Genomic DNA, 144,179 nt, shown 5'->3' with positions numbered 1-144,179 from the left:
TACGGTGACAAGTTGTATGTAAATGAAGACGTGTATTGAGACTATCACGGACACCCAGTCGCCGAGGTAGAGGAATTAACCAAAAGCTGTTAAAATGCCTGGTGCTGCCGGGAATCGAACCTGGGGCCCTGAACCGAAGGTCAGTATGCTGACCATTCAGCTAAGGATCCGGGCAACTGTAACTCAATAAGTACAGAACAAACCTCATTAATAATAATAATAATAATAATAATAATAATAATAATAATAATAATAATAATAATATCATTTTATAAGTTATTTGAAGTTCTAGTGATCTAGCGGTGAAAATGAGAACTCTAGCTAGGTTGCTGCTGCGATCGTTTCCATTCCAAACCCTCTCTTACCCTTTCAGTGATTCCCTTCGACATCGTAGATAATATGTTGGGAAGGTTAATTTTAAGTATTTAGGAAGCGGTATCCTAGTAGGTGAAATCGAAGCAGTGTTTAGGGCCTGTACTACGGCTGTCAGATAAACATCCAGATATGTAGGCTGCAGTTTTGCAATCAGGATAATAAATATTTACTTGCGTATTACCAATGGAATTTAACTATGCTAGGTTACTGAGAATGTAGTAAAATTTGGCGCAGTGGGATGTCTGTTTCTTGGTATTTCGTTCGTTTAGAGTTTTTTTTTTTTTTTGAAATTGCCTCGCACGAGTCCAATATTGAACTATTATGCTATAATGTAGAAACTTTAGCTAAGACAAGAATTAGGACTGTAATCTACACACACGAATATGTAACGAAATACAGAGGTAATTATTGTAGAAAATAAAAAAGACTGAAAATGTTACATGAACGAAAAAAGTTAAGATTCAAATTATGTAGCTTACATCATCAAATACTTCCTACCACACGATCGATTTTTCTTTAATATTAATTAAGGGGATGCCCGATACGACGAAATTAAAGTTTGTCTTCGTAATCAATGCCACCAGTTTTGTTAAGATGTCAAATAAATTGGGAAACATGAATGTCACGAGTAGGCGACATGAATGCGGTGGAGGATCGGTAATTTAATTATTAATTATTCAATTTATTATTGCAAATTTAGAGTAAATACTTAATAGTTTGTTTGTTATGAAGTCAAAGAAACATGATCTTCTTTGCGTCCCTATTCGATGGTCGAATCCCTATGTACAACGTCATAACGCCGCAGACTTGTATGGAATTGAACCCAGGCTTTTGACACACACTCTAGTGGTTAGGAATTCTATGCCACCACATGGAGGATAATGCTTCATCTTTTTTGAACAGTATTTAGTGCCAACGAGTCCATTTTGAAAGAGATGAGCATCAGTATCATGTATCATTAATTTGTTGGCAAAAATTTCTCAAATTTTTATCTACACAGAGAACGTAGCCTTGAAAAGCACATCATTTTAGGAAATGTGCCTGGAATGAGAAACGAGATTTCCACTTTCGGAGATGCTTATGGCCCCGAGGTTCAAAAATGAGTACAGGTTAACTCCTGGGACAAAGGCGGCCGCGCGTAGAGCTGACCATTCTACCCCACCAAGTACCGAGGTTACGGATAGTGGAAGGCTTTACCTCCTACCCCTCCAAGGCCTTTCATGGCCTGTACGGAGATGACTTTGCTTTGCTTTTCTTACCGAGCAGTTGGCCACGCAGTTTGAGTCACGTAGTTATCAGCTGGCAGTTTTGTAAGGTCCAGGTATCTTCTTTGGAGGTGATGGTTTTTGGAAATAAATGAGCCTACCAGTAACAACGAAAGTAACAATTCAAAGAAGATTCTCATCGCAACATACCTGTAGTTTATTTACTAAGTCTCTGTTGTCACTTGGTTGTTTTTTCGGGTGTTATATCGGATTTATTTATTTGTTCGTCGTGGTCGTCCTGATACCTGTGTGAGGATTTATGCGTGTAGCGTTCCCTTTTCTTGAGATAACAACAAGTGAGTTCTTCACTGCTGCCAGCATAACTTTGAAGGCGTTCGAGTCATTTTTCTTGTACAACTTGTGTGTGTTTATATGATTTGTCGTGTTTTGTCTAATTCGTCTGAACGTTCCGTGACCCTTGTGGGAGTGTTGAGTGCCACAGGTTTTATGTTAGATCTCAGGACGTAGATAATAATAATATATTATTCTTTTGTGATTTATTCCGTAATGTGTCATGTGTGTTGAAATCATAAGATTATTTAATAACTCTGTCAAGTCATGGACCTCGTGTTAAAGGAGACAAAACCCTTTCCAGTGTTCTATCCTGCCATAAGTTCAAAATTAAAAAAAAACTTTTCTTCCTACGTTTTGTTTTCAAGGAATTGTTGTCTCCAATTCCGGAATTCTTGAATTCCTTTGTGACTTAAACAAGGCTCAGTTGCAGTTGCTCTAGAAGGCGAGATTAACATTTATATGGCCGGGCTGAGTAGCTCAGACGGTAGACAGTAGTCCGGTGGTATTTGAAGGTGCTAAAATACGCAGGACAAAATTCTGGCACCTCGCGTCTCCGAGAACCATAAAAGTAGTTAAAACCAATTATGACTCGTAGGTACTTCCTTGATTAACAACGTGAGCTTTCAGCTAACGGATATTGAGTGTACGAGAGAACCATCGCATCTCGAATACCATCTTACCCGAACACGCTGCTCCGTGCGTGCTATTCGGTTCAACTTTGAAAAATTTAATAATGCTCAGTTTTCTTTCTTCATACGTCACATTTATTTGGTAACTGGTTTTAAGAGCAACCTTCATTTGCGAAGATGACGAATGTTCTAATTAATATTTAAATACAAGTATGTGGTAATTCAAACTCGTTCATATCCAGTAATTGATTATGTGAAACATTGCATCTTCCTTCTAGAAAACCAGGTAACGGACAGTTCATCTTAAACTATGGTGTTTAAATATATAGTCACATGGTATTGCGCAAGGCCTACTGCAAAATTACTCAATATCCCGAATTTATTTTTGGAGGAGTGCGATAATAGGCGGGTACATTACTGGCCTGTCAGCTAACGTCATTTATCAAAAAAGAATGAAAACCAAACCTACAACCTGTTTCCAGTCACTGACCGGGTCAGGGATGTAATGAATGAAACATATATAGGCTGGTATTACAATGGGGTCGCCACTCCCAAGGTGATATTTATTAATGAGTGATAAATGCTATGAACTGATAATGGAGAGTGTTGCTGGAATGAAAGATGACAGGGAAAACCGCAGTACCCGTAGAAAAACCTGTCCCGCCTCCGCTTTGTCCAGCACAAATCTCACATGGAGTGGCCGGGATTTGAACCACGGTATCCAGCGGTGAGAGGCCGACGCGCTGCCGTCTGAGCCACGGAGGCTTATCAAAAAAGAATAATAGTGGGTAAACATATTTTTTCCTTTTATTAGGCATTGTACGTAGGCGAGTTAATAAGTATCTGCAATTTTACTCTAATTGACTTTCGGTTGGCTCTATGGCGTTGTGTGCTCATCAGCCGCTAGATGGCACCATTGTCTACGTCTGTGGCAGGTTTCAGCGTTATCAGACCAGCACAGCTTGCGCTGTGGCCTCGCCACGCCCTGTTTGCACCAAGGAAGAACAGCGTTCCGTAATCCGTATACCAGGAACGGGAATTCATCGAAGACTTTCAGCACAATACGGGGACAATGTTTTGCACGAGCGTGAAGGATGAGGAAAGACCCGGGCGTCCATCTGTAGCTGTAACTGATGCTAATAGTGAACAAGTGCATGATATGATCCTGAATAACAGACAAGGCCGCCTCTGTGGTGTAGTGGTTAGCGTGATTAGCTGCCACCCCCGGAGGTCCGGGTTCGATTCCCGGCTCTGCCACGAAATTTGAAAAGTGGTACGAGGGCTGGAACGGGGTCCACTCAGCCTCGGGAGGTCAACTGAGTAGAGGTGGGTTCGATTCCCACCTCAGCCATCCTCGAAGTGGTTTTCCGTGGTTTCCCACTTCACCTCCAGGCGAATGCCGCGATGGTACCTAACTTAAGGCCACGGCCGCTTCCTTCCCTCATCCTTGCCTATCCCTTCCAATCTTCCCATCCCCCTACAAGGCCCCTGTTCACCATAGCAGGTGAGGCCGCCTGGGCGAGGTACTGGTCATACTCCCCAGTTGTATCCCACGACCAAGAGTCTGAAGCTCCAGGACACTGCCCTTGAGGCGGTAGAGGTGGTATCCCTCGCTGAGTCCGAGGGAAAAACCGAACCTGGAGGGTAAACAGATGATGATGATGATGATGATGATGATAACAGACAAGTGACTGTTGATGACGTGGCAAACCATATGCACATTAGCCATGGTTCTGCATATGAAATCATACATAACAGGCGTAACTTTCACAAAGTCTGTTCGAGGTGGGTTCCAAACCAACTCAATGAAGAGCAGAAGGGCAATCGTATGAGAATCTGTCAGCACCTACATGGGTTCACCACTTCAGCCAGAGAGCAAATGTCAGAGCACGGACTGGAAGCGTCCCACATCCGTAGTCAAAAAGAAATTCAAGAGTCAACCTTCTGCAAGGAAAAGGATGCTCACGGTGTTTTGGGACTCTCAAGGGCCAATCCTGGAGCATTACCAGAAAAGTGGGGAAACAGTAAACAGTGAACGTTACAGTGATATGCTGGTAAACATGCTGAAACCTGCAATTAGCAACGAACGCAGAGGTCGATTGTCGGAAGGAGTTCTTTTGTTGCATGACAACGAGCGTCCACATACGCCGCCCACACCGCTCAAACTCTTCAGATGATGCGTTTCGAGGTGTTGGAACATCCTGAGATCTCGCCTCGTCAGATTACCATGTGTTTCGTCCGTTTAAAAGTGCTCTAAGACGCCGTCGATTCAGCTCCGATCAACAGGTGAAGGAAGCGGTGCATACGTGGCTTGCTGCGCAACCTGAAATCTTTTTTGCAACGGTAGACCATGTGCACTGAAAATCAGGGTGACTATGTTGAATGATGATATCAATAAAAAGTGTGTATTTTTTGTAATAACTTAAAAATATTGATTGCAGATCCTTATTGACTTTCCCTCGTAAAAATCCAACATCGAAAGTAACAGTCGTTTATTTATTTATTTATTTATTTATTTATAAAATAAAAATAAATAAATAAATAAATAAATAAATAAATAAATAAATAAATAAATAAATAAATAAATAAATAAATAAATAATTAAATTCCCATTGATATATGCTAAACATGCCCACTGCGATAGCTGTCTATATAATTGAAATATGTAACTTTTCAATTTGCCTGGTTATGAACTACTGTTAATTATACTTGTAATTGTTGTCTTTTAGCTCTTAAAAAGTACCGTTGGATAATGCTGTCAATCATTGTAGCCGGGAGAGGTACGCGATCAGGTTCACTTTCCATGTGAGTAGACTTTTTGGCGTTCTGCTCTTCCAGTCCGTTACACAGTGTGCACCAATCGTGTAGATAACTTTTTATGATCTAAAGGTCAAGAACAATCCCCGCTCAAAGTACCTAGGCGTAATCCTTGATCATTCTTTAACATACAAAACAAATCTCCAGATGGTTAGAGAAAATCTGAATACGAGGAAATAATATCATGCGAAAATTAGAAGGGACAGCTTGTGACGCACAAGAAGAAACTTTACGGACATGTGCTCAGGCACTGGTCTATTCTGCTGCGGAATACTGCGCACCAGCTTGGCACCAAAGTGATCACTTTGTGAGAATCAATGTTTACTTCAACGAAACACTGAAGATAGCATCGGGCATCTTAAGATTTACCCCATACCTGAGCGTCACGCCATAACAAGTGTCCCCCCTCCACAACTGAAACGCCATCAAGCAGCAGTTGATGAATAGGAGAAATGCTAACCATTCAAGAAACGGCACAAGAGATTTAAAGATCGATGATGCGTGGAAGATAACATGGAAGATCATCCCAGATTCCAGCCATCAACAGCTTGACTACCCCACACATTTACCTGACTTTAGTTACCCAGAGGAACTTGGTACCAATTGAACCGTTCGGGGGCTGGTCATGCCCGAACAAAGGTAACGCTGTTTTGTCTGTACATTGCTCAGAATTAAAAAAAAAAAAAAAGGCATTTCTGCATCGGCCGTATCCAACGTAAGAAGGAAATGTAATTTTTATTTTTCCGTCTGTCTGTCTATCTGTCTGTCAGTCTGTTTGTCTGTCCGCCTCTGTCTGTATGTATGTATGTATGTATGTCAGTCGGTCTGTATGTATATATGTGCGTGCGTTACGAGAATATTGCTGAACAGAATTTAACGAAAATCGGTATGTGAAGTCCGGGAATAAGGCACTAAAATCTAGGCTACAAATAATTTGAATCCCACTCGGTGAATTGGTAGTTTGGGGAAGGCCTACAGTTTAATTCTCAAATATCTGTATTATTAGCGATCCTATTGATATACACTACATAACAAAAGTTATAGTTTCGATCATTTATATCTTAAATACTACCATTTCACCGTACCAGCTATAATAACAGAGATATTGAGGAATTTATTCTTTTGTTGCTTAGTCCATATCAACACAGAACCTCGAGAAAGTGGCTGAATATAATTTACTGAATATTAACATACAAAGTCGGGGAATAAAGCACTGTTTTCTAGGCTATAAGTAATTCTATCCACGCTGGGTGAAATGGTTGTTTAGGAGAAGGCCTAAAATTTAATTATCAGATATCCCTATTATTAGCGGTACCGTCGATAAGTACTACATAGCAAACGAAAGTAACCGGGCGAGTTGGCGTGCGGTTAGAGGCGCGCGGCTGTGAACTTGCATGCGGGAGATAGTGGGTTCGAATCCCACTGTCGGCATCTCTGAAGATTGTTTTTCTGTGGTTTTCCATTTTCACACCAGGCAAATGCTGGCGTTGTACCTTAATTAAGGCCACGGCCGCTTCCTTCCAACTCCGCCGGGATGAGTGGCTCAGCGCTGGCCTTCTAACCCCAACTTGGCAGGTTCGATCCTGGCTCAGTCCGGTGGTATTTGAAGGTGCTCAAATACGACAGCCTCGTGTCGGTAGATTTACTGGCACGTAAAGTAACTCCTGCGAGAATAAATTCCAGCACCTCGGCGTCTCCGAAGACTTTCAAAGTAGTTAGTAGGATGTAAAGCAAATAACAATAAAATAATAACATTCCAACTCCTAGGCCTTTCCTATCCTATCGTCGCCATAAGACCTATCTGTGTCGGCGCGGCGTAAAGCCACTAGCAAACAAAAGTTATAGAGATATTATACAGTCTTATACAGTTTTACCGGACTTGCTGTGATAAAAGAAATATTAATAATTTAGACTTTCTTCTTAATCCATATCAACGCTGAGCATCGCTAACATGGGAATATTGTTCAGTCGTGTTAACTAGCGATGGCGGTAGGTTTTGTCGTTTTTCATTTGATCGAGCATTTCATGTGACAGCATTGCTTTTAAACGCGACATTCCAGTCAAAATTTTATTCTGACAAGAATACTGACGCCATGTCGAGTTCAGCTGAATATTTGTCTGTGCTGTTACAGCATTAGGGGAAAATGGGTGGGTGGATTGAAATGACACTTTGTATTTCGGTTTAGAATAAGGTCGAGTATGATCTTAGCTGTAAGTTTTTCAAACATTCTGGCAGGAGAGGGTGGTTTAAAAGGGGCGTAAAGCATAAAACTCGATGTATCTCTCACGTCATATTCCATACGAATGATAATCTTCTTCTTCTTTTGCTACCGTTTTTTTCCCACACCTGTGGAGTCACGGGTGCGAACTGTATGGCACAAGTGGATTTGGACCTGATTTTACGGCCGGCTGCCCTTCCTGACGACAACCCTATATGGAGGGAGGTAATCACTATTGCGTGTTTCTGTGGTGGTTGGTAGTATGGTATGTTGTCTGAATATGATGAGGAGAGTGTTGATACGGACACATACACCCAGTCTCCCAGGCAGAATAATTAATCAGAAGCGATTAAAATCCCCGACCTGGTCGGGAATCGAACCCGGGGCCCTCTGAACCGAAGACCAGTACGCTGACCATTCAGCCAACAAGTCGGACATACGAATGATACTGTAATATTAATTTTTGTTCAAATTACTTTATGTTGATTAATCCCTACGTAATTTGAATATATTTCCCATTGTTTGACGCTCGTGGATTTTGTGACAATATGTGTGAAGAAGGAACTATTCGGTGTGCTATATTTACATATGCCGCTCTTACTGCTGTGAAAAATATGTTTTTTATGCGTATTACAGTATAGTATAGTATTGTACAAAGGGGACTGATAAAGATGACTCTTACTGGAAGTGATTCATTGACTAAACCATGTTTAAGAAGTATTATTAATCACACAGTTCAGTAGTCAGTGACTAGACGGTCTGAGCTTGTTTCCTGTTGACAGCTGTACTGTTACAAGGTCGTTATTACGCAATTCTTATCATTCAGACGAAAAGTCCTCAGTGTGTTGTCGAGATCTTCAGATTTGTTTGAAGAGTTTCTGACAGTTGTAGCGGCATAATTTTGGGGTAAATTTTTCACGAAATTTGCTTGAACAACAAGCTCCATAGATGCACTTGAACATCATTTAGCGCAATCAGTTTACGGATCAGATAACCACTCAGTTGTCCGCACGAGACTGAGTTTACTCTCTTCCATAACCTCAAATCAGTGTCGTAGTCAGGGTTCGATTTAGATTTTCCTGCATTGTTCGGTATCGGTTAGTTGAGGGCAGAGGTCCAGTATTTCTCATATATCGAGTGTAGGATTAACGATATCGATCGTGGCAATCAGTTTTTCATAAGATTTTTTCTGATCCACTGTCGTTAGTTATCGTCTGGAACTTATGCTTTTATCTCCATTGCCACAACCCTCAACCTGAGACTATTAACTGCCACTGGTCCCCATATTAGAAAACTTATACTGCATACATTTAGAATCAGTCCTTAGGTTGACTGTGTCGATTTTTTTCCATTGTTGTACAGAAGTTGTTCAATTTCATATAAGAAGTTTTTCAAAACATTCTGGCAGGAGGGGATGTTTTAAAAGGGGCATACAGCATAAAACTCGGTGCATGTCCCATGTCATGTTCCATACTGAACCATTTAGGTCCATATTGAGGGATACCTACCTTTCTTACCTATCAGCAAAGTTCATGAGATCTGTCTCTTGGGTCGTATCGGGTTCTTCGTCACTTGCTGAGGTAAAGGTAGGGTTCAGTAATTCTAATCTATCTACTAAATGAAAGGTCTGTTTAAAAGATTCCTATTTATTCGTGAAATTCTGAAGCATTCTGATTTGTCAACGGTATCATTGAAATTAATCGTGTCCACTGGACACCACAATCATTTTTATTACATATAAGGTCAGAACACTGGTGTGAGCCTTTGACGTAACTGCCTGATGGGCATTCTTACCAGAAACCATTGTCTCAATTATTAATCATTTAAGAAAAGAAAGTCTGGAAATCCTTAAATTCGGCTTCCATGTGAGACCACATGTACCATCATAGTGATTCGTTATGGTCCAGCCCTCGTAACACGAACTCTGGACTCTGGGTATAATTAAGGTCGTCCAATCGGTGTGTGCCACACAGTGGTTATACGACATGGTCCCTTAATTGAATCGATGTGACCTGCTTCTATGTCATGGACCGACATCTAAACTTCTAAGTTACTGTAAAGTAATTGTGGATGATGACCGCAAGGAAAATGATGCTACAGTGGCATATGGCCCTAATCTAAGTCACTGAGGTTGATGACCCCCTGACCATCCAAGTTTCTAGGCTGAAGGCTAAACACAATTAAGTTACATCGGTTGATGACCAAAGTTTCCACTTTACTATCCCCAGCACATTCACTGCTCAATCAATCAAAGTTAAATAATACAACAATAGCAATGCTCACAATACTTTGTGGCAGTAAAATCCATTACCTTCGGATATGTCCCCTTAGTCGTTACGTTAACATTTACACATTCTCCAGAAAACAAACTAAGATTTCCAGAATACATCTCCAAGTTATTCGCTTGATTTAAAGTTATTTCAAAATGCGATTTCACTGAATTTAATAATTAAATAAATTTAAATGATTTAATGAAATCTTAAAGAACAACAAATTCTATCTCCGCGGACTCTGGTTTCTTCACAAATTCCTACGCAATTGTGTTCTCACAATCCCGTGATGTTTATCTGTTTAGTCCTATTGGCTGAAAAAGAATTATTACATCATTCATGTCCAGTTTATATATCTTGTTTCATGACCTCACACTTTAAATCTAATCTAACCCTAGTGTAACGGACTCTTCACTTCACCGGCAACTACTGTTATCAACCTCGCCACGCACATAACCTTTTTCTACAATTCATATGGACTTACCTTCATCTGGATACACCGCATTTTCTCTTCAACTGGAACTTGCATACTTATGTGGATTTGCACACATCATACCTTGTACGAACTCTGCTCTATCCACCTTTACGACCGACGATAAACTAACCTCCTTTTCGCTGCCTGACGTCATGTGACATCGCCCCCTTTGTCACGCATGCTCCACTAACTTCTGGAATATTCCAGACATATCTCTCATTATTCCACACTATAAATACCCGGCCTTCCTCTGAATGTGTTGAGATGGACTTTGGCCTGTGTGGAGGGAGGAACCTTTAACATCATCTCCGTCTTTAGCGACATGTGCCCTGGACTCTCCATTTTTGGGCAGAACTACTTGGTTCAAGATGAGGTATGACAAACTAAAAATGTCCTTATTGTAAATAATGCTGTGTTGCATTTGGAGCTATTTTCTTTGCAAATTCTAACTGGGAGCAGTGCATTTCCAGGCCGAGATTTTGCTTGGATTTTCAATTTCTAAGCCTCTGTTGACTATCTTATTTGCTTTCCAAATGTGCGTGTGGTATATCCGCAACTCTGCGACTCCTATACACACTTGTGGTTAATTAGTGCTTCACCATTTATGTTTTGGTATACTGGGAGACTGTTTCATTATAGTATACAGTGACTTACGCCAGTATGACAACGTTTGTTTGTGTCTATTCGGGTGATAATTGAAGAGGTGGCAACTTTCATATGACATTAGACTTTGCTTAGTAGACTTCATGTTGGTATACTTCAATCTGGTAACTGCGAACATTCTTTTCTTATTCTCGTTGTTCAACATTTTTCTTTAAACTGTATTCTTCCCTTTCTTGTCCATCCCTTTCCTCTCCTGCCCCATTCTGTTATTTGCTTTCATTTTCTTGGATATTTTACTCATGATGTAACAATTTGTATTACTTGTGGTTGGGAAAATTCCGTATTTGTACAGACTTCTATTTTTCTAATATTGTAAGACCTTGATTAATTCTTCTAATATATATGTATATTTCCAAATTTTATCTTGGTTTTTCATCTATTTTCACCTGTCATGTCTCTTATTTCTCCTGCCATTTTGTTTTAGTTTTTTTGAATATTATCTAGCATAGTTTCCACTGCGCTATCTGTGTTTATTCTGGAATGTTTATTTGAAGAACCCTTTTTACCACGGCCTCAATTCTCAACTTGGCATTTTTCTCATTGCGTAACTTTATTCCCTACCGTTTGAAAGCACTTGGTGTCACCGATACTTTGGATTTCCCTTGGCGGGATTTATGAATAAATATATGCATATACCCCCATAAGGGGTTACACTAGCCGTTATTAACACTTGGATAACCCTAATAATGTACGTACAAACCAAAAGCAACTCGCCATATAATTATGATGTCATATCTCGTCATAACATTTTCTAAAGTTTCCGCACCCCTCACAGACAAACAATCATCACTACCATCGCTCTATATTTTGGACAACCCTGAATTTGGCTAATCTTGGTCATTATACTCTAAGTCCGTCGTATCATATGCACATTACGTCCCCAATTAAACAAATTTTACAGAATCTAATAACACTCAGGTTATTACCGGATGAAAATTTCAACTAAATCCAACATTTAACGTTCTCCCCGGCCGAGAAATACAATCTCAATTCCACGCGTGTCCCGTTATATCCCCGCTGTGTTCCCCTATCAGCTGCCGGCATTTCACCCCCAACCCGCTTGGCAGTGATGTAAAACATCCAGTTCGTTCTACCTGACTGACTTCTCAGAATGCTCCCTTTTAAACTCCGCCGACATAATTAAACAAATACGATATTCTAACCAACAAATGCACATAGATTATACTTCAAAATGCCCACAATAATTATACACGTCGCAAATTAATACCAGCGCGGATTCCTTGTATATTGCTTTCCATTCCCAACATTATAAAATATTCCTCGGGCTTCCACAAGTCCCGGCTTCATGACAGGTCTCTAACCTGATTCACAAATCTCATCTCGACTCACACGACAAAACTAACCTGTTTCCCAACTCACAACTATCACCGACAAAAGAACTGGAATAAAATCCTTACTAGAATCCACGACGCCCAATAACACACAGTGCATTAATAATGAATAACTTCGCATAAAATGATATCGTATTTCAATAACGGGATTTTCACGAAAAATGACTGAAAAATTCTACTAGATCTTTTATTTGTCAGTCAGACACAGTTTACATGAGCCTAAAAAAACATTTCACTCCGTGACCGAATTCATCATACTATACTCTCACCCGACAGCGCGCTTCCACTCGATTAAAAATGGGTAACTATGGATTTCTTATATTACGTCAAAATTTCAGACAGAAAATTTTTACGTCGAATGAACATCTTAATTTGACATCACAAAATACAGGCAGTAAACACACGGAAATGACGATCTACATTGGACGTGATAACAGTTCGAAACCCTATTTAATAACTTTTTTACAACATCATACGGCACTCGCAAGACTTCACAAATTTATCCAAGTGGGAAATAAAACAAATGACACTTTTTTAGTCGTACTCTAACATTTACAAAAAACCACATAGGGGTGACCAGCTGCGTCGTATATACCCCATTCAAATACACATTCAAGAGATCATGAAACAAGATATAATAGGTAGTAAGATGGTAAGTCACATACATTATGTTACGCCATCGATCATCATTGGGCTCACCAGTGACCCTGGCATTTTTATTTAGCCATTTTTACATTTCTGGCTTTACAGATCATTATATTTCTTCAGGTTTCCTGGAATAAAGCATAACAAAAGAAATGCCCTTCACTTTTTCTTGTTGAGCGCACACGGTAGACTGTAATTATTTCCGAATTACTTTCTTTATCACATAGAATTTTATTCGGTACTTTGACCGTCCTATCTGGTACAACTATTTCCACTCAAGAAAAACTATCTCCACATGGAGTCAAGACCCCAGCCACATCGGCCGAAATATGTTGGTTGAACTTAGTCTACTTTTGTTGTTTGATTTTCACAGAGCAGCTCAACCCTCTGTCGTCTTCTTCGTAACACAAAATGCAGGAGAAGGAGACTTCGTCATGGCGTCCCTTCATATTTATAGCAGTTACCCCCTCTCTTCGGGCATCTCCCTTTGCCGCCAAGAAAATTTCTATAAATTTTCTGACTTAACTAAACGCTAATTACAGGAGTTTTAAAAGTGACTACATATTCGCTACATTTCCAGCGGTAGTGTTTATGGACATTTAAAATTATACGTGTTCAATTAGTTGGATAAATGACCTCATTTGATAGGCACTATATTTTCGACTTAGCTTGGGCACGCCATATACACGCGCTTTGAAATAGTTCACAAAAATGACTTAAGATTCTTCCGCCATTGACACGTGCGACTGATGTCACGTATCCCAGAGCGTGGGACCGAAGGTAGTCACCCCCTTGCCACGTGTCAATTCCATGCTATCAAGAATCGAACTTCTTATTAAATTGACAATTTATGCATAATATTCTTAGGGCACAAAGGTCATGTGTTCAATACGAATTATAATTTTTGTTAAACAAAGTGGGCTGATAAAGAGGACGTTCTTACTGGAAGTGATGCAAACGTTAGTGGTATGTTAGGAAAATTATTACCGAGCTCGATAGCTGTAGTCGCTTAAGTGCGGCCAGTATCCAGTAATCGGGAGATAGTGGGTTCGAGCCTTACTGTCGGCAGCCCTGAAGATGGTTTTCCGTGGTTTCCCATTTTCACACCAGGAAAATGCCGGGGCTGTACTTAATTAAGGCCACGGCCGCTTCCTTCCACTTCCTAGGCCTTTCCTATCCCATCGTCGCCAATCGTCGCCATAAGACCCATCTGTGTCGGTGCGACGTAAAGCAAATAGCAAAAAAAAAAAAAAAGGAAAATTATTAATACATAAAATTTTAATCTTTAGATATTAAAGTCCAACTTATTTCCAAATATCAGAGAACGAAAACAATATAACACTTTCGTTTGTTTAGCCCAAATGTTTAAAGAAATATTATATCATTATTCACCATATCAATGAATAAACAAACATTAGTGGTATATTAGGAAAATTGTGGAGTGTTACTTGTGGGAAGAACACGATTTTTTCAAGTTTTCTTCATCCCTGTCTTAATAAACTATAAGTCATATTCTTATAAAGCCAATCTATAATTCAAGAATAATATGCTTGTTTTTATAGTTTATAGGTTATATCTAACACTATGATTTTACAACTGGTTTCCTGTTGCTGTGGTGAGGTACTTCATATCAGATCCCATTTTGAGGCTGATGATAGACAGTTAAAGAAAAGCAAAGTCGTCTCCGTACAGGCCATTCAGGCCCTTGGAGGGGTGGAAGGTTAAGGCTTCCACTATCCGTAACCTCAGCACTTGTTGGGGTAGAGTGGTTAGCTCTACGCCCGGCCATCTTTGCCCCGAGGAATTAACCTGGTACTCATTTTTGGTGTAGGCTGAGTGAACCTCTGGAAGTGGAAATCTCGTTTCTTAAATTTTACGACTTCCTGACGGGGATTCGAACCCACGTCCTTCCGGGCGAACTGAGCACGCCTTTACCGCCTCGGTCAAGCAGCCCTGAAGATAGATAATAGTTATTAAAAACTATTTACGATAGTATATGTTTGGTCTAGCTTGTCAATACACTTTTATCATTGAATATAATTTACTCAAACATGTTTTACGAACATAATACATTCCCTTCTTCAGTGATTATTAAAGTCCAACTTATTTACAAATATCAGAGAACAAAAACAATTTAACACTTTTGTTTGTTTACCCCAAAATTTAAAGAAATATTATATCATAATTCACCATATCAATGAATAAACAAACGTTGGTGGTATATTAGGGAAATTATTAATACATAAAATTTTAATAATTAGATAATGTTGAATGAGAATCATTTCCTAAATAAATGTAAGATCTTCATGTCTTTTTTTCTTTTTTTCTTTTTCTCCTTATATGCTTTTAAGTTTATACCCCGGCCTGCAACCGCTCAGGTTGATACACTCAACCCGGAATTAGAAACAAAGTCGGATTTAAGCTACTTTCAAAAAACAGATAAAAAGAAAGCATACTTATACTTCTAAAAGTACAATATAACATTAACAGCAGAAATAAAACATAAGCTTGGTATAATTTATTATAAAACTTAACACTATAAACTGACTCTCTCGCCGTAACCATTAATGCACAAATTCAAAAACTTAATAAAATTAGTCCATAAGATAAAATATCGCTCCCAAAATAATAACTTAAATTACCCAAATCCTCTGCTCATCTGTAATTCTGTCATTCAGACTTGATTCAAAATGATCTTTTTGAACAAGATAAAATTCATGAAAGTTTTAGGAAGATAAGAAATTAGATCTTCAGCCGTTGAAAGTGGCATTTTAAAACAATCGATAATTAATAACTTTCTTAACCTCCGATATCAAACGCAGCCATCACTACTGACGAAGTAGATGGCGCTATCAAGAAAATGAAAGGTGATTCGAGCAGATGATCTTCCAGCTGATGTGTGAAAGCTGTTTGGACATGAGGTGGCTCAAGAGAACCAGTGATGAAAGCGAAATTCCTCCAGTCTGGCTTACTAGCTTTACAGTTCCAATATGGAAAGTTAGAGGTGATGTCAGGGACTGTTCCAGGTGCTATCCAATTTCTCCTACTTTGTTACACAATGAAGGCCTTCGAATTTGTTCTGAATTATGTCATCCCGACCTAATTGATATCACCTCAAACCAATGTGTTTTTATAAAATGCATAAGTTATGTATGGACTTTCGATGTCATATACGTCCTACTCATTCTAATGGAGCGATACCATGAAAAACAGAGAACACTTTACCTACGGTTCTTGGATCTTGAAAAAGCGTTCGATAAGAGTGCCACATAGCTTTAACTATCATGTGTTTAGGTTGCATGGAATATCAGAGATTTTATGTTCGATAGGCCCAGATCCTTTATCACAATGCCACCAGTAACGACCGATGCGCCGCTGGAACCTCCCGAACCTTGTAACATTCAAGTTGGTGTTTATCTGGGAGACAGTTTTGTATTTTAATCGAATTTCTTACTATTATTGAACTATTTCTAAAACTAAATTCATATCTCAGTGTTCCGCCACTTAAAAAAAAAAAAAAAAGTACAATTTGCTTTCCGTTGCACTGTCACAGATAGCCCTTATGACGACGATGGGTTAGGGAAGGGCTAGAATTGGCAAGGAAGCAACCAGCATTTGCCTGTTGTGAACATCGGAAACCACGGAAAACCATCTTCAAGCTGCCGACAGTAGAGTTCGCTATTTTTCTTTACGTCGCACCGACACAGCTAGGTCTTATGGCGACGATGGGACAGGAAAGGTCTAGGAATAGGAAGGAAGCGGCCGTGGCCTTAATTAAGGTACAGCCCCAGCATTTGCCTGGTGTGAAAATGGGAAACCACGGAAAACCATTTTCAGGGCTGCCGATAGTGGGGTTCGAACCCACTACCTCCCGGATGCGAGCTCACAGTTGTGCGCTCCTAACCGCACGGCCAACTCGCCCGGTAGTAGGGTTCGAATCTGCTATCTTCCGAATGCAAGTTGATAGCTACGTGACCCAAACCCGCTGCATATTAAGTATATTGGTGAATTCATGGCAAACATTGTCGATTTATGTTGTTACCCAGGAACGATATCCGGAATATTTAAATAGTTTGATGTATTGCGCTCACTGACAATACAAGATAACAATTTTCGATTTCATGTCAGGCAAAAATATTTTTACTACCGATACTACTTCTGGAATACGTTCGTTATTATTTATCAGCATTGCAATATATGTGGATATGGGATGTACTGTACTTCCTTCGAAGGTATTCACGCTGAAATCTCACTGAGACATAGCCTAATAAACTTTTAACATTTCAGCCTTATTTGCATTATATTTTAGATCTATTGAGGCTTATGTCTTTTCATATTTAAGTGTCACTCCAAAGAAGTGTTTTAGTATTATTTCGAAAATATAAACATCGGGGTTTCTCCTCAGTGGTGTATTAATTAAAACCTGTTCATCTTCGAAGTGAAAGTTCGTGTTGCTGTCCTGCAGCCTCAAATGCACTATGCATGTTCCTTACCAAGTTAGATTTCCCTTGCCGTTCATTCCCTTCCTACTCGGGGCTAGGGTCCTCCGTCTAATGGGGTCACGTTGCCGCATTGTCCTGCTGTATTCCTCCTCGGAGTCCTGTCCAAGGGTGAAAGGGAAAAGTTGGACGCTCTACCCTACTTAAGCACGCGGCTAGCAAGGAAGCAGTCTCATGGATACACTTTAAATTTCTGTGATTTCTTTTCTTCGTTAATAGGCATTGTGCCCTCGTTGCGCATAGGCAGAAAGGGCCGTTGTTTTCTAATATCTTCTGAAGAATATACTATCCGGAGTAGCTAAGATTAAACGAAGTCCTAGTTCTCCAATTTGTAATTCCCTAGTTACCGTATCTCCACAGGACTTAATTAATCTTCTTCTATACACTTTCAGAGAGAGAGAGAGAATAAAACATAAAATGAATTGAAATTTTAATTTTTGATAAACCTCACATAGTAACATATCTTGCCTGCTGCCATTTCATGATGGATACAGTACTTTTGTATCCATCTCTTGGCACAGGCCAGAGTAAAGTGTAGCTTCCACGGAAGTCCTAGTCTCATCCATGGCTGTGACAATATGGAAGCTGCTGGGGTATGGGTGGTGCTGAGTAATGACATTCAGAGCACGACTAGTGCATCTGCGTGTTATGAAAGGTGTTGCTCATAGGGTCAGTCGTGCTGCAATAGCACTTTCTGACCCAGTGAGGAAAGGAATGGCAAACTACCTCACTCCTCGTCTTGCCTAGTACGCCTCATTTTGGTGCTGCCATTGGTTTTTGCTGTTTCCTTATAACTGCATAACCTTTGGTGGTGCTATTTGAGGATCCAACCAGCCTCTGGGCTGATGACCTAACACACAGACAGTAACATATCCTATACGGGCACTGTATTACAGCCAACGTGCTACCTGTTACAGTAATGTGTAGCAATAACGCATTTTACATGGATGAGTTATGCACAGTCAGTTTTAAATTGTTTTTACTGCCGCAGTTGTTTTTGCCAGGATGTACACCTTCATGTAACCTTTGTTATTTTTAAATTTCGACATTTGAAAATGTGCTATCATTAACAAAATGTGTTACATTAACACAACTGGAAATTCTCTCGTTTATGTTCCATTACATTATACTGTATATATTTCAACTTGGCTTACGTTGTTGTTTTCCCTCTTGGCACTTAGCTAAACAGGGAGCTCCATGTAGTGATTTTCTCCCTGTTTCTTCGCTGTATTGATATGTACGAACTGTAGGACCACACATAACGTACGAGAAATCTGAAGGTCACTGTCTTAACCGGGTACAATAGTGAGTTGGCCTTGCGGTTAGGGGTGCGCAGCTATGAGCTTGCATTCGAGAGATAGTGGGTTCGAACTCCGCTGTCGCCAGGCCTGAAGATGGTTTTCCGTTGTTTCCCATTGTAACGGTTCAAATTCCGTTACAAGATGATATCTGTATTTTTATTTTTATTATTATTTAATCTGTGATATTATTATTGTTGTATCATTATTGTTATTATTATTATTATTATTATTATTATTATGTCCGTACTATTATTATTTTATCTGTGAGATTACTATTATTGTATTATAATTATTATTCATTTCGATTCTGCAATGCTTGTCGCTTGCGTGATTGTAGTTAAATGTATGCATATATGTACGTATGTGTACTAAAGACATGGACAGTAAAGAGTTGCTGTATATCAGATGTGGATGTGACATTGTTACATTGTGCAATACTGCTGGCGTTTCTGCCAAGTCATCGCTACGTCATCGTGCGCATTTAGCACTGAGCTCAGTTCCTTTGATTTTCCTAGGGAGCCCCAGGCTATTTCACCATTGTATGTAACACTTGTCGCGAGGTGAGAGTATATTATAGTTATTTCTGGAGGTTACGTAGGTGCATCAACATAACGTCTATATAAGCTGGGTGTATCTTGTAGCGTCAGTCATTATTCAATTGGAAGCAGAGGCCTACGTCGGTCAGTCAACGAGTGTGAACGAGATGGAGAAGACTCAATGAGCCATTAGTCGTTGGTCATTGAGAGAGTGAGGTCAAAGTTGGTCGGTCACTTAGTTGAAGATATGGACGAGAAGACTTACCATGAAGGGATACAGGACAGACTTACAAAGAAGTCCTCTATATGGAGAAGAAGCAGTCACATGGATACATCACCAGGCGTGACACATCTACAGTAAACATCAGATCTAAGGAATACGTCGTAATTACACTCAAAGTGTTGAAGGTACAGTCAAGTGAAACAGTGAGGGGTATATTTCGTATAAATTGTTAAATGTCCGGTCAAGAAGAATTCAAATTCATGTCTAGTTTCTTTCAGCTGCAATGTCATAAATATTATTCTCATCTGTTTTAATCGCAGCAGTTCTCACTATTTTATTGAAATTATTTCAAGAATAGATTTTTTTCTATCAAATTAATTTTGCGTTTCATTTCCAAAATAGAATAACATAACCTCAAATTTAATGGGGAAACCGAACGCCAATCTCCTTTTCCTAGAACTTATGTGGTATATTGTCAAAAGTAAGCTTATTACCCCACACCCTTTTAGTATTAAATACCTACACCATTTTCACAACAGAATTATTTTTCACAATTGGCTTTACGTCGCACCGACACAGATAGGTCTTACGGCAACGATGGGATAGGAAATGGCTAGGAGTGGGAAGGAAGCGGCCGTGGCCTTAATTAAGGTACAGTCCCAGCATTTGCGTGGTGTGAAAATAGGAAACTACGGAAAACCCTCTTCAGGACTGCCGACAGTGGGGTTCGAACCTACTATCTCCCGAATACTGGATGCTGGCCGCACTTAAGCCACTGCAGCTATCGAGCTCGGTCACCTGGAAATTAAGGCCACGGCATTTTCCTTTCTACTCCTCACCCTTTCGTATCCTATCGTCACCGTAAGACCTGTCCGTGTCGGTGCGACGTAAAGCAACTTGTAAAAAACTGGGTAGAATGCTTTCTTTATTACGAGGAAATATGTACATTGATGCGTATAAGAAGAAATATGAAAAGATACTTAGTGAGTCCTTCATAAGTGCTTTTCAGTTTACATCGAAATCTTGGATATAGATAGGTAAATAAGAAACGCGACAGGTAAAATATCAGTTGCCATTTAGAATATTCCGCTCTGTGTCTCTTCTACAAAAATTGTATTTTCATTACATTCTGATAAAATAACTGCTGTGTCAGTGAATGTTTGACTACTATCTCATAGCATTAGGTAATATTTTCAGTGATATTTATTACGGTCCACCCACCGACGGATTTCGTTTGGGAGTAGAGTCCATCTGAGGGACGTAATTTAGCCCCGCTGACTCCGGTAGTTTACTCATTATTCCTTCTTCTCAGATCCTCGAAGCTTAGTACTGATTACATCTTGCTGGGTGAAATTCAGATTGATTTGCTGCAGATTAAAAAAAAAAAACATTCATGGTGTGGGTTACTGTAGTCACGTCCTAGTTCGTGGTCCCGAGAGTCGGTATACCAGTTGCTTTGGAATGGGAGTGGGCATCTCGGACATATTCTGAGTCATGGCCTTCCTTGTGCTCAGGCGACTAGGACTATACAATCCACAGGTGGTCCCTAACCCGTTAGGGGAGAGATTCTCGCTTGGACTACTTGTAAGTAGGGTAGCGTCCTGCTTCATGAAATTACCGAGCTCAGAACATTTTAAGCAAGCATCGGACCTATGGGAGTAACACAGTCCCACTCCCATTTGACAGCCGAGGGACTCCTTGGAAACAACTTGGCGAACGAAATGGAATTCGATTTTTTTTGCTAGTTGCTTAACGTCGCCCCGACACAGATAGGTCTTATGGCGCCGATGGGACAGGAGAGGCCTAGGAATGGGAAGGAAGCGGCCGTGGCCTTAATTAAGGTACAGCCCCAGCATTTTCCTGGTGTGAAATTGGGAAACCACGGAAAACCATCTTCAGGGTTGCCGACAGTGGGGTTCGAACCCACTATCTCCCAGATGCGAGCTCACAGGTGCGCGCTCCTAACCGCACGGCCAACTCGCCCGGTATTGGAATTCGATGGGGAGCTTTGAGTATTGATGGGGCTTATGGAAGAAAGAATGGCTGAGTCAGCAAAGAGGTTGCATATGGATGTCCTAGGAGTAAGTGATATTTGGGTAAGGGCAGATAACGAGGAAGAGATATGAGATTACAAAGTGTACTTGACGGGTGTTAAAAAGTTAAGCGCAGAGTCTGGGGTAGGGCTGTTTATCAGTTATACTATTGCACGAAACATAGTTTCTGTTAGGCACGTAAATGAGAGAATGATGTGGGTAGATTTGTCAGTTGGAGGAATTAGGACGAGAATTGCCCCACCTTGTCAGTGTATTCACCATGTGAGGCTGCAGAAGAGGATGAAGTTGACAAGTTTTATGAAACGTTGAGTGACATGGTAGTCAGGATCAACACCAAGGGTAGGATAGTGCTAATGGGCGATTTCAACGCGAGAGTTGGAAATGGAACTGAAGGATACGAAAGGGTGATTGGTAAATGTGGTGAAGATATGGAAGGTAATGGAAATGGGAAGCGTTTGCTGGTCTTCTGTGCTAGTATGGGTTTAGCAGTTACGAACACATTCTTCAAGCATAAGGCTATTTACAGTTACAGATGGGAGGCTAGGGGCACACCATATCCATAATAGACTATATGTTAACCGACTTCGAATTCTGGAAGTCTGTTAGGAATGTACGAGTTTTCCGGGGATTTTTTGATGATACAGACCACTATCTGATCTGTAGTGAACTAAATATCTCTGGGCCTAGTAACTTATAGAGAAAGTGAAATCTGTCTGCAAACGAATAAGGATAGAAAATCTCCAGAACGAGGAAATTAGTCAGAAGTACATGCATATGATTAGTGAGAAGTTTCGAACAGTGGACAGTAAGCAGGTACAGGATATAGAAAGCGAATGGGTGGCATACCGGGCTGCTTTACTAGAAAACGCAAGGGAATCCCTAGGGACGACTGTGTGTAAAGATGGAAAAAAGTGAAAATCTTGGTGGAATGATGAAGTGCGACCACCTTTTAAACGTGAAAGGAAGGCTTATCAGAAATGGCTCCAAACAGGGGCAGATGTATACAGGGATTTGTACGTGATATAGATGAAAGAAATAGAGCGAAACAAATAGATCTTGAATCCAAAAATAAGTCGTGAGAAGAGTTTGGTAATGACCTGGAAAGGCTGGGTCAGGCTGCAGGAAAACGTTTCTGGACAGTAATAAAGAATCTTAGGAAGGGAGGGAAAAAGGAAAAAGAGTGTTTTGGGTAATTCAGGTGAACTCATAATAGATCCCAGGAAATCACTGGACAGGTGGAGGGAATATTTTGAAAATCTTCTCAATGTAAAAGGAAATCTTCCTGGTGGTGTCGCGAACAACAAAGCTCATGGGAAAGAGGAAAATGGTGTTGGTGAAATTACGCTTGAGGAACTGGAAAGGATTGTAAATAAACTCCATTGTCATAAAGCGGCAGGAATAAATAAAATTAGACCTGAAATGGTGAAGTATAGTGGAAAGACAGGGAAGAAATGGCTTCATAGAGTAGTAAGATTGGCGTGGAGGGTTGGTAAGATACCTTCAGATTGGACAAAAGCAGTAATTGCACCTATCAGTAAGCAAGGGAACAGGAAGGATTGCAACAACTATCGAGGTATCTCATTCATTAGTATACCAGACAAAGTATTCACTGGCATCTTGGAAGAGAGGGTTCGATCAGTGGTTGAGAGGTTGGATGAAAAACCAGTGTGATTTCAGACCAAAGAGGGGCTGTCAGGATCAGATTTTCAGTATGCGCTAGGTAATTGAAATAGACAGGAGTAGACAGTTGTGTTTATTTTTCGTAGATGTAGAGAAAGCATATGACAGGGTACAGAGGGAATAGATGTTCGCCATACTGGGGAACTATGGAATTAAGGGTGGATTATTAAAAACAATCAAAGGCATTTATGTTGACAATTGGGCTGCAGTGAGAATTGATGGTAAAATGAGTTCTTGGTTCAGGGTACTTACAGGGGTTAGACAAGGCTGTAATCATTCACCTTTGCTGTTCGTATTTTATATGGATTATCTCCTGAAAGGTATACAGTGGCAGGGAGGGATTCAGTTAGGTGGAAATGTAGTAAGCAGTATGGCCTATGCTGATGACTTGGTCTTAATGGCAGATTGTGCCGAAAGTCTGCAGTCTAATATCTTGGAACTTGAAAATACTTGCAAAGCGTATAGTATGAAAGTGAGCTTTTCGAAGACTAAATAGATGTCAGTAGGTAAACAATTCAACAGAAAAGAAGGGTCAGATTGGTGATACATGGCTGCGATAGGTAGATAATTTTAAGTACGAATATTTAGGTTGTGTGCTCTTCCAGGATGGTAATATAGTAAGTGAGATTGAATCAGGGTGCAGAAGCGGCCGTGGCCTTAATTAAGGTACAGGCCCAGCATTTGCCTGGTGTGAAAATGGGAAACCACGGAAAATCATCTTCAGGGCTGCCGATAATCTTTACATCGGTCTGTTTTCAGACTAACTTTGCTTTACGGGAGCGAAAGCTGCGTGGACTCAAGATATCTTATTCATAAGTTAGAAATAACAGACATGAAAGTAGCGAGAATGATTACTGGTACAAACACGTGGAAAAAATGGCAGGAGGGTACTCGGAATGAGAAGATAGAGGCTAATTTATGAATTAACTCGATGGATGGAGCTGTACGCATAAACCGTCTTCGGTGGTGGGGCAGGTGAGGCGAATGGAGGAGGATAGGTTACCTAGGAGAATAATAGACTCTGTGAGCTTGCATCCGGGAGATAGTGGGCTCGAGCCCCACTGTTGGCAGTCCGGAAGATAGTTTCCCGAGGTTTCCCATTTTAACACCAGGCAAATGCTGGGACTGTACCTTAATTAAGGCCACGGCTGCTTCCTTCCCACTCCTAGCTCTTTCCTGTCCCATCGTCGCCATAAAACCTGTCTATGTCGGTGCGACGTAAAACCAATAATAAATAAATAAATAAATAAATAAATAAATAAATAAATAAATAAATAAATAAATAAATAAATAAATAAATAAAAGGGGGGACCAGGGACCAGGTGCTCTCAACTTGGGAGCGTAGGTTGACGGTCACGCTTCCCCAAATTGTGACATTGCTTCCACTTACTTGTGTCAGGCTCCTTCCTGGCTAACCTTCCTTGCTTTAACTCTTCTTTTCTTCCGACCCCAATGGTACTATGTTTGCGAGGCGTGGGGAATCTTTACTTTTCACTCCCTTCATGAACCTTCCCTTTCTTTTGCTGATACCTCCATTCTTCGATGTGCCAGTCCTATTCCATTTTCTTTTTTATTGGTGGTACTTCCTGTTAAAACACAACCAACATAACCGCCACTTCTTCCCACAACTAGTTTCATGGACCAGAATCGCGGCCTTCCTTGTTTCCTCTAGTTTTAGAAATGTACTCGTCTTCCTCCGTGCGTAACTAAATTCTAGTATCTTTATCTGATAAGACATGTTCCGCACCATTCAAAGAAAAGCAGTACCGAGCGAGGTGGCCGTGCGGTTGTGAACGCGCTACTGTGCGCTTGCTTTCGGGAGATAGTGGGTTAGAATCCCACCGTCGGGAGACCTGAGGATAGTTTTCCGTGGTTTCCCATTTTCACACCTGGCACATGTTGAGGCAATACCTTAAATAAGGCCACGGTCGCTTCCTTCCTAATCCTAGCCCTTTCCCATCCTTCCGTCGCCAAAAACCTTCGATGTGTTAGTGCGACGTTAAACAAGTAGCGCCGGGCTGAGTGGCTCAGACGGTTAAGGCGCTGGCCTTCTAACCCCAACTTGGCAGGTTCGATCCTGGCTCAGTCCGGTGGTATTTGAAGGTGCTCAAATACGACAGCCTCGTGTCGGTAGATTTACTGGCACGTAAAAGAACTCCTGCGGGACTAAATTCCCGCATCTCGGCGTCTCCGAAGACCTTAACAAGTAGTTAGTGGGACGTAAAGCAAATAACATTATTATTATTATTAAACAAATAGCAAAACAAAACAAAAATCAGTTATGCAATATATATGTGTTTGAGGAATGGACATGCATTGAAACAAGAGCATCTCCTCACACTTTTAATAACTGGGAGTAGCAAGATTGAGTTGTACATTGTGTTGCATCTCATGCTTCTAATATTTATAGCCTGATGAAGGGAATTAATTAATATATTGATTGATCAATTTCTAGGATCATTAGGGGAAACGTCCCCCACCCGTCCTTCTCCTCCTGCTTCATCTCTTACAGCAAGGTGACCAAGTCCAGTCGGAAGTTGTTTTATACGCGTGAAAGAGAACGAGAACCTTCACCAACCAAAAGAGATAATTATAACGTATGACCTTTACTTGTTTTGTGTAACCGAGGAGTTCTACTTGCCTTTATTATTATTATTATTATTATTATTATTATTATTTAAATAAGGACTTCATTCATCCCTTCTGCTAAGAAGAGTGAGAAATGTACAACATTTAGTTTTTCATGGTTTTGACACTTGAATTCTCATTTCGAAAACATTAAATGAATAAATAAACATGAAGAGATCATTCTGAAATTACTTTCTAGTTCTTATAACCAAGCGATAGATTTTCATATATGAAACGGACACCAGAGGATATCGATATTCTACCAGGAAACAAAATATCATAAAGAGTACACGAAAGAAGTTCTCGTTAAGGTGGTCAAAATCATACATTCATTGATCTGGATCCGGAGCATGGTCACTTGTCACTGTTATGAGCATGGGCAGAGTACGTATGACAAACGCACATGATTTAACAGAGAAAAGAAAGGAAGTGCTAACTAAACCTTCTAGTACCGGTACTTCATTTCTTGGTGATCCCAACGTGTTCGAGGCTGTGGCTGCGATGTACCACCAGTCAGTCGAAGCCTTGGTGCCTCAATGGACCAATAATGACATGTATACGGTGATCATTATTTCTGTGCGGAAAGTTGAAAAATATGTAGTATGTATATAAACGATAAATTTAAAGCTACCGGGCGAGTTGGCCGTGCGCGTAGAGGCGCGCGGCTGTGACCTTGCATCCGGGAGATAGTAGGTTCGAATCCCACTATCGGCAGCCCTGAAAATGGTTTTCCGTGGTTTCCCATTTTCACACCAGGCAAATGCTGGGGCTGTCCCTTAATTAAGGCCACGGCCGCTTCCTTCCAACTCCTAGGCCCTTCCTATCCCATCGTCGCCATAAGACCTATCAGTGTCGGTGCGACGTAAAGCCCATAGCAAAAAAAAAAAAATTAAAGCTGCCTATATTTTTAGACGAATTAATGACAAAAACTATTATTTGTAACTTGATTCTTATTCCAAAATGTTATGAGTGCTTTCAGTAAAATGGTGAAAAATAAATCACTACCAATCTGTGCATACATTTCACTAACGCGATTTCTTCCTACTCATCTACACAAAACTCTAATTCAATGGCAAGAGCTTTTGTAAGAGCTCTTTCTGTCATGCTAACAAGTGAAATACATATTGCTATAATTTCTCTCCAACCTGATTGAAAACCATAGAGAACAGTTTTGCGACGAGCAACCTCGTCAATTCATTCAAGATATTTCGAAATTACGTTCGCGGAAATCGTGGATTATTCTAACGAAACTATTCACTTGACGAAAGTTAATGTTGAATAATCGCATATATTTATGTTTTTGGAATGATAGTGATCATTATGTGCCTTTCTGTCCGAGGTCGAATCATTCTTGTCTAATCATCATTTTCTGTTAAGATACGAGAGTAAAGGTGTTTCATGTTAGTTTTGTTTTGTTGTTCAAAAATTACGTTCGCCCGTTGCCATTGTAAAGTCTGGGAACCACACGCTGGGCATAGATGAACACGTCTGATTTTTTTTGGCATTATAATCAAGCAATAAAATATTGGGAGTGATTTTGTATTGATTGAGCGAATAGCGTGTAAGCCTATATTTTGTGCTATATCTGTTAAAATCGAACTTTCACTACAAACTATCACAAGAAGGACTTGTTACGCGTTACTCTACAAATATTAATAAACAAGTGTCCGGCTCCATGGCTAAATGGATAGCTTGCTGGCCATTTGTTCAGAGAGTCCCGGGTTTGATTCCCGGTCGTGTTGGGGATTTTAAATTTCATTGATCACTTCCCATGACTCGGAGACTGTGTGTGTGTGCCGTTTTCATCATTGGATTTCATCATAGGTAGGGCCCCATCATGCAAGTCGCCCATAAGTCGTCAACTTAAGACTCCCAGCAGGCCTCTTCACAGGTCGCAAGTTATTATTATTATTATTATTATTATTATTATTATTATTAAATAATACTTCGTATGTTATCGACAAGGATTCATAAATTTTAACACTTATGAGGGATCCAAAAAATTGCTAGAATAATGACACTGTTGAATAAATTTGGTGACAATTACATTAGCCAAGTTTTTGTTCTCATTCATACCTTGTGAGTTGGTCGTGAGGTTAGGGGGGGGGGGGAAGCCGCGTTTGTGAGCTTACATTCTGGAGACAATGGGTTCGAACCGCACTGTCGGCAGCCCTGAAGATGGTTTTCCGTGGTTTCTTCATTTTCACACCAGGTTGTACCTTAATTAAGGTCACGGCCGCTTCCTTTCTACTCCTAGCCCTCTCCTATCTCCTTGTCGCCTTAAGACCTATATGTGTCGGTGCGACGTAAAGCAAATTGAAAAAAAAATCCTCATTTAATAAACTATTTTAACATGTCTCATAGTGAAACAATGTTTCTATATTAGAATTTATCTTACTAATACAGCTATTAACACAATTTACACGAAAATCGTTATTAATCTGTGAATGATCTGCGAACACACAATGTCTCGCATAGAGTTAAATGTTCGGTAGATTATTTATGTAAAGCGAGAATAAGAAGCGCTCATTCAGTATCTCCGTGGAAATCCAGAGTATAGAATGGAGCACAGATTATATAGACCTTCAGTTCATGATCGTGGTCATTTTCAGGATCTACAGAGGACTTTGTGAGAGCTTCTGAGCAGGCTGGACAGTAGATGGACAATTTGGATCTTATGTTATGACTCCGCTGTGCTTTGCTGACTGTCAATTTTTAACATATCTGTTTATGTATTTATGTGTGTATGTAGATATTTGTAAATGCTCATCTGTAATAGGGCCATCAGCTAAATAAATACATAATAATTATATTTGTAAAATATTACTGTGAAACTTGAATTTCTAGAATACTTCAAATATCACGCAGCAGATTAAGAAATCCCTAATCGACGTAATTTAATCTGATGGAGATAATAATGAATTCTATCAAAAAGCATTGCTTAAGGACAAAAGTGCCAAAAGTGTTGTTTCACCGTACTGAGTAGCTCAGGTGTTTAGTCATTGACCTTCTGTTTTATTGGACAATCCTGAAAGAGGTCTGTGTAATTTTAAGGGCAATGAAATGTGCTGGCTTCCAGCAAGTGAAAGAACTCTTACGAAATAAATGACCGATTTCGCGGTGTTTTTAAGACCTTTAACAGTTAGAACGGACTTCGATCTAAACATTAACGTTTCGCCCTCAGGTGTAACATACTTGTAGATAAAAGCATTAATTATACATTGTATTTAGAATTTAGTAATTTCTATTATGATTTCGGATAGTACAAATCATCGTCAGAAATATTACACACAATTATATTCATGTTTACATTGTACCGGAATATTGGAAAACCGTCTAGAAAGAACTAAATTTCAATTGAGTCGTTCATCTAACACACAGTTCTCGTGTTTAACTGCACGAGAAAAGTGTGCTTGTAGCCTTCGTGGCGTGCAGTTGCTTGTGTGTTCGCTCTGTGTGACTCACGCTCACTTATCGTACGCACGTACGGACTTAGTTGTGTGGACATTTATTCGTGCCTTTCAGTGACTTCGTCTACTGGTGTGTAGCCTCATGAAATAACTAGCAGTTTAATTAGCAGTTAGTGCTATGGAAGGAGGCCCATATGGGGAGGGCGGTCCTCCCCCCATATCACAGTCAAATGTGCTCATACCGAGCAGTATACAGCAGGTGTCTCGTAGTGTCGGGAGTGCTTTGGCGGTTCTAAATCTACCACCTACCTACGACTGTAATGTGGAGGCAAGTTTTCCATCTGTGGCAGCGGCAAATAAGCGTGCATTAGAAGAACCTTCAGGTAACATCGATAAGAAGCAAGCAGTAACACCAGAAAATGCTACAGGTAATGTTTCACAACAGATATCTTCTCTCAGTGATTCAGGGTCTAGCTCAGCTTCTAGTCAAGGTGATAGTGTTTCTGATATGAATGTGGAACCAGCTGTGCTTCCTCCTCAAAATAGCGGGGCACAGCCTCGGCTCAGTTCATATGAATATAACAAGGCTAACCGGTATCACATTGACTCTTCAGGGCCTTACTACATCTATGTGGAAGGGAAAGAAGGAAACATAGGTAAACTACATCCGATGGCGTTTGGTAAAATCATTTATCGGGAGTGTCCATCTCAACGTCGAAATATCAAAGATATTTATTCCATCGGGAAAAATCGTCTTAAAATGGAATTTCATTCAGCAGAGGCAGCAAACTGGTTCGTTAGTTCTACTTTCTTTTCCAAACATCAATTAGAAGGTTACATTCCGTCTCATGTCATAACTCGACAGGGTGTCATTCGTGACGTACATACAGAAATAGAGGAAGACGAACTATTACAAGTGATAGATTCTTCTGTTAAAATCAGACGAGTTCGTCGTATGTTCAGGCGCACAATGAAGGACAATGTTTCAACTGCTGTTCCAATACGGACTTGTGTGGTTACTTTTGACTCTCAGACGCTGCCAGACAGTGTATCAATATATGGGGCACGTTGTGAGGTTTCTCCATATGTGGCTCCAGTACGTATTTGCTATAATTGCTTGCGCTTCGGCCACATAAGTAAACACTGTCGTTCACAGGGCAGATGCAGTAACTGTGGTGTGTCGCATACTCCAAACCCCTGCTCATTGCCTCAGCCTCAGTGCATACACTGTCAAGGTCAACACAGTGCCCTCAGTAAAGAGTGCCCGGAGTATAACAAACGATTAGAGATAAACGAGGTTTCGGCCAAATATAACATGCCATTCAAGGAAGCTAAGGAAGCTGTTATGAAAAAGTCATATGCTGAAGTCGTTCAGCCATTACCTCTCACACATGAGCAAGCTTTTCCGCCATTACCAAGACACCAAAATCACAAAATTACCGTGTTCCAACCTAGGCGAACTCCTCCGACGTTACCCAGACCATCTATCCCCCACCCACCAGTATTTTACCATCCCCATGAAGTCAGTGGGGGTCCAGTGGGCCCCAACCCTTATCCACCTCAGCCGCACTTAATAGCACCCCGCAGTGCAAGTCCCTTGCCTGGCAGCTCTTCTCAACCACCACTTACTTCATCAGAATCCCTTATTACTGGTATCCTTAACCTAGTTACACAGCTTCTACACGGAATTCTCCTATCCAATCGTGGTATCCCTTCGGCATCGGAACTTCGCGAAATGATAACACAGAACATTCATGGAAGCTTTTAAAATATTACAGTGGAATAGCCAATCAGCGCTGGCTCATAAACACAGTCTTCAAAAAGAATTACATGATCGGCACATCAACTTGGCAGCTTTATCCGAGACTTGGTTTCGCGCTGGTATACCAGTTCGGTTTCCTGGATATAGTGTTCTGCGTTCAGACAGAGATGATGGATATGGAGGAAGTGGTCTGTTAATAGGCAACAATATTCGTCACAGAGCAATACCCCTTACATTTCCCGGAGCTCTTTCATTCCAAGTGGTAGCGGCTCGTATCTTCCTCCCTACGGTGGCATTTACATTAATATCTATCTATTGCCCATCACGTATTGTAATTCAACCAGGCGAATGGGACGGTTTAATGAACCAACTGGAGCCTCCATACATTATATGTGGAGATCTGAACGCCCATAGTGTAGCTTGGGGATGTGCTTATACGGACCGTGCTGGAATAGCCCTGCAAAATATGATGGATGACTACAACCTGGTCATACTCAACGACGGTAGTCCTACCCTAATATCTCGGCCTGGACATCGACCTTCGGCAGTAGATGTAACTATTTGTTCTCCAGCCATCGCTGCCAACCTAACCTGGGAAGCACGACGATACTCCCTGGGATCTGATCATCTTCCTATCGAAATTCATTTACAAAATAGCTACGCCTTACCTACAACCTTCTACCCAACCACAAAATGGAACACCAAACGAGCGAATTGGATTGCCTTCAGCGAGAACATAGCCTCCGAACTTCGTACTGCAACTCTCCCTAAAGATCCACTTCCAAGGTACGCCAGTTTAATACACATCATAAATGCGGCAGCTTCGGTTAGTATCCCAGTGAAACAGCCTACTTGTTTTCCAAAACATCCCCCTACGCCGTGGTGGGACACAGAATGTTCCCGAATGATTGCAAGAAGGAAACTTGCTTTTAAACAATATCGACGCCTTTCTTCCTGGGAGAATTATTCTAATTATCAACGTATCAACGCACAGGTCAAAAGATTTTTAAAACAGAAAAAGCGATCCAGTTGGCGAAGATACTGTGAAGAAATTAGCAGAGAAACCCCACTTACTACAATCTGGAATAAAGTAAGATCCTTGAAAGGGGTGGGGAGTAGCTCCCCACGTTCTTCGTTTCCGTCTGATTGCGTCGAGACTTTTCATAGTCACATTGCTCCACCGACTGTACCGCAGTTGCCCGGTTGGCGCTTTTCACCGAACTGGGATCGCACTCATTTTCTGTTACGGCCATTTACTTATACGGAACTCCAACAGGCGTTAAAATGTAACAATAACACTGCCCCTGGTAAGGACTACATCCAGTATTCGATGTTATCCCATCTCCCTCGCACAGCCCATGTTCTATTACTAGACATTTTTAACAACATTTGGACACGGGAAGAATTACCTTTGGACTGGATTACTCAAATTGTCATCCCTATTCTGAAGCCTGGAAAGGACCCTAGTGACCCTTCTTCTTACAGAGCAATAGCTCTTTCCTCGTGTGTGGTAAAGACTCTGGAAAGGATGGTGAAAACACGACTTGAGTGGTGGTTAGAACACCAGCAGCTGCTTCCTCAGTCGCAGTATGGATTCCGCCGTGGGAGAGGAACATTGGACCCTCTCAGTATCTTCACTTCTGCAATAGAACATGCTTTTGCGATTAATGGATATCTTACGGCTCTTTCACTGGATATCAGCTCAGCTTATGATAACGTCAGTATTCCGGTTCTCTTCAGTAAGCTTGAAGCATTCCATATCCCTCCAGCTTTTATATATGGTCTTCAGACATTGCTACACGAACGATATATCTACGTACGAGATGGACACAGTCGTTTACATGGCCCTCGTCGCGTGTGTAAAGGTCTCCCACAGGGTGCTGTGCTCAGCCCGCTTTTGTATACAATTTATACTGCTGATCTTGAGCATCTGTTCAGCCCCTCGATTCACGTTTTACAATATGCGGATGATGTCTGTATTTACACTACTTCCTCTAGCTTCGAGGTTACATCTCTCCGTTTACATTACGTGGCCTGCGAACTGGCAAAATGGTTGCATAATAATGGACTTGAATTGTCTCCATCGAAATCTACTGTGGTGACTTTTACCCGGAAGAGGACTTTACCTCAGCTTGGTGATATCCATTTAGGACCATTCACATTTCCAGTGAAATCATCATTCCGCCTCTTGGGTATGCACTTTGATAGTCGACTAAATTGGAGTTGCCATATTGCTCACCTTCTTCCAAAAATTGAACGAGCGATTAATATTCTCCGCTTTGTGACCCGTACCTGGTGGGGAGCAGACCCTGTAATACTTTTGACTTTGTATCGTTCTATGATACGCTCCATGATTGATTATGGGTGTTTTTTGTATGGGAATGCTCCTGCATACGTCACGAAGAAACTCGACACCATACAATTTCGGGCGATCCGCATCTGTTTGGGTGTTATGAGATCCACACCAACAAATGCTCTCTTAATAGAAGCTGGAGAATTATCTTTGCAAATGCGCCGAGAAATGCTAGGCAAGAAATTTCTTTTACAACGTTCTGCTATTTCACAGCATCCCATTCTTATTGCACTTCAACGATTGACCGTTATCGCGGAGAGACATGGTCGACGCTCACGATACAAGCCACAGCTTCTGTTATGCTGCTACAACGAACTGAACATGATTTTCGCACTAACTCTCAAAACACGAACCATGCCCGGATTTGAAGCCAGCTTTCAGTGTTCTTCATATCGACTGCCGATATACTATCTACCTAGATATCTCACCACAGAACCTCGTACACAGAACTGCATTCCGGCTCTGCTTCGCTCCATGTGGCCCAATAGTACTTATATCTTTACGGATGGTTCCAAATTCGCCGACTCGGTAGGATATGCATATTACTGCCAACAAACGGGAGAATGTGGTAGCTTCAAACTGCCGCCCGAAACCTCTATATATACAGCGGAAATTTTAGCTATATGTGCTGCACTTCGTTTTTGTCAAAACAAGCGATTTGATTCTGCTCTCATCATTACGGACTCCCAAAGTGTTCTGCAGAAATTACAAAATCTCAAGTGGAATCTCCAAACGCATGGTTACTTGTATGACATCGTGGAGCGAGCTGTTAACATCTACTCGTCTGGTTGCTCCATAGCATTTCTTTGGGTCAAAGGACATAGTGGAATTTTCGGCAATGAAAAAGCTGATGTACTAGCCAAACGTGGTGCATCGGAAGGGCTATTTACAGCGCTGCAACTTCCATGGATGGATTTTATTCCCACTATTCGACAACAAATTCGTCACAAATGGTCTACGGAATGGGAAACATCTCAACTGCATAAAGGTAGAGCCTATGCTCTCGTACAACCCAACATTCCTCCTAAGCCATGGTATTATAAGTTTCATCGGTCACGAGGTCTAACGGTATCCGTCATCCGAATGCGGCTCAATCATGGATCCTTCCCTTCACATCTCTATCGCATAGGAGTTTTGGCTTCACCACGCTGTCGATGTCAGTATGCGGAGGATGGCGATCTCAACCACATTTTGTTTAAGTGTGGCCTTTATGAAGCTTCTCGCAGCCGCTTTTTATCTGAACTATCTGCTCTACAAGTGCCGTTCCCGACCAGCGCTGCATTGGTGTTGCACGGTGAAAACAATTCAGTTCTCAATGCTGTGATGAACTTTTTGAGAACCGCGGAAATAAGAATTTGACTTTGTGCTTTCCGCATTGTTGCCAGAGTTGGGTAGTATTTTGTGTTGTGTTTTGTTTTGTTTTGTGTTTTGTTTGTTCTCCCCCTCTTCTTCCGGAAGAGAGCTTAAGTGTCGTGTTCTCTACTTGAAGACTGTGACAATCTGATTTTCATTCTTGTATGTCCTTTACACTGACAATTTATTTTTTATATGTGTGCAGTGAGTGTTCCTTGTACATAGAGGATGGCCAAATGTTGTACCAACAAAGGTCATTTAAATAAATTTAAAAAAAAAAAAAAAAACTGCACGAGAAGCAAATGATGCACATTTCTTTTAGAGGAGATGATTGTCTAGTTGCGCTTCTTCTCAAAACTGTTATCACAGCCACTCTCTCCTAGTTACATGAACGTAGCACTTGACACAATATATCTCTCATTCATGTGTCATAGATACATTCAAGTGTGGCACTTGTTTTTAGCGCTTCATAAAAATATATTTACCGAAGAAAGTGTTGTTTTATAGATTTCATTTTTAAGGTTTTCATTCAAAAATTTTGAGCTTATCTGTTTATCTGCTTATATGCCGTTAAACATGATAAATTTGTACCAACAGTGGATCATGGACGTTTCTCAGTATTTCCCTGACTCAAGGTTCTGAAAGTCGAATGGTAATGATTACCAAAAGACGACGCATATTCTCTTTCTTTTTTTTCTTTACCGGATTATCTCATAAAGGCAATAAGTATACTTTTAGCTGGAGAAGATAGTAAAGGGCTTCGAATTCGTTCTGGAGCCTACCAACTCTCTGGAAAGGTCGTTAGAAAACTACTAAAGGAAGAGACTTACTTGATTATAAAACTGGAAAAGATCCAAAGGAAAGCAGCACAATTTGTTCTGAGTGATTTCCGACAAACGAGTAGTGTTACAAAATTTTTGCAAACTTCGGGCTGGGAAGACTTGCAAGTAAGGAGACGAACAGCCCAACCAAGCGGATTGTTCCGAGCTGTCACTGGAGTGATGGCTTGGAATAACATTAGTAGACGAATAAGCCTGAGTGGAGCTTTTAAAAGTGGGAAAATGGAGCAAGTGGTTGCGCGGTTAGAGTTACGTAGCTATCAGCTTGCAGTCGGAAGATAGTGGGTTCGAAGTCGGAAAATCAGAATGGAAACAAATAAACTGAGCTTAAGACACTGTTTCGGAAATATCACATACTCCTATTTTCGGAAAAAGGTGGGTTGGATCCTCGCTGTCGGTACCCCCTGAAAAAGGGTTTTCGAGGTTTTCCATTTCCACACAATGTACCTCATTTTAGGCCACGTTCATTCCCTTCCCAGTACAGGCCCTCTCACATTACTTCGTGTAAGCTTTTTGTTTCTTCGATCTTTCGAAAGAGTTTAGATTTGAGAACATCTTATCCCTCTTTTACTTGATTCCCGCCAGCGTCTGTTTGAGTTGATTCGGTCAGCAGATGTGAAGTGATGGATTCATTAGGTGTTGATAGCGTGTTGATAATGGTATTTTGAGCTTGTTCTATTTGCGTTCAGATTTCTCTGATTAATTCCTTCCCCTTTATTTTGATACCAAGCTTGTAGAAAGCTGCCCTCCTATCAGCAATGTTCTGTTACGCCAGGTGCGAGAATTCGGGATATTGCTGGGTGAATATTGTCGGTACAAGTCTGGTTTATAGCAGTGCCGGATTCCCTCGCAGTGAATGACACGCAGATTGGTTTTTACAATGGTCTCATTCATTGCAGTTGCCCATTTTCTTCTTCTTCTCAGTAAACCTGTTTCTGTGGTCCCAGATGATATTATTGGAAAATGCATTTTTCTATGATGCTTGCTGCTTGCTTGTTGTTTAAAGGGACTTAACAACTAAGTAATCGGCCCTCAGCAGAACGAGAACTGGGTGTTGGTCGTCTTATTTCTGTTTGGGCTGTATCTAGGTTTTTCTTTTTAGCGACCTGTACTCGTCTCTATTTCTGCTATTTATACATCACGAATAACTTCATGTTTCATTGTTGTTCTTGATTTTCGCTCTCACCAATGTTTCTTCATCCTTTCACTGTGTTTTCCTTTCATCCGTCCAGGCAGTTGCTCGTTTTCTGACATTTTTCCCTTGAAAATCCCCTAACTTTCTAATCCTGCTGCGACATGTAGGGCTGTATGGAATTTCTGCTTTCGTAATATTAATTTCTAAATCCTTTTTAACGTCGATGCACCAACTTACTTTGTGTTTTGAGATTTTTTGTCAAAAAGGTCAAATATTTTTTTTTGTCTCCTCGGTTCCATTCGGACCAAGTGAGCATCTGATATTTTTTCAGTTTAGCTGTATATTTCGTCATTACTCCTTATCCATTAATTCTTTATTGTCATTACTATACATAACAAGAGTTTTGTCTGTACATTGCTCAGAAATTAAAAAGAATGGTATTTCTGTATCGGTCTCGTCCACAGTAAGAAATACGTGTAATTTTTAATTTTTCGTAATTGCTGGCAGGATGTAGTATTTATAGTGCACTGTGTCTTCTGGTATGGGCTAGAATAAATCTGTTACTTTCATTGACCTGTCTCAGTCTCATCCTTGGCTTTGACAATATGAAAGTGACCGAGGTATGAGCGATGCTAGTAATGCCATTCCTTACGCAGCCAGTCCCTGTTGTGAATGGTGTGAAAATATCACTCATAGGGTCGGTTGGTGCATGCATTGCAGTGGGCTTGGTAGACTGATATGTAATAGGAACTTGTGGCTCAGTGAGGAAAGCAACGGGAAACTACCTCACTCCTCATTTCCCTAGTATGCCTCTTCATTGACGTCTAGGCTATCTATGACAGCTGTTTGTGAAATCATTTAGGAAAAGGCTAAGAAAGCAACAGATAGGGTATCTGCCACCTGGGCGACTCCCCTAAATGCAGATCAGTATTGATTGATTGATTGATTGATTGATTGATTGATTGATTGATTGATTGATTGATTGATTGATTTATTGATTGATTAATTGATTGTGGAGGATCAAACCAGCCTTCGGGCTTAACCGTATGTATGTATGCATGTGCATCACGAGAAAATGGCTGAACGGAATTGAATGAAAATTGGTATGGAGAATATCAGAATAAGGCACTACACTGTAGGCTATAAATAATTTTCTTCCCGCCCAGTGAAATGGCAGTTTAGTGGAAGTCTAAAATTGAACAGGGCAAGATGGCAGATGGAAATAACATGTGTTTAGTGCTGTGAGTTTGTTTCACCAGTTTACGTAGAAGAAGGAAATTTTAAGAGATAACTACTAATGTAACATAAAACCGTAGCAAGATTTAGTAATTTCAGAAATACTGTTCAAATAGAAACGTTAACTCAGTTTTGTGAAATATTCGGTGAGGTTATGGGTGGCAAACCAAAGAATAAAGGAGCTGAGAAGATGCCGGAGAACCAGCGACAGGAGCGATGTCAAGCGGAAGGAAATGGTACTACCTCGTCTTCTAATGACGAATGTGGATCGACCGATCTCATAGATGTTGTTAACAATATCATGTTTAGCTCCACTTTCCTAGACTCGCTTATTGACAGACTGGTAGAGAAAGTGGTTACTAGATTGCGTGAAAGCATTAATTTTAATACAAGAGCCATTGATGACTTGAAGGCAGAGCTATGTAATCGCGATCAAAAGATCAGAGAACTCCAAGAGCAGGTCAGCGAGCTCAATGACGAGGCAAATAAAGACGTAGAACAAGTGAACCAGTACCTAAGAAGAAACAATGTGGAAATACCTGGTGCACCAGAAATCCAAGGAGAAGACATTTATGAAGTTGTTAAGAACTTAGGTACAGCTGTAGGTTGTGAAGTCAAGAGCACTGATCTTGATATTGTGCACGATCCCATTGGTCAACAAGAATCTTCCTCGTCCAATCATCGTCAAGTTCGTCAACAGGTGGAAAAAGCACGAACTAATGATGGCCAAGAAGAAAATTAGACAACTGCACTCCTCGGCAGTTGGAATAAATGCTGCTAGCCACACTGTCTCCTAAGGCTAAAGGGCTACTAAAGAGAGCTAAAGACCTGAGGGGAAAGGGGTATAAATATGTGTACACCCGAGATGGGAAAAATATATGTACGAAAAGATGATACCTCCCAAGTAATTAATGTCAAACTAATTGATGATATTGGCAGATTAGAATTATGAATTGTACAGTTTAGCCACTTAAACAAAAATTACCATCATAATCATGATAATCAATGGATAGGTCAGAAAATCAATTAAATAGCTTAGGAGAAGTTAAAGATAAAGGGAACAAAATTAAGATGTTATATGTTAATGCTCAGAGTATACCTAACAAATGGATAACATTATCAACTCTCATTGTGCAAGCACACATGCCTGATGTTATAAGCTTTACAGAAACTTTGCTGAATCCAGATGAATAACTATACTATAACATCAAATTATGATGGCTATTTTTGTTCAAGGTCATTGAAAGGGTGGTAGGATTGTCCTTTATGTCAAACAGTGCTATAAAGCTAAGGTCCTAACAACTGTAAAATCTACAGCTGTGCCGTTTAATGTGTTATTGTTTGAAATTTCTTGTTCTGATAAAGAGTTTCTTCTTCTAGCTTGCTATAATCCAAATATTAAATATGCTAATTCATTCATCACTTGTCTTAAAGAGATGTTGAGTAAATATAACAGGAAGTTCTGTGTTACTGTTGGAGATTTTAATATAGATAAACTGGAACAAAACCAGCAGTCAGATGAATTGTACAGGCTAAGTGTACAAAGGTATGTTATAATCAAATATCTTGTAATAATATTTTTCCCACTAGAGGTACTAACTGTACTGCAACCTTGATAGATCACAGCTGTTTTCAGTTGAACAATATTTTTAATGATTTTAGTGACCATAATATATTAATATTTGACTTAGATAATCAGATCGCCGTCCAAACAAACAAGAAACGTCTTGTAAATAAAAGAATAGATGTTCAACGTTTAACACATGTTTAATAATCCCTTAATAATTGATAAGGATGACAAGCGTAACATAGTAGTAAATAAACTAATTAGCTATATAGACGAAAAGTGTACGCTGTTAGTCAATAACCGACGTAACCTAAACAGTAAGAGTCCAACATGCCCATGGATGACACCTGACCTCTTGAAATGTGTTGAACAAAAGAACAAGCTTTATGTCAAAATCAAAAGGCAACAACTTAGAAACAGAATGGGGTGTGAGTATTATTGAGAAGAACTGGTTGGGGACTACAAATCACTGTTGAAAAGTAACAGAAATGAAAAGGGAACTAGAGAATTCATATTTTATCGACAGATTAAATACTACAAAAACTATTGGAAAGTGGTAAATGAAATCCTAACCACCGACAGAGATAATGATAGTAAAGAAATTCAGTTGAGAGTACAGGATACGATTATCACAAATTCACTAGAGATATCAACAACTTTTAATGAATATTCCACTAATATTGGTCAAAACCTAGCTGCTAATATTCCAAGTAAAACCACTCCCAATTTAGGTGCAGGTCCATGTAGTTCTCTGTTTTTACACCCTACCAACGATAATGAAGTATTAAATACAATCAGAAAACTGAAAAATACCAGCAGCCGTGACTGTTATGGTGTAAGTAACAACCTTATAAAGAAATTGGCTCCGTACCTAGTCCCCTATGTTACACAACTTATATATATATCGTTTAATGAGGCTACTGCCCCCAGAATGTTGAAGATCGCAAACATTGTACCAATATACAAAGGTTTAGATAGATTTGACGTACATAACTATCGTCCAATTTCTATACTACCTATCTTATCTAAAATTTTAGAAAACATAGTTAAAGAGAGATTACTGAAGTTTTTAATTAAAAATAACTATTTTTACAGATATCAGTAAGGACTTTACCAAATTATAGTACATAAAATACAATAAGAGATAAAATTCGAGCTTCAGGAAAATTTTGACTCAGGAAATATAGGTGCGGGATTATTCATTGACTTGATGAAAGCTTTCGAGACATAGGAACACGATATATTAATCAGGAAGTTGGAAGCTGCTGAAGTTATAGGAACAGCATTAAACTGGATTATCAGCTACCTTACAGACAGAGAACAATGTGTGTCCTGTAATATTGTGAACAGTATCCCATTGCATATAAATATAGGTGTTCCTCGAGGTTCAGTACTAGGTCCCATTCTTTTCCTCATATTTATGAATGATATAGGATCACTAAAATTGTACGGACGATTGTCTTTATTTGCTGACGACACTAATGTGTTTTACATGGATACTTCTCCGGATAATCTCGAAATCATGATGCAGTCCGATATTACTTTACTTCAGAATTGGCTTCTTGTAAAACGTCTAAATATTAATCTGACTAAAACAAATTATATCATTTTTCATAAACCAGCAGGCAGGCTTTCTCTGGAAATGCCACTGAAAATTTATGACTGCGAAATACCTAGTGCTAGGGCGACAAAGTTCCTAGGATTAATTCTTGTCGAATTCCTCTCTTAAGAGTATCAGGTTCAGGCGATATGTAATAAAATTACACCAGCAATTGGCGTTCTTAATAGACTTAAATACAAACTTATTAACACTCTACTAAATAATATTTATCACGCTCTTATTCGAAGTCATATAGGATACTTTATGTGGTTCATATTTGGGCATGTTGCAGTAAAGAGCTATTTCAGACTGTTGACATTCTACACAAGAGAGCATTAAAATACTATTTAAGCTACCTACATTGACACCAATATCTTATCTGTACAAACATTGTAATGTTCTTCTGCTTGAGGCTTTACGTCTGAAATCTTCAGCTGTGATGGTTTATAAATTGATAAATAATTTGGTTCACTCCAATACTTTATGTGTGACAAATTCTGACATTCATTCGTACAATAGAAGAGGTATCAATAAAATTCATATTGAATTACTTCATTCAACTAAATATGGCAACAAATTTGTATGGTACTACTCAGCACATGTGTATAACTTACTTCCTGAACATATTCGACAGGCTGCTTCATTGTCTGTATTTAAGCAGAAACTTGTAAAATATTTACATAAGATGCTATGAACATCTGAGTTATCTTGACTATGTAACTTGTGTACGTTAAATGTATCGTACCTCTATAATGAGTTTAACTCACTTTCCGTTTATTCTCATGTAAAACATCAGTGTACTCAAGATTCTGTGTTATCTCCTAATTCTGCTGCATGTATATCAGATATGTATTGCACCTATATGAGCCATGGCTCAGGTACCCTTTAATAAATAAATAAATAAATAAATAAATAAATAAATAAATAAATAAATAAATAAATAATCTCCATTATTAGTGATCCTACTGATAAATACTGGATAACGAAAGTTCTAGAGAATACAATTTCCAATCATTTTTGTCTTATGCAGTTTTACCGAACCGCCTATTATACAAAAATTCATTTTTGTTGCTTAGTTCACATCAACGTCGAGCATAACTATAATGAAATATTGTTCATTTGTGTTAACAGACGATGGTGGTGGTTTCTGTCATGATTTTCATCAGGTGAAAACTCGCGTGGTCATCAGCCCATATCGCCAAGGAAAATTGTGGGGGGAAAAGAGAAAAGAAAAGAAAAGAAAAGAAAAGAAAAGAAAAGAAAAAATTGTGAGAAAAAATCGTGAAGAAACTTCATGGAAGGGGGAAGTTAGGAGTCCCTTTACATTGGATGACCTAATATCACAGCGTCGGAAGAAAACTGAATATGAAGGTCTACAATATCGAGAGCCCATAAAATTGACCAACAATAACATTACATTGACTATTGTTAGTTGTGATGTGCTTTGTCTATTCTGCTGCGATTCATCTCTGATAGATGGAATTATCGCTGCGTCCCGAGTAGTACAACCTGCCTGAATATTGGCGGTAAGTAGCTGATGAGTTAGATAACTTTCTTTTTTAGCATGACATTCCTATGGATCATACATGTTTTGATAACCCCTGTTTTGTGACTCACTTGTTCATTATAGTATTTCAGCTATTAGGTCCCTACTCTGAGGCGCTGATAGGAATGAGGAGTGTTCACACTTAACGGAAAACTCAGAGCTGTATTCACAGCTGTCTGTGGCCAGGTCATTCCACCTCTTAAATTTGGAACAGTTAAAACGCCCGCGAAGTACTGTTCGTAAAGGGTGAGGAACTCTGCCCCGTTTTTCATTTAATCGAGTATTTCATGTGGCAGCGTTGCTTTTAAACGCGACGTTCCAGTCGGTTAATCTTGTATTCTGATAAGAAAACTGACGTTATGTCGAGTTCAGTTTAATATCTGTCTGTTACAGTATGACGGGGAAATAACTTGGTATTTCAGTGTAGAATGAAGTCGGAGAGGATATTAGTTATACGTTGTTTAAAAAACCAACAGGAAGAGGTGCTACAGAAGGAGCGTAAAGCATAAAACTTGATGTATTTCTCTTGCGGTTTATTTTACACGAAAATAGCTCATGGTGAAGTTTATTTTTTATTTATTAATGACTTTCTGTACATGGCGGTGCTCAAGGCTCGGGCTATGAAGCCTGCCATATAATTATACACCTTCATAAACATAATTAAAATTGAAAGTAAATTTTATACAAATTAAAGTTAACGTAAAATGTCATTTAACTTAAATTTAAATTATTATAAAAACTCGTTTTAAAATTATCAAATGAACATACAGTATTTACTAAGATTAAACTAAAATTCGAAAAATTTAAACTACAGTATAATGTACATTTACATAATATGTATTTAATAGTCTATTGTTTGAGGGTGCTTCTTTGTGTAATTAATCTCACTGTAGGTACAATTTCCAGCACTTTATTCTGAATAGGTTACTTATGTCTGTAATTTCAGTCGGGATAGAATTCCAGGAACGTATGGTCCCCGGTATAAATGAGCTGTTACACGCACTGCTTTGATGATTGGAAATGGACAGCAGGGATCTTATTGATACCCTTGAGGGTGCTCTACCTGAGGGGGAGACGTTGTTGAAATCTATTCTGAGGTAATATATTTGCAGTATTTTATGCAGAAGAGAAATAGCATGGTACTTACGCCTGTCACTTAATCTTAACCAGGACAGCTGATGGATGAATTGGCTGATGTGGGAATGGAGTGGAACATTTAAAATGAATTGAATGCGAGCATTATGCGTCCGTTGAAGTTTAGAACGAAATGAACAACTTATGTTATTGTAGACCTCACTACTATTTGCCTACGGCCGTAGCCTTGATGAAACAGCGGATCATGTGAGATCTCCGAAGTTAAGCAACATTGGGCGTGGTCAGGATTAGTATGGGTTGCCACGCGCTGTTGGTGGCGGGGTAAGGGAATGGAGGAGCGTAAAGGAACTGGCCACTCTACCGTACGTAAACTCCGGCTCAGGCACACCTCTGAAGACCTGCCTTCGGACAGAATACACCCTTACCTTACCTTCACATTACCATAATCAAATATTGGTAGTATCAATCCACGAACGAACAATTTCCGGATTTTGACAGGTAGCAAGTCCATCATTTTGTATAGTGAGTGTAATGAACCAAATGCAGGTTGACAAACTTTCGTTACGTGCTCTGACCAATTTAAATACTTATCAAAAGTTATTCCAAGTTCCTTAACGGAGTCTTTCAGTGTTATATATGTTTCATTGATCTTGATAACCGGTCTATGGATGCTTTCCAATTTGGCATGCGCTTTGTTAGATCCTATTATGATAGCTTGCGATTTTAATGGATTTAGCTTCAGGCAGTGGCCACTAGTCCATTCGTTAATGTTCAATAGGTCTTCGTTTTATTTCATGGTTGCTTCTTGTATGTCATACGGCTTGGTATGAATATACAACTGGATGTCGTCTGCGTATAAGTGATATTTACAGTTCGTCAGTTGTTGTGATAGGTTATTCATGTATAGGGAGAATCCTGTGCTACCCCCAGCTCAGTATTTCGGCACGTAGATGTAATATCACTCACTGACACACATTGTTGCTTTAACTTTTTACCGATACAGTGAAAAATGAAGGAAACTTAAGTGGCACTCATGTGAAAGTTTAAGAGCCAGCAATTAGCTCTACAGACTGTAAGGAGAGTTGCTATGGAGATCGTATGGCAACGTTTTTACGGTTTTGTGCATCTGTCAGTATTTTTAAATATTAACCCGGTAGTTAGGTTTTTTATACCTGAAGGAAGAGATCAAATCAAGATCAGCAATAATGCAATATACCTATATGAAACTGTAAAGGGCCACAGAGGGCAAGGAAGCGAGTACATCACAACATAACAAACCGTTGAGAGAGAGGCATGCCCACTAATGTACCTCAGAATGTAGGGAAATAAATATGAGGGGGTAGACAAAAATGTCATCATGCACATGCTAAGTGATTGTCCCGTCAACTGGTTATTCTATAAAATCTAACAGAATCATGTCTTTTCAGGTAAGCCCTCCCGAAAAATACAGAGTCTACTGTGATAGTCACCAGGTAAGACAGTTCTTACAATTTCTTGTTTTGTTTATTACTGTAGTGAGCCTGTAGACGAATTTTTGTTTCTTGAACCCACCTTGTCTGTGTATTTCAATATAAAAGGAAGTTTGTGTGGCATATGGGCAAATCTGATGAAATAAATAAATTGAAGAAATTTGCTACTTGTTACAGGAGAAGTAAGAAAATTATGACTTCATTATATAGCCCTATAATGCCCGGCGTGACAAATTTGTCACACGACTTTCAGATGCTACCAGAAGCTATAATACATCTCTTTTATTCTCCCCGGACCACAGTTGAAGAAAATATCCACCAGAGTGTGTTCACGACTGTGTGACAAATGTGCTACACTGGGCATTAAGAATAAAAGAGATGTATTACAGCTTCTGATAGCATCTGAAATTCGTGTGACAAATTTGTCACGCCGGGTATTACAGGGATAGAGAGACATAAAATTAGTTATGTTAAAGTGGGTCCGGAAGTGGTTTATTTCTTTATTTACTCTCTTCTAAGTAGGATAGTAGTACATTGTAATCCGAGTTATGACACACTCTGTTGACATTACCTGAAATGTTCAAAATGGCGACTTCCCGCGTGAATACAACGTTTCTGTCGTAGAAATTACGATTGTCCTATGGGTTCCAGAGTTTGCTGACGATGAGTTAATGAAATCTCGTTCAGTATAGCGAAGATATACAGTACATACATCTTTTAACATACCACGGTTCCAGCAAATAAAAGTATGGGCGTACACTATAATCAAACTTGACAACTTGATAATTCAGAAATTAGTCATTTTCAGACTCGTGCTGATATACCTTATTTTTCTTCTCAACGCTTGACACATGCATTTCTGAAATTTTATGCTATATTTTTGATAAAATATATAGAAACGAAAAAATCTCTAAACTAGTACATACACCTGTCTTCGACAGTCGAAATTTATGTGTGAAAAAGAATTGGACATTTTAAATGTACAATTTTATTGTAGCTTATGAATAAAAATTGCATAGAGTCGACAGTCTTAATTATCATTTAAAAAGTAATAGAAAATTGTACGTGGACTTGTTATATCTTATGAATAAAACTTACGCTTTCCATATTACATAAAGCTTTTGAATAGGATCAGTACAGATATTATGGCATTTCCTTATAAACTACATTGAGTGTAATTATAGAAGGAAGTTGTATTTTCACGTCTATGGATTTGCGTACTCTTGAGAAAGCTGCCAGCTATCCATGGGTAAACACCGGAGTGGAGAGGTTTATCCCAAGTTTGTCCGTGTGACATTGATTGTGACAGACAAGGTTCACATTAGAGGAAGTTGCCTCCAATTTAGAACGGAAAATATATCAACATTCTTTCTTCCTCTTCCTGACCTTTTTCCTATTTATTGGGGTGGGCACATTATACGGATTTACCTCTATTTCACGACCTGATGACTTCCCTCACGCTATCCTACGTGGAGGGCTGTATTCACTGTTACTACGCTGCCCACTCAACAATGAACCGGACTATAATATATCGGGATTAACAGGCGATAGTCCTGCTCCGTGGCTGAATGGATAACGTGCTGGCCTTAGGTTCAGAGGGTCCCGGGTTCGATTCCCGGCTGGGTTGTGGATTTTCATCTTCATTAGTTAATTCCGATGGTGCGGGTGCTGGGTGTGTGTGTGCTGTCTTAATCATTAGAATTCATCACAGGTAGGGCCCCATCCTCATAGACGAGTAGGTCGCTTATACGGCCTATACGATCACCAGTCAAAATATTTATAACCTGTTGCTTGATGACGTTAATTTGTTTGTTTTCTGGGCACAAAATTGCTGCTAACTCTCACTTCAATGAAACCAAGAACCAAATATAGGTGTACATTTCTTTTTCAAATCTGGTTTGATCTAGTTCTCCGTTTCTGAGTTTGAAAAGCCATTATCTGAAATTACGATCTGCAACTCTTAAATTGTTTTGGGTTTTAAAATCTTAATTTTGGACCTAGAGTAGAATATTTAAAACTTGGCTGGACAGCAACTGCTCTGTGACCGTGAGGAATTAGGGCTACTGGCAGACACTGTCGAAAGTCTATGCCAAGAAGGATCATTTTTATATCGAATTATATTCATTATATTTTGCAGCATCTATGATGAAAGAGCGTGATGGGGAACCATAGTTGCCACTTCCCACATGAATAACTTAGCCTGTTTTATCACATGATGTCATTCTTATGTTAGACGTAGAGGTCTGCGAATTAAGAATCATTACTCTCTCCTTCTCGTGATTCAACATTACTCAGTTTATCTTTCTCCAAACGCATCATTTTAGCGTCAGTAGTTTCTCTCTGCAATTGATTTCTTTTCAAAAATAGCAATCTCACCTCACTGAATGAGAGATATTTTATCGAAAAAGAACCAAGAATGCGAAATTCCACCTCGCCCAGATCACATCTGTACTATGAAACCACGTACAGTGAATAATCTTCGATCAACATGTTTTTACACATCACTGTCCAAACTCAGAGGTAGAGTTCTATCTCGTAGTTATAGGTTATGTCAATGAATACACCAGAATGGTGAAGATAATTCATCTATTCCATGAAAGATAGTATTCACTAAATACTTCAGGTATGATGGTCTTCATCGCATTGTTCTTGTAACCTCTATCTGGTGCCATTTCAGCTTATGGAAGGCAACAGACCTCAGAATGCACGTAATTCGAACTCATGCTGGTAGATTGAGGTGTACACGCCATCATGGCGAATATGAGGCAATCACTTGGCTGGGAAAGCAACGTAATTCTCTTCCAAAAATACTGAAGTCGTTGTGGTCATAAGAAGTTCATTGTATTTTTCTTAAAAATCTGGCGTCAGTTTCAGCTGTTTTAACATTCTCTACGAAAGACAGAGGATAGGGATAGTGATACATAATGATGTATACATGATTTAATGTACCTGAGATTAAAGTTACTGGTGGTTGCAATTGGTCTTGGAGTGAAATACGACTATATGTTCCTTATTGATGTATATTTACCATTTGCAGCCATTGAGTATTCGTTTATATCGAGCCGACTGCAAGAGAAAGAGGGGCCGTAGCAGTGAGGGTAAAGTGGGTGAGGGCACAACATTTCATACATAGATAGATAACCTTTTATTTTGTGCTTGGGATATTGTTGGAAAACTAATTGCTGTCAGGGAACAGCTTGTTGATGACAGCTACTTATTGGAGCGGTCCCGCCACCCCCACTCCCTATCATCAGAACCCTGCTGTTCAGAGTAATGACAAAATGAATTTCTCACCCGAATTTAATTAATACTTTGCTCTGGCATGTGGTAGGCTACTAGATTCATTAATTTAGTCTTATCAATTAACTAGCGTGCTGTTATTTTGTGAGTATTAGTAACGACAGCGGGAGAGATGGTGAACTCAGTTGGTCAGCAGAAATGCAGTCGTCGTACTGAGAGCAGTTTGCTGTTGAAGAGGGCAGTGAAATTTAGGGTATACTGTACACCTTGTAATCTAGAGATGTACATTTCGTTTTCTTTGTGAAAATTAACTTTTCGTATCGTGAGGTAGCGCCATATTTGCCTATCTGATATGTAACCTAAAGGGCTTAATTACTTGCGCCCGGTTCGAAAGGTGGTGATCGATTGCCATCCTATGAAAGGATTTATGATGGCTTGTAACGAACTTGGCCTGCTTCAGTAACGTCACACAGTTATGTACAGTTGATCAGGTGTTCGCAAATGTTTCACTTAGAATACGTCTACGGTTTCGGAACCGTACTTGGACAGGCGAGCATTACAAGAACATGAACGTTTAAATATATATATATAACTTGTCCTGACTGACTGACTGACTGACTGACTGACTGACTGACTGACTGACTGACTGACTGACTGACTGACTGACTGACTGACTGACTGACTGACTGATTCATCATCACCGACTGACTGACTGACTGACTGACTGACTGACTGACTGACTGACTGACTGACTGACTGACTGATTCATCATCACCGAGCCAAAACTACTGGACATAATGAAATTACATTTTGAGGATACATTTATAGCACAATGTAGGTGCTCGCTAAGGGAGGATTTTTGGATATTCCGTCGCTATGGGGGTGAAAAGGGGGTGAAGTTTTAAAATGAGTGTATCTATATCTCAAAACTTTAAAACTTTACAGATGTAAAAATTGATATTTAGAATCTCCTTTAAAAATAAGCAAACAAGTATTGTTTGTTTTCGGAAAATTCCAATAGGAGGGGTGAAAAAGGGTGAAAAAGGGCGAAAAAGGGTGAAAAACGGGTTGAATGCCTTTAATGAGGACACATATCTCAGAAACTGAAGATATTACAGACCTGAAAATTGGTATTTGGAATCTCTTTTAAAAACAAAGAAACACGTATTTTTTGTTTTTGGAAAATCCAATTAATGGGAGGGTGAAAAGCGGGTGAATTTTTAAAATGAGTGTATCTATATCTCAACATTTTAAAAGTTTACAGATGTAAAAATTGGTATTTATAATCTCCTTTAAAAATAAAGAAACACGTATATATTTGTTTACGGAAAATCCCAATAGGAGGGGTGAAATGGGGTGAAAAAGTGGTTGAATGCCTTTAATGAGGATACTTATATCTCAGAAAGTGAAGATATTACAGACCTGAAAATTGGTATTTAGGGTCTCTTTTAAAAATAAAGAAACATGTATTTTTTGTTTTTGGAAAATCCAATTAATGGGGGAATGAAAAGGGGTGTGAATTTTTAAAATGAGCGCATCTACATCTCAAAACTTTTAACGTTTACAGATGTGAAATTGGTATTTAGAATCCCCTTTAAAAATAAAGAAACACATATTCTTTGTTTTTGGAAAATCCAATTAATAGGGGGTGAAAAGTGGGTGAATTTTTAAAAGGATTGTATCTGTATCTCCAAAGGTTTATGGTTTACAGATGTAAAAATTGGTATTTGAAATCTCCGTTAGAAATAAAGGAGCAAGTATATTTTTGTTTTCGGAAAGTCCCATTAAGGGGGATGAAAAAAGGGGGAAAAGGATTGAAGAAATTTTATAAGGAGACTTATATCTCAGAAAGTAAAGATGTTACAGACATAAAAATTGAAATTTGGAATCTCCTTTGAAAATAAAGAAACACGTATTTGAGGGTTTTAGGATAATCCGATGAATAGTGGGTGAACAGGAGTGACAAACGGGGTGAATTTTTAAAAGGAATATATCTGCAAATTATCTCAGACACGTAACATATTAAATATTTTAAGACTGGTATTTGGAATTTCCTGTAAAAGTAAAGAAACCATAAGTATTTTCTTCGGAAAATCCACTTAAGGGGAACTGGAAAAGGGGCTGAATTTTTAAAATTAGCGTATCTACAGTATATCTCAAAACCTTAACATATTGCAGACGTGAAAATTGGTATTTGGAATCTCCTTTAAAAATAAGGAAACACGCATTCCTTAGTTTTCGGGAAACACCCTTAGCAGGGGGGGGGGGGTGTGTGCTGAAAGGATTGAAAAATTATTGGAGTTATTTGTATGAGAATAATTATATATATACACCAAAAAGTTCCAAGGAGTTACAAACGTGAAAACTGGTGTTTGGAATCTCCTTTAAAAATAAAGAAAGGCACTTTTTGTGGGGGAATCAACTGGGGGGAGGGGGAGATGAAAACGGAGATTAATTCATTTTAGGGCACATCCTCCTGCAGCAGTGAGAGTTCCTGACGCAGAAAGTGCAGGCAGCGTGGGTCCGTCGAATGGTCCTCAAAGAAATAAGGTCCAATCAGGCGATCCCCCAAGATTCCACACCACACATTCACACCCCATCTTACTTGATTGGCCGCCTGTCGCACCCAGTGAGGTTTGTTCGGACTCCAATAGTGCATGTTGTGACGATTGACGTTCCCATTGTTGTGGAAGCGCGATTCGTCCGAGAACAAGATGTGCGATACGAATGTTGCGTCATTGTCCAGCCTGCCTAATAGCTTCGAAATCTCGCCCATGGAGCTCTTGGTGTAGCTCAAGGTGGTATGGATGAAATTAATGTTCATGCAGTATTCGCCAGACGGACGGCTGACTGGTGTTGACCTGTTGTGCATTCGCCCTTGTACTGATGTGTTGATTATAACTAGCTGCCTCCAGAACAGATCTCTTCTGTTTCACCCGATTTGATGGGCCTATCGCGGACTGGTGGCTGCTTGGAAGTCACACCTGTTGCCCTTAGACGTCTATCAACAGGACGGAATGTCGGTAACAGCCAGGTGTCGCCTGTCGGGAAACCGTTCCTGGTAGAGACATAGTTCCTCGCAGGCGTTTTGTCTTGCTTTCCCATAAATGGGGAGCATGTCAACGTATTCCTCTGTGGAAAACATGCCGAATGGCAGCAGAGGTTACAGTACATTCAGGCCCTAACCAGCGGAGTATGCGCAGAGCACAAGATGAATAACAGCGACATTCAACTGTTTGAATGTGGTAAACGTGGGTCTGTGTTTACGTATTCAAACATCAATCAATCAATCAATCAATCAATCAATCAGTCAATCAATCAATCAATCAATACTGATCTGCATTTAGGGCAGTCGCCCAGGTCGCAGATTCCCTATCTGTTGCCTTCCTAGCCTTTTCCTAAATGATTTCAAAGACATTGGAAATTTATTGAACGTCTCCCTTGGTAAGTTATTCCAATCCCTAACTCCCCTTCCTATAAATGAATATTTGCCCCAGTTTGTCCTCTTGAATTCCAACTTTATCTTCATATTGTGATCTTTCCTACTTTTATAAACGCCATTCAAACTTATTCGTCTACTAATGTCATTCCGCGCCATCTCTCCGCTGACAGCTCGGAACATACCACTTAGTCGAGCAGCTCTTCTTCTTTCTCTCAATTCTTCCCAACCCAAACATTGCAACATTTTTGTAACGCTACTCTTTTGTCGGAAATCACCCAGAACAAATCGAGCTGCTTTTCTTTGGATTTTTCCAGTTCTTGAATCAGGTAATCCTGGTGAGGGTCCCATACACTGGAACCGTACTCTAGTTGGGGTCTTACCAGAGACTTATATGCACTCTCCTTTACATCCTTACTACAACCCCTAAACACCCTCATAACCATTAGCAGAGATCTGTACCCTTTATTTACATTCCCATTTATGGGATTACCCCAATGAAGATCTTTCCTTATATTAACACCTAGATACTTACAATGATCCACAAAATGAACTTTCACCCCATCAACGCAGTAATTAAAACTGACAGGACTTTACCTATTTGTGACACAACCTGACTTTTAACCCCGTTTATCAACATACCAATGCCTGCTGTCCATCTCACAACATTTTCGAGGTCACGTTGCAGTTGCTCACAATCTTATTATTTATTACTCTATAGAGAATAACATTATCCGCAAAAAGCCTTACCTCTGATTCCACTCCTTTACTCATATCATTTATATATATAAGAAAACATAAAGGTCCGATAATACTGCCTTGAGGAATTCCCCTCTTAATTATTACAGGGTAAGATAAAGCTTCACCTACTCTAATCCTCTGAGATCTATTTTCTAGAAATATAGCAACCCATTTAGTCACTCTTTTGTCTAGTCCAATTGCACTCATTTTTGCCAGTAGTCTCCCATTATCCACCCTATCAAATGCTTTAGACAGGTCAATTGCGATACAGTCCAGTTGACCTCCAGAGTCCAAGATATCTGCTATATCTTGCTGGAATCCTACAAGTTGAGCTTCAGTGGAATAACCTTTCCTAAAACCGAATTGCCTTCTATCGAACCAGTTATTAATTTCACAAACATGTCTAATATAATCAGAAAGAATGCCTTCCCAAAGCTTACATACAATGCATGTCAAACTTACTGGCCTGTAATTTTCAGCTTTATGTCTTTCACCCTTTCCTTTATACACAGGGGCTACTATATCAACTCTCCATTCATCTGGTATAGCTCCTCCGACCAAACAATAATCAAATAAGTACCTCAGATATGGTACTATATCCCAACCCATTGTCTATAGTATATCCCCAGAAATCTGATCAATTCCAGCCGCTTTTCTAGTTTTCAACTTTTGTATCTTATTGTAAATGTCATTGTTATCATATGTAAATTGTATTATTTCTTTGGCCTTAGTCTCCTCCTCTATCTCGACATTTTCCTTGTAACCAACAATCTTTACATACTGCTGACTGAATACTTCTGCCTTTTGAAGATCCTCACATACACACTCCCCTTGTTCATTAATTATTCCTGGAATGTCCCTCTTGGAACCTGTTTCTGCCTTAAAATACCTATACATACCCTTCCATTTTTCACTAAAATCTGTATGACTGCCAATTATGCTTGCCGTCATGTTATCCTTAGCTGCCTTCTTTGCTAGATTCAATTTTCTAGTAAGTTCCTTCAATTTCTCCTTACTTCCACAGCCATTTCTAACTCTATTTAAATCGGGCGTAGAGCTAACCACTCTACCCCATCAAGTGCCGAGGTTACGGATAGTGGAAGCCTTTACCTTCCACCCCTCCAAGGGCCTTCATGGCCTGTACGGAATCAAAAATATTTAAACGATGAAGGATTCAATCAGCCGATGGCACATTCCGTCGATTGCTAGGCTACCGCCTAACCACATCCGCTACGCTACATTGCTCGGAACGAGCTGGTAGTACGACGTGGGTAGAGTACAGTACATACGCCATCCGGTTCGGTGTTTAAGACATTAATTACTGCAGTATTGCCTAGTTTTATGCATTGATTCCCCTCTTTACTGCACTCGGTCAGGAGGCACGACACATTAACATACTGTAGTTACGTGGTCAAAGGACGTCACTACATGACTTCAAGGTGTAATATTTTGCAAGCGGACGATATAACCTGTCTGTAGGGTTCAGAATCGTGTGAAAAATGTTTTCACTGATCATTAGTACCATTAGTACACCTGCAGGGGAATAGTCACCTTATAATTATGTCGCACGTTAGTTGGGTTGCACGAAACTACCTGAATCACAGGGTACAATACTAAGTAGTCCTCCTCTGTGGTGTAGTGGTTAGTGTGATTAGCTGCCACCATCCGAGGCCCAGGTTTGAAAAATGGACGGGGTCCACTCAGCCTCGGGAGGTCAGCTGAGTAGAGGTGGCTTCGATTCCCTCCTCAGCCATCCTGGAAGTGGTTTTCCGTGGTTTCCCACTTCTCCTCCAGGCAAATGCCGGGATGGTACCTAACTTAAGGCCACGGCCGCTTCCTTTTCTCTTCCTTGTCTATCCCTTCCAAACTTCCCATCCCCCCACAAGGCCCCTGTTCAGCATAGTAGGTGAGGCCGCCTGGGCGAATTACTGGTCATCCTCCCCAGTTGTATCCTCTGATCCGGAGTCTGAAGCTCCAGGACACTGCCCTTGAGGCGGTAGAGGTGGGATCCCTCGCTGAGTCCGAGGGAAAAACCGACCCTGGAGGGTAGACAGATTACGAACGAACGAACAATACTAATTATGCGAATACTATGAAATTGAATAGCTTTAATAAATAAATACACAAATAAATAAAATAAATATTATTTTTAGAGATGCATCGAGTTAATGAGCTCCCTGGGCTTGACTGTTTCTCAGAATTTAAATAATGTCCTAGGAGAAGTCGCTTGTAGCGATACGTAAACGGTCTTGTAGATGTGAATCAGTTAATAGTGGTCTTTTTCTCGCGGTGATAAGTCGTCGCGAATATAACCGAACATTTGAAACACTCCGCAGTACTTGGAACCTTCTGTTCCTCAAAAATTTTGAATTTTTCCTTTTCGAACAAATATCACTAAGGAGATCTAGAGAACTATCAACTCAAGTTCTGCAAGAGCAGCTGGATTATTTTAAATTTAAAATATTTTAAAACATTGAGCAGTAGGTAAGATTCGGGAGATAGTGAGTTTGAACTCCACTATCGACAGCCCTGAACATGATTTTCTGTGTTTTCCCATTTTCATAAGGACACGGCCACTTCCTTCCCAGTCCTAGCGCTTTCCTATCCCGTCGTCGCCATAAGACCTATGTGTGTCGGTGCGACGTAAAGCAGATAGTAAAAAAAAGTAGGTAAGATTAGACTATTAGTAACATAACCAAATTTAAAGTCACTAAATACTAACAATATTCCTTATATTTAATCTGTGAATTCTGCTGGCTGATAAAAATTTTTGAATATTTTCCTATAGTACAACTTCCATACACTGTAGTGTGAAATTGGTAGGATTGACTGTAATCCGAGTTTGCGTCGGGAGGTTTTCATAGCTTCTTGCATTGTCTTTTCATTCGTGTTTTTGTTTCTTTTCCCTGAACATTTCATGAATTGTTTATTAATATTTCACTGCTGAAACTTCAGTATAAGACGAAATATGCATGAATCTTTCAGAACTAGTTTAAACGAATGAATGTTGACTTACTGTAACTTAAATACAATTAATTAGTACTGAAATAATCAAAGTAGCATTATTTTATGCATAGGCCTATACGCATATCTCATTAGTCTTACTAAGTTTCGGTACGAAATGTGTGTCGGGTAGACTATGTAGAGCAGGTACATTAAATACTGCTGCCAGCGATGTAGTAGTATTTGCACAGTTTGCGTACTTGTTGCTGCCCACTCGATCGTGGGTGTCTTACTCACACTGGCTATGTCATTTGTATGGAGCAGCGCTCATCAGCTGTTAATTAGGGAGTGGAAACAAGGGGGTGGATCACGGTCCGTGAGGGTGGCACATCTACTTGTGTGGTCTTACCGTGTCGTGATCCTCTTTCTATTCACACCTAATTTAAATCCTTTGTTTGTTAAATGAAGTGTTGTAATTAATGCTTCGCTGTTGTTGATTTCTTATAGACGCTAGGAGCTTCCGGATTGTCCACCACCTGTACTTAGCTGAGTTTCTGAACATTCTTTGTTACTGTATTTCGATGCCTTACTTCTAAAACCTCGTATCTCTCAACGCTCTTCCTATCCATAACTTTCATTAAGACTGGTCACGCCTTTCAGCCACATATGGACATGCAGCCCATCAGAACATTTTTCGTTGTGTTCTTTTCCTACGCTAATGTGTAAAGGAAAATGGACCTTAAATATATGATACTGTAGGAGTGCTTAAAGGGGCTGCCTGGCCGAGACGGTAAAGGCGTGCTCGGTTCGCCCGGAAAAACGTGGGTCGTAAAATTTAAGAAACGAGATTTCCACTTCCGGAGGTGCACATGGCCCTGAGGTTCACTCAGCCTACACCAAAAATGAGTACCACTTTAATTCATGGGGGCAAAGGCGGCCGGGCATAAAGCTAACTACTCTACCCCATCATGTGCCGAGGTTAACAATGGTGGAAGCCTTTACCTCCCACTCCTCCAAGGGCCTTCATGGCCTGTACGGAGGTGACTTTGCTTTGCTAGGATTGTTTAAATTAAACGTGCAAACAACATCCCCACAATATGGCACATGGTAAGGTCCAGTTTCTTTTAAACATTAGCATAGGAAAATGAAACCAACGAAAATTGTTCTGATGGACTGGATATAAATATGTGACTGGGAGGCCTGACCAGTCTTAAGAAACGTAATGGGTAGGAAGAGCATTGGGACATAAGAAGTTTTAGACGTAATCCATCGATTTATTTTAGTAACGCGACTTATACGGAGTGTGAAATTAGACGATTTAGCTTCATTTGCGTGGAATTGAAATGTTAAATTATTAAGAGCACTTTCAAAAACTAAGCCGACTATGGGATTCGAAGTTATCAATACCGTATCCTAATTGAGTGGTGTCCTGTGCATGTATTTATAAAGTACTGAGGCGCGCTAGCTTTTTTTGGCTAGTTGTTTTACGTCGCACCGACACAGATAGGTCTTACGGGGACGATGGGACAGGAAAGGGCTAGGAGTGGGAAGGAAGCGGCCGTGGCCTTAATTAAGGTACAGACCCAGCATTTGCCTGGTGCGAAAATGGGAAACCACGGAAAACCATTTTCAGGGCTGCCGACAGTGGGGTTCGAACCTACTATCTCCCGAATACTGGATACTGACCGCACTTAAGTGACTGCAGCTATCGAGCTCGGTGCGCTAGCTTTTAATCGCCTAATAGTTTGTGCTTAATGTCCTAATCATGTGCGTATTTTAACGTCACTGTGTGGATGGAAAGTGATCACCAAAGGAACAGTTTTATGCACCTGACTGTCACTCTCAGTAAGAATACAGTACTTTATTTTCTTCTCAAGTGTTAAGTCACCTAGATATTAAAATGGTTCGATATTTCATATCTGATATTAACTAGTAGGGCCTATCATATAACGGTATCATTATTATTAGTTGTTGTACCCGTCGTTGACGAGATGAGCAGGGTTACATTTTTGTCGACATCTTGTATTGTTCTTGAGGTTGTAATGCACGTAGGCTTGTGACGTACCGGTACTCGTCTCTTGGCTCTCTTTGGCCGTTTGCAGTTTCATCTTTTTTGTGCTGTTTCTACTTCTGATTTGACCTCTTACTTCCGTTATAAAAACCTCAAGTATCAGGTTAATATTGTGCAGATGAGCTATTTCTGCTTTTACGCGAACAATAACACGTTTTCTAGTCCTCAGAAACACATTTTCAAGTGAGGGTGATGCAAGGCCTGTCATCGGAACTGAATTCCCGCATTGTCGGACTCGATTATTTAGTTATTATTTAATTTTAACTATTTGATTTCAATTTTGAATTTATCGTTATTTCAAAGTTTATCTTCTGTGTGCCCAACATTGATTTCTGTTTTGCACGGTCGCGAGATGTATATGACAGTCCTTTCAACATAGTCATTCGTGAGCTTTGGAAACCCTGAGATACCAAAAAAAATGAGTCGCTGTTGCACACTAGCAAATTCTTGACGTTTGCAGATATAGATCTGGCGGTAATGGTGTAAATTTTTTTGCAGGATGATGACCGTAATAAAAATGTATTTACCGCACCAGTGTCCGTTCACATTCCTCCTTCATAAGCAGTTCTTTTCTCCCTCTTACTCAACATGTAATAAAATAAAAAGAAAGATAAGTTGAGTCCTTGCCCTTGGCGGCGCGTTGTGGCTTGTTAACTACCTGTGTCATTCACACTGCTCAGAAGAGAGTTTAATAATGTAACCTTGTTATCTGTGATGCCACTGCAGCGCTCTCTGCAGTGTTTGCTGTTAATTAATTACGTTGATGACTGGGCTGGAGCTGCTGAGATCATGAACGTGTGCCTCTCTTCTCTTGGGGCCTAATTGCAACGATGTCTTCATCAAGCAGTGCGAGCCTCAAGGAATCTTCCTGACTTTAACTTGACTGTCTGTCTGGTTGGTGGAGAGGTATCCATCCTCCGTTGCTACGTGCTGTCTTCGTTCCACCTCCTCCGCTTATGACGTCTTAATAATATCGGTTCCCTGTGTAGGCACATGAACGCATGCCACCAAAATTTCCTCAGCCACGTTCTGTAGACGTAGTTGAGATCAATCTAAGCTACGTAATTTTATTTTAACATCTCGCAGACCGTAATTATTAACCTCTTGTCCCAAGCACCGCGCGCAAGTGACATTTAATGAAAGGAATGTTTAACATGTAGACCAAAATGAGTATTCTCTGGATGGAAAACCAGGAATTGAATAATTATTCCCTTTTATGACACCAAAATATGCAATTATAACAATAAGACCTCAACATTTCATATAGACAGTGCTTTAAAAACATTTTCTTAATATTAATACACAAAGGAATGTCGTTTGCACTAACTATATAATAACAGCAAAAAAATCATAAAAGGAAAACGGGGGAAACCTGCTGTGGATCAACTCCGGTCATTCTTGTTCTGACGTAGTTCATTCTCTCCCCGTGTTCTCTAATTTTCTTCTACGACGGTCAGAAATTCTGCGCATACTTCTCTGACGTAATTTTCTTTTCTTTACAAATTGTTTTACGACGCACCGACACAGAGAGGTCTTATGGCGACGATGGGACAAGAAAGGGCTTGGAGTGGGAATGAAGCGGCCGTGGCCTTAATTAAGGTACAGCCCCAACATGTGCCTGGTGTGAAAATGGGAAACCACGGAAAACCATCTTCAGGGCTGCCGACAGTGAGGTGTGAACCCACTATCTCCCGAATACTGGATACTGGCCGCATTTAGGTGACTGCAGGTATCGAGCTCGGTCGTAATTTTCTAATGAAGGACATACTACCAGGCAATTTTACTGGCTCCGAAGAATGGGTCGCCTGAAATAAAACATTAAAAAAATCTTAACTCATTTTAGCGAGAATCTAAGTGCAACCTAATTTCGCCAAAGATTTGAATACACAGCATTTTGAAATGGAGTTACAAATCTTATCTCTTCAGATGTAGAATCAGGAGCCTCGTGTTGACTAGCAAGTCTCAGCAGTTTGTCTATAGTGGTGGTGAGAGCACTCGAACTGTGAAAAACTCGTCCTTTTAAGCGGTGATCCAACAGTGTTGCGATGGAACATATTTCTTTCTCTTCAATGTCTTTTAACTTACCAGATATGAATTGCATCAAACAATACTTGTCTTACTGTTACCATTCTTGATCCGCTGTATAATGGCTTCTGAAACTGAAATATGAACACTTTTCATTTTTTGCTAGTTGCTTGTACGTCGGACCGACACAGGTAGGTCTTATGGCGACGATGGGACAAGAAAGGGCTTGGAGTGGGAATGAAGCGGCCGTGGCCTTAATTAAGGTACAGCCCCAACATGTGCCTGGTGTGAAAATGGGAAACCACGGAAAACCATCTTCAGGGTTGCCGACAGTGGGGTTCGAATCTACTATCTCCCGAATACTATGACACTATTCACAATGAGCGATTGTCACTGTAGAACGTAGGGTGAGTGTTGCGTGATCAAAGTTATTGAATGTATTGATAAATAAATATGCTGCCATGCGATACTGTAGGACTTACTGAAAGTATGAGATCGGCAGCTGCTAATGTACAATGGCTCTCTGCTGTCCTTTCATTCTTTTTGTTTTTGCGTGTGATGAGTTGAAATCCATCGTGTAGGATCATCTTGAATCAGGCGGTGCTGTGGTGAAATATTTTTCTGTACAGCTTTGATGAGAATATCTGTGGATTTTGAGGAATGTTTGAACCTTCACACTAATTTTATACATAACTCAATAAGATTCTCAATATTTTTTGAACTGAAAATTTTCTAATTCAGATGAAGTTGCAGTGTATAATCTACACACGTCAAATGTCATGACTCGCGATCACTGTTTTATCTATTAAACGCCAAGTTTCAAATATCGCCTTCAGGAAATTTACAATGTTTTCATCTGCATGTCTCACTTCTTCAAATGGTATCACTGGTGTTTATAATAGTCGGTTGCTGTTGATTCCCAAAAATCCGTCGTAACAGCTATGCTATCTGCATTTCGAAGCTCATCTTTTACTCTTGTTTCTACTTCTGGGAGGATGCCATGTGATCTGTGCTTACGAGTAGTCATAGTATATTTAAAGGCGCTGAATCAGCTTCTTAAATCCTTTATCTTCTACAGTGCTAAATGGCGGGATGCCTTTGCATATCATGTAAGCTATTTTCCTGGTAATCACCTTCGATCAATTATCTCCCGGTTTAGATTCGGATTTACCGTCCAGAAATTATTTGAGAGTGGGCTGCTGTTGATGACGATGATAACCAAGACAATGATTTCGAAATGGAATCAACGGGCACGGGCTCTTCCACTGCCATTTCTCCACTTGTTACACTTTTACTGTTTCAAATTGTTTCGCTGGGATGTTCATGTCCAGTAGAAACAATTTTATGAACTGAGATGACATGCTTCTTCAGGTTGCTAATGTTGTGAGATTTTCCTCCTTGCGAGAGCGTCGTTTTTACAAATGCTGTAAAAAATACCAAGGTATTTAGAATTTGGCGTGAGGCTTTCATAGAGGCGTGGTGTTGGTGCTGGTGGATCTGCTTCGACACTGTTTATCTTTCCACGGCGATCGATGGTTTTCATCAGGGAGGGTTCTGCATTTCTCATTGTCTTGTATAGCTGGTTTGCCGCCATCTGTGTTGTCGGATATTCACTCGCACTCGCACTAACGTGGCGGATATGCAGCTACGGCGTCTTTTAGCTAAAAGCTACAAGGCCCACATTGTCTTCGTTCGACATATACGAACATTTGCACACGCTGGTTGCACTGCACAGTTATGATCACCAGGCGGTACCGTACAGCAATTCATAAGTCACTGAAATAAGTCATAGCACTTCCTTATGAACAGTGAAATGTTTGTATGTTTACATAGCATGGCTTTCTCTGTTAGATTACATTCGACACTAGAGATCCCGTGCAACCTCTTCTCTGGTAGAATAGACAATATATAGTTACATATAACATGACCAAATTCATTCTAATAAAACAGTGAAGCAGTATTACAGGCATTTCTAACATACAGATTGCATTGTTGTCAAGTTCCTAAGCTAATAATGCGCAGCGCCCTCTACGGCTCGTCACGAGGTATGGATTTGGTGTGTGCTGCGAAACATAATTCTCAAACTCGGGTTATAGACCACAAGGGGCCGAGATATGAGATGTAACGCTCAGGGAGGAAAGCACAAAATACGCACTGTTAAGATAAAACTACTCCAAATATGTAATTGCATATGCAAAATGCATAATTATTTGAAGCGTGGTTATCACTGATAGGATCCAATTGGAAATAGTTCTACAATTCATTCATAACCCAAAAGTTGTAGATTACGAATCGCACCAGCTTCTGCCACTTCAAAACAACACTGACTAGAAATTTGAAAATAGTAATTGAAAATCAAAATCAGGTTTCATGCTAATGGGGCTGACAAGGGGGTGCTTGTGATTTGATAGTTTAACTGGACCGTAGGATTTGTTTACGGTAGAGCTATAAACGATCACAGTACCTTGCTCTCTCTGCTTCCTACTATTTTTTTAAACATGAGTTGATAAACATATGCTCCTTTGCGACCACTTTAAAATCTGCTACTTCTGGCAGGACGACAATATTAATTAAAAATGTTAGTATCATATTAACATACTATCGAAACAATATCGAGCTCATCTGTAATATATTTCGATATTAATAGGCTACCTGTTAAATATCCAGACCCATCTCTAGCTTTTTGTTATATAGGCTTTTACTATATGTTTCTCCTTTGCTTGATTTGGCTGCTTCTGCATTTTCGACAGTTCTCTTCTTCGCCTTTGTCTCATTCCTTCTTTGACGTTGTTGTTGTTGTTTAGCTTCATTGCATAGTGAATTGCTGCTTGTTAATGCAACGTTTATATTCAATTGCCGATCGATATACTAGCAGTGCATTAAAAATATCTTTCTCTTATTTATTTATTTATTTATTTATTTATTTATTTATTTATTTATTTATTTATTTATTTACCGCTTTTTCCACACGCTGGAAGGGTCACATGTGTGATCTCTGTCGCTCATGTGAACTGGTCCAGTGTTACGTCCGGATGCCTCTCCTGACGCTAACGCTATCACGAGTGATGCATTCAGCTATTGCGTATTTCTGTGGTGGTTGATAGTATGGTGTGTTGTGTGTAAATTAAGATATGTGTGTGGAAACACAAACACTCAGTCCGCAAGCCAAAGGAACGGAACAGACGCGACGAAAATACCGGGAATCGAACCCAGAGCCTTCTAAACCTAAGATCACTCCATCGATAAATTAGCCATGTGCATAGACTAATTTTAGATAGTTACAAAATATTAATTACTGACCATCTGCGTAGCGTAGTTGGTTAGGCGTTCGCCTCTTATGTTCACTGCTGCATGTTCAGTTCCCGGCTCGGCACAGTTGATTAGTATTTAAGGCTGTATAAGTGCGAGACATCTTCCGGGACGGAGTTTGGGTTCATTCTGTATACATTGTTGCTTTAACGCGATAATATGTGTTGAATGAGACATTTTCAGGTCGTTATGTTACTTCGGCGTTTCTTAAATAACATAGCAATTAGAGAGATGTTAAACGTATTATTATTAGTATTTATTTAATTTATCTATATATTTATTTTTATGATGAAACTATGGACCACGAGAGTGAATCAAAATGCTTATGTCTCATTCGTTCTTTGATGTAGTCTTCGTTGTTGTTGTTGTTGTCGTTGTTGTTGTTACACTCTGGAAGTTTCAAGATCTTGTTTGACCTGTCGTACTAAAGCGGTATTATTTGCGTACGTGAGATGGTTCTGTGGATTTTGCTGGTTAGACTTAATTCTTCTATCCTTTCTAGGTGTCCATAGAAACTGAAGCGTCTTTTGTTAACAGTGGCTACTAAATGGGTATATCTTTCTTCGATTATTATTATTATTATTATTATTATTATTATTATTATTAGTAGTAGTAGTAGTAGTAGTAGTAGTAGTAGTAGTATTAAAACATGCAGGTAGTGGCTACACAAATTTTCAGGATTATTGTCAGTGAAAAGAAAATATTCCTTTATTCATGAAATGTATGAGCCTTAGGATTTGATATATTAGGAGTTATAGAGAAGGCGAAAACCTGACATGTATAGAGACTTCTCACTCAACGTAGAATCGTCATGATGACCTATTCCCCAGCGAGTGAGCCATGAGCCCCCTGGAGTATTAGTATCATCAGAGAGAAGCAAGCAACAGCGTGCCCTTTGAACCTTTTGGTTTCTTGTAAATGTTCTGTAACAGTTAATGACACAGAATAATTGCAAGTGCTGTCAATTATTTGGGCTTTGTTTGTTGTAAGTCATTTAAAGGTGCCCAAGCCGTTGTGGTCGGTCGTGTCTCCAATAGCTCATGTCACCTCCCACCTACACACCCCGTGGGGTGTACAAGGGTCCAGCCGCCGGAACAAGTGCCAAAAACAATGGGACACAACTAACGAGGCCTGCGGGATTTGCAAACAATGCGGGGTAGCGCCAGCTGTATAATAAACTATGTGTGTTTTTGTTTTGTTGATATCACAGCGCTAGAGAAGAATGGCCTCGTTATAAGTTCAGTTGAACATGGCAGTCATTAGACTGCATGAGACATGCCAGTATAGCACCGGGCATATTGTCAGTCGGTCAGTGGCAGGGACACTTCCTTGTTTTGGGACTCGACGTGATCCTTACCTGAAATAACCTTTACTTTCAGGAACAAACTTTACGTAGGGTTGGATGTACAGTAGAAGGATCACACATCTGGGAGTGTTGAAGGTGGTTGTTATCGTTTCAAGAGGAAGTACAACTGGGCAAGCATCCTCTCGTAACAGAGGAGAAATAGAATAGGTCAATTCTTTCGAAGATTGAAGGTACAATTGAGGCTGTCTTAACCGGCCTGTTCGGGAATGGAACCTTGATCGGATATCGAAATGACCGGTTAAACCGACAGTATTAAAATAAAGGGCCTGTCCAGCAATTCATTGGTAGTATACTTTTTATAGCCTATAGGATATTTTATAACAATATTTCGAAACATATTAGGCTCATACATTGACTAAATGAATTGTGTATGAGGATGCTCTATTTCGAATGTTAAACTGGTAGTATTTCTTGTTATATTTTCTTTCCGTGGAATTGCTTGTCATTGTTGGGTAATTTAGTTTTTACTTTATTATAACTTGTAATGTTAAGCTAGTAGTAAGCTCAACCTATAGTATTGTAAGCCATAGTGTTAAGCACTGGGAATACTTCAGTTGTGTGTGAATTTGTATTTGATGATGCTGGATTTAGAATGTTGAACTAGTAGTATTTCTTATAATATCTTCTTTCCATGGATTTGCTTGTTATACTCTCGTTGTAGTCGTTGTTGTTGTTGTTTTTGTTGTTGTTGTTGTTGTTGTTGAGTACTTATGTTTTAACTTTATTATCACATTACTGTAAATGACCATTGCTACCGGGATATTTCCCATTTGCGATGTATTTATTATTATTATTAATTATTATTTATAATTTATAATAATCATAATAATAATAATAATAATAATAATAATAATAATAATAATAATAATAATACCCTACTCTCAGATATAAGGAGTCGGAAACAAATTACATCTTTTTTGCGAGTAGGGTTAAGGTGGGAGGCAACGCAGGTGCTCGCGATCGTGGAAACGACTTTGTTCCCTGGGTCGGCCGGTGAATCCTATGGCTAGTTGTTAACCCGAGGCTGGTTGCGAGGGCGTTCTGTGTATTGGCGAAAGAAAGGGAAGGGGGCATGGAGGGCGTGAAACGATATTCTAGGCCTCGCAAACATAAAACCGGTCGGCCGGATGAGAACAAGAGTTGACCAAGGTAGCTCAGATATGAAAGATGAAAGCGAGGAGCCTGACACAAGTGAAAGTAATGCCAGAACCATCCAGAGGACCTGTGGTCGCCAACTCGCGCTTCCATGTTGAGAGCCCTTGGGACTCCTTTTAGTGACCTCTTACGACATGCACAGGATATTGTGGATATATTATACGTCCCACATCTACAGCGGAGACAAATCAGAGGCCGAGATTCTTAATAGTGTTCAGGGCTGCGTATTTAAATGAAAAGGAAGTTTGCCTCTAATCACAATCTTACATGATGATACATCGTCAGACAGGAGGCTCATTGAATCTTATCTACCCCCATGTGATCTTAAAGCAAAACACAACATGTCCTAATACTGTACTATCAGTACAAAAGCGAAGCTGTCGCCATCGTTTTCCTCACTTAGCCATTCCAACGCCACTGACCCTACTAGTAACATGTACACTATTGTATATCGTCATCCACTAAGTGTCTTTCTGCAAGATAGGCACCAATGTTGTAATCTATCTATATCTCTCTATATATAAAATAAGAGTTTTGCCTGTACATTGCTCAGAAAATAGCTGAAGAGAATTTCATGAAAATTGGTATATAATGTCGGGGAATAAGTCGCTATACTGTAATCTAGTCCATAAATAATTTTATTCACGCTGAGTGAAATGGTAGTTTAGGAGAAGGCCTACAATTTAATTCTCGAATATTTATATCATTAGTGGTCCTGTCGATGAATACTACATAACTACAGTTATATAAAATTTGAGATCATTATGTCTTATACATGTTCACTGTACCGGCTATGATAACAGAGATATTCTTGAATTTGGATTTTTGTTGCCCATATCAGCGCCGAGTCAAGAGAAAATGGGTAAACGAATTTAATGAAAACCGGGGTGTAAAGTCGGAGAATAAGTCTACGCTATAAATAATTTTATATGATCTCCTTAAATTACAGAGTCGGAAGAAAACTAAATGTGAAGGCCTACAATATCGAAAGCTCATAAAATTGATCAAAAATAACGTTATATTGACCATTGTTTGTTGTTATGTGCTTTCTCTCTTCTGCTGCCACTCATCTGCCATTTATGGGATTACTGCTGCGTACCGAGTATAACTGCCTGCCTATATATAGGCGGAAGTAGCTGGAGAGTTCGATCTCTCCCTTCTGTAGCATGCTATTCCTCTGGTTCATAAATTCTCTGATACTACTTGTACGTAACACACTCGTTCATCATAGCATTCCAGCTATTCAGTCCCTACTCTGAGGCACTGATTGGGATGCGCAGTGTGCACATTCAACGGAATAATGGCAGAGTAGTGTTCGCGGTTGTCTGCGCCATGGTCACTCCAGCACTGGAACTTTGGTCTGTGAGATCGGCAGCGTAGCACTGTTCGTTAAAAGTGAGAAACTGTGCGTTCTTTCATTTCATCGAGTATTTTATGATACCATTGCTTTTAGTCGCTACATTCCTATTGGTGTCCTTGTAATGATTTATGTTGACTTCATTTGGGAAAACGATGAAGACAGTCTTTCTGAGAATTCCGTGGCGAAGCACTGGTACATCAGCTAGTATATCCTATAACCCGTTTTCTGAGAGGGTCTCCATTAACTACGTGGGAGATTCTATGACGTACAAACAAATACGCGTCATCTTATTTTCTGAAGCTATTAATGCTGGGATCCTCGGATTTTAGCCTCGAAAGTATTCTTTTAACACGCCAATAAATTTCTATTCTGTATCTCACATTTACATACGACGACCAACTACATATTTGATTCAATCTTGCATCTTATGGCGGGAGGGACAAGTGCCTAACCAGCTACACACAGTGGGAAATCTTCGTCCAAGACTATGTGCACCTAGGAAAGTCTTCACTTCACGGTTGGAGAAACATAGTCATTTGATTGCAAATATGCTGTTTAGTTACTCCTACGAAGATGTCAAATTTTAGGCACTATATTGTAAACACAGGCTGCGCTAGTGTCTCATTTTTGACTCAACTCACAGCAAGCGCGAATTGATGACTGTCTCGTTTCGCGAAATGAAATACATTTCAAGAGCGCAGAGTAGCGCAGATAGTTCAAGAATGCTGTTACGCTTCACATTCCCGGCATCGCTGGTCATTCTTTTTTTTATTTCCTACATCCACAATATGTGTCTGCCGTATTTTTGAGCAGCGTCCAACCCGGTCCACTGAACAGACACATTTTTACTCATCTCGTCAAGGTTGAAGTTCTGTCAAGTTTGTTTAGAATTCTGCACTGTATGGTTTGTACCTTGTGAAAGAGTAAATCATCCTTTGTATACTGCCTCTGTGGATCCGTGGTAGAGTGTCGGCCTCCGGATCGCAAGATAGCGGGTTCAAACCCGGCAGAGGTAGTCGGATTTTTGAAGGGCGGAAAAAAGTCCATTCGACACTCCATGTCGTACGATGTCGGCATGTAAAAGATCTCTGGTGATACATTTGGTATTTACCCGACAAAATTAATTAAATCTCAGCCATAGACGTCCAAGAGAGATCCGGTTTACTCTGTCTGCCATCTAGCGGACCTAGAGTAAAACGGAACGTCGAAATTGACGAGCAGACAGCCAGATGGCGTCAAATCGAAATGTCTGCACACGGTAGCTGAGGCCATACGATTATTATTATTATTATTATTATTATTATTATTGTATACTGGATCAACATGAATGAAAACCAGACTGAATCTTTTAGAATAACAGTTATCAACTTCAGTTTTAATGTTAGGCCTAATGCAGTCTACTCTCAGCATTCGTATTTTAACATTACTTTTCCAAAAGCTTAAATAAAGTAAGATTCGTGAAAAGAAATTCAGTACGAAATCCCTAAACGTTTTGCTCTACCCTGCAAATTTACGCTCAAAACACAGCTCTAGGATCTAAATATGGCCTGATTCCTCTAGTGCATCCGTTCGTTTCTGATTTTCTTTTTCCTTCCGATCTTTTCCCATTTGTTTGGAGTCGGCAGTAGACGTGTATTAAGCCTAATTTTTCAGCCGTATACCCTTCCTGATGTGGAAAGAATTTTCACTATTATGTGTAATGTGATTGTTGGTGATGCGTTATATGAAAGTTAAGATGTGTTTTCACGCGTACAGAAACCCCTAGCTACCAGGCAAGGGGAATAGGCCCATAACCAGACGCGTTAAGACAGGTTAAGCTTGTAGCTGGAGCCACCCTGGCTCGTTTTGCTTTTGGCCAGGTTTGTTTAGGACTGGATGTCAATTCCAGACACTGCATGATTTTTCAGGTGAAAATTCCTGCCTGCGATCGACAGGGGGTGGGGGGATGAAGGGTGTCGAACCTCAGCTGTTCGTGAGAAAGACAGTAGTTAAGTCAACATGCTAATTATGTACCATCCTGTTTTTTCCCTCTTTCTTACTTTTGGTAAATTACTAAGAAATTACACAAATTACAGCATTCTTCCAGTCGTCGTTGAATATTCCTTTCCTTGTAGTGTTATTTGCCTATCTTATTCTGTTAATTTTAACCTAAGGGCCACTGTACATTAACAAGATTTTGTTAGATATCCTTTTCCTTCCATCTCCTTTCCACAAAGCAAGCACTTAGCCTACTCTTTCCTCCTCTCTTATTTTTTACACTGGCGAAAAATGAAATTCCAACACCAAGAAGACTTAAGTTTAGAGTAATGCAATTCAGACTACGTAATGTTCTAGGTAACATATTTATTTCATTAAATCTTCCAGGTCACAGGTTCAAGTATGCGCGAGAAGTCCACTGACATGATACTACATTTATAACCGTTGTAGTCGCAATAATTTTGAATGCCGGCATGCAAATGTGCATTCATTGTGACGTACATATGCCGTAAGTCATTTTATGGGATGGAGTTCTACACCTGTTGCACTGGGCCAGTCAAATCAGCATCGGTTAATTCTTGTATTGGATGACGGTGAATTTGTCGTCCTACATGTTCCATACGTGTTCAATGGGCGAAAGTTCTGGTGACCTCAAAGGCCAAGGCAACTGGTCGGCACTGTTGAGTACGTTGGGTGACAGCAGCAGTATGAGCACGAGCGTTAGCCTGTTGATAAACACCCCCTTGAATGAATGGCAGCACAACTGATCCAATCACTAGTCTGTCGTACAGAACCGCTGTCACAGTTCTTGGGATAACCTCGAGAGTCCGCCTCCTGTCGAAAGAAATCGCATCCCTGACTAAAACTCCTGGTGTAGGTCCAGTGTGTCGACGCCGCAGACAGCTTGGTCCCAAGCGCTCACCTGGCCTCCTCTTTACCAATCTACGGCCATCACTGGCACCAAGACAGAAACGGCTCTTATCTGAGAATACAACAGATCACCACTCCGCCCTCCAATGAGCTCTAGCTTGACATCACTGAAGTCGCAGGTGGCAGTGAATCGAAGTCAGTGGCATGAACGCTACAGGATATGTCGCTCGGAGCTTTTCCCCAAGTAATCGATTTGTCACAGTTTGCTCGGTCACTCTGGTGCCAACTGAAGCTCTGATGGCTGTTGCAAATGCCGTACGATCCACCACAGCCATGGCGCGAATACAGCTGCATTCCCTCTCCGTAGTGGCCCGTATGCGGCCGCACCCCGATCTTCTTGAGACAGTACCTTCCCGTGACCATTGTTGTCAACACAGATGCACTGTGGATACATCACCACCTTCTCGTAGCCCTTTTAAAGGGCCTCGATCAAACTCAGTAAACTGCTGATGCTGCCTCCTTCGTCTCCTTGAAGGCATGTTTGACTCACACCTACCTCACAGCGCAAAAACCGGACGATGTCTAACGTTTACGAAAGAACCGCGTATTTAAAGCAAAATTCTCTACAAGGTTATAGTGGCATTACTAGCACCACTCTTCGTCGACTAGCGCATGAATTTGAATAGTCGTCATCTTTCAGATGTGCAAACACGCCTCCCGAAATTCGTTTATCTAGCACAACTCTTACATGGTGTTGGAATTTCATTTTCCTCCAGTGTATTCATTTCCTTTAGTCACCAGGTCATTACTTTGTCTCTTGCACTTCACTGCCATATTACTCTTCATCTTCAAAGTTTAACTAATGTCTTTATTTCTTCGCTACCAGTAGTTCTTTTTCTCTATACTTTACTCTTAAGAAGCTTCCTTAAATATATTTTTCCGTCCTTCCAGATCAACTTATCGTAATTATCCTAGCCCATTTCTTTTTACATGTTTTTCTTTCCAGTTAGCTAGCAATCTTCATTTGCGCTTGATATCGTTTATCGAACTGAAGAAATTCACCTCTTTTTGTTTTCAGCCTATGCGAATAGTTAACTGTTATTTTAATTTTATCACTTTGAATACGTATTTCCTAAAAAAAAGCAAAAATAGCCGTTGGTATTAATAATAATAATAATAATAATAATAATAATAATAATAATAATAATAATAATAATAATAATAATAATAATAGTTTCACCGTCTCACCGACTAACTAGTAATTTTCTACTTACAGTTTGTGCCGACCTCTGACATTATCCCCACTTCCCGCCGGTTCCATAAAGTCTCTGCTTTACACACAGTTTAAATATATTTTTCTGGACCTTGTAGCTAATATTTGGTAATGTACCAAGATATTTCCCAAGACCTTGCTGAACCCAGAACCACGTCTCTAATATTTTCTGTATTTTCTCTCACATTCAGTTTGCTACTCTGAATAGGGTGGCCAGTTCACAAATGAATGTTCGTAGCAAAGACTCCGTTCGTGGATATGAGGAAGGTTGGACTCGGACTATATATTCGTTTCATGCGACGACAAGTCGGCTGTGGTCGCAAGACGAGAGAAAAGAGTGAATGGTATGCATCCTGGAAAACATGGGATATATGGGGTTCAGTTCTCTGGACGTCAAGTAGTAGTAGTAGTAGTAGTAGTAGTAGTAGTAGTAGTAGTAGCCAGACTACTATTATTTTCTTCATATGCATTTTACCGTCCATTATATACTGTTTGGTTTTGGCACTGTGTAATGTCCTGATTACAATCTATGCTTTTCGTCAATATATTTCGTTATCTCTATAATAATGCAAGTAATTTCAACCATGACTTCGTTCTTAAGTATAGTTTCCGCTGTTAACTAATTTATATATAATTCATGTACAGGTTATGATTATCTGACTGGATAATGAATCTAACCATGGAAATTACCATATGTTCTCTCCTTTTTTTTTTTTTTTTTGCTAGTTGCTTTACGTCGCACCGACACAGATAGGTCTTATGGCGACCATGGGACAGGAGAGTGCTAGGACTGGGAAGCAAGCGTCCGTGGCCTTAATTAAGGTACAGCCCCAGCATTTGCCTGGTCTGAAAATGGGAAACCACGGAAAACCATATTCAGGGCTGCCGACAGTGGGGTTCGAACCCACTATCTCCCGAATACTGGCCGCACTTAAGCGACTGCAGCTATCGAGCTCGGTATGTTCTCTGCTATTCGGACTAGATTCCGTCGCACAGTGCCTCCTTATATTATCGAACGGTCTCTGAATTTTTGTGGAGGACAGGATTGGACTTGGAAAATGTTTGTATAGTCCATGCTGTTCATCCGTAAAGCCACCTGGTCTGTCGTCGGCACGATTTTACTATTATTCACAAGTTTATTTCCAGGTAAGCTTTCTTTTATTCCTTGGTCACAGAATGGGACAGTGATAGAAACCAGAAACTCATCAGTCAAGTCTTGTGTGAGGTAAAAGAATTATGGGAGTAATTGAATAGCAGTTCAGGTCATAAGGAAGAAACCCAACAGTTTGATGTTTGTTTAGGTTGCATGATGAATAGACTGCTCTACCTTTACTGTGATGAACCCCCTCTTTCATATTATCTTGTGATATGCTGAGGCACGGGTTTGAGTCTCCTCCCTTTGTCTATTACAGCGTCATCTGCTTCGCTTCACCTCCATTTAATTCTTTATTTTTCCTCCTTTGTATGAAGAAGAAGAAGGGTGCAGAAGGCGAAGTGGGGGCGGAATGTATCACTGATCCCTTAGTCTGCAAAAAGCATAAATTGCTGATGGAGGATCACGTAGAATGTGTGCTGGGGAGAGATTTCCACCCAGACCCTTCGCGGTGCAGTTAAAATGAAATTAGGGAAATTAGTCGGGTTTGCTAAATTTGAATTTTTTTCTTACACTTCTTATACGTGAAAGAACTGTGAAGCTTGTCTGAGCTGTTATTTGTTGCCTCTAAAATCCCCCAACTGCCGTTATTGAATTCTTGCACAAAAGAAAAAAAAAGAAGAAAAAAAAGAAAAAAGTCGGTGCCATTGATGGACATAGAAACAACTTTGCGTTATAGTATTCTTACCTTTCAGTTATTGACCGAGATTGCAGTTAACTGTCCATCGCATTGTCTGAGTGGTAGAGCACTAGACTTCGATCGGGGGGGGGCTCGGATTCGATTCCTACCCGGGGTGTGGATTTTTTAAAAGCGATGGTTAATTCGAATGACTCGACGACTCAGTGTTATTGTTTCTGCACTTTCTTACAACTCAGATAATACGTACCTCCACTTCAGATACACAATGTACCTCACACACCCCCTGGCTGCACCAAGCTACAATAGCCGCACAAAATTATGACACCGCTAACTTAATGATGCAGTATTCGGTACTGAGACTCTACCTGAAGTAGTGGATTATTTTTTTGCTAGTGGCTTGACGTCGCACCGACACAGATAGGTCTTATGGCGACGATGGGATAGGAAAGGCCTAGGAGTTGGAAGGAAGCCGCCGTGGCCTTAATTAAGGTACAGCCCCAGCATGTTTGGGGTGAAAATTGGAAACCACGGAAAACCATCTTCAGGGCTGCCGATGGTGTGATTCGAACCCACTATCACCCGGATGCAAGCTCACAGCCGCGCGCCTCTAAACGCACGGCCAACTCGCCCGGTAGAAGTAGTGGACAAACTGGATGATTTAATACTCCATGTACCATGTATGGTTTGTGCACTCACGAGACAATGTTAATTTGAAATCACTTAAGCCTACTTGAAGATGAATAAGATATTTTGTGGCGGTGGTATGGACATATACAATCTCACTTAATGAAAAATCAAAAAAGATTGTTGTCGAAAACAACGATAATAATAATAATAATAATAATAATAATAATAATAATAATAATAATAATAATAATAATAATAATAATAATAATAGGTTTTTATATATAGGTCAATATATCACTGATCAGGTATTCAAGCGTTTCCTAAGTTAGGATGTTAATTATCTCCTTATTTGACATGATTGAAGAGTCTGGATTCGGTCTCCCATTTTATGACCGTATCTGATCAGTTGTGTGTTGCTTGTGACGAACCCGCCTTGATAACCGGGCGGTTAAGTTCACTCCTTGATACGATTGGAGAACTGCATCGTTTGATGATCCAGGATTCAAATGGCACCGCTCTCAGCTATTATTTCTTGTGTGATTCCATCCCCAACGCCCCTCGGCCGTTTCCCAAACAAATACCGGGCTAGTACGTTATTTTCTTCTGTATATATAGTTATTATAATGATGACTTTTTATATCTAATTTTTAGCCAATGGAGAACTTTCCTCTTGAGTGTTGAGAGCTATCTTTGTTTTGGGGTCCACAGTTACTCTTCAGAGAACCTATTAAATCGAGTAGACGTCTTCCAAGATCTATTCGTACGCAGTTTATTCGGTACCTCACAGCTCTGCACAGTTGAGTTCTTAGAGAAGGATGGATAGGGTTATGTAGACTAATTTGGCTGGATCTGGAATCACATTTTCAATTTCATATTTCTTGCTTGACCGTCACTCTGGTCATTTATCTATGTTATTAGCCCGAAAAAGGATTCCGAATGTTAAACGTTTGGCTGTGTACTTGAGGTTTTCAGGAGAGCTAGGAATCATTGAGAATTTATTTCATTTCATTCACGCACAAATGCATGATCTCTCCTGAACTGTGGTGGACGTCGCGGAGGTATTTCATGTTCTAAAATGCATATTACAAACCTAGTCCTAAGTAACTACAAATAAACTCACTTCTGTTAGCCTCCATAGTAACACAGGTTGTCTTGTAATTTATATACTGCAAGTAGACCGTGGCGATGGCCAGAAACGTGGAGATTACAAATTGTATAAAATATCAAAGCCATCTTAGCAACAGTGCTGATAATAATAATAAAAAGAGATTACAAAAACCAAAGTAAACAGTCTTTGAGTTTTACTTGTCATGGCATACACCTCAATAGATAAAACAAGCCACAATTAATTACATTTATAAGTATACTTTATCGAAAAATGGCGAATTGTGCAAATGAATTAATATACGAGGGTTGGATGTCATTCCAACTATTTTTTTTTTCTTGCAGATGTGTGAGCGGGTAACAAACTGCTATTTGTCGCGTGGAAGCTATGCAAGTATTTAACAACAGATGGCTCTGTGATTGCTGGTAGTAGCACAGGGAGCGCTGTTATGTGGCGAGCGTTGTGCGAGATGGAAGCAACCCGTGTTGAGCAGCGCGCATACATCAAAATAGCCGTTCTCCGGGAGAGAAATGCGGGAGAATGCCACAGTGAATTGGCGGAACCCCTCAGAAATAATGCCTTCCCATACCGTACAGTAGCATAGTGGGTAGGAAAAGTTCAGCAAGGCCGTGTGGCAATCGGTGATCAGCAACGCTCAGGACGACCTTTCAGTGTGCGGACCGACGTGGCATGTGCCGTCATTGAGCGGCTTCTGGAGGAAGGCAGACGATGGATGCTATTGGAGTTAGAGAGGGCAAGTGGCATCGAGAAAACACCATCCACAGGATATTGCGGACAGAGCTGCAACTGCACAAAATCGCATCGCGGTGGGTATCGCATGCACTGACGGAAGTTCAACGATGGATGCGATATGTAACATGCTCTTACCACCTAGTACGCTGGCAACAGGATGGCGAACGCTTTTGTTACGAATAATCGCCATTCTAACATCTAAACTGCGCCACCTCCTTCCACTGTGTGACAGAGGAACAAACAGAATACTACGGACACCTCTATTGGTCAAAAGCATCAAGAAATTACAGAACATTATACTGCTTACTCTTCAAGATATATCGCTTCCAGTATTTCAACAGATGTATGAACTTTCAATATTTCAACCAACCACATTTCATCTTCCAGATTTTATTATCAACGAAAAAGTAACAAATTTCATCAATGCATATTGGGGCAGTTATACTCAAATATACTCAGATGGGTCTAAGACCGAGGGAGTCGGTTATGCGTACTACTGCCCTGCACTCAACACTTGCAAAATGTTCTCTCTTCCTAACGAAGCTTCAGTGTTCATCGCTAAAATACTTGCCATTAACTCAGCCATCACCTACGGCGTCCAGCACTTCAGCAGAATATTAATTCTCACGGACTCCAAGAAGTCCAGTTCCAAGCACTACACGGACGTCCAAAGCCACATCAAGGAACAGGCTTACAAAGAATGGTCAAATTACTGGGCAACAACTCAACTCATCAAAGGCAAACATTACGCCGCTATCCAGGGACACATCCCACAGAAAGCATAGTTCAATCTACTATCTCTAACTCGCCGCCATATCACATCAATTAATAGAATGAGACTTGGACATGCATCTTACCCCAGTCATCTGTTCAGACTCAAAGTTATAGACTCCCCAAATTGTCCCTCTGACCCCAATCAAGAAGCTGACCTCAACCATACAATTTTAGGATGCACTAGATACAAACCATAAGTAACCAGTTTATATCAAACGCTTATACAACTCAAAGTTCCACTCCCCACTTCCGTTTCGTCGTTGTTCAGCAACTATGACATCCGTATGTATCAAGCAATAGCCAAATTTTTAAGTGAAGCCAATTTATCATTGCAGTACGTTTGTTCTATAATCTGCAGTTAAACTGTTCTCATCCAACCAAAGTTCCTGTACCGTGGCTTTCTATCACCAATTAGTCACCATGCCATGAAAGGTCCCATGTTGAAAAGATGTTACTCTTTGACCTTGCTGTTTTCTAAATGTACAGAGCTGGCAGCATGGTCTTACGGACAAAATGCCCAAATAATTTAAAAAAAAAAACCATTGATGAATGTTTGGCCTGGGCATACGAACTGGAACTCAAGCGCCAGTTGGTGGTAGCATGTGGTGAACGTTGCAGGGCTTTTAGACCCACTTTTGTCATGTCAACTGTATGCGAGCTGTTGTGCTGTGCTGTAATATAGGTGGTGTGTTTGGCTGTAATTACGTTGCACCATGAACCAGTATTGCCCTGTTCACTACCTTAATAAATATGTGAGACACAACGTTCGCGTGTTCTTCATTGTCCACACATGCAGTTCCCACCTCGTCCTTTCATCTGTATATGTCGCATTTTCCATCCGGTATCTGCTAGAAAGAAAATGGTTGTAATGACTTTTGCCCCAACCCTCGGGGGCCTATATGTATATCACCTAGGACCGTACAGATATTATATTGTAATACGAAGGAAAATATTGTTGTCAAAAATGTGTGCAATGTATATTTTGGAACGGAGAAATTGCCAACCGCTGGGATAAAAGTATGAGACAGCCATGCAGAAAGTCTACCCGGAGTCCATAGTCTTCGTTGTAGCGAGCGCAAGCCATAGTCCTGAATCCAGGTATATTTCAGCCTGGACTAGACTAAAAGTAGGGTATGGAGGCTGTGGCGTACGCTGTGGCGAGAATTGACGAGAAATGTTTATACAGATTGGCGAGAAGTGATTAGAGGTTATTCATCGTTTAGTAGTTAGTTGGAAAGCAGGCAACTGTCACAACTGTCAGAAATTCAATAGTCCAGAGTCAACATTGCACTCGTACATTCAGCATTCAGTATAGAGGCTTAGGCCTACTTGGTGACTAGTTAGTCGCTTAGGTTAGATTAGGTTACAAGTTGCTTGTCACTGTATCACCTTGCTCTGCAACCAATTAGATCTATTGTGCTTAAGGTGAAACCCGGTGTCACCGGGAGCGTTGGCCGTGCGGTTAGGGGCGCGCAGTTGTGAGCTCGCATTCGGGAGATAGTGGGTTCGAACCCCACTGTCGGCAGCCCTGAAGATGGTTTTCCTTGGTTTCCCATTTTCATCCTAGGCATTTTGACACTGTACCTTAATTTAAGCCACGGCCGCTTCCTTCCCATTCCTAGGCCTTTCCTGTCCCATCGTCGCCATAAGACCTATCTGTGTCGGTGCGACGTAAAGCAAATAGCCCAAAAAAAAAAAAAGCGGTGTCGTTACGTAGGCTACTCCTGTCAAATAACACCAAGGGGTCTGCTCGAATCTTAATGTCCCCATCCGTAGGCCGAATCACCATCAGTGGCGTCATATGCCTTCACTCCATGTAAACACTGTAGAGAGGTTTGGGATTGAAACAAAGAATATAAATAATGTGTTATTTTGATGGGATATGAAACTCATAAACGTGAGAAGAATTATTTATATATGCAAAGGGAAGGACTTGTATCATTTATATTTATTTATTTATTTATTTATTTATTTATTTATTTATTTATTTATTTATTTATTTATTTATTTATTTATTTATTTATTTATTTATTTATTTATTTATTTATTTATTTATTTATTTATTTCTATGGACGTAGAATCAGTTTTCATGTTTAGAAGCCTCGTTGTACGCGCATACATATTTAATCGTTTTCGGTGGGTATTAGGCAAGTCCCAATAACAGAATACCAGATTTCCGGTTGATGTATACAACTTGAGAAGAGAACTCAATGCTCTATCGTTTAGTCAAGACTGAGGGATCGTTTGATAACCTCTAGCGCCCATTTACCCTGTTTTAGGAAACATATTTTTTATTAACGAACAGTTAGTTGGTAAGGTGGCAATGACAGCTACTCCCGAGGTCAGACTCGATCTAAAATTTTATGTTGAATCCAGACCACTGGACATGACTATTCATTTCTAAAATGTTACAGATATCTCCCGGGATTTGAACTTCATCCACCTGCCAGCAGTTAAGGGCAATTTTAATTACTATTGAAATAATTAAAATCAACGACTGATGATGCGATGGTAGGTTGAATACTCATAGTCTGAAACGAACGTTGATACTTGATGTGTTCTAGGAAGCAGCAGTGAAATTTCGGCTTAAAGTTAGTCAACAAATATACAGAGTGGTGCCGGAATCACGCATGGATTTCAACCATTCATTTATTTTTGTTTTGTTTTGATAGAGATGTCACTGTTTGAAAGTTTGTGCCCCAAATATTGGATACATGCTTAGGAAATATGTGCGCAGTGCTTGTAAAAAAAGTATATATTTTAATGTTCGTCATTGGCTTCCTCGCGTGATAGAGTTTATTTTTGTAGCCAGGGACGCTGTGTGGCATTGTCGCAATGTTGCACAACTCCAGATAATTTTACTCATCATTTGTCGTCTTCTAATATATTAGTTTAATAAACCGAACATATATTTTAAAATATGCTAAAATCATCCATCTTTGATCGTTCGATATACTAGTACTTCGCAACGGACCAATAAACGCTGCCGGCTTCGGATCAAACTCAGGGGGTTTGCATCAATAAAAACTAGGAAGGCAAATTTTCAATTCAAGTGAGGTAAAATAAAATGAAATGGTGTATGGCTTTTAGTGCCGGGAGTGTCTGAGTACTTCAAGTGAGGTAAGAATGGCTGTGAGTTGTTTCCTGTGTTGTAACGTCGGGATATACAGTATTTCAGTTTTAATAGGAATGTAGTTCATTACTTAACTGTAATAGAGTTTCTTGTTATTTCTATAAGCTTCTCAGATAAAAATGTGACGTTGAAAATGTTGGTGTAACACCCAGCTTCAAATACCTCCTGCCACCACTGTTTGTAGTGCATCACTTTCCTATCAAATACTGTTCTTAAGCTCCTCGTTGCTTGCTGACTTGTTGAAGAAAACGCTTTCTTTGAAATATCCCCAATAAAAATATCTAGAGATTGTATTCATTTATATCGTGCCAAAAAGAAGAGAAAAATAAACCGTGCACCAAAGATTCAGATTGTGGTGCACCACAAATTTGCGACGTTGTATGCATTCCCCTTCACCTCAACCAGCTCTTGCACCTAGTAACACCCGAGCGCAGTATAGTATACTTAAAGATCTCTAATTCGCCCAGTATTCCGTGTGTCCAGTTGGTAATTTGCAGAGACATTCGCTCAGTAAGTTTTGTCCGCTGTTCGGTGCTCAACTTCTGCACGGTTACTTTCGTCTACAAAGATGTTACGATTTCGAATCTTGCAAGCTATTTTTCCTGATTTGATGTTGAAGACGCGTTGTGTACTTATTTTTTGATATATTAAAACTCTATCGCTAGCAACAAAACTCATCAACTAAGTGTTAACCATTTTAAATTGAAACTATTTTCATGCATCACAAAAACATGTGAGTGTGGCTATACTTTTTATTGTGGTGGTGATCAGTTTTAAAGGGAATTAGGCCTACAATTGAGCAACCACGCTCTCTTAACCCTAGTCAGAAATGAGAATGGAAGAGGCACTGGCAAAAGAAATAGGAAGGCCACGGAGGGAGGTCGTGACAATATGACTCGCACACCTAATACCATCGGAGTCGAAAGAGCACAAAGCTTCACCAAGGGAGGTCGGATATGAAAGTTTATGTAAGTTTAAGCAATTCCAGAGTAAGTCAACCCATGTTCCCAAATTTAGAGTCTTTGTGGGTTCTCCTTTCACTCGCCTCCTACAATAGGCAGGGAATACCTTGGGCATGCAGTATTCTACCGTCCTCGCACACAGGTGGTTGATAGCACTTTTTTATGGTAGGGGACTGGAACTCTGGACGTCTAGCTTGGAGTGAACGGCTGGAGTGTAGTTAGCGGTGAGGAGCAGAAGAGCCCCGAGGGCCTGTCTGAGTTCGGCTGGCCCCAACAAGACTGAGCTAAGCAAACACAGGAGCTAGCATATGCACATAGCAATTACCTGCAGCAACAGGTGCGGGCATATAATGGGTAGAGGCTAGCATTATGCAGATGAGAAGGGCAAATAAGAATTGATTCCTTAACGGGTCCGCCCTGTCTGCCATTGTAAGGGAACAGCGATTAACGCACACTGGTCTTCACCGCAACGACTGCAGCCTTATGTCGGTACTGTCAAATAGCTTCGGAGAAACATGGAGGCACATGGGCGTATTCAGGATTAAAACGAGGCTGTGATTTCATGAAGGATGGAGTCATGTTCATATTTAATCATTTGTTCAGTGGAAAGGAAGATGATAAAATGTCAACTTCATACGTTACTCATAAAACTAGTTCTGTTAACATGAAGTCTGACTGCTGTCTGGCAATAAAGATGAGTAAATATTTAAGAAAAATTCTCTAAACAGTTCAAAAACTTCCTTGGAACTGTTCGTGGATGATGAAAGTAGACAGAAATGTCAGTGGGCGGCGTTTATTCTCGGGAATGTTTACGAATATGTTGGTAGTGGTGGTGATTGTTTTAAGGAGGAATAAAATGAGATACGAGAAGAAAGAAGGTGTCGGAATAAAGAGAAGGGATCCTGAAAACCACGGAAATAAAGACTTCTTAGCCTCGCAAACTGTATTACATCGGGGTCGAAAAGAACAAATGTTGACTTGACGAGTAAGTAGCCTGGTACAAATGGAAATAATGTCATTTTCAGCTAAGTAGTGATTTTTTTTAAAGTGATGTACAACTATATAATCATCCCTTCTGCTTCAGCTATGGAACCTATGGTCGCTCACTTCAATCACACTTTAAAGTCTAAAACACGCCGGGAAGGTAACGTACGCATTTAGTCATGTGCTCGAAGCCGGCGAGAAATTTGTGATCACCCCCCACTCTTCGTTTCCTATGTGGGACGGGGTTGTGTCCAAACACTTTTCAAGGAACTCCTTGTAGGTTCTACCCAGGCATTTCCTTGAAACGGATGTCGAGAGCGGGCAGGGCGGGGGTCGGGGGTGAGCTATAGCCTGAGTAGTTCCATTGTAAGTCAGGACTTAAAACCTCGCATCCCGAACGGAATTACTTTCCAGTCCTATTGTGGAGTGGATTTAACTGTTTGTCTGCGAAGGTGGGTATAAATTGAAGTTAATCCCTATCATCGTCCCCTAGTGGTGGTGATGGTGATTTTTGTTTTAGGAGGAAGTACAACTGGCCAACCATCCTCTATTAACACTAATTAGAAGGCAAATGGGAGAGGCTAGACCTTCGAAGAATAAAGGTATCGGCAAAAGAAAGGGAAGGGCCACAAAGGACGTGAAAATGACTCTCTGGCAGCAAAAAATGTGATCATCGTAGTTTCACCGTGTTTACACAGCCAGTCATTTAGTTTCAGAAACATTGGAGAGACGTATTACAACCACTTAACACATTTGCGGCGAAGTTCAATATTACTTTCCTCCTGCCGGGCTAGTTGGCCGAGCGGTTAGGGACGCGCAGCTGTGGGCTTACATCCTGGAGAGAGTGGATTCGAATCCCACTGTCGGTAGCCCTGAAGATGGTTTTCCGTGGTTTCCCATTTTCACACCAGGCAAACGCTGGGGCTGTACCTTAATTAAGGCCTTGGCAGCTTCCTTCCCATTCCTAGACCTTTCCTATCCCATCGTCGCCATAAGACCTATCTGTGTCGGTGCGGCGTAAAGCAAATAGCAACTTTTCCTCCTCCATGCTACAAGTGAAACTTTTTCATCTTCCGTATTGCTGTGGCAGATATTAGAAGGGTATGTACTTTCAACAGCGCTGACAGAATTCGTTGCTTTTTCCGACTGTTTTTTTAGCGTACCACCCATGGAACAGGATAACTTCCAAACAAGGTAGTTGGTAAACACTTGATCTGTTTTTTCTAGTCAAGGCTACCTGGAATGACAGTATAGTTTTCTTTAGGACCATTAATTCATCTGTGAATCATTAGGGCAGTTGGTAAACGGTGGTGTTTGTTGTTTAAGGAGGAAGTGCGACTACGCAACCATCCTCTCTCAATACAAATCAGAAATGGAATTGGAAGAGTTCTAAAAATTAGGATATCGGGAAAAGAAAGCGAAAGACTACGAAAAACTTGAAAAGTGGGCTCCCTTGGCCTCGCCAACTTAATACCGTCCGATCAGAAGAGAACAAGAGTTGACTAAGGAAGGTTGAATAGGAAACATAAAATTAGGAACCTAGCTGAAATATGTATTTATGCCACCAGTTGTCCATGACAGTCCCTGAGAACGACGTGTGTATACCACCAATGATCCATGACGGTCCCTGAGAACGACGTGTGTGTACCAGTAGTGGTCCATGACGGCTCCTTAGAACGACGTGTGTATACCACCAGTGGTCCATGACGGCCACTAAGAACGACATGTATACGCCACCGGAGGTTCGAATGGTTGAGATGACGATTTTATAGGATCTTATCATCTTCTTTTTCTAAATTGTATCGGGACAAACCATCAAACTGGCGCAAAGTGGGGCAATGTTAGCGTCTTGACTATCGCAGGTGGTTACTATGTATCTAAGAACACAGGGATAATGGCCATGTATGTCCGAACCCCTCAAAAGGAATAAACAACTCATCCTTGAATGTATAGACATCACGTACGAGAATAGCCCTAGTGTTTGCGGAGGTGGTTGAATGTATGTGGACACACATGAGAATACAAACAACTCGTTAATGATGTTTATAAGATATATTTTGTAACAGGGCGTGTGGCGAAGTTCATGTAGCATAATACATCGTCACTGACTTATGGCATAAAAATGAGATGACAAAAATAATAAATATTTTATTGTAATTGGCGCATTTTAAATAGGGCTGCAGTAGACAATGTCTGTAGTTGAGCTCGTTACTCTGAGTGATATACTGCCCGCCCTCACGACCGAGCTCTACCAATTAAAGTACAGTAGGCGACATGGGACACCCAGGCAAAACAAACAGCGAACACTACTGTGCACAATGTGCAGATAATTGTAGATATAACATCCTGGATAACCATCGTTAGTTTTGTGTTAATTGGTGTATGGTGAATGTTATTAGTGTCAGATCACCAAAGTTAACATTGGAATAACAGCGAAGCCACACTGCTAACGAGTGTCAAAACTCAACTTGCCATTGCTTTCGATCAGCGACGGAGTAAAGAGTTGGGTGACAAAAATAAAATGTGAAACTCACTAATTCTGTGACTATTCTGTTGTAAGAAAAAATATCCATGTATGTGCATCAATTTTACTCTTGATATTAGTAATCTACTTAAAGAGATCTAGACCGTTCAAAGTTTTTTCGGAGTGTTAGGTTATGCATGTCATATTATTCGTTGTGTTGACGCAACTATAGTTAGGCTTGTATACTGAGTTTGAATTATTTCCTTCAGAAATTAATTTCATTATCCTCAGAACACATCTCTAGCCTTCGAATGTCTCCTTTCTTCATCTTACGGAGTGTCCGACTCGTTGGCTGAATGGTTAGCGTACTGGCCTTCGCTTCAGAGGGTCCCAGGTTCGATTCCCGGCAGGGTCGGGGAATTTAACCTTCATTGGTTAATTCCAGTGGCCCGGGGGCTGGGTGTTTGTGCTGTTCCCAACATCCCTGCATCTAACACACCACACATAACACTATCCTGCACCACAATAACATGCAGTTACCTACACATGGCAGATGCCGCCCACCCTCATCGGAGGGTCTGCCTTACAAGGGCTGCACTCAGCTAGAAATAGCCACATGAAATTTAAAACATCTTAGGGAGTGACTTCATTGCTAACTTCTCACCAAAGCAATAGTAGTTCGAATCCTTGACAAATGAAGTGAAATTTCCGAAATGGGAAGTAATGTTCCACGTAAAGTTTTAAGTTCTGTTGTGTATGACTTAGTCGTGGTGGTGGTTGTTTAAAGTGGACGTACAACTGGGCAACCATCCTCTCTTAACATTAAGCAGAGGAAGAAATAGGTGAGGTGTGATATTTCGCAGAATAAATGTATGCACCACAGAAAGGGAAAGGCATGGAAGAGCGTGGGAATGAACGACTCCCTAGGCCTCCCAAACCTAATACCAACATCGGAGTCGGAAGAGAACAAGATTTGATGAAGAAAGGTCGGAGACAAAGATTAACCCTTTAATTGGCAGTCACCAACATTTTCAAGGAAACGTTTTCAAAGGATTTTTCTTACACCAAATGGACTCTGAATGCCTGAAGTGTTGACAAGCATTTATTTCCACTATGTACAAAAATTAGGGAATGTTGCGTGAGAGCAACAGTGCCGAAAAGTAACAATCAGTGATTTCGATAAATTTTATGTTGCTACAGAGCAAGAATGCTTTTTAAAGGGTTGAAGTGAGGAACCTGGCTCAAGGAAGTGGAAACAATGCCAAGACCCAGTTTATGACTTTGTTATAGTAAAGATTAACAGTCAGTTAAAGCCGTGTCCTTCATCTTTTTTTAGGGGGGAGAGAAGTTAAGGATTGAACTAATTTCCGATTTCACTTGTTGGGAATGGAGGGATGGGATTAAGATGGTTGTACCTCTCCCGGCAGGAACCAAGGAAACAACCTTTGCCGGAAATATAATAGAGGGAATTAACGTCAGCTCGACCCGATTCGACTTTGTTCAGGTTCAAGAGCTAAGCAAAGAGAATTCGTACTTCCTGGTTGAATACACAGGCTTCACAAGTGATTGGTCTCCCAAACTGTGACTTTCTGACTGAGCGAGTTGGCCACGCAGTTCGGGTCACGTAGCTATGAAATTCCATTCGGGAGTTAGTTGGTTCGAATGTCACCAGCGGAAACCTTGAACAGGATTTTCTACGTCTTTTCCCACCAGGCAATTCATGGGGCTGTACCTTAATAAAAGCCACGGTCACTACGTTCCCAATTCTAGCCCTTTCCCTTCCTTGTGTCGCCGAGACCTTTCGATGTATTTGTGCGACATTAAACCACTAGCAAAATAAATAAATAAATAAATAAATAAATAAATAAATAAATAAATAAATAAATAAATAAATAAATAAATAAATAAATAAATAATGCAACTTTCTGCATGACATGAAATAGGTCTAGCTCTGAAAGGAACCGTCTTCACTATAACGTCATTTATTTAGTTAAATTTTATACATTTCCGTGTGCAGAGCAAAGGAACGTTTCGGTACGATGACGGATGAAACACGTGAACCCCTTCCTCATTTTGAGTTTTTCGTGGAATACTTTATTGCCTACCTCACTTGGTCCGTCCCGGTACTTTCCTAAGTTGTGAGAATTTTCTTGTTTTGGTATGTATCACCTTAACCTTTTTGACCTTATATTATTCTCTAGTTGACTTCTGGCATCAGTGACATAGGAAGTCGATGATTACAGCTTCCAGCTATTCTTTAATATTTAGTGGTGGTGGTTATTGTTTTAAGAGGAAGTACAACTGGGCAATCATCCTCTTTTAAGTAATCAGAGGGAAAACAATGAAAGGATCTGACACTTCGGAAAATGAAGGTATCGGCCAAAGAAAGACAAGGGCCACGAAGGGCGTGGGAATGAAATACTCCCAAGGCCTCGATACCTAATATCGTCGGGGCCGGCAAAGAACAAGAGGTGACAAAGGGAGGTCGGATAGGATAGATGAAAGTGAGAAGCCTGTCACAAGTAAGTGGAAGCAATGTCAGGACTCAGTTAATATCCCCGTGGTTGCCAACCCACGCTCATTTAATATTTAACGTTGAGATAGTAGTCTCTCAAGCAGAGGCTTGTTAAGGAATGTAGTCCAAATTTTCAGATGGATACAATCCATATAAATCCTACTTAGAAAGGTAAAATGAAGTACACCTGTTTGTTAGTGGCTAGTGAGTGTTGAGGAGGCTCCTCCGTCCACATATTGTTGATCTCCGATGGCGAAGATGAGTACACTGCGACAGCAACACCGCCTGTGGTTGAGACATCTACAGTATTAATTTGTGTAAGTGACTTGAGACGTGCAGGAGTCTCCTGGGGCCTGTTCCACGAAAGAACTTTGCAACTTTTCACTTTGCACTTTGCACTTTTCAGTTCAGATTTTGTTCCACCATCACTTTTCAGATTTAGCTTGCAAAGTGAAATGTGAAAAGTTAGGAATCTTTTCACTTTTCAAGCCTGTTATGTTCCTCCATTGGTACAGAAATGCAAAGTGCAAACAAATGAAGTGAAAAGTTTTCATAAATCATGCAAAGAGATGATTCCCTTTACATCTGTTAATTAACAAGTATGTACACTAGTTTCTTGGCGTAGAATTTGGTTTAGTGATATAAACACGTTACGATGTAGCTTTTGTTAGCATCAAGTGAGGACAGTGATGAAGAATCCAATAAGAGAACTACAACATACATACATACATTATCATTATAGACTGTTATGCCTTTCAGCGTTCAGTCTGCAAGCCTTTGTGAATTTACTAAACGTCGCCACAATCCTCGATTTGCAACTAGTGTTGTGGCCTCATTTAGTTCCATACCTCTTATCTTTAAATCGTTAGAAACCGAGTCTAACCATCGTCGTCTTGGTCTCCCTCTACTTCTCTTACCCTCCATAGCAGAGTCCATTATTCTCCTAGGTAACCTATCCTCCTCCATTCGCCTCACATGACCCCACCACCGAAGCCGGTTTATGCGTACAGCTTCGTCCATCGAGTTCATTCCTAAATTAGCCTTTATCTCCTCATTCCGAGTACCCTCCTGCCATTGTTCCCACCTGTTTGTACCAGCAATCATTCTTGCTACTTTCATGTCTGTTACTTCTAACTTATGAATAAGATATCCTGAGTCCACCCAGCTTTCGCTCCCGTAAAGCAAAGTTGGTCTGAAAACAGACCGATGCAAAGAACTACAAAGACAGGATTAATTTTCATAACCTCACTTCGACGTAATTTCGCGAGTGATTTCTTATTACACCAACACAGGTTGACTACATTCTTGAAATGATCGATTACTTATTGAAACATGCAACAAAACGAAGTCAATTCCTTTCGGAAAAAGAAGAAAATAATTCTTATATGCTTACATTGGTGCCCAGCTGCACGGTGTAGCAGCAATGCATGGGACATCAAAATCAGTTATTTGCAGAACTGTTACCAAAGTCGTAGATGTTATAGTAAATGTAATATTTCCTAACAGTACGTTGGCCTAATAATCCACTTAATATAGCGACGGGATTTCTAATGAAGGGTGAATTTCCTTCTGTATTGATCTGTGTCATCATTTGAGAGGTTATTTTTAAAGTTGCCAAAAAGAATGTCACGTTTCTCCTTGACAATTTCCAGCACAGCCAGCTTCTTGTAATAACGTTTCTTTCCCATGATAAAAACTTTAACGGTACGCGAAAAGTAAAGCATTAAAATCATGCAGTATTAGGCCTATACAGTTTGCTCATGGAATAAACTCGATCGGATCACTCATTCGCAAAGACTTTTGACTGCGAAGAAATTGAAAAGTACAACATAGTTCATGGTGGAACAGAAAGACTTTGCACTTTGCAAGAATTGAAAAGTGAAAAGTGCAAAGTTGAAAAGTTGCAAAGTTCGTTCGTGGAACAGGCCCCTGGTATGTGACCACTACATGATTTTACCATAGATCAGAGCTTGGCCTTAATATTCGGGAAGGTTATCCATCTCGCCTCGCCTAATAAATGATTGTATCTTTCGATGAGTATGAAGTTGCTGCCTGCTTATTATGTATTATCCTGGTATTCGTAGTGATTGTGATTATTGTTTTAAGAGAAAGCACACCTTGGCAACCCTCCTCCCTTGACATCATTCAGAGGAAAATGGAACAGGTCCGACCCTTCGAAGAATGAAGGTATCGGTAAAATAATAATAAGGGTTGCGAAAGGCTTAAAAAAGACTCCGTAGGCCCCGCAAATCTAATACCGTCAAGGTCAGAAGAGACAAGCAGTTAACCAAGGAGTGGGGGGGGGGGTTCGGATAGGAAAGATGAAAGCGAGGATCTTGGCATATTAAGCGGAAGCATTATCATACTCAGAGTCCCCGTGGTTGCCAACCCACTCTCTTGAGATGAGAGCCCCTGGGTGTTCCCCTTCTAGTCGCCCATGTCTCCAGGTATTTGCGTTTATCCATTTATTATTAATTCTCATTAGACCAAATGCACTTCGTTCAAGTTTCCATGCGAGAATTTAGAATCAGCTGGGCAGAATGACAAATCCCACTCGGGACCCAAACCTCGTGTGACTTGTGTTGTATTGGACCATAGCTGAATTGGGCAGTGAACCTATTCCTCTTTCTCCTTCGGTTGTTGGCACTTAAGGTGATACTCGCTTTTTCCTTGTAAACTGTCACTGCCACTACAATCAAGAATCGAATCTCTACCAACTGGGCGGTAAGCTAATGTTTGCTTCATATGTATAATAAGCCTTAAAACTGTTATATTTATTTATATAAATGACTATTAATTTTCCTTCCCAGTCTTATGGTGATGGTGGTGATTGTTGTTTTCATGGTCAAAACAGCGTTATTATAAGTCTTGCAGTTTTACCTCTCTTCAAGGTCTAGTTATGATACCGAGAACTTACCTGTGTGTTAGTGGGAGGAACGATGTACAATATATTGTAACAATTCCTAAAGTGTATTGTATCGTCGCGAGATGATTTTCGGGATCAGAGTTTCGTGAAATATGATACCCATTATTTCATATTTGGTCGGGTTGCGAGTTAATTTCCGGAAGACCTTTCAGTGGGTACCGGTGGAATTCGTAGTCTCTAGCACTGAAAACGAGTAGCATTTACTTGTTCAACAGAGAAATGTACTGTATTACTTACTTATCGTTCCTTTTAGTATTTCAAGAATATTTTGATTTATACCACTTTAACACGTTCTCTCTTAAATAGTTTTCTATTTGAGGAATCAGTTTCTATCCTCTATGGCAATTTAAGGAGTCGTCCGCCTCCCTGGTTTTGATGGTTCAGGGGAATTCGGTTTCGATTTCCGGCCAGTTTAGGGATTTTAGCCGTGTCTGATTAATTCATCTATTTGGGAGACTGAGCGTTTGTGTTGCTTTAACACACGTCTCTTCACGTACCCACAACACATTGCTTTACCAACCACATCAGAAACACGCAGTAGCGAATATGGGAAGTTCAGGAGAGATGCCGCATCAGGAGAGATGCCGCAGAAGCCATTGTTCACTTCTGTGCCGTCAGATAGCTCCACCAACTTCACAGCTTGTATGCCTCTATCCCTGATGCTCACTCAGCTTGCTAGCAAGCCAGTTGCTCGAGTGCTGTGGATACGTATAGGAGTGGAACATTTTTTGCCTTGTCAGTTGGTGTGAAAACATTCTAAGAAGGTAAGATGACCACATTACTACACTGCAATCGCTAGGTATAAATATCATGTATTGTTTAATGTGATATCTGAGGACGTTATTCTTCTCAATTCAGACAAAGGAAACCTCGAACAAAACAGGCCCTTTGTGCTTACCGACTGCGGCATCTCTCCTTCAAATTCAGGAGAGATGCCACGTCATTTCGAAGGAGAGATGCCGCATCTTGTGGAATGATTACCAAGGTTTATATGCCCCTTTTCTTCATATGTTATTGTACTGTATCCAAAATAAACCGGCCGCGCAGTGTAGGGGTAGCGTGCTTGCCTCTTGCTCGGAGGCCTCGGGCTCGATTCCCGGCCAGGTAAGTGGTTTTTACCTGATTTGAGGGCTGGTTCGAGATCCTTTAAGCCTACTTGATTACAATTGATGAGCTACTTGATGGTGAGATAGCGGCCTCGGTCCAGAAAGCAAAGAATAACGGCCGAGAGGATTCGTCGTGCTGACCACACGACACTTCGTAATCTGCAGGCCTTCGAGCTGAGCAGCGGTCACTTGCTAGGCCATGGCGAATCCTCTCGGCCGTTATTCTTGGCTTTCTAGACAGGGGCCGCCATCTACCCGTAAGATAGCTCCTCAATTGTAATCACGTAGGCTGAGTGGACCTCGAACCAGCCCTCAAGTCCAGGTAAAAATCACTGACCTGGCCGGCAATCGAACCCGGGGCCTCCGAGTAAGAACCAGGCACGTTACCCCCTACACTGCGGGGCCGGGAAAATGACACATTGGCTTGAATATTTAACATACCCATTAATACAGCTGTAGTTAGTACGATTTTTGCAGCTGGTGTTGGTGAAATTTGAAAACATTGCCGAATGATGTTTCTTTTCTATGCAGAGAAATGCCTTCAACGTATCAGAGGAAATCCACAAGGGCAGCATGGTCAGAGGAGACCCTCAAGGAGGCTGTAAACAGAGTAGCAGCAGGTGAAATAGGGAAGAGAGAAGCAGAGCGGTATTATGGAATACCAGCTAGGACAATCTGTCGCAGGATAGAAAAGGGGGACGTTTTCAAGAAACGCCTAGGTCCAGATGGCGTGTTAACAGCCGAAAATGAAAAGAGGCTTGTTACCCACATTCAACGCTTGGCCGCATCAGGATTCGCACCAGATGGCAGAACAGTGCGAATTGTAGCATTCAAGTTCGCGGAAAAGCTAGGGTTAAAGCACACGTTTTCCCGTGAAAAGGAAATAGCTGGGTATGCTTGGTTGAATGCCTTCCTAAAGAGGAATCCAGAGCTATCGCTGAGGCAAGCAGAGGGTCTGTCCGTCAACAGAGCTTGTGGGATGAACAGAACAGACGTGAATTCTTTTTATACGATTCTGCGGGACGTGTTGGAAGAACTTGGTCTTTTCGACAAACCAGGCCATGTTTTCACTGTTGATGAGACCGGCTTCCCTCTCATCAATAAACCTGGGAAGGTTGTGGCAACCAAAGGCTCTAAGAGCGTCATCTCCTTAACACCCAAGGAGAGGGGAGAAAATGTTACCTGTGTTGCGTGCTGCAATGCAGAGGGGACATTTCTGCCACCTGTGCTGGTGATGAAAGGTGTCAACAAGAAAGCTGAGTTTGCTGATGGGCTTCCGGGTGGATCGGACGTCTACATGAACCCAAAGTCGTCCTACATAACTGCTGAACTGTTCTTTAGATGGTTCAAGGAACATTTTGTTCCTCGGAAACCACGCGGAAAGACTCTCCTTATTCTAGATGGGCATGCGTCTCACATCCATTCTTTGGAGCTTTTGGAATGCGCTGAAAAGGAAGAGGTCGTGATTTTGTGTTTGCCGAGTCACACTACACACGCCCTTCAGCCTTTAGATCGATCGTTTTTTGGTCCTTTGAAGGCTAGCTACAACAAGGAGGCTGCTGCATGGATTCGAGATCATCCTCAAAGGAATATCACGAAATATCAAGCTGGGCATCTTATTGGCGCAGCATGGAGCAAGGCTGCTTCAGTTGGCAATGCAGTTTCAGGTTTCAGAGCCTGTGGGATTTTTCCTTTTAATCCCGATGCAATTCCTGAGAATTTTTTCTCTATATCCGGTGCTATACTCTCTACCAAGGACAATTCTACTTCGGAAAACACTAGTAGCAGTCCCGTACCCACCACAAGCAAAACCGGTTCCCCTGAAATGGCAAGTTGTTCCAGTTCTAAGAATCCTGAGTTGAATTCTCCCAGTACTTCGCTGTCCTCCAAATCCCTCAGTCCCCCCAGCACTCCCACAATGACCAAAGTCTCACCCTCGAAGCACCTTCACGAGATAAGTCCTGTTCCCATTACCCTTCCTTCTGCAAAGCGCTACAAACAGTCGGCAGAAATTCTCACTACTTCAGTGAGAATGGAGAACACCAAGGCGTCTACAAAGGGAAAAGGCAAACTGAAAGGCTCTAAAATACCTGCTCCAGCACAAAGGGAAGAAAACTCTGTGCGCAAAAGGATCATCCCTGGCAGTGCGGTACTAAATCTCACATTGGACCAAGACATCAACAACTGCACGGAGTGTTGGGAAAACTACTACCGAACAGCTTCAAAGAGTGACTGGATTCAGTGCAGCAAATGTCTCAAGTGGTTGCATGAAACATGCACACTCTACAAACAACTTTGTAATAACTGTGGAAGAGAACGTATCAGAGAAGAGAATGTTAGGAAACAAAAATGACAATGCGGCAACTCTCCTCAGTGATGCGGCAACTCTCCTTAATGGTGCGGCAACTCTCCTCAGTGGTGATAAATTTCAGTGGAGTAGGTTATTGATGTATTGTCACTATAACGTTGGAGTGAAATATTGGACAGGTGTTAGATGGACGTTTATGTATAGGTAATGAATGAATGTAATGGGCGGGTAAAAAATAAATGTATGAAAATTCATTTTAAGATTTTTTTCTGATTTTTTGAAAAAAGTGCGGCATCTCTCCCTAACTTCCCTTACATCTCTCCAAATGAGTTGGCGTCGAAAAGGACACCCGATAGTGAAACTGAGCCAAGTCCACATTCATAGGACAGATTACACACTCGACCGCACCAGGGCGTAGACAAAACAGCTGAAGAAGAAGATGATGAAGAAGAAGACGGCATCTTAGGAATCATGATACGAATGGACGTTTGCGCTCAGCTGGTGAATGAAGATTAGGCAGCTGTGTATTGATATAAATATTATATGTGCGTTACTTTATATTGCAGGCAAGTGGCCGTATACAGTAATGTGTTCAGTCCTATTACTCATTCACTATGCAACCGAATTTCATGCTTTCCGTTAACAATACTGTCCTTCAAGAAAGTTCGTCGGGCGAATAACAATGATGGGAGGAAAATGAAATACCCTTTGTTTTGAAGGGGGCCTTCCGTTATTCGCGCAAGTGTTGGACTATCTCTCTCTCTTATTCAAATCACCATCCGTATGGATAGAGACGTCTAACTGCTTCTTTGTGCGAAGTGCAGCCATGGTACAGAGCTGCACGCGATCTCCTTGTCGGCTAACCCGAGAAAAGACTTTGAATGAGGGGAAGTGATTTAAATTCATCACCACACACTGACAAGAGATGATCACTTGAGTCAGTCCCGTTATGCAGACGAACTTATTAGTATGTGTCATTGAAGAATAGCGGCTCCCTCTCCCTCCCTACTATCTTATGCATTCACAAAAGAAATCAAAATGTGACGAGTGATTGGTTCGTGATACATGCGTCAGAGGAGAATTAAAAAGACAGGACAGGGCGATCCGACTTCACTGTCAATATTGTAGGGAGCTTGTGGAGGCGAGTAGAAGATAGATTTCTCCAGCTGGACTCCGTGATTTAGTGACAAGGACGTTATGTAGGTCGAAGACGGAGAGAAGAATGTTGTTGTTTCTTGAACTGGGAGACTTTTATCTCGGACAGGTGGCTCACTTGTAATAGAACCAGTTGCGAGATAGATTACGATATTGTTTTCTCCGTATTGCTTATCACTTCTGAGTATGATTTCTTCGTAATTCTTCAAATGGAATAAAATGCACGTGTATAACTGCTTCAAAGAATGCGATATCGACTTCTGTTTGAGATCCATTTTCAGATTAGGAAATGTCGCCACGTATGTTGTATATAAAGTGGTATTTCATTCTGGGTATCATTATCCATAACGTGGAGATGGCTGTTTGGAAATGAGCAATAATGGTAGCCGTACTATAACAGTAGGTAGGAATAATATTTGCTAAGGTTCCCATCGTGGAGAAATTATGAAGAAATTAGTAGGTCTACTGTTCAAAGTAGTTTTCGGGGTTAGATAAGACTGTAAATTTTTCAGCCTTAGTGTTCATAGTATACATGGGCCATTTACTGAAAGTACCTGTAAAATGGCCGCGAAGGATTCGCTTGGGGTGAAATGGAGTAATCTGTTTGGCCTATGCCGACAACTTCGTCTTAATGGCAGACTGTGCTGAAAGCCTGATATCTTGAACCTTGTAAAGAGGTGTAGCGAGTACAATATGAAGTGATGCCAGTTGGTAAGAAGCCTAAGAGAATTGAATGTCAGATCGGGAATATATAATTAGAACACGTAGATTCTTTCCGTAAGAAAGAATTGAGTTTGAGGACGAAATTATATTTGCATTGGTCTGAAAACAGACGGGAGTGAAAACTGGGTTGGCTCTGGATAGTATCATATTCATAAGTTAAGAAGTAACAGGCAAGGAAGCAGTGAGAATGGTTGCTGGTACAAACAGGCGGGAAGAATAACAAGAAGCTGTTCAAAATGAGGAGATACGGACTACGTTATGAATGAACTCGATGGATAATGCTGTGCATCTGAACCGGGATTGGCGGTGGTGTCGTTTGAGGCGAATGGGAGAGGTTAATTTAGATAAAAGAATAATGGACACGGATTTTGAGGGTAAGAGAGGTAGAAGGAGAACAAGTGTACGATGTTTAGACTCAAATTTTAATGATTTATAGATACGGGGTGGGGATCAAAATGAGAGCACAGACTTAGTTCTAAATAGAGAATTGTGGAGACGTATCATTTTTTCACAGAAACAATGGACAATGTAAGTGGAATGGGAGGTTTCGTCTGCGTTCTGAGGATTACAGTTCGAGTTTCGATAGACTGAAAAGCTTATAAGCTGTATTAACAGTGTTGATACGGCAAACGATGGCTTTCTTCTTAAAAAGTAAAGGGATATTCAGGGACACAATTGTATCTAGTGATCCTAATGGAAGTGTTAGGAAAAGAAGGGTTTTCACAATAAAGTTGAAAAATTCCAAGAATGCTGCTTTCTTCACAGTTTGTTCCGTTCGTTTTCTCGGCACAGTTCGCTGTTTGGAGACAGCAAAAGAAAACTGACTCAAGATACAAGAAAACACGAGTTCAACATGTTAGTGCCTAAGTTCATTTTTTTAAAAGAAAGCGGAATAAACTCGATGGACGAAGCTGTGTATAGGAGCCCGCTTTGGTTTTGAGACTATGTGAGGTGAATGGAGGAGGATGGGTTACGTAGGAGAATAGTAAACTCGAGCGTGGAGAGTAAGAGAAGCAGAGGGAGGCCAAACTCAGTTTTTAAGTATTGAAAGGTAAAACCTGTTATAATTTCACCACAGAACTAGCAGCCAATAGATGATTGTGGAGGCGGTTATTTAATTCACGGAAGCTTAGAGACTAAACAGGGAAGGGCATAATAGTCTGTAATGAAGGTGTATGTATGTGTGTGTGTAGGTATGTATGTATTGAACCGTATCAAGGAGCGATCGCAGGTCTGAACGCATTCTGTGTATTTAAGATACTTCCAGGTTTCAACGAGGAGAGTCTCATTTTTCCTCTATGTAGGAGGCAAAGGCAGCGAGAGCTGAGAGAGAAAGGTGGTGTGACCAAGAGAAGGAAATATTTTTACGGGAGGGACGCGCTGCAAGTTGAAATCTGAAAAATACTCTAACCAACTGTTGAACGGAAAATTTGAGCGGATACAGGGCTGGCACTATTACGCAGAAGTGTGATATCTCCAGTATTGGGCTAATTTATGCGAATGTTATTTTATTGAAAATTAAGACGTAAATTATAGTGTATTATCGAATCATACAACGCAATAAGGAAAGATGTAAGAGCAGTGTGCATGACATTTGAAGGATCGTGGGAAATAGCTAGCTCGCTGCACAATGGAAACTGTTTGTACCTTTGGGGTTCCCCCAAAGCTGTTGGAGTGAGCTAGTCTTTATAAACCCTGGGAGGCAAACGTCCCTTGTCTTGTACGTGAAGTTGCGAGGTGTACGTATCGGGCTACGTATTGAAAAAAGAAGAATAACTACTAAAACAGTCATTAGCACAACAGTTGAATATAGTGGAAGTAGTGAAACGGAAAAGATAATTAGAGAAGCCGATCCATTTCAGTAGGCTATTTTTCTGAAGTGAAGGGACGAACTACGGTTCCTTTAGTAGCGACGGGCGATGCCGTAGAACAATTCATGCAGGATACTTTCCAGTGGCACAGAACTTACTGAAGAAGTGTGTCGAGAGACGGTGATCATTCTAGGATTATTTATACATAGCGGTGGACGAATCAACGTTGTAGACAGTCAGCCATACTAGTATGATGTTCATCGCCAAGATGGAAGCCAGGACCTGTCCAACTGTTGTCACCAGCACGATGATGGGTTCACTCTCCCCGAAAAATGGGGCGGAATATGCATGTTTTAGAGGGGGTGATTTTCTTTCTTTATAGCTTGCCTTATGGGGGCATTAGGATAAATAAGGATTGGTTTATGTGAGATCACTTGATTTTAGTTTGTCATAGATAGGTTACTTGTGTATATTTATAGAATCATCTTGTGTAAATGGCTACAGCACCCATGTTAAAGGTCGAAGCGAGAGTATAGAGGATATAACGTATCCATTAAACTTCAGGGCATTCCTGTATATCTTATATCATCTGTAGTGCATGAGATTTTCAGGTACCATTGGAGACGAGCTTTTATAAAGATCCATCCACTTTCCGGTCAGCTGCTTGGAACAAAGATTTCAATTCTTTCCTTCGTTTTGTCTCCAAGGATACTACAAACCGACCCCTTCACGCCAACAGAAAGGTTCACCAAGATTTCTCCAAAATCCAGCACAGACCTGTTCTTGAACTTGGTATCTAGGTCCCTGTCAATCTTTTCCTAGACCAAGATGGAACTTCCAGAAAGCTGTTTGGCAGAATTTTTCCATAGATCTTGTTAAATGATTGAGATGGATACCATCAATATCATCTAATTTTAAGCGGTTTGTAGGTGGTGTAATATCAACAGCTAAAAATGTATCCCAAGAGGTTATCGAAGTATATAGCTGGTTGGAATAAAGAAAGTGAGGATCTTTATGAAGAATTTCTCAGAAGTGGTGACGATGAAATTGGAGAGGAACTGCTCAAAACACTTGATGTAGCTCGTCGGGATCCAAAATACAAAAAATCTTGACTTCAAACATTCCAGTAGAAAAGCTTGGAACGTATTGAAGTAGCCTGGAGCTAGCCCACTTGTTCAGAGGAAGGGAACGCTGGCATCGTCAAACCAAGTTGCTGATCGAATCGTCTCTTTATGAAGAACTCCTAGAGATAAAATACATACAAGAATGATACAACAGGAACTTAGAAATGTCAAAGCTAATTGCCAAACTCATACCGAATATTCACAACCATTTACCCAAGAAGAGGTTAGTTCAGCACTTAAAAGCATAACAGCTGGGAAAGCCTGTCGGTTTGATGGTATACATAATGAATGCCTAATGAATACTGGTCCATATGCCAAACTATGGTTAGCAAGGTTCCTTAGTTATATTTTGAAGACTGGTCGCATTCTTAAAGAGCTAAAGGAAACAAAAAAAGTAGCAAATCCTAAACCGGAAAAGGAAACAAATAAGGCAGAAAACTGTCGCCCTACAGTTCTCCTCAGTGCTTGCTCTAAACTACTGGAAATAATGATTCTAAATCGAATCAGTAGTAAATGATGGATCATATCCCACATGAACAAGCTGGTTTCGGAACAAGGAGGAACTGTACAGATCAAGTCCTTAGTCTTACAATTTATATCGAGGCAGTCTATCAAGAAGGTATGAAGACGTCCGTAGTATTTATTGATTTGACAGCAGCCTATGATACAGTATGGAGAGAGGGCCTACTTTTAAAATACTTTAGAGTGATCCCCTGCAGAACTGTAGCCCAATTATTAAATAACATGCTATGTGATAGATATTTCCAAGTTATCCTTGGCAAGGAAATCAGTAAGCAAAGAACATTGAAAACGGTCTTCCAGAGGGCTCTGTACTTGCACTAATCTTTTTCAGTCTAAATATTTCAGACATCCCTCCTACTGTAAGCAAGACATTTGCTTATGCAGATGGTCTAGCCATTGGCATCAGAAGAAAATGCACAGAGGAAACTGAAAGGATATTGACAGACGATCTTTCAATCCTATGGCAGTATTACCACAAGTGGCGACTCACACCAAGCCCGAGTAAGACAGAATCTTCATGTTTTCATCTTCCTAACAAACAGGCAAACCGACAACTGAAAATCTATTTTAATGAACATCTAGTTTGTCCGACTCGTTTGCGTACTGGCCTTCGGTTCATAGGGTCCCGGGTTCGATTCCCTGCCGGGTCGGGGATTTTAACCTTCATTGGTTAATTCCACTGGCTCGGGGGCTGGGTGTTTGTGCTGTCCCCAACATCCCTGCAACTCACACACCACACATAACACTATCCTCCACCGCAATAACACGCAGTTAACTACACATGGCAGATACCGCCCACCCTCATCGGAGGGTCTACCTTACAAGGGCTGCACCCGGCTAGAAATAGCCACACGAAATCAATCAATCAATCAATCAATCAATCAATCAATCAATCAATCAATCAATCAATCAATCAATCAATCAATCAATCAATCAATCAATCAATCAATCAATCAATCAATCAGTCAACATGTAGTTTAATATAATCCTACTCCGAAGTATTTGGGGGGTCACACTTGACAGATCCCTAACTTATCGACAACACCTGAATAATACTACAGGCCAAAGTTCGTTCCAGGAACAACATCCTTCAAGAGCTGTGTGGTACTACAAGGGGATCAACAGCTACAACATTTCGTTGCTCTGCACTGCGACTAGTTAGTTCAGCAGAATATTGTGCTCCTGTTTGGCTAAACAGCAACCATACCAACAAACTCGACATCCAGCTCAATACTACAATGCGTACAACCACAGGTTGTCTGAAAACTGCACCAACATTTTGGCTTTCAAGTCAAATTCATCCACCTGTACTGAGAAGACAGGATGCTTTGTTACGTGAATGTAAGAAACTATTGGATCACCCTGACCTGCCAATTCATGACTACATTGCAATACCTGCAATATCTGGCGGGTTAAAATCCAGACATCCAGCAATGAAATCTGCTGTTGAACTTTTCAATACAGGCTTCAATATAAATGATCGTTGGGAAGAAAAATGGATCCAACATGCACCATCAGACATTATTACTGTTTTAAATACCCAAATTAAACCAGCTGGTTTTGATCTGCCTTGGAAAGCTGCCAACAGGATTCGTACAAACCATGGAGTATGTAATGACTTCCTTTACAAATGGAACAACATTTCTGATACACCTTGTGTTTGTGGAGCGACTCCCCAGACCATCCAACACATTGTGCAGCCGTGTAGCACTACATCATACTCGGGTGATCTGAAGGACTTTCTAACGCTGACTCCAGATGCTGTTAACTGGGCAGACAAATTAACTATCACTATATAAGTGCGTACATTGTCATTGTTTTATGTTTAGTAGTAATAACGCCCTAGTTATTTTAGTACATGATTTATATATTGTTGTATATTCCAATGGGTTACCATACGTTAAATAATAAATAAATAATTTACAATCGTAGATCTTTGAATAACGACGGTCTTCTTGAATGACAACGGGTTGAATGGTTTAGTAATGCAACGTGTGGTCGAATCGGGAAGTGTCAGAGGAGATGTTGAGGCCCAGATGGGATAAAGCCAGGGTTTGGTTGAGTGAATAATATGTTTTCCCTGAGATGAATATATAAATGACGGTCATTGCCGAGAGAGCGAATCGAGTATTGATGCACTCGCCATGAATAGAGTTAATGGAATTAATAAACCGAGAATCTTTGAGGAAGTAAAGAAAAGCATGCAGGTTGAAATACTGCTGACGATGTTTTTAAATGTGATTTTTGGGGTGAGTTTAGTTGTTTTTTTTTTTTTTTTTTGCTTTACGTCGCATCGACACAGGTAGGTCTTAGGGCGGCGATTGGATAGGAAAAGGCTGGGAGCGGGAATGAAGCGGCCGTGACCTTAATTAAGGTACAGCCTAGTGTGAAAATGGGAAACTTCGGGAAACCATCTTCAGGGCTGCCGACAATGAGGTTCAAACCTACTACCTCCCGAATGCAAACTCACAGCTGCGCAACTCTCACCGCTCGGTTAACTCACTTGGTTGCAGTTTTCTTCTGATCAGTGTTATTATTGAGGATGGTTTTCCAGTTATACTTCCTCTTAAAACAATAATCACCACCAGTATGTACAGTACGTATATATGTATATATGCAGTGTATGTATTGTATATACACATTTTGTCAATAATCTCTACTACAAAGCTTCGTCATTGAAGTCATTCTAAATTAAATTTTGGTCTTCATTCTGCACTGTTTTTCCGAAAAGTAAAAATTATAATACTATTTTCTCTATCAGTGAGAAGAAGACATTTTAATAATTTACTCGGATATCGTGCGATAACAGTGACGAGTGCGTCAGATGTTGGAGTGCTGATTTTAGCCGAAGTTGGTGAGGCTCAAATACTCCAGCCACGTGTTGATAGATTCACCGCAACGTGAAGGAATTCGTACAGGATAAAGTTTCTGGTACTTTGGAGTCTAGGAAAACCGCAAAAGTAGTTCGTGGGCGTAAATCCTGTAACATTGAATTTCTAGCTCTGAATTGGTCTTTAAGATGCAAGTCATGTGGCCTACGTTGAACGAATGATAGAATGAATGAGCTTTCCAGCGCTTAAGTTTTTACCTTCCGTCTAGCTGTTAAGATAATAGAACAAGAACATTTTAGGGCATTAAATGGTTATTTCTGGTGCATTATTATTTTGCCTGTACTAGTGCGTAGATTGCAGTTAGGACAGGGAAAGGTTGCCTTATACTTGGGATTGAATACCACCGCAGCATTTACTTGTAGTATGTGTTAGGACTGTCACGGATAGCTCGGATTCTCACTGAACTTGAATTTATACTCACAGCTTTGAAAATAATTTTCGTGGTTATATCCTCTTTTGTTAGGCTTTTCGCATTTCATCGGTATTTTGTTCTACAGATAGGCCTACAGCTGTTATTTATTGTTTGTGGATTTCTAGAGCAGCTCAAGAGGAAGGCAAAATTTGAAAATATCACTGTCATAGCTTTGTACCATTATCCCACCCGGTCGCCATGATCGTTAAGGCGTTGAAGTCTACACACCGAAAAAGTTTCACCATCAGAATTTTGGCCGCAAGGGAAGGGGAGGTGATGCTATACAATTTCTAATCATTAGATTACGTGCTGTCCGCCTCTGTGCTGTAGTGATTAGTGTGATTAGCTGCCACCCCCGGAGGCCCGGGTTCGATTCCCGGCTCTGCCACGAAATTTGAAAAGTGGTACAAAGGCTGGAACGGGGTCCACTCAGCCTCGGGAGGTCAACTGAGTAGAGGGGGTTCGATTCCCTCCTCAGCCATCTTGGAAGTGGTTTTCCGTGGTTTCCACTTCTCCTCCAGGCAAATGCGGGATGGTACCTAACTCAAGGCCACGGCCGCTTCCTTCCCTCTTCCTTGTCTATCCCTTCCAGTCTCCCCCCTCCCTGCAAGGCCCCTCTTCAGCATAGCAGGTGAGGCCGCCTGGGTGAGGTACTGGTCATCCTCCCCAGTTGTATCCCCGACCGAGAGTCTGAAGCTCCAGGACACTGCCCTTGAGATGGTAGAGGTAGGATTCCTCGCTGAGTCCGAGGGACAAACCGACCCTGGAGGCTAAACAGATGATGATGATGATGATGATGATTACGTGCTAAAAGCCTGGATGAAATTCCAAATCACTCCGCAGTGCTCATATGGAGTGAGGGCATATGACGCTGTTGATGGTGATTCGTCCGTCGGATGGGGTCCTAGAGTCTTAATCAGATCTCTTGGTACTATTCGACAGGAGTAGGCTATGTGCCGGCACCGGATTTGAGGATTGAAGGACATCCAGTCATTAACAAAAACTCGCTACGAAGATTCATCTCACTTCATACCTGACCCCGTACGGGAGCGGGACAAGGGTTGGACATAAATACATAGCATTGTACCATAATCCATGGCTAAATGGTTAACGTGCTGGCATTTGGCCTAGAGGGTCCCGGGTTCGATTCCCGGCCGGATCGGTGTTAATTTCGCTGTCTCAGGGGCAGGGTGTGTGCGCCGTCTTCATCATTAGAATTCATCACAGGTAGGGCCCCATCCTCATACACGCGCAGGTCGCATATACGGCGTCAGCCCGAAAGGACCTGCACCAGGCCTCTTCGAAGGCCACACGCTATAAAGAAAAAAAAAAGAAATAAAGTATTATCGCAGTCATAATCTGCAAAGAAATATTTTTTGAAGACTCTTGTCTGGAGCATGACATTGTGTGCAAAACATGGACAATAAGTAGCATAGAAAGAAAAAGAATTGAAGCTCTTAAAATGTGTTGTTTCAGAAGAATGCTGAAGGTGAGATGGGTAGATCGAATCACGAATCGAATCGAACTGGTGAGAGGAAAACGATTTGCGGACATTTGACCAGAAAAAGGGATAAAATGATAGGAAACATCTTAAGACACCCAGGAATAGCTCAGTTACTTTTTGAGGGAAATGTAGACGGTAAGAACGGCAGGGGTAGACCAAGGTGTGAATATGACAAACATATTAGAGTAGATGTAGGATGCAGTAGTTACGAAATGAAAACATTATTTTAGGATAGGGTGACATAGAGAGCTGCCTCAAACCAGTATATGGACCGACGACCAAAAGGGCAGCAATCTGCGAAGGATCACGAGGAGTATTGATCGTGATACTGAGGTCACAGAAATCTAGCTTTGCTTCCAGTTAAGTGTGTATAAGTTTTGCCTTCGTCTTTCATAATCCTGTTCTAGTTCTACAATACAAATACCTTGTGACAGTCTCAAGAATTAACTGTACTTAGTTTAAAGTACTGGGACCCCAACATTGCACTATTTTGATTACTTTTATTCTAAGTTACGGACAAAGGTTGCTATTCAAAATGTTATCTACCCGGTCTCCCCCCCCCCCCCGTTCATACCCTCGAAGTGTGTAATAGAAATGTTTATATACCCTGTATAATAATAGCCCTTTATCTCAAATATCAGTCATTCATAATCACCCATAATGACGTGAAAGACTTTCAGCTTTTCTCGTTTTAGGCGCTGTTGAGCATTGATTAAGTTGGTGATGCGGTGGTTGGAGTTACTACATCCTACTTTAAGCTGAAACACGTTGAGTTTTAAAACTGATGTTCTGAACTGTATATTTTACTCCTACCTTCAGCCACCGTTGCCATTACCAAGCGGAAATGATTTTTTTTCTAGCCTTTGAAGCGCGGCAGTTGATTTAGAACCCGAGGAATGTGATGCAGTTTTATGGCTCATTGTTCTGTATGTAATCATACTTTGTTCAATGCTGTAGTCCCATGTTAGAGCTCATAGCCTGACTATCTCAACATCTTCATCTTCACCTCGTGAACTAGTTCTCCTACCATTTTTATCGCCCTACAAATACCTTCTGACAGTCTCGAGAATCAACTGCACTTAGTTTAATTTAGAATAAGTACTTGTAAGATCCTAGTTTCTTGTAACGTCGCCATCTAGTATTTACAGCTGAATGCAGTCGTGATCAGCCAGCTCTTGGCATTAATCCTGCGTCTGATTTTCCTTCAGCATGTGCTAAGTCTGCGAGCGCATTGGTGAAACTGTCCTTTCGTATAATACGAATTGCTAACAAACAATGACTTGATCTAGCAAATGCACATTTTAAAAAATTAGGGGAACATATTTTTGAACGTATGCCATGCTCCACAAAACAATACCTCACACCCAGGTATATTACCAACTAAACCTTTATTCTTTGCCGTTGAAGTATACAAAAGAACATTGATGGATACGCGTTCATTTTCAGAACACAAACGGAAATATCCAAATAGGGGCGAAAACAAGGTGATAACAGTCCCCTAGGGTGGATTTTTCTCACAGTTGGAGAGCTTCAGTATGGTGTATGTCCTCCACGAGCATTTATCGCAGAGTGGCACCTACGTGGCATTCTCCGTATATTGTAAGTTGACGCAGGTCACGTTGTGGTATCAGGTTCCATTCTTCAATGCGAGCCTGTTCGAGATCTTTGAGAGTCTGTGGTGGAACAGGACGCCCGCGAACATTTCTGTCAAGCCTATCCGACACATGCTCGATGGGATTAAGTTTGGGACTCACTGCTGGCCATTCCATCTCTTGAATGTCCACTTTTCGCAAGACAGCTCTGGTGATGCGCACTACATGAGCCCTGGCATTGTCGTGCATGAGTACAAATTTGGGGCCAACACCGTATGCAGCAACCAACGCATGCTGTAGCAGTATCTGCTCGATATCCCCCGCAGCGCTAAGATTACCACAGACGACGACACGAACTGTATGGCCATCAATATTGATGCCACTCCACATCATCACAGGAACTTTTCCGAATCGGTCGCCTTTCTGGACAACATTTGGCATGTGCTGCTCACCACGGCGTCTCCATACACGTTGACGTGCATCACGCTGTGTCAGGGGAAATCTGGACTCGTCTGTGAACAACACAGGTCTCCGTTGGCGAAGTTGCCAGTTGACGTGGGTACGGGCAAACAGAAGGCGAGCTGCGCGATGTTGCTGCGTTAAACGGGGCACTCGAACAGGACGTCTGGGTCGTAAGGACACTTCTCTTAACCTGTTTGGTGAGACACCGTGAATCCACTGATCCTCCTGAGGTCTTGTTGCAGTTCTCTGGCAGTTGCTGAACGACGCCGCATCGCACAGATGGTCAGATATCGGTCATCCTGTGGGGTTGTCATGCGTCCACGACCTTGTCCAACCCTCCTTGTGAACTGACCTGTCGCATTGTAGCGATTCCACAAGCGTTGAATAACTGACGGAGAGACGTTGAGATCCCCAGCAACACGACGAAAAGACCATCCGTCCTGGATGAAAGTGACGGCTCTTGCGACTTGAACCTCGTTAAGATGTCTCATGGGATGTGCTGATTTACGTACAACGTGCTCAAATGACCGCAGTAATCTGTGTACCTCACGACACCCGGACGCACCGCTATTCACTTTGTTTTGAGGGGTCACCCGACAGTTTAATGCATGGCTACGCCTACAGATGGAGTATAATTTCGATTTGACATACCCTGAGTAGCGAAGGTCTCAAGGTATGCTGTACGACCATTGGAACCCCATCAACCAATTTAATGTTCACATACCAGACGTTACAAAATCCATTTATTAATTAATTAAAGAATAGTCGTCAGGCCCAATGAATTTCTTCTCTTCGGTTCGATTTATATAATTTTACTAGCAAGATACCCGTGCTTCGCTACGGTATTATACTGAAATTTATAATTGGATGGTTATCGTTTTATATACAACCCACCGATATTCGCTATCTGACTCGTTTTCTGAGAGATTACGGCAACGTTCCTCCCATTTTTCAATCTTTTCTCCAGCAATCGATTTCGTACTTCCCGGGATAGGTCCAGATATTCCACCCGGTCAGTTGGGTCCCTAAATCTTTGCCATCTTTTCCTATAAGCATTTTTAATGTGGATCAAATCTTTGAGGAGATCCGGCATGGTGTCGTCTTGGGTGCCTTGGCGGTACTGAACCTCTACTTGGCGGTAAATTACATCTGCTGCCGTTGTCATTGATGACAGTATGACCAGCACCATTGTCACCCGTAGGCAAGTGCGCAGGACTTCTGGCGATACGAATGACATACTTCCGTGCATTATTGACCTTATTACAGAGGTGAACAATTGCACGGTCAATCATATATCTATCGTTTATTTCAAATATGTTTAATTTTTTGTTTATATGCCAGAAGAATCTACTGTAATCTAAGAAGGTTCTCCAAAGGAAAAGATGGCCCTTGAAAACGAACCCAGGAGAGATTAAAAATGATCGGTTTATGATCAGAATAAGTACATTGAAAATCCACAGCCTGTTTCCAATCATTCAACCGGGTCAGGAATGGAATGAATAAGCCCTGCCGAAGCCTGTCGCACTCCACTGGGGAAATGATTAAATGAATGACAAATGAAATGAAATTATATTGGAGAGTGTTGCTGGGATGAATGATGACGGGGAAAACCGGAGTACCCGGAGAAAAACCTGTCCCGCCTCCGCTTTGTCCAGCACAAATCTCACATGGAGTGACCGGAATTTGAACCACGAAACCCAGCGCTGAGAAGCCAGCGCGCTGCCGCCTGAGCCACGGAGGCTCCTTATAAGTACATTAGGAACAGTAAAATAAATTGGTCTCACCTCCGTTTTCACCCCACCGCGGTTAAGTTCATTTACCTCCCTCCCCCCACAAAAAAGAAAACGTGTTCCTTTATGTTTAAAGGAGATTCCAAATACCAATGTTCACGTATGTTACCTTCAGTTTTGAGATATAAGTATTCCCATAAATATAATTCACTTTTTTCGCTTACTTTCACACTCCCCGCCCCCCTTAAGTGAATTTTCCGGCAAAAATACTTGTTTCTTTCATAGTAAAGGATCTTCTAAATACCGATTATCTTCAGTTTTTGAGATATGTGTCCTAATGAAACGAATTCAACTCCTTTTCACACTCGCCCCCAAAAATGATTCTCCTCCCCCCCCCCCCAAAACGCGTCGTTTTATTTTTAAAGAAGATCTAAATACCAATTTTCACGTCTGTAACAACTTTAGTTTTTATTAGATGTAAGTATCTTCATACAATTAATTCATTGCATTTTTCAATTTTCTCCCCCCCCCCAACCTTCATTGGATTTTCCGAGAATACCTGTTTCTTTACTTTAACAGGAGATTCCAAATACCAATTTTTACGTCTGCAACATTTTACGTTTCTGTGATATACTGTAGATATAGTCTTTCTAAAAATTCACACCAATTTGTCACTCCTGTTTAACCCCCATTAATTAGATTTTCCAAAAACAAAAAAATAAATGTTTCTGCATTTTTAAAGGAGATTCCATATACTAACTGGTCTGTAATATCTTCAGTTTCTGAGATATAAGTATCCTCATTAAAGACATTCAACCTCTTATTCACACTTTTCACCCATCCTCTTGGGATTTTCCGAAAAAAAAAATTGTTCCTTATTTTTAAAGGAGATTCTAAATATCAGTTTTTACATCTGCAAACTTTTTAAGTTTTGAGAAGTTTTAAAATACACCACCCCTTTAACCCCCCCCCCATATTTGGATTTTCGAAAAACAAAAATTACATGTTTCTTTATTTATAAAGGAGATCCCAAATACCGTTTTTCAGGTCTGTAACATCTTCAGTTTCTGAGATATAAGGATCCTTATTAAAGGCATTAAACTATTTTTCACCCCTTTTCACCCCTCCTATTGGGATTTTCCGAAAACAAAAAATGCGTGTTTCTTTATTTTGAAAGTAGATTCTAAGTACCAATTTTTACATCTGTAAACTTTTACAGTTTTGAGATATAGATACACTCATTTTAAAAATTCACCCCCCTTTGAACCCTCCACTATTTGGATTTTCCAAAAACAAAAAGTACATGTTTCTTTATTTTTAAAAGAGATCCCAAATACCTTTTTACAGGTCTGTAATATCTTCAGTTTCTGAGATATAAGTATCCTCATTAAAGGCATTCAACCCCTTTTCACCCCTCCTATTAGGATTTTCGGAAAACAAAAAAATACATGTTATTTATTTTTAAAGGAGATTCTAAATACCAATTTTTACATCTGTAAACTTTTCAAGTTTTAAGATGTAGACACACTCATTTTAAAAATTCTTCCCCCATTTCACCCCCTATTATTTGGATTTTCCAAAAACGAAAAAAATACCTGTTTCTTTCTTTTAAAAGTAGATCCCAAATACCAATTTTTAGGTCTGTAGTATCTTCAGGTTCTGAAATATAAGTAGCCTCATTAAAGGCATTCAACCCATTTTCACCCTTTCCCACCCTTCCTATTGGGATTTTCCGAAAACAAAAAATTACATATTTCTTTATTTTTAAAGGAGATTCTAATTTTTACATCTATACATTTTAAAAGTTTTGAGATATAGATACACTCATTTTCAAAATTCACCCCATTTTAACACCCCCATTAATTGGATTTTCCAAAAACAAAAGAATACGTGTTTCTTTATTTTTAAAGGAGATCCCAAACACCAATTTTCAGGTCTGTAATATTTTCAGTTTCTGAGATATTAGTATCATCATTAAAGGCATTCAACCCATTTTTCACCCCTTTTCACCCCTTCTATTGGGATTTTCCGAAAACATAAAAATACGTGTTTCTTTATTTATAATGGAAATTCTAAATACCAATTTTTACATCTGTAAACTTTCAAAGTTTTGAGATATTGATACACTCATTTTAATAATTCACCCCCCTTTTCCCCTCCCATTAATTGGATTTTCCAAAAACAAAAAAATACGTGTTTCTTTATTTTTAAAAGTGATCAAGTGTACCAATTTTCAGATCTGTAATATCTTCAGTTTCTGATATATAAGTATCCTCATTAAAGGCATTCAACCCCTTTTCACCCCTCCTATTAGGATTTTCGGAAAACAAAAAAATACATGTTATTTATTTTTAAAGGAGATTCTAAATACCAATTTTTACATCTGTAAACTTTTCAAGTTTTAAGATGTAGACACACTCATTTTAAAAATTCTTCCCCCATTTCACCCCCCATTATTTGGATTTTCCAAAAACGAAAAAAATACCTGTTTCTTTCTTTTAAAAGTAGATCCCAAATACCAATTTTTAGGTCTGTAGTATCTTCAGGTTCTGAAATATAAGTAGCCTCATTAAAGGCATTCAACCCATTTTCACCCTTTCCCACCCTTCCTATTGGGATTTTCCGAAAACAAAAAATTACATATTTCTTTATTTTTAAAGGAGATTCTAATTTTTACATCTATACATTTTAAAAGTTTTGAGATATAGATACACTCATTTTCAAAATTCACCCCATTTTAACACCCCCATTAATTGGATTTTCCAAAAACAAAAGAATACGTGTTTCTTTATTTTTAAAGGAGATCCCAAACACCAATTTTCAGGTCTGTAATATTTTCAGTTTCTGAGATATTAGTATCATCATTAAAGGCATTCAACCCATTTTTCACCCCTTTTCACCCCTTCTATTGGGATTTTCCGAAAACATAAAAATACGTGTTTCTTTATTTATAATGGAAATTCTAAATACCAATTTTTACATCTGTAAACTTTCAAAGTTTTGAGATATTGATACACTCATTTTAATAATTCACCCCCCTTTTCCCCTCCCATTAATTGGATTTTCCAAAAACAAAAAAATACGTGTTTCTTTATTTTTAAAAGTGATCAAGTGTACCAATTTTCAGATCTGTAATATCTTCAGTTTCTGAGATATAAGAACCGGTATCCTGATTAAAGGCATTCAACCCCTTTTTCACCCTTTTTCACCCCTCCTATTGGGATTTTCTGAAAACAAAAAATACGTGTTTCCTTATTTTTAAAGAAGATCTTAAATACCAATTTTTACATCTGTAAACTTTTAAAGTTTTGAGATATAGATACACTCATTTTAAAATTTCAACCCCCTTTTCACCCCCTTAGCGACGGAATATCCAAAAATCCTGTCTTAGCGAGCACCTACATCTTAATATGAATGTATCTACAAAATTTCATTTCTTTATGTCCAGTAGTTTTGGCTCGGCGATGATGAATCAGTCAGTCAGTCAGTCAGTCAGGACAAGTTATTTTATATATATAGATTACTAGCAAGATACCCGTGCTTCGCTACGGTATTATACTGAAATTTACAATTGAATGCTTATTGTTTTATATATAATCCGCCGAAATTCGCGATCTGACTGCTTATCTGAGAGAATCCGCCTAAATTCGCGATCTGACTCGTTTTCTAATAGATTACGGCAAGTTTCCTCCCATTTTTCAATCTTTCTTTCCAGCAATCGATTTCGTACTTCTCGGGCTAGGTCCAGGTATTCCACCCGCTCAGTTGGGTCCCTAAATCTTTGCCATCTTTTCCTATAAGAATTTTTAATATTGATCAAATCCTTGAGGAGATCCGGAGTGGTGTCCTCTTGGGTGCCTTGGCGGTACTGAACCCGCGGCTGGACAGCATTTTTAATCATTACCCGCCCAGGACCCGTTTCCAGTGCGGTCTGCACATTTGACGACGGTCCAGAACATTATTATTATTATTATTATTATTATTATTATTATTATTATAGATGTTCTGGACCCCACAGCAAGATGCAAGACCGCTACTTGGCGGTAAATTACATCTGCTGCCACTGTCATTGTTAACAATGTGACCAGCACCATTGTCGCGCGTAGCCATGCGTGCGGGATTTCTGGAGATACGAATGACATATTCCGTGCATTGTTGACCTTATTATAGAGGTGAACAATTGGACGGTCAATCTCATTCCTATCGTTTATTTCAAAGGTGTTTAAATTTTTATTTATATGCCAGGAGAATGTACTGTATTCTAAGAACGTTCTCCGAAGAAAAAGATGGCTCTTGAAAACGAACCCAGGAAAGATAAAAAATGATCGGTTTATGATCAGAGTAAGTACATCGGAAATCTACAGCCTGTTTCCAGTCATTCGACAGGGTCAGGAATAGAATGAATAAAGACCCCCATCTGGCGGCGGCAATAGGAATTGTGCCGGCTGCCGAAGCCCGTCGCTCTCCTCTGGGGCAATGGATAATGAATGACAAATTAAATGAAATGAAATATTGGACAGTGTTGCTGGAGTGAATGATGACAGGGAAAACCGGAGTATCCGGAGAAAACCCTGTCCCGCCTCCGTTTTGTCCAGCACGAATATCTCATGGAGTGACCGGGATTTGAACCACATAGCCCAGCTGTGAGAGGCAGGCGCGCTGCCACCTGAGCAACGGAGGCTCCTTATAAGTACATTATGAACAGTAAAATCAACTGTTCTCACCTCCTTTTACACCCCACCGCCGTTAAGTTTATTTACCCCCCCCCACCACAAAAATAACAGAAAGGCATGTTTCTTTATGTTTAATGGAGATTCCAAACACCAATGTTCACGTCTATTACCTTCAGTTTTGAGATATAAGTATCCCCATAAAAATAATTCACTTTTTCACTTCCTTTCACACTCCCCCCCCCCCCGAATTGAATTTTCCCGCAAAAACCTTGTTTCTTTAATAGTAAACGATCTTCTAAATACCAATTATCACGACTCTAACTTCCTCAGTTTTTGATTTGTGTGACCTCATGAAAGGAATTCAACTCCCTTTCAAACCCGCCCACCAAGATAATACCCCTCCCCCAAAACGCGATTTCTTTGTTTCTAAAGGAGATCCAAATACCAATTTTCACGTCTGTAACAACTTTAGTATTTATTAGGCGTAAGTATTCTCATACAATTAAGTCAATTAATTTTTCAATTCTTTCACCCCCCCCCCCCTTCATTGGATTTTTCGAGAATACGTGTTTCTTTACTTTAAAGCACAATCCAAATATCAAATTTCACGTCTGTAACATCTTCACTTTTGAGATATCCGTAGCTTAATTAAAATAATGATATTCAACCCATTATTCACCCTTTTCCACCCTTCCTATTAGGATTTTCCGAAAACAAAAATATACGTGTTTCTTTATTTTTAAAGGAGATTCTAAATACTAATTTTTTACATCTATAAACTTTAAAAGTTTTGCGATATAGATACACTCATTTTAAATATTCACCCCCTCTCACCCCCCCCTTAATTGGATTTTCCAAAAACAAAAAAAATACGTGTTTCTTTACTTTTAAAGGAGATCCAAAACACCAATTTTCAGGTCTGTAATATATTCAGTTTCTGAGATATAAGTATCCTCATTAAAAGCATTCAACCCATTTTTCACCCCTTTCCACCTTTCCTATTGGGATTTTCTGAAAACAAAAAAATACGTGTTTCTTTATTTTTAATGAAGATTCTTAATACCAATTTTTACATCTGTAAACTTTCAAAGTTTTGAGATATAGATACACTCATTTTAAAAATTCACCCCCCTTTTCACACTCCCATTAATTGGATTTTCCAAAAACAAAAAATACGTGTTTCTTTATTTTTAAAAGAGATCAAAAGTACCAATTTTCAGGTCTGTAATACCTTCAGTTTCTGAGATATAAGTACCGGTATCCTGATTAAAGGCATTCAACCCATTTTCCCACATTTTCACCCTTTTTCACCCCTCCTATTGGGATTTTCTGAAAACAAAAAAATACGTATTTCCTTATTTTTAAAGAAGATTCTAAATACCAATTTTTACATTTGTAAACTTTTAAAGTTTTGAGATATAGATTCACTCATTTTCAAATTTCACCCCCCTTTTCACCCCCTTAGCGACGGAATATCCAAAAATCCTCTCTTAGCGAGCACCTACATCTTAATATGAATGTATCCCCAATATTTCATTTCATTATGTCCAGTAGTTTTGGCTCGGCGATGATGAATCAGTCAGTCAGTCAGTCAGTCAGTCAGTCAGGACAAGTTATTTTATATATATAGACTAGCAAGATACCCGTGCTTCGCTACGGTATTATACTGAAATTTATAATTGAATGCTTATTGTTTTAGATATATAATCCGCCGAAATTCGCGATCTGACTCGTTTTCGGCGAGAATCCACCAAAATTCCCGATCTGACTCGTTTTGTATTAGATTACGGCATGTTTCCTCCCATTTTTCAATCTTCCTTTCCAGCAATCGATTTCGTACTACCCGGGTTAGGCTCAGGTATTCCTCCCGGTCAGTTGGGTCCCTAAATCTTTGCCATATTTTCCTATAATCATTTTTAATATGGATAAAATCCTTCAGGAGAACCGGCGTGGTGTCATATTGGTGCCTTGGCGGCACTAAACCCGCGGCCGGACTGCATTACCAGTCCAGGAGCCGTTTCCAGCGCAGTCCGCACAACTGACGACAGTCCGGAACATTATTATTATTATTATTATTATTATTATTATTATTATTATTATTAATATTTATATTATTATTGTTTCTATTATGTGTTGCTGTAATGGCTGATGACAGGGAAAACCGGAGTAACCGGAGAAAAACCTGTCATGCCTCCGTTTTGTCCAGCACGAATGACACATGTAGTGACCGGGATTTGGACCACGGAACCCAGCTGTGAGAGGCCGGCGCGCTGCCGCCTGAGCAACGGAGGATCCTTAGAAGTACATTAAGAACAGTAAAATCAATTGGTCTCACCTCCTTCTACACCCCACCACCGTTAAGTTTATTTACCGCCACCCACTCCCCCCCTTCCAAAAAAATTAAAAGAAGGCTTGTTTCTTTATATTTAAGGGAGATTCCAAACACCAATATTCACGTCTATTACCTTCAGTTTTGAGATATAAGTATCCCCATAAGAATAATTTACTTTTTCACTTCATTTCACAATACTCCCCCCCCCCCCCTCACTAAGTGAATATTCCCGCAAAAATTACTTGTTTCTTTAATAGTAAAGGATCGTCTAAATACCAATTATCACTACTCTAACTTCTTCAGTTTTTTATTTATGTGTCCTTATGAAAGGAATTCAACTCCTTTACACTCCCGCCCTCCAAGATGGTTTCCTCCCAAAAACGCGTTTTTCTTTGTTTTTAAAGGAGATCCAAATACGAATTTTCACGTCTGTAACAGCTTTACTTTTTATTAGATGTATGTATTCTCATACAATTAAGTCAACTAAATTTTCAATTATTTCACCCCCCCCCCCCCACTTCATTGGATTTTCCGAGAATACGTGTTCCGTTACTTTTAAAGCAGATTGAAAATATCAAATTTCACGTCTGTAACATCTTCATTTTTGAGAAATCAGTAGCTTAATTAAAAGAATTCAACACCATTTTCAGTCACATTTACCCCCCTCCACCCAAGTGGCATTTCCGAAAACTAAAAATACACGTTTCTTTATGTTTAATAGAGATAAAAAATACCATTTTTAACTTCTGTAACATGCTAAGTTTTTTAGATATACTGTAAAAATTCTCATTTTAAAATTTCTCCCCTTTTGAGTTCCCCTTAAGTGGAGTTTCCAAAAACAAATCACCTATGTTTCTTTACATTTACAGGAGATTCCAAACACCCACTTTTTACGTCTGTAACATTTTACGTTTCCAAGATATTCTGTAGATATAGTCTTTCAAAAATTTCACCCCAATTTGTCACTCCTGTTTAGCCGCCATTAATTGGATTTTCCAAAAATTAAAAATTACGTGTTTCTTTATTTATAAAGGAGATCCCATATACAAATTTTCAGTTCTGTAATATCTTTCGTTTCTGAGATATAGGTATCCTCATTAAAGGCATTCAACCCATTTTTCATCCTTTTGCGATTTACAGCAAACCAAAAAATACGTGTTCCTTTATTTTTAGAGGAGATTCTAACTACCAATTATTACATCTGTAAATTTTTAAGTTCTAAGATGTAGGCACACTCATTTTAAAAAATTCACCCCCCCTTTTCACCCTCCAATATTTGGAATTTTCAAAAACGAAAAAATACGTGTTTCTTTACTTTTAAAGTAGATCCCAAATACCAATTTTCAGGTCTGTAATATCTTCAGGTTCTGAAATATAAGTAGCCTCATTTAAGGCATTCAACCCATTATTCACCCTTTTACACCCTTCCTATTTGGATTTTCCGAAAACAAAAGAATACGTGTTTCTTTATTTTTAAAAGAGATTCTAAATACCAATTTTTACATCTATAAACTTTAAAAGTTTCGAGATATATATACACTAATTTTAAAAAATCACCCCCTTTTTACCCCCCTTAATTGGATTTTCCAGAAACAAAAAAATACGTGTTTCTTTATTTTTAAAGGAGATCCCAAACACCAATTTTCAGGTCTGTAATATCTTCAGTTTCTGGGATATAAGTAGCCTCATTAAAGGCATTGGACAACTTTTTCAATCTTTTCCACCCTTCCTATTAGGATTTTCCGAAAACAAAATACACATGTTTCTTTATTTTTAAAGGAGATTCTAAATACCAATTTTCACATCTATAACCTTTAAAAGTTTTGAGATATAGATACACTCATTTTAAAATATTACCCCCTTTTTACCCCCCCCCTTAATTGGATTTTCCAGAAACAAAAAAATACGTGTTTCTTTATTTTTAAAGGAGATCCCAAACACCAATTTTCAGGTCTGTAATATCTTCAGTTTCTGGGATATAAGTAGCCTCATTAAAGGCATTTAACCCTTTTTTCACCCCTTTTCACTCCTCCTCTTGCGATTTTGCGAAAACGAAAAAATACGTGTTTCTTTATTTTTAATGAACATTCTAAATGCCAATTTTTACATCTGCAAACTTTAAAAGTTTGGAGATATAGATTCACTCATTTTAAAAATTCCCCCCCCCCTTTTCACCCTCCCATTAATTGGATTTCCCAAAAACAAAAAATACGTGTTTCTTTATTTTTAAAAGAGATCAAAAGTACCAATTTTCAGGTCTGTAATATCTTCAGTTTCTGAGATATAAGTACCGGTATCCTGATTAAAGGCATTCAACCCATTTTTCCCCATTTTCACCCATTTTCACCCCTCCTATTGGGATTTTCTGAAAACAAAACAATACGTGTTTCCTTATTTTTAAAGACGATTCTAAATACCAATTTTTACATCTGTAAACTTTTAAAATTTTGAGATATGGAGACACTCATTTTAAAATTTAACCCCCCTTTTCACCCCCTTACTGAATGAATATCAAAAAATCCTCTCTTAGCGAGCACCTACATCTTAATATGAACATATCCCCAAAATTTCATTTCTTTATGTTCAGTAGTTTTGGCTCGGCGATGATGAATCAGTCAGTCAGTCAGTCAGTCAGTCAGTCAGTCAGTCAGTCAGTCAGTCAGTCAGGACAAGTTATCTATATATATAAAATAACTTGTCCTGACTGACTGACTGACTGATTCATCATCGCCGAGCCAAAACTACTGGACATAAAGAGATGAAATTTTGGGGATATATTCATATTAAGACGTAGGTGCTCGCTAAGAGAGGATTTTTGGACATTCCTTCGCTAAGGGGGTGAAAACGGGGGTGAAATTTTAAAATGAGTTGCTCTATATCTCAAAACTTTAAAAGTTTACAGATGTAAAAATTGGTATTTAGAATCTTCTTTAAAAATAAGGAAACGCGTATTTTTTTGTTTTCAGAAAATCCCAATAGGAGGGGTGAAAAAGGGTGAAAATGGGGGAAAATGGGTTGAATGCCTTTAATCAGGATACCGGTACCTATATCTCAGAAACTGAAGATATTACAGACCTGAAAATTGGTACTTTTGATCTCTTTTAAAAATAAAGAAACACGTAATTTTTTGTTTTTGGAAAATCCAATTAATGGGAGGGTGAAAAGGGGGTGAATTTTTAAAATGAAGGAATCTATATCTCCAAACTTTTAAAGTTTGCAGATGTAAAAATTGGTATTTAGAACCTTCATTAAAAATAAAGGAACACGTATTTTTTTGCTTTCGGAAAATCGCAATAGGAGGAGTGAAAAGGGGCTAAAAAGTGGTTGAATGCCTTTAATGAGGCTACTGAGAAACTGAAGATATTACAGACCTGAAAATTGGGGTTTGGGATCTCCGTTAAAAATAAAGAAACACATATTTTTTTGTTTCTGGAAAATCCAATTTAGGGGGGGTGTGAAAAGGGAGTAATATTTTAAAATGAGTGTATCTATCTCAAAATTTTTAAAGGTTATAAATGTGAAAATTGGTATATAGAATCTCCTTTAAAAATAAATAAACACACGTATTTTTTCGTTTTTGGAAAATCCAAATATTGGGGGGTAAAAAGGGGGGAGTGTAAATTTTTTAAAATGAGTGTGTATACATCTTAAAACTTTAAAATTTACAGATGTAAAAATTGGTAGTTAGAATCTCCTCTGAAAATAAAGGAAAACGTATTTTTTGTTTCATGTAAATCCCAATAGGAGGGGTGTAAAAGGGTGAAAAATGGGTTCAATGCCTTGAATGAGGATACATATATCTCAGAAACGAAAGATATTACAGAACTGAAAATTTGTATATGGGATCTCCTTTAAAAATAAAGAAACACGTATTTTCTAGTTTTGGAAAATCCAATTAATGGCGGTTAAACAGGAGTGACAAATTGGGTGAATTTTTGAAAGACTATATCTACAGAATATCTTGGAAACGTAAAATGTTACAGACGTAAAAAGTGGGTGTTTGTATCTCCTGTAAATCTAAAGAAACATAGGTGATTTGTGTTTGGAAACTCCACTTAAGGGGAACTCAAAAGAGGTGAAATTTTAAAATGAGAATTTTTACAGTTTATCTCAAAAAACTTAACATGTTACAGAAGTGAAAAATGGTATTTTTTATCTCTATTAAACATAAAGAAACGTGTATTTTTAGCTTTCGGAAATACCACTTGGGTGGAGGGGGGGGGTAAAAGTGACTGAAAATGGTGTTGAATTCTTTTAATTAAGCTACTGATATCTCAAAAATGAAGATGTTACAGACGTGAAATTTGATATTTGCAATCTGCTTTAAAAATAAAGAAACACGTATTCTCGAAAAATCCAATGAGGGGGGGGGGTGAAAGAATTGAAAAATTAATTAAATTAATTGAATGAGAATACATACATCTAATAAAAACTAAAGTTGTTACAGACGTGAAAATTCGTATTTGGATCTCCTTTAAAAACAAAGAAAAACGCGTTTTGGGGGGAAACCATCTTGGAGGGCGGGAGTGTAAAGGAGTTGAATTCCTTTCATGAGGACACATAAATCAAAAACTGAAGGAGTTAGAGTCGTGATAATTGGTATTTAGAAGATCCTTTACTATTAAAGAAACAAGTATTTTTTGCGGGAAAATTCACTTAGGGGGGAGGGGAGTAGTGTGAAATGAAGTGAAAAAAGTAAATTATTTTTATGGGGATACTTATATCTCAAAACTGAAGGTAATAGACGTGAACATTGGTGTTTGAAATCTTCTTTAAACATAAGAAACAAGCCTTTTTTAATTTTTTTTTGGGGGGGGGGCGGTGCCGGTAAATAAACGTAACGGCGGTGGGGTGTAGAAGGAGGTGAGACCAATTGATTTTACTGTTCTTAATGTACTTATAAGGATCCTCCGTTGCTCAGACGCAAGCGTGCCGGCCTCTCACAGCTGGGTTCCGTGGTTCAAATCCCGTTCGCTCCATGTATCATTCGTGCTGGACAAAACGGAGGCGGGACAGGTTTTTCTCCGGATACTCCGGTTTTCCCTGTCATCAGCCATTCCAGCAACACACAATAATAATAATAATAATAATAATAATAATAATAATAATAATAATAATAATAATAATAATAATAATAGTAATGTTCCGGACCGTCGTCAAATGTGCGGACCGCGCTGGAAACGGCTCCTGGACGGGTAATGACTAAGAATGCAGCCTGGCCGCGGGTTCAGTGCCGCCAAGGCACCCAGTATGACACCACGCTGGATCTCCTGAAGGATTTTATCCATATTAAAAATGATATAGGAAAAGATGGCACAGATTTACGGACCCAACTGACCGGGAGGAATACCTGAGCCTAACCCGGGAAGTACGAAATCGATTGCTGAAAAGGAAGATTGAAAAATGGGAGGAAACGTGCCGTAAAATAATAGAAAACGAGTCAGATCGGGAATTTTGGTGGATTCTCGCAGAAAACGAGTCAGATCGCGAATTTCGGAGGATTATATATCTAAAACAATAAGCATTCAATTATAAATTTCAGTATAATACCGTAGCGAAGCACGGGTATCTTGCTAGTTTTATATATATAGATAGGTAGATATCCCATTGACAGTGTCAAAATATTATACCAATGAAATTGAATATAAACATAACAGCAATTACAACAATGTATTCGTCGCCATAAGACCTATCTGTGTCGGTGCGACGTAAAGCCCCTAGCAAAAAAAAAAAAAAAAAAACAACAACAATGTATTATGACAATAAGGAACATAAAATACATTTTGAAAATGTAATAAAAATATTACTGGCTTCACGTTCCACTATCTACTTTTACGGTTTTCGGAGACGCCGAGGTGCCGGAATTTAATCCCGCAGGAGTTCTTTTACATGCCTGTGCGTACACCGACGCGAGGATGACGTATTTGAGCACCTTCAAAAACCACAGGACTGAGCCAGGATCGAACATTCCAAGTTGCGGTCAGAAGGGCAGCGCTTCAACCGTGTGAGCCACTCATCCCCGACTTTAAGTGTGTAAAACGTACGCATGTCAAATAATAATGATAAGCAATTTCATAGGAATGCATACAAAATGTGCAGAAAATAACTTATAATATTCCCTTACCGGCATTGTAACAAAATTACAATGGAGTCGTTTAGGAAATTACCCATACATAAAGGAATTCATGTAGGAGAAAATTCCGGCACCTCAACGATTCCAAAAGCCGTAAAAATAGTTGGTGGGCAGTAAAAACCAACATCATTATAGTTTTTGGACAGTGAGACCAAATTCGGTGAGTTCTGATTTTTAATTATTTTTCCCCTTTCGCTTGAGTCCCCGACTGCTTAGTCCATCAACATAGACCCCCAGCTCCTCCTGCCTTCTGTATTCCATTCGAGACATGTTTAATGGCTTATCACCAAGGCAGCCGCTTTTCACATCCCAGTCAATGCATATGGGACTTTTGAAATAGAAATTGCCGTTTTGGTTAGAATTCCACGGAAAACTAGAGGACTTGTGGCGGTCACCACCATGTTTTCTTTCAGTACATTTTAATTTACTTTAAAATAGAGATTATGGTGATATAGTTTAAGTGAAAAGATGAACTGGACCCTAAGGTCAGTTTGATTTCTGCTATATGCTGTAAATGTTGAGGGAAAAGTCTATACTCTCGGATATCAAAGGAATATCGTATCTAACACTTTGTGTGTGATTTGTGTGATTTTATTAGTCACAATTCAGAACTTATAAATGAAATAAATGAAACTCCAGAAGAATCCCTGTACAATATCGTTCATCTTCCGACAAGTGTGAAGTTAGTATTATTGAACTTGCATGGGTTCAGATGTTTATTATTATTATTATTATTATTATTATTATTATTATTAACAAATACACTGCAAATTGGAAATATCCCGGTGGCAATGGCCACTAACAGTAGTGTAATAATAATAAAAAAGTAAAGTTAACATTATTACCCAACAACAACAACAACAAACAATCAATCAAACAAACAAACAAACAAACAAACAAACAAACAAACAAACAAACAAACAAACAAACAAACAAACAAACAAACAAACAAACAAACAACAAGAGTACAACAAGCAATTCCATGGAAAGAAAATATTACAAGAGATACTACTAGTTTGACATTCTAAATCCAGCATCATCATATAAAAATTTACACACAACTTAGGTATTTCCGGTGCTTAACACTACGGCTTACCATACTATTGTTTGAGCTTACTACTAGCTATACATACTACATTATAAGTGACAATAAAGTGAAGTTAAATCATAATTACCCTAAAACAACAACAAGAAGCTCATAAGGCAAGGAAGGGAATACAGTGAATCCCCTCACTTTAGACACCTTTATATCCTGGACACGCCTTTTAATTGGACATATATCGAATGCACCGTTTAATTCCCTATACATTTACATGTTAAACATCCTCTGTACATTAGACACCCCTCAACTCGGACATTGTACGGCTATTAAGAGACAGTTTGGACAGGTTCAAAACTGCTTTGTGTTTGGAATGGTTTAGTGCAAGCCAGTTTAACATAGTTATTGGAAGTGATGCCTGTTCAAGACCATTTAAAAAAATAATGTTAAGACAGAGAGTCTTCCTGTGATTTGGCTGATAAGTTTAACAATACAATCGACTTTACACGGAGTGTGACGGTCCTCGATCGCAATTTTCTGGATCCATGGTGCTTGGATGGGCGTATCAAAAGAAACAGTTGTGAAATGTGTTAACTGAGGTATTGAACTGAGATGTCCCTCTGAATTCCCTCGCAGTGAATTGTGAGAGGTTGGTGTTTTTAGTGATTTCGATAATATGTTGGAAGTCCACGATGATACACTGCTCACACACAAAAAAGTTTCGCAACTTTGGAATGAAATAAGAGTACACACATGCTGTTTCACGTCCATGTGCTCTGCAGGGTTGTTTTCTTAATCCTTTGGGACACTAGTATGGCGAAATATTGAAGCAAGTACATAACCCTCCAGTCGTAGCAGTTATCTTTGTGACCGTACCCCAAACAGGAGTGGCTCGTGACATAAGGTGTGGCCTGTCAATGCTGTGTGGGCTGTCGTATTGGTAAGCAGCAAAGGCAGGATAGAGCACAAGACATGGGAAGGCATTTACCATCAGAAAAAGTCATTCGTGCAGTAATTCTCTTGCAGGAAGGACGCACGCAGCGTTGCGTGGCAAAGTGGCTCGGAGTGTCTCAACCAGTCATCTGCAGGTTGTGACAGTGATATCAAGAGCTACACAGTGTCAAACGGTGACCTGAGAAAACGGAAAACAACGCCAGCTGAGGACCGAATTCTTCGTTTACATGCCCTTCGAAATCGCTGCAGTACAGCCAGGAAGCTACGAGGTGAGCTAATTATAATGCACATGGGATTTTCAGTACGCAGACAGTCCGCAATAGGCTAAGGGAAGGTCAGCTCAGTTCCCCGAGACCGCGTACATTGGCCCGGTTGACCCCTCCTCACCGAAGAAACCGTCTGCAGTTTGGACAACAGCATGTCAACTGGTAATTCCGACACTGTACTCCAGTATTCTTTGCCGATGAATCCAGATTCCAGCTTTCTGGATCAGATTGTCATATTTCAGTTTAGCGACGTCAAGGAGAACGAATTTTTCCGTGCAACGTACAGGAAACAGCCGCTTACAGTGGTAGATCAGTGACGGTTTGGGAAGGAATTTCTTTGAACAATAAACGTGACCTCGTAGTCATTCAGGGGCGATTGGCAGCTGTGCGCTACAGTGAGAAGGTCCTGGAGAACCATGTACTACCGATCGCAGACAATATTGGGCAACGTTTCACATTAGTGCATGATGGAGCCACTGGACATTCTGCTAGGGCCACCAGGGACTTCCTCGCAGCTGCTGAAATTCAAGTAATGGACTGGCCCACAACTATCGAGCATCTGCGGGACCTACTTGGTAGGCTTATCAAAAATCGCCCACAGCAACCCCGCACACCCAGGAGCTGACAGCAGCGTTATTGGAAGGTGGGGAGCCATCCCCCAGGATGCAATCCGGAGGCTTTCCAGAAGCACACCACGCCGGTATGCTACTGTGCTACTAGCCAGAGGTGGAAACACAGAGTACTGAAAAGTATTAAGTGTAAATTTCAGTTTGTTTTTAGTTACCTTGAATTGCAGTGTCTTTCGATTTTGGACTATTGTGTCTGTTTGGGACAACGTGCGTGTATTTTTTGTTCATTTTTGGTTTCTGTACAAATAAGTTAACACGTTTGTTGTTTTTGTATAATCTACGTCTGCAAAATAAAGGCACACAAATTATTACAGCTGACCAAAAGTTTGACACCTTTTTTTTTTGAAGCAGTATATTTCTGGAACAGTTGATAGATTGTTACAAAAAGTGTTCTTCAGAAGAATGATTGTCTTCAGAAGAAGAAACTATTTCTGTCCCCAAGGAACCACCTACTCATCAAAAAGCGGTGCAGTGTATTAATGAATTGGAACGTTGTGTGTTTGTGTATAGCCAACCAGAAATTATTGAAACTTTATTTGGATTACGAAGGATAATTGAATCAGAATGTGCACGCACAACAGTCGAAAATTAAACAGGCTTGTGACTGATTTTTTTCGTTAAGCAGTAAAGGATTACAGAGACAATACCGCAGTGCTTTTTTAAAAAGTTTTAGTAGGCACGAAATTCAGTGTAATGTATACAAATTAAAAGAACCGCTGTTTTATTATGTACTAGCAAGATACCCGTGCTTCGCTACGGTATTATACTGAAATTTATAATTGAATGCTTATTGTTTTAGATATATAATCCTCCGAAATTCGCGATCTGACTCGTTTTCTGCGAGAATCCACCAAAATTCCCGATCTGACTCGTTTTCTATTATTTTACGGCACGTTTCCTCCCATTTTTCAATCTTCCTTTTCAGCAACCGATTTCGTACTTCCCGGGTTAGGCTCAGGTATTCCTCCCGGTCAGTTTGGTCCGTAAATCTGTGCCATCTTTTCCTATATCATTTTTAATATGGATAAAATCCTTCAGGAGATCCAGCGTGGTGTCATACTGGGTGCCTTGGCGGCACTGAACCCGCGGCCAGGCTGCATTCTTAGTCATTACCCGTCCAGGAGCCGTTTCCAGCGCGGTCCGCACATTTGACGACGGTCCGGAACATTACTATTATTATTATTATTATTATTATTATTATTATTATTATTATTATTATTATTATTATTATTATTATTATTATTATTGTGTGTTGCTGGAATGGCTGATGACAGGGAAAACCGGAGTATCCGGAGAAAAACCTGTCCCGCCTCCGTTTTGTCCAGCACGAATGATACATGGAGCGAACGGGATTTGAACCACGGAACCCAGCTGTGAGAGGCCGGCACGCTTGCGTCTGAGCAACGGAGGATCCTTATAAGTACATTAAGAACAGTAAAATCAATTGGTCTCACCTCCTTCTACACCCCACCGCCGTTACGTTTATTTACCGGCACCGCCCCCCCCCCCAAAAAAAAATTAAAAAAGGCTTGTTTCTTATGTTTAAAGAAGATTTCAAACACCAATGTTCACGTCTATTACCTTCAGTTTTGAGATATAAGTATCCCCATAAAAATAATTTACTTTTTTCACTTCATTTCACACTACTCCCCTCCCCCCTAAGTGAATTTTCCCGCAAAAAATACTTGTTTCTTTAATAGTAAAGGATCTTCTAAATACCAATTATCACGACTCTAACTCCTTCAGTTTTTGATTTATGTGTCCTCATGAAAGGAATTCAACTCCTTTACACTCCCGCCCTCCAAGATGGTTTCCCCCCAAAACGCGTTTTTCTTTGTTTTTAAAGGAGATCCAAATACGAATTTTCACGTCTGTAACAACTTTAGTTTTTATTAGATGTATGTATTCTCATTCAATTAATTTAATTAATTTTTCAATTCTTTCACCCCCCCCCTCATTGGATTTTTCGAGAATACGTGTTTCTTTATTTTTAAAGCAGATTGCAAATATCAAATTTCACGTCTGTAACATCTTCATTTTTGAGATATCAGTAGCTTAATTAAAAGAATTCAACACCATTTTCAGTCACTTTTACCCCCCCCCCCTCCACCCAAGTGGTATTTCCGAAAGCTAAAAATACACGTTTCTTTATGTTTAATAGAGATAAAAAATACCATTTTTCACTTCTGTAACATGTTAAGTTTTTTGAGATAAACTGTAAAAATTCTCATTTTAAAATTTCACCTCTTTTGAGTTCCCCTTAAGTGGAGTTTCCAAACACAAATCACCTATGTTTCTTTAGATTTACAGGAGATACAAACACCCACTTTTTACGTCTGTAACATTTTACGTTTCCAAGATATTCTGTAGATATAGTCTTTCAAAAATTCACCCAATTTGTCACTCCTGTTTAACCGCCATTAATTGGATTTTCCAAAACTAGAAAATACGTGTTTCTTTATTTTTAAAGGAGATCCCATATACAAATTTTCAGTTCTGTAATATCTTTCGTTTCTGAGATATATGTATCCTCATTCAAGGCATTGAACCCATTTTTCACCCTTTTACACCCCTCCTATTGGGATTTACATGAAACAAAAAATACGTTTTCCTTTATTTTCAGAGGAGATTCTAACTACCAATTTTTACATCTGTAAATTTTAAAGTTTTAAGATGTATACACACTCATTTTAAAAAATTTACACTCCCCCCTTTTTACCCCCCAATATTTGGATTTTCCAAAAACGAAAAAATACGTGTGTTTATTTATTTTTAAAGGAGATTCTATATACCAATTTTCACATTTATAACCTTTAAAAATTTTGAGATAGATACACTCATTTTAAAATATTACTCCCTTTTCACACCCCCCCTAAATTGGATTTTCCAGAAACAAAAAAATATGTGTTTCTTTATTTTTAACGGAGATCCCAAACCCCAATTTTCAGGTCTGTAATATCTTCAGTTTCTCAGTAGCCTCATTAAAGGCATTCAACCACTTTTTAGCCCCTTTTCACTCCTCCTATTGCGATTTTCCGAAAGCAAAAAAATACGTGTTCCTTTATTTTTAATGAAGGTTCTAAATACCAATTTTTACATCTGCAAACTTTAAAAGTTTGGAGATATAGATTCCTTCATTTTAAAAATTCACCCCCTTTTCACCCTCCCATTAATTGGATTTTCCAAAAACAAAAAATTACGTGTTTCTTTATTTTTAAAAGAGATCAAAAGTACCAATTTTCAGGTCTGTAATATCTTCAGTTTCTGAGATATAAGTATCCTCATTAAAGGCATTCAACCCCTTTTCACCCCTCCTATTAGGATTTTCGGAAAACAAAAAAATACATGTTATTTATTTTTAAAGAAGATTCTAAATACCAATTTTTACATCTGTAAACTTTTCAAGTTTTAAGATGTAGACACACTCATTTTAAAAATTCTTCCCCCATTTCACCCCCTATTATTTGGATTTTCCAAAAACGAAAAAAATACCTGTTTCTTTCTTTTAAAAGTAGATCCCAAATACCAATTTTTAGGTCTGTAGTATCTTCAGGTTCTGAAATATAAGTAGCCTCATTAAAGGCATTCAACCCATTTTCACCCTTTCCCACCCTTCCTATTGGGATTTTCCGAAAACAAAAAATTACATATTTCTTTATTTTTAAAGGAGATTCTAATTTTTACATCTATACATTTTAAAAGTTTTGAGATATAGATACACTCATTTTCAAAATTCACCCCATTTTAACACCCCCATTAATTGGATTTTCCAAAAACAAAAGAATACGTGTTTCTTTATTTTTAAAGGAGATCCCAAACACCAATTTTCAGGTCTGTAATATTTTCAGTTTCTGAGATATTAGTATCATCATTAAAGGCATTCAACCCATTTTTCACCCCTTTTCACCCCTTCTATTGGGATTTTCCGAAAACATAAAAATACGTGTTTCTTTATTTATAATGGAAATTCTAAATACCAATTTTTACATCTGTAAACTTTCAAAGTTTTGAGATATTGATACACTCATTTTAATAATTCACCCCCCTTTTCCCCTCCCATTAATTGGATTTTCCAAAAACAAAAAAATACGTGTTTCTTTATTTTTAAAAGTGATCAAGTGTACCAATTTTCAGATCTGTAATATCTTCAGTTTCTGAGATATAAGAACCGGTATCCTGATTAAAGGCATTCAACCCCTTTTTCACCCTTTTTCACCCCTCCTATTGGGATTTTCTGAAAACAAAAAATACGTGTTTCCTTATTTTTAAAGAAGATCTTAAATACCAATTTTTACATCTGTAAACTTTTAAAGTTTTGAGATATAGATACACTCATTTTAAAATTTCAACCCCCTTTTCACCCCCTTAGCGACGGAATATCCAAAAATCCTGTCTTAGCGAGCACCTACATCTTAATATGAATGTATCTACAAAATTTCATTTCTTTATGTCCAGTAGTTTTGGCTCGGCGATGATGAATCAGTCAGTCAGTCAGTCAGTCAGTCAGTCAGTCAGGACAAGTTATTTTATATATATAGATAGATATACATGTACATACAGTACACACTACTGTAGCTCAGAGATTTTCCTGTCCTGCGCTGTCAGTGTAGTTTTAAAATACTGTAGACTCACCCTGTAGATTGGACACCCCCACTACATCGGTCACATTTTTAAGGAACCGTAAGAGTCCATCTTAGAGGGGTTTCACTGTATAAGATTCTGGGCAGGACAGATTATACTGCAAACATTTGAAGTTGAAGTAGGCCCTACATTCAAATTATCTTAGAAATTTGCCAAACTCTGAAGCGATTGGGAGTTGATCCAGCTCAGAGGATGAAAGGCTTGTGGCAAGTTGTTGGGCCCTCCATAGTAACTGTTTGTAGACTGTTCTTATGTGAACCATGAAAATGTGAATTTCCAACATTCTGTATTCCCTAATCATGTCGTACGATAGCCAGTAAGTTCCTTCACCGAAGTTGGTCTCATTGTGCAAAAATATATATATTTTTTACTTTCCACTAACTTTTTAAATGGTTTTTGGAGTCGTGGAGGTGCTGGCATTTTGTCCTACAGGGATTCTTTTACGTACGGATACGGTTAAAAATACCTATACGGGCGATATGAGGGCGGCATATTCGAGCAGCTTGAAATACAATCGGACTAAGGCGGAAGTGAACCCTCCAGCTTGGACTCAGAAGGCCAGCGCTCCATCGTTTGAACCTTTCAGCCAGACACTCCAAAGATCTAAGTGTCTCATAGAGTATAAAGCCTAATACTGTAGTACAGGGCTATATCTGATCAAGTGATGTCGATTAAAATAGAAGTATTGTCATTAACAGGTGACTACTTGTGAGCAGTGGATGTTGTGTCGTTACAGTACCTATTTCTAAAATGAACTATATTGCGACTGTGTAGCAGGCTTCGAAGTATATCCTATTTAGGATATTTCTCGTCTGTAATTTCCATTATCTTTGTTCTCTATTTACTGTCGCTTGTTATCTTTCATATTCCGTCTTTTAACATCGAAATGTTTGGTTACGAATGTTAGTCTACCTACAGGCACAACATGGTCGTCTTGCATTGGAACTGCAGCTTCGCGGTCGGAATTTATAAAAAGCGTCTTCCTTTTCCCTTTCTTCCTCTTACTGAGCAAACAGGTTCTCTTCGTTTCTTTATTGTTTGTTTAAAGAAGCATACGAAGGAGAGAGGGAAATTATAGAGGAGAAAGAAAAATGTAGTTTGTTCTCTTTTGACTAAAGCTGCACAAATAAAACAGAAACCAAAAATGTCGACGGACCAGATCTGCAAGGAAGGTCTTGAAGACAGGGAATGAAGGGGAAGAGACAAGGAGGGGTTATTTGTAAGCCTTTTGGCGACTTGTCTGATACGTATCAGTCAAGGCGAGGTAGTTAGTTCTTTTCTCTCTCCCTGTGTTTCTTTCGTACTCTCTCTATCTCTGTCACTCTCTTTAACTAAACTGCCAGACGAATTGCATTCAAATGCAATAAACTTTACATGGGAGGCTGATTCTCTTCGATTTGAAGAGTGGGGCACGTACTTTATCGTGCGATACAAATGGGGCCCCATCATTCATTCGGACTGAGATAGTCAAACACTTCCCTGTTGTTTCATCTCCTTTGTAAAGCTGCATACAGTACATAGATCAGGAAGTTTTCCTACAAACGTGCTAAAGGCAGATAAATATCTGCAGAAAGTGGACAGACCTAATTGCGGCTGTAGCAGTGTCCTGAGCTATAGTAACTCACGTCAGCAGCCAAAACGGGTGTGCCGCACTCTCTCTCTCTCTCTCCCTGTGAGTCAGCCAGTGATTTAAGATCAGCCGACTGTTTGAGATTTAAAAACCGAGCTCGATAGCTGCAGTCGCTTAAGTGCGGCCAGTATCCAGTATTCGGGAGATAGCAGGTCCGAACCCCACTGTCGGCAGCCCTGAAAATGGTTTTCCGTGGTTTCCCATTTTCACACCAGGCAAATGCTGAGGCTGTACCTTAATTAAGGCCACGGCCGCTTCATTCCCACTCCTAGCCCTTTCCTGTCCCATCGTCGCCGTAAGACCTATCTGTGTTGGTGCGACGTAAAACAACTAGCAAAAATGAGATTTAAAACGTAATGCCCACTTGTGTGTCTCTTCTTTTGTACGCATGGAGGTTCTTCTTGTGCTGAATACACCTTAATGTTCATACAGCAATTTCGTGGTCAGCAGCCACATATACTTTTGTAAAATATATTTTTGCCACTGCAGTATACTGTATATTTGTTCAAGTGTGTTGTATGTTGGGTCTTGAACTCGAAGGTTGGTGGGATCCTCAACAGATCCTCTATTAGTTGTCATAGACAGCCAAGGTGTCACTGAAGAGGAAATGAGGTGTGAGGTATTTTCCTCACCGAGCGAGAAGTCGCTGTTACGAATCAGTCTGGTAGGCTCACACCAGCCTACCCATGAGCGACTCTTCCATATCGTTCATAACAGGGACTGGCTGCATAAGGAATGATGTTCATAGCATTGCGCATGCCACAGCCACTTACATATTGTGAAGGTCAAGGATAGATGAATGAAATCACGTGTAACAAATTTGTTTTAGCCCATGCTAGAATACATAATAAACTGTAAACACTATATCTCACCAGAAGTTAATCTGAGCCAGGTGAAGCTTTGTGTGTATTCGTAATTGAGGCTAGTGTAGCTAAGAATCTACTGTGGCTTTATGAAAGTTCCCAACATCTTCTTCTTCTTTTTTATAAGTTGTTTTTCGTCGCGCCGTCACAGATAGGTCTTATGGCGACGATGGGATAGAAAACGGCTAGGAATGGGAAGGAAGCGACCGTGGCCTTAATAAAGGTAGGTACTGCCCCAGCATTTGCCAGGTGTGAAAATGGGAAACCACCGGGCGAGTTGGCCGTACGGATAGGAGCGCGCAGCTGTGAGCTTGCATCCGGTAGATAGTGGGTTCGAATCCCACTGTCGGCAGCCCTGAAGATGGTTTTCCGTGCTTTCCCATTTTCACACCAGGCAAATGATGGGGCTGTACCTTAATTAAGGCCACGGCCGCTTCCTTCCAACTCCTAGCCCTTTCCTATCCCATCGTCGCCATAAGACCTAACTGTGTCGGTGCGACGTAAAACCACTAGCAAAAAAGTGGGAAACTACGGAAACTATCTTCGAGGCTGCCGACAGTGGGGTTCGAACCCATTATCTCCCAAATGCTGATTACTGGCCGCACTTAAGAGACTGCAGCTATCGAGCTGGGTCTCTTCTTCTTCTTCTCCTTCTTCTTATTCTACTTCTTGGCAGCTTTGCCATTCCCTGGTTGGGTTGCGGGTGCGAACTGTTACGAGCATTTGGATTTGATCCCGTTTTACGGCCAGAGCAGCTCCTGCCGCCAACTCTATGTAGTTGGATGTATTCATTAATCCCTGTTTCTGTGGCAGTTGGTAGTGTGCGTGTTGTGTTATGTTGTGTTGTGTGTTTATGAAAATGTATTGAAACACACAAACACCCAGTTGTCGAGCAGAGGAATCGGAACCCGGAACACTCCGAAACGAAGGCTCACTATTTGGTCAAGGAGATGTACGTACTCGTGCATGCACTCTATGTGCTGCGTGTGCGAATTATGATGTTTACGTAATCTCAGTATTTTTTCTAGTGCAGCTCTTTCCGTGGAACAATAGTAGTGTGTCGGCCTCCGGATCCCGAAAATGGTATTTTGGAAAGGCGGAGAAAAGGCCATTCATAGGACGATGTCGGCATTGAAAAGATATCTGGTGACACATTTGGTAGTGGTTATGGTGATTATTGTTTTAAGAAGAAATAAATCATCCTCCCATAACATTAATCAGAAGAAAAAGAGGTCCAGTCCTTCAAACAATGAAGGTTCAAACACTGTCATTCGTTTTTACAGTTTATTTAATCTGGGCTCCATTTTATCTTGAACACACACACCCATGTGGATTAGCGCGCTTTAAATATTTTTTTAAATCACTGATAATGAACTTTAGTGTCCGAAAACCGGTTATGTGCTGATACGACTGTTTGATTTTAATAATAATAATAATAATAATAATAATAATAATAATAATAATAATAATAATAATAAATTAATCGGTAAGAGAAAAGAAAGAACCACGATGGGCGTGAAAATGAAAGACTCTCTTGACCTCTTGTGTTTGGCAGTAGACAAGGGCGCCCGTCATTATAAACAAATTTACCATCTAAAATGTGACTGACGTTAGGCATTGTGGCCTGCAATTATAATGGAAAGTTACCAGCTCGGTGTGACTGGCATTAGGAACTGATCAGTGTAATTATAACGGTAACAGCACAACTCAATTTTGACTGGCAGTAGGAAAGGTGCCTGCCATTATAATAAAAATTCCTCAACTGTTATTTGTCTGGAAGTAGGAAATGGGGCCTGCCAATGCAACGAAAACATCCCCTAATCGATTGAGACCAAGCAGGAGGCAATGGGTCCTTCCATTATAATGAAAATTCCCAATCAACATAACTCCACAACTCGTACTTTACATTGGAAACAACGTATGTGGACCTCCCTATGCCCTTTCTCGGATAACGCTAAGAGACATGAAATTAAAAAAAAACTTGTTCACTGCATGTACAGTAATTTACTTCGATATCTGTATACAATGTAGAATACCGTAGCTTACTTACTTACTGGTCGGCGTTACAGTCCATGTGGGTCCTTGGCATCCTTAATTAGCTGCCTCCATTCGTCCCGGTCCTCGGCTTTCCTTCTCCAGCATTTAACTCCCATCTTTCTAAGGTCGTCCTCAACATCACCAATCCATCTCTTCCCGGGCCTTCCTCTCCTCCTTCTTCCTTTCGGTTTACCTACAAAGACTGGTTCTGGTTTCTGCCATTCTCTGAGCATGTCCTGCCCACCGAATTCTAACAATTTTAACAACAATATCTGGCTGGCCAAACAACTCTTGCAGCTCTGCATTTGTCTTCATTTTCCATCCATCCCGATGTCTAACTGAATACCTTTCTCAGTGTCTTCCTTTCCCACCGTAACAGCCATTTTTCTTCTCTAGAAGTCATCACCCAGCATTGTGAGCCACACATCACTATAGGTCTTAGTACTGTTGTGTATATATATTTTTCGTATTCCTACACTTTCTTGGATTTAAACATATTTTGCAAGGCGTAGAAGTATCGGTTCCCACTTGTTATCCTTTCCTGTATTTCCGCAGAGGTTTTATTGTCTGCAGTTATTATTGAGCCTAGATATCTGAAAGTTGTAACTCTTTGATATTCCTTCTCATATATTCTCACTGTGGTCCTTCCTCTTGCTCCCTCCGTGTCTCCCGTCTTCATGTACTTCGTTTTATTTATATTCACTTCTAGCCCTAAGTCCCATGCTTTCTCTTCTAAGAAAGCATAGTTCTCTTCATGAGCTCTTTCGTTTCATACAATAATTGCCACATCATCAGCATATGCTATCCCTTGTACTAATCTGTTCAGGATGCTTCTCCCTGAGTTGATGGGTAGTTGGCGTATTACTTTTCCCAGTGCTAAATTGAATGGGAGTGTGAAGAGAACATCCCCCTGTCTCAGCCCATTTTCAACTAAAAACGCCTCTGACGGATCCTGTTACATTATCACCTTGCATACTGTTGTTTTCAAGGTGATTTCTGTCAACCTAACCAATTTCCTCGGGATTCCAAACTCTCTCTCATAATTTTATACATTTTGCCTCTATCTAGACTGTCGTATTCCTGTTTAAAATCAACATACAGCTGGTGCAGCTGCCTGTCATACTCATAAAACCTCTAGTTATTGTCCCAATATAAAAATCTGATCCAGTTTAGAGCGATTTTTCTAAAACCTGCTTGGTAATCCCCTAGTATCCTTTCCGTCCATACTTCCAGTCTTGAGACTAATATCTTACTTTAAACCTTGTAAGTTCGATCCAGCAAAGTAATCCCTCGGTAATTTTCACATACTGACTTATCTCCTTTCTTATGTATTGGACATATTATGCCTACTGTCCAATCCTTGGGCATTTCCTCATTCATCCAAACCTCCGTTATCAACTCATGAACAGTTTTCTCTACTCCTTCTCCCCCATATCTCAACAGTTCTGTCTCCATCCAATCTTCACCTGGGGCTTTGTTATTCTTTAATGCTTCAATTGCTATCCTGACCTCTTCTAAATTTGGCTGCTCTATTAACTCTTCATTCGATTCTCTTTCTTCCCCATCATCACTGATGATTTCCTCTTCTCTATCATTCTCATTTTTCCATTGAGTATATTGTAAAAGTACTCCTGCCATCTTTCGAGAACTTTGCTTTTGACGCCGATGAGGTTTCCATCCTCATCCTTAAAGAGAACAGCTGTTGGTTGAAATCCTCTCTTAAGACCTTTTGTTCTCTCATAAAACTTTCGAACCTCACTCTATCCTTCATTTCTTCCAGTTCTTCGATTCTCTTTCTCTCAAAAGCTCTTTTTTTCTGGTTCTACATAATTATCTTAACGGCTCTTCTCCGCTTCTCTCTGTACTCTTCCACTGCTTGCCTTATCCTCTTTTGAAACATTCTTTTCCTAGCTTCATTCCTCTCTTGAATTAGTGTTAAGCATTCTTCATCAAACCATTCTTCTCTCTTTACATATTCCTTCTTTCCGAAAGTACCATCTGCAAATTCACTGGTAGTTGTTCTCAGTATCTCCCACTTACTTTCCTCTTCACCTTTCTCACATAATTCCTTTCTTATTTCCGAAGATTCTGCTATTTTCTTGTATTTCTCTTGTAATTCCTCATTTTTAAGACCCTCTACATTGTGCTTTGTCTTACTTTTTCCGTCCTTGCCAAGTCTATTTTTTGTCTATACTTTATTCTTACAAGATAATGGTCTGAATCAGCATCAGCACCTCTACAACTTCTAACATCCATGATGTCTGATGCATGCCGCCTTTCTATGATAACATGGTCTATTTGTTTTCTTGATACACCATCTGATGATATCAATGTCTCCTTCTTTATGTTTTTCCGCGGGTGCCAAGTAATTTTGATGCTGTTTGTTGTTTGAAGGGGCCTAACATCGAAGGTCATCGGCCCCAAGTAATTTTGATTATCATATGCTTCCCACTCGCAAAGTCAGTCAGTCTCAAACCATTACCATTATTGACTTCGTTCAAGCTTTCTTTCCCTACTATGTATTTATACACCTCTTCTCTTCCAATCTTTGCATTTAGATCTCCAAGGATCATTTTCACGTCATGTCTTTGAACATTGTTAATTTTATCCGCCAATTTCGCGTAAAATGCATCTTTTTCCTCCTCTTCTGCCTCTTCTGTAGGGGCATATACACAAAACATTGTAACATTGAAGAATTTTGTCCGAAGTCTCAAAGAGCACATCCTGTGTTGATTTCAGTCAAGATCACGCTTTGCTTTACATACTGTAGATCAGGGTATGTTGACCAGACATTATCATCTCTTGCCCTTCCATCTTAGTTCCTGCAATGCTGCTATTTTCACTCCATACTTATCCAGTTCATTCCTTAATTCCCTCAACTTGTCAGGTCTCTTTAATGTCCTTATATTCCACGTTGCTACTATGATATCATTTTTCCTTCCCTTAAGCCAAGTCGTCACCAAGTTATCCGCTTTTCCTATATTATGTCTTAAGGTGTCCGTAACATTTGTGTTTTTACGAGGTAGGGAGAGTTAACCCTACGCCCAACCCCCAACCTGGAGGACCAGGGTATCACTCTTAGTCTGGATCATCACCTTAGACCTGTCCGGCTTGGGTGGCCGTACCGGAAGCATGTGCTCCCGCCGGCATAGCTCTAAGGATCATTTGAACACGCTAGCCTCCAAACACCCGGCAAAATGTATTTTGCCTTCGTCAAGGTGTTGATACCTTTGGGAGGGTTACATTTGCTAGTTAACATGAAAACTCAGCTCTAGGTCGCCAACCCTGCAGCCTAATTGGCTGAAATCAAAATGGCTGCACATCATAGTTGAAGCCATGTATAATAATAATAATAATAATAATAATAATAATAATAATAATAATAATAATAATAATAATGACTAAGTGGTTAGCGTGCTGGCCTTTGCTCACGGGGGTACCGGCTTCGATTCCCAGCAGGGTCGGAAATTTTAACCATCATTGGTTAATTCCCGCTAGCACGGGGGCTGTTTGTATGTGTCGTCTTCATCATCATTTCATCCTCGTTACGAGGCGCAGGTCGCCTCCGGGGGTCAAATCAAAAGACCTGCGCGTAGAGAGCCGAACATGTCTTCGGACACTCCCGGCACTAAAAGCCATACGCCATACGCCATGTTTTGTTATTATTACGGGTGCAAGGGCAGTAGAGGGGAAAAAGCGGCAGGGCCTAGGTACTGAACGAATGACCACTCAAAGAACTTAACATTTTGAATGTATGTCGTAAATTATTTTTGTTCGCTTCTTTCCGTTTGTTTTCTCAAAAGCAACAACATGAATAATAATTCGTACCGTAATAAATATTTAGAAGGGGAAATAACAATTTTAACGATGTAAGCTTCAGAAATTAACAGGGAAGAAGGAGCTCCCATGTCGCAAGACATATGACCCTTCACAATCTTTGGTAAGAACTGTGAGCTTCCAATAATAAATGTTGCACTTCAAAGGAATATTATGTACTCAACTTCAATGGCCGAACGGCCTAGAATCCACCTCAAGGTACCGTTTTATTACATTCGGAAGCTTTTACACTATTTGTCACTCTCTGTCCTTACTCGACAGGGAATCAACAACGCATATATGGATCATAAGGATCCAGAAGAAACGGGATTAGTAGCTCATAATACACGGCCAGGAATCATTTAAATAAACGTGTCTGAAACAAAAATAGACCGGGATGCTGAACCCACTCAACCAATCCCGTGACATGACACCAATAAAACCTAATGGAGCAGAAGGCCCGATGACACAGAGGAAAAGCCATACTAAATTTGCGACTAAGACTGGAAAAGAAAATTCCTGACCGGAAAGCAAAAAGAAAAAAATTAGAAATTTGTAAAAGCTTAGTCATTGAACAAGGGAAACGAGGGTCTACTCTCGTACGTCCTTAACCCTGTCAGGACAATAAGCTTTCCAGGCAATAAAAGTTATATGTATACATTTTCCTTATAATTTAGAATATTAACAAGAAATATTTGCAACAAAACATTCATGGTAATTTCCACTTTCCTGCAAAAGCTTGTGTCATATGTGACCCGAATGTCGGTAAGGGTAAAGGTAAGGTAAGAGTGTATTCTGCCCGAATCCAGGTTCCGAACCTCCGCAGAGGCGTGCCTGAGCCGGAGTTTACGTACGGTAGGTTGGCCAGTTCCTTTCCGCTCCTCCATTCCCTTACCACCCACCAACAGCGCGTGGCAACCTATCAAAATCTCGACCACGCCCAATGTTGCTTAACTTCGGAGATCTCACGGGATCCAGTGTTTCAGCACGGCTACGGCCGTTGGCTAGGGTAAAGGTGTACAACGTTTTTTAAGAATGCAGTTTATGCTTTATTAACTTCTCTCTAATTTTTTGCACACGCATTTATATACAGTTTGTAAAGTAAAAATCAACAGTTTTGAATTTTTTAGACACAGACAAACAGCACACATATTGTATAATGTTCATAAAGTTAGTTTGTACAGTGCCCTTCTATCGTCTGTTGCCAAGGCCGTATATTACTCTTCAGCTTCAAATTTTAATTAACCAGATTTTGGTCTTCGTCACTTTCTCTCTACATGTCATGGAATACACCAAAACATTTGCGGGAATTCCTGAAGCACAAAAAAGTCACAAGAATTGCATTTTGAGTTAGTTTTCACATCCTTTTCTTCTGTCTGTAATACAATGCGCACCTGCATCTGACATCTGACTTGACCTTTAGATATGTGGTGTCACATTTTTTTATTTCTAACTCTTGTATGTGGAGTTCGGAGCAGTCTGCTTGTGTAACAGCCAATCAATGATCATGCGACATCTTGACGGAACTCCAGTGGGGTTATTTTCTGATTCTTCCCATTCTTCTTCACCATGTGGTGGTAAATGATACATGAATTATTCATTCCAATATTTAGTAAGTCATAAAAGATTGTCAAGTAATACCTTATTTCTGCTTTTCAGTCAAGCTCGTAGTAGCTTTTTTCCTGGTCCATGATGTCAACTGTACCCCATTTCAGAATTGTATTTACTGAACATGAGGGGACAGTCAATTATAGTTTTTCTCTGCGGTACCTGCCTGCCTCCTGGTCACCTTCACATTTTTCAAGGGCGAAATGAAATTTGAAAGCATCAATGCAGGATACTGCTGTCGGGGATTGCAGGTTCAAATTCTTCTGCTACAACATCCACGCCCTGTTCAAGAAAATCCACGTCTGCAGCATCCAGGAGCATATCATCGTCATCACCACTTGAATGAGCAAAACGATGCTGCTCAATCTTATGTTTCTTTATAAAAAATGTATATATTTTCCGTCTGGAAGACATTTGCAATGAATTGGAAATCGATCGCATATCTTCTAGCAAACCAGCTTCAATAGAAAACGTACTTTCTAAAATATTACAATTTTGACTTACTTTTGTGAATGTGGAATGCACGAGGGACTCAGCAGACACCGCAATTCTCTTCTGAAAGTGAAATAATGTTTGAATGAATGTATCAAGTTTTGTCAACTGGTGCATAGCGTCTTCTGATTTTGGCGCCAATTTGTATTCATTATTGCACCAGTGGTGAAGTCATTGTTGTACAGCCGGTGTTACAGGTCATGTCTAGACCAGGTTAACCGTGATTCGATTTTATTTTTTCTTGCAGACACGCAATACACTTGAAGCTTCATAATTAACCTACAGTATATTCTTAACCTTATAGACATTTGGGTCACCCATGACCCAGACAGTTCTTCGGGTGGCAAGGGGAAAACTCGTTACAGCACTAGTTGATTTTCCAAATTCGATAACAAATATGATGTGTGCATTTTATAATCTCATTGCTGAGTTTAGTCACAAACATTTCTGGACCAGAGAAATACAAGAAAAATGTCATTATATGTGTAAAATGCAAAACTCCTTTATTTTAGATATTTTTATCTCAAGCAAGGTGAAGTGGAATAAAAAAATATTTGTTTTTCAATTTACCTTACCTTTAATGTATAAATGTTATTGCAGGACACTTATTAAATTCCAATCATTAGCCTAGAAACGTACTTTTCCACATGGATCACCGGTGACCCTAACGTCCTTAGAGGGTTAATACAGTGTAAGACATCCGCGTAGATGGTTACACTCCGCAGCAGAAAGTCGAGAAACATACATTTAAAGAAATGTAACGTTAAGGAAAACCTACATTTATATACGGTCAACGCGGCTCGATTCTAGAGGCGAACGCTGGTGTCTTCCCATCACCACACGCAAGTTAGTTCACATAATTGAGGAAGATTTAGCCGCCTACCTTAGAAGTTGCCTGGCGCAGCTGTAGCCTTCTGTGAGAACTACCTCACTCTTATCGGCGCTGATCAACATACATGCATTAGGTCTAAGATTGCTCCTGAGCGATGATTAGTTGATTTAATTTGAAATCACGGTTGTGGCAACTTGCTCTCTTGTGTCAACCTCTAATGCATACAATACTCCACTAATGAATGTTCATTCCAAGTCCCTAGGTGGTAATCCAAACCAAAGTAGTGAAATCTGTTAACAGACTTGAAAATGAAGTGTTGTTCTCTAAGTTCACTCGGTCACCGCAAGACTTCACCTCCCTCAGGCGTTTAAGGTGTTGCCTACCACTAGGGAGAGGAGGCCTTACTCATAGTACAATTAATTATTATTATTATTTGTTTAGGTGTGCATGTATTGGTGTCCGGCTCCTGCCTTAATAGTCAGTGTCATGGCTTTCGGTTGAGTGGACCTCGGGTTTGATTCTCAGCCGTGTATTTTATTTTGTACGACTTTTGTTAAGTAGTAGTTATCGATGGATCAGTGTCAACGAACATATGTTTTCAATCATTAGATGACTCTGTAGGAGAAAAGATGTAATTTCTACATTTTATAAAGTTACTGTAATTATTTATGTTTACCATAATTAATTTACAATGATGTTTTAAATATATTTAATGCATAGATCTAGGTTATAGATGTAAACAATAGTTATTAATTATTTTGATAATTGTGAATATTGCAAATGTTCAGGGAATGTATTTCTTTGAAGGGTAGTATTAAATATATTTTAAGCAAAATTTAACATACAGTAGATATACTAAAATACCGTTCCAACTCTCCATCATTTTCTCATATATTTCTATTTTTAAATAAATGTACAGTAACTAAAAAACTAACTGCGTTAAGACACCCTCGCATAAAATAGTCTGTGCACGCCTATGAGACAGATCCTGAACGAAGTCTGTGGCTTTCAGAAAAAACCTCTCAAGAAGAAATGTATCCAGCCCCTCCTCCCAGCACTTCGTCAGAGGAAAGAAAGTAGCTACACTGGGAGAAGAGAAGATGCGACATTATTGGGTAAAGATCAAAACCTAACGGTTGAACAAGCGTGTCCCAATTGGCACAATCGAAAAAGAAAAAGAAGAAAAAAAGTGTTTTGTCTGTACTTTGGTCAGAATTTTTGAAAACCCGTATTTCTCTGTCTCTCATGTCCAGAATAAGAAGAAAACGATGCCATTTTTTAATATTTCTGTCATGCACATATATTGTAATCTTTCTATACTACACATAAGTAGGTAACGTGCTGACTGGACAGAAAATGGCGAATACGAGATGTATCATTCCGCAAGTAGAGAGGAGTAAAATTAAATTATAAAAGGAATAAACATATACCACAGAGTGGCAGAAGAAGAGGAAAAGCACATCACAACAAACAATAGCCAATGTAACGTTATTGCTGATCAGTTTTATGAGTTTTCGGTATTGTTAGCCTTGACATTTAGTTTTCTTCCTACTCTGTGATATTAGGGCGTCTAATCTAAAGTGAGTTCTTTATCCTTTCATGGCTCCTTCTTGACTTATTCTTCAAGCGATCGTGATGGTCCTTTTCACAATTTTTCTTGTCGATATCGGCTGATGGTCACGCGGTTTTCACCTGGAGACAATGACGAAAAAACCCACCACCATTACAAGTTAACACTATTGAACAATATTTCCATGTTAGCGATTCTCAGCGTTGATATGGACTAAGTGGACAGGACCAGACACTTGAGAATTAAACTTCAGGCCTTATCGTAAACTTCAATTTCACCCAGTGCGATTGAAATATTTTCAGCCTAGACTGTAGTGCATTATTCTCCGACTTTACACACCGATTTTCTTTAAAATCAGTTCGCCCATTTTCTCGTGGCATGCGTTGATATGGATTAAGCAACATTAGTCTAAATTCATGGTTATCATAACCAGTATGGTAAAACAGTGTAATGCATAACTGATCAGATATTTTGTTCTATATATTACTTTTTTGTTTTGTAGCATTTATCAATAGGACGACGAATGACATATATTTTTGGGAATTATTTTATACGACTTCCCCTAAACTACCATTTCACTCAGCATGAATAAAATTGTTTATTACCTAAAGCGTAGCTCCTTATTGCTCGACTTTACATACAGATTTTCTATGCTTCCGTTAAGCCAGTTTCTCGTGATGTTCGTTTATACATACAGTTGAACTCCGCTTAACCGAAACCCGGCTTAACAGAAATGCTCTTGCAAAATTGTATTTTAATATTTTGTTTTTACCCTCTCGTTCTCAGCCGTCTATATTAGTAATTCTCTTGCTATATGTGCTGAGAGCTACAAGGCAAACCCTATTTTTATATTATGACTTATGCCAGAATGCACATGTAACATAAAACAAAACAGTTTCTTACCCTCTAGTTCGTTCCATGATACATTTTTTCTTGAACAAACAGGAATTGTTATTACTGTATTATTATTATTATTATTATTATTATTATTATTATTATTATTATTATTATTATTATTATTATTATTCGTCATGAAGATTATGCAGACGACTGCGACCTTGACAATAGCAGTTCTGGGAAGTGAGTTGCAGCAGATGATGGATTTAATGCATTGGAAGTAGATTGATTTCGAATTTTTATTAAAATACAGTACCAAAGACACCTCCGTACAGGTCATGAAGGCCCTTGGAGGAGTGGAAGGTAAAGGCTTCCACCATTGTTAACCGTGGCACGTGATAGGGTAGAGTGGTTAGTTCTACGCCCGGCCGCCTTTGCCCCCAGGAATTAAACCGGGTACTCATTTTTGGTGTAGGCCGAGTGAACCTCAGGGCCATATGCACCTCCGGAAGTGGAAATCTCGTTTCTTAAATTTTACGACTTCCTAACGGGGATTCGAATCCACGTCCTTCTGGGCGAATCGAGCACGCCTTTACCGCCTCGACCAGGCAGCCCCTATTTAATTACAGTACTGTAATAAAATTACTGTATACAGTACTCAGTTCAGTAGAACAAAAAATTGTATCATTATTTCAGATTGCTTTGCGCTTTCTTGAACAAAGCAATGAATCTACACCAGCTGATGTATGGTTGATTAAACGGTGGCGTGACATAGCTGCACGACAGCGCTGTACCAAGAAAATGCAGAAGAAAATCACTGATTTTATACAAAGAGTGATATTATGTAAATATTTAATGTTAATATACAGTATGCACCTTTGATTAATAGAGTTTATGCATTTTTATTTCGACATTTAACTTCCGAAAATATTTACCATGTGTCATCCGAAAAAACGCGTCAATCGAAGTGGCTCCGCCCCCTTTATTTCGGATGAACGAGGTTCTACTGTATATACTGTATATACAGACAGACAGACATGACAGAAAATTTAGAATGACATTTCCTCCTTGCTGTGGACACGATGGATACAGCAATACACTTCTTTCTGAATTCCGAGCAATACACAGATAAAACTCTTTAATAACTTGTACTGACTGACTGACTGACAGACTGACTGACTGACTGACTGACTGACTGACTGACTGACTGACTGACTGACTGACTGACTGACTGACTCATCATCACCGAGCCAAAACTGCTGGACATAAAGGAACGAAATTTTTAGGATACATTCATATTACAATGTAGGTACTCACTAAGGGAGGATTTTTGTATATTCTGCCGCAAAAGGGGTTAAAAGGGGGGTGAATTTTTAAAATGAGTTGTTCCTATATCTCGAAAACTGAATAGTTTAAAGACGTAAAAATTGGTATTTGGAATCTTCTTTAAAATAAAGAAACACGTTTCTTTTGTTTTCGGAAATTACTGTTAATGGGGTGAAAAAAGTGAAGAAAGAGGTTGAATACCTTGTAACGGTTCAAATCCCGTTACAAGATGATATCTGTATTTTTATTATTGTATGACTTTATCTGTATTTTATTATTATTATTATTATTATTATTATTATTATTATTATTATTATTATTATTATTATTATTATTATGTCAGTATTATTATTATTTTATCTGTGATGTTGTACTATTATTGTAATTATCCGTTTTATTCAATTTTGCAATTGCCTGTTGCTTGCAAGATTGCACTTAGATGTATACATATATACGTATGTGTAGTATAACATTCAATACCTGTACAGTGAGAATTGTTGTATATATCAGGGATGGGATGTGACGTTGGTGCATTGTGCAATATTGTTGGCGATTCTGCCAAGTCATCGCCAGGCCATGGCTACGTCATCGTATTTATTTAGAATATGCGCGCACGGTGTCATCGCCGCGGGGCTATTTCACCACTGTATGTAATATTTGTCGCGTAGGTGGGAGTACGTCATTGTTATTTCTGGAGATTACGTAGTTGTGTCAACCAACTTCTATATAAGGTAGCTCCATATTGTAGCGTCAGTCATTACTTATACGGATGCAGTACAGTGAAGTAGTCTACTAGATCAAGAGGCCTTAGTTGGCCAGTGAACGAGAGATGGTGAAGACTCAGTGAGCCATTATTGGTCATTGAGAGAGTGAGACCAAATGGTTGGCCCGTCACTTAGTGGAAGACGCGGACGCAAGGCTTACCAAGAAGTCAGAGAGGGCAACCCTGGACCTGCCAAGAGGTCATACCATATTGACTTACAAAGAAGTCAGATGATATGGAGAAGAAGCAGTCGCAAGGATGTATCACCACGTTAGGCGTGACACATCTACAGTAAACACCAGAGCTATGGATTACGTCGTAATTACACTCAAAGTGTTAAAGGTACAGTCAAGTGAATCAGTGAGGGAAATATTTCGTATAAATTGTTAAATGTCCGGTCAAGTAGAATTCACATTCATGCCTAGTTTCTTTCTGTTGCAATGTCATAATTTCATATTCTCATCTGTTTTATCGCAACAAGACTCACTATTTTTTGATATATTATTTAAAGAATATATATTGTTCTATCAAACGAATTCAGAGTTTCATTTCATTGACAGTAAAATATCTTAACCTCAAAATTAATGGGGAAACCGAACGTCAATCTCCTTTTCCCAGAACTTGTATGGTATGTTGTCAAAAGTAAGCTTATTACCCCACACCCTAGAGATGGTCAAGAGTCTCATTCTATTATTGCTGTACTGAGTGACAGCTGGCGCCCTTCAAATAACGTATGTGTAAGTAAGCAGGTAACAAGTAAGTGTGAGTACAAGGTTCGACGAGTGTGTATTTTATTTAATGAATGTTAATTTTTTTAATTTCCATTTTAAATGAAGATATTCAGATTTTTCAAGTTAAATGCAGTTTTATATGTTTGTAAATTCAGTCAGACAGTTTTAGGAACATCTCATTTTGGCCCCGCAACGTGGTGCACGAAGAAATTCAGAATTTGGTCTGAATGACAGCATATCATAGGTTCATTTGAGAGGAGTATGCACAATTTAAGCCAACAGAAATTATTACCGGTAAATTTCAGGACTGTAATTTTGTGATATATATTTGTATTTTGGGGATATGTCAAGGGATTTGAAAAGGGAAATTAATTTGAGATCGCGTACTATCACTAGTGAACCAAAGATGGACAAGGAAGACAATAACAAGTCATGTGACGACGAGGTCATTGCTTCTGCGGACATCCAAAGTGAAATTCAGAGTAGGCAGCAGGTGAATACGATGGAAAATTCTGAGGAAATTCAGGAAAGTGCAGAAATTGAGAAGCACACTGAAACTCAAAAGGAAATCG

This window comes from Anabrus simplex, chromosome 1 (genome assembly GCF_040414725.1).
Source record: "Anabrus simplex isolate iqAnaSimp1 chromosome 1, ASM4041472v1, whole genome shotgun sequence".
Taxonomy (NCBI): Eukaryota; Metazoa; Arthropoda; class Insecta; order Orthoptera; family Tettigoniidae; genus Anabrus; species Anabrus simplex.
Note: the sequence above shows the minus strand (reverse complement) of the source record.